This window comes from Eleutherodactylus coqui, chromosome 6 (genome assembly GCF_035609145.1).
Source record: "Eleutherodactylus coqui strain aEleCoq1 chromosome 6, aEleCoq1.hap1, whole genome shotgun sequence".
In the NCBI taxonomy this organism is placed as follows: Eukaryota; Metazoa; Chordata; class Amphibia; order Anura; family Eleutherodactylidae; genus Eleutherodactylus; species Eleutherodactylus coqui.
This window is the reverse complement of record NC_089842.1, coordinates 142580670-142724848: the sequence shown is the minus strand read 5'-3', so window position 1 is coordinate 142724848 and position 144179 is coordinate 142580670. Positions and strand designations below refer to the sequence as shown.

Below are 144179 nucleotides of genomic sequence, written 5' to 3'. Positions count from 1 at the left end.
GTTGAATGCGAGGGTCACGAGAAAGGCATCCTAACATGAAGTCAGCCATGTGTGCCAGGGTACCTGTACGCAACACATGGCTGTCCGCACTAGGAAGATCACTTTCAGGATCCTCCTCCTCCTCAGGCCATACACGCTGAAATGATGACAGGCAAGCAGCATGGGTACCGTCAGCAGTGGGCCAAGCTGTCTCTTCCCCCTCCTCCTCATCCTCCTCATACTCCTCCTCCTCCTCCTGAACGCGCTGAGATATAGACAGGAGGGTGCTCTGACTATCCAGTGACATACTGTCTTCCCCCGGCTCTGTTTCCGAGCGCAAAGCGGCTGCCTTTATGGTTTGCAGGGAACTTCTCAAGATGCATAGCAGAGGAATGGTGACGCTAATGATTGCAGCATCGCCGCTCACCACCTGGGTAGACTGCTCAAAGTTTCGAAGGACCTGGCAGATGTCTGCCAACCAGGCCCACTCTTCTGAAAAGAATTGAGGAGGCTGACTCCCACTGCGCCGCCCATGTTGGAGTTGGTATTCCACTATAGCTCTACGCTGCTCATAGAGCCTAGCCAACATGTGGAGCGTAGAGTTCCACCGTGTGGGCACGTCGCACAGCAGTCGGTACACTGGCAGATTCAACCGATGTTGCAGGGTGCGCAGGGTGGCAGCGTCCGTGTGGGACTTGCGGAAATGTGCGCAGAGCCGGCGCACCTTTACGAGCAGGTCTGACAAGCGTGGGTAGCTTTTCAAAAAGCGCTGAACCACCAAATTAAAGACGTGGGCCAGGCATATCACGTGCGTGAGGCTGCCGAGCTGCAGAGCCGCCACCAGGTTACGGCCGTTGTCACACACGACCATGCCCGGTTGGAGGCTCAGCGGCGCAAGCCAACGGTCGGTCTGCTCTGTCAGACCCTGCAGCAGTTCGTGGGCTGTGTGCCTCCTATCTCCTAAGCTGAGTAGTTTCAGCACGGCCTGCTGACGCTTGCCCACCGCTGTGCTGCCACGCCGCGCGACACCGACTGCTGGCGACGTCCTGCTGCTGCTGACACATCTAGATTGCGAGACAGAGGTTGAGGAGGAGGAGGAGGGTGCTTTAGTGGAAGAAGCATACACCGCCGAACATACCACCACCGAGCTGGGGCCCGCAATTCTGGGGGTGGGTAGGACGTGAGCGGTCCCAGGCTCTGACTCTGTCCCAGCCTCCACTAAATTCACCCAATGTGCCGTCAGGGAGATGTAGTGGCCCTGCCCGCCTCTGCTTGTCCACGTGTCCGTAGTTAAGTGGACCTTGCCACTAACCGCATTGGTGAGGGCGCGTACAATGTTGCGGGAGACGTGGTCGTGCAGGGCTGGGACGGCACATCGGGAAAAGTAGTGGCGACTGGGAACTGAGTAGCGCGGGGCCGCCGCCGCCATCATAGCTTTGAAGGACTCCGTTTCCACAACCCTATACGGCAGCATCTCAAGGCTGATAAATTTGGCTATGTGGACGGTTAACGATTGAGCGTGCGGGTGCGTGGCGGCGTACTTGCGCTTGCGCTCCAACAGTTGCGCTAGCGACGGCTGGACTGTGCGGTGCGAGACATTGCTGGATGGGGCCGAGGACAGCGGAGGTGAGGGTGTGGGTGCAGGCCATGAGACGGTCGTGCCTGTGTCCTGAGAGGGGGGTTGTATCTCAGTGGCAGGTTGGGGCACAGGGGGAGAGGCAGCGGTGCAAACCGGAGGCGGTGAACGGCCTTCATCCCACCTTGTGGGGTGCTTGGCCATCATATGTCTGCGCATGCTGGTGGTGGTGAGGCTGTTGGTGGTGGCTCCCCGGCTGATCTTGGCGCGACAAAGGTTGCACACCACTGTTCGTCGGTCGTCAGGCGTCTCGGTGAAAAACTGCCAGACCTTAGAGCATCTCGGCCTCTGCAGGGTGGCATGGCGCGAGGGGGCGCTTTGGGAAACACTTGGTGGATTATTCGGTCTGGCCCTGCCTCTACCCCTGGCCACCGCACTGCCTCTTGCAACCTGCCCTGCTGCTGCCCGTGCCTCCCCCTCTGAAGACCTGTCCTGAGTAGGCGTTGCACACCAGGTGGGGTCAGTCACCTCATCGTCCTGCTGCTCTTCCTCCGAATCCTCTGTGCGCTGCTCATACTACTACCTCACTGCAAGACAACTGTGTCTCATCGTCATCGTCCTCCTCACCCACTGAAAGGTCTTGAGACAGTTGCCGGAAGTCCCCAGCCTCATCCCCCGGACCCTGGGAACTTTCCAATGGTTGGGCATCAGTGACGATAAACTCCTCTGGTGGTAGAGGAACAACTGCTGCCCAATCTGAGCAGGGGCCCGAGAAAAGTTCCTGGGAGTGTTCCCGCTCCTGAGCATGTGTCATTGTAGTGGAGTGAGGAGGCTGGGAGGAAGGAGGAGCAGCAGAGGATTCGGATTTGCAGCAGTGGACGGCGCAGAACTGTGGCTGGACGATAGGTTGCTCGAAGCACTTTCTGCCATCCAGGACAGGACCTGCTCACACTGCTCATTTTCTAATAAAGGTCTCCCACGTGGACCCATTAATTGGGCGATGAATGTGGGGACGCCAGAAACGTGCCTCTCTCCTAATCGCGCAGCAGTCGGCTGCGACACACCTGGATCAGGAGCTCGGCCTGTGCCCACACCCTCACTTGGCCCTCCGCGTCCTCTGCCGCGTCCACGTCCTCTAGGCCTACCCCTACCCCTCAGCATGCTGTATTACCAGTGATTTGATTTCCCAGGCAGGAAAGAAATTGGCGCAAGGCTGCACTCAACCGTAGCTGGTTGCGTCTGATTTTTTTACGTTCTCCACGCAGCACACACGTACCCAGAGCCCTTAGGACTGACAGAGGCAGGGCAAATATACTTTCTTCCCTTTTGTTTAAAAGGATAGGCCCACTGCGTCTATTCACTGAATAATAAGTTTAATAACTGACACTGTGTTGTGGCCCTGCAAAAGTGTCACAGAACTTTACTGTTGCAGAGTTATTAACTGTGGCAGAGCAGGTATTTCCCAGGCAGGAAAGAAATTGGCGCAAGGCTGCACTCAACCGTAGCTGGTTGCGTCTGATTTTTTTTACGTTCTCCACGCAGCACACACGTACCCAGAGCCCTTAGGACTGACAGAGGCAGGGCAAATATACTTTCTTCCCTTTTGTTTAAAAGGATAGGCCCACTGCGTCTATTCAATGACTAATAACTGTGTTGTGGCCCTGCCTACACAATTCTGTGCCTGTAGTATCAATGGAGGGTGCAATGCTCTGCACCGCCGATTTTGAGAAAAAAAAAAAAAAAGCAACACAGCTAACAGCAGCCTGCACAGTACTCCACACAGTTAAATGTGGCCCTAGAAAGGACCGTTGAGGATCTTGAAGGCTACACTCACTGCTAACACTCTCCCTGCCTAAGCACCACTTCTGTCCCTAATACCGGGTGCAATGCTCTGCACTGCCGATTTTGAGAAGAAAAAAAAATTAGCAACACAGCTAACAGCAGCCGGCACAGTACTCCACACAGTTAAATGTGGCCCTAGAAAGGACCGTTGAGGTTCTTGAAGGCTACACTCACTCCTAACACTCTCCCTGCCTAAGCACCACTTCTGTCCCTAATGCCGGGTGCAATGCTCTGCACTGCCGATTTTGAGAAAGAAAAAAAAAATTTCCACTGCTAACAGCAGCCTGCACACACGTAGATGTGGCCCTAAGAAGGACCGTTGGGGTTCTTGAAGCCTACACTCACTACAAACACTCTCCCTACAGCAACTCCAATAGAACAGCACTTTCCCTCACTAACTCACACGGCATCTGAGCCGAGCCGCGGGAGGGGCCGACTTTTATACTCCGGTGACATCTGATCACCCCAGCCACTCACAGCAGGGGGGTGGTATAGGGCTTGAACGTCACAGGGGGAAGTTGTAATGCCTTCCCTGTCTTTCAATTGGCCAGAAAAGCGCGCTAACGTCTCAGAGAGGAAACTGAAAGTAACCGGAACACCGCGTGGTACTCGTTACGAGTAACGAGCATCCCGAACACCGTAATATTCGCACGAATATCAAGCTCGGACGAGTACGTTCGCTCATCTCTAATTATAAGTGATGTTTGTCTATAAGCAGCATTTACAGAGAACGGTAACATGGTGATGATTACAATAATCTATACATTCTTCTTCAGCTTCAAACACTCGAATGAAATGGAGAAATAGTAGACCCGATACAGAACGCATGCAATGCAAAACGTGACACGTTGCCATATGAACATGGTTTGTTTATTCGGCCAATAGAAAGCTGGGGATGACACTCGTAGTTATTGTTTGCATTGTACCTAGAAGCTTCTCCCTCCAAGAATTTCCAATCTGTTCCTCTCAAAATTGAGTGTCTCTCTCGGTCTGAAGAATGTCGGGCATGCTTCGCTTCGTCAGTTTCTACAATTCGAGCGGCCGCTTGTCGCTTGCGTTGATTCTCGAGTAGGGAGTTAGTTTGCTCCGGCACTGCTGCTACTCGAGCGGCTGCTAATTTAATCCATAGAGGAGTTTAAGAGGGGACTAGATGTCTTTCTAGAGTGGAAGGATATTACAGGATATAAATTTTAGCTGACCAGCGGGTTGTTGTTCTGGGTATACAGGCAGGTAGGAACTATTAGGGGTTGATCCAGGGAACAGTCTGATTGCCATTAAGGAGTCGGGAAGGAATTTTTCCCCCAAAAGGGCTAATTGGCTTCTGCCTCTTGGGGTTTTTTGCCTTCCTCTGGATCAACAAGGAGGTTTAACAGGGTGAACTAGATGGACATTGTCTTTATTCAGCCTTACATACTATGTTACTAAGTGCAGCTGTAGTCCTTCTGCCCAAACAGGTCTTTGCTTGGCATCTTATATCTAACACACAAAATCTGTTTGTTTGTGTCGAATACAAATCCCCAGTTTTGGTCCGATATGAGTAAAATTTGGCATTTTTTGTTGCCAATAGCAACCAATCATAGCTCAGCATTCATTTTTTATTCTGCTGAGGTAAAATGAAAGCTGCGCCGTGATTGGTTGTTATTAGAGATGAGCGAACGAGCACCGCTTTTTTTGAGTAACTGACTACTCGGGCAAAAAGATTCGGTTGCAGAGTGAAGGGGGGGGGGGGGGAGAGAGCTCCCCCCTGTTCCCCACTGCTACCCCCGAAATCTTTTCGCCCGAGTAGACAGTTACTCGAAAAAAGTGGTGCTCGATTGCGAAATCGCCCTAAATGAGTACGTTCGCTCATCTCTAGTTGTTATATATTATACTGCTGAAGTAAATAAAAGCTGCGCTGTGATTAGTTGTTATATATTATACTGCTGAGGTAACATGAAAGCTGTGCTGGGATTGCGTGTTATATATTATACCACTGAGGTAACATAAAAGTTGCGCTGTGATTTGTTGCCACATGATATACTCCTGAGGTAAAATAAAAGCTGTGCTGTGATTGGTTGCTAATAGAGATGAGCGAGCACCAAAATGCTCGGGTGCTCGTTACTCGGGACGAAATTTTCGCAATGCTCGAGAGTTCGTTTCGAGTAACGAACCCCATTGAAGTCATTGGGCGACCCGAGCATTTTTGTATATCGCCGATGCTCGCTAAGGTTTTCGTTTGTGAAAAACTGGGCAATTCAAGAAAGTGATGGGAACGACACAGAAACGGATAGGGCAGGCGAGGGGCTACATGTTGGGCTGCATCTCAAGTTCCCAGGTCCCACTATTAAGCCACAATAGCGGCAAGAGTGCCCCCCCCCCCCCCGCACTGTCAGCGTAAAGATCGTTCTCCTCTGCCATAGCTGTAACAGCTGTGGCAGAGAAGAACGATGTTTGCCCATTGAATTCAATGGAGCCAGCAATACAGCAGGTTCCACTGAAAGCAATGGGCTGCCGGCGATCGCAGGATGAATTGTCGGGAAGGGGTTAAATATATAAGCCCTTCCCTGCAATTCATCCAGAAATGTGTTACAATAAAAATATATACCGGCGTATAAGGCGACAGGGGGTATAAGACGACCCCCCAACTGTCACCTTATACGCCGGCAATACAGTGGAGCAAAGAATAAAAATCATTACTCACTTCTTCTGACGTTCTGCGGCGCTCCTGCAGGCTGTCGCTCCCTCCTGGTTCCCGGCAGAACATTGCTTTCTGGACGCAGGGCTTGAAATCCTCGCCTCCAGAAACACAGCCAATCACAGCCATTCAATGACATCATTGTCATTGGCTGTGATTGGCTGAAGGCACGTGTGTTTCTGGAGGTGGGGATTTCAAGCCCTTCGTAGAGAAAGCAATGCTCTGCCGGGAACCAGGAGGGAGCAAAGCCTGCAGCAGCGGCGCAGAACACCAGAAGAAGTGAGTAATGATTTTTATTCTTTGCTCCACTGTATTGCCGGCGTATAAGGTGACAGTTAGGGGGTCGTCTTATACGCCCCGTCGCCTTATACGCCGGTATATATTTTTATTGTAACACATTTCTGGATGAATTGCAGGGAAGGGCTTATATATTTAAGCCCTTCCCGACAATTCATCCCCGCGCACGCCAGCAGCCCATTGCTTTCAGTGGAACCTGCTGTATTGCTGGCTCCATTGAATTCAATGGGCAAACATCGTTCTTCTCTGCCACAGCTGTTACAGCTGTGGCAGAGAAGAATGATTTGTCTTCTATATGTTCTCAATGGGGTCGGCGCTGCTGCCGCCGGTCCCACTGAGCGCATATAGAGAAGAGAACAGAAATCGCAGATCGCACATAGGTGCAATCTGCGATTTCTATAGCCCTAAGAAGGACCGTTGGGGTTCTTGAAACCTAAAATACTCCTAACACTCTCCCTATAGCAGCTCCACCAAGATACCACTTTCCCTGAACTAATGTCAGAATGCATCTGTGGCGAGCCGCGGGAGGGGCAGATTTTAATACTCGGGTGACACCTAATCTCGCCAGCCACTCACTGCAGGGGGGTGGTATAAGGCTTGAACGTCGCAGGGGGAAGTTGTAATGCCTTCCCTGTCTTTCTATTGGCCAGAAAAGCGCGCAAATTTCTCAGGGAAGAAAATGAAAGTAACCTGAACACCGCGTGGTGCTCGTTACGAGTAACGAGCATCTCAAACACCCTAATACTCGAACGAGTATCAAGCTCGGACGAGTATGCTCGCTCATCTCTAGTTGCTATATATTATACTTCTTGGAAATAACCAGGAATACTAAATCGAGTCCGTAGAATCTATCGGTGAAAGCAAATTTGGGGGTTGCTGTATTAAAATTCAAGCGAAGGCAAAAAAATGCAAATAAGTTTGCCAAGACAACAACATTTCTGGATTTTTTTTTAGCCTATAATCTTCTCCGGGATGAGATTATACTAAGTGCAAATTTCCTGTCAATCGGTCGTACAGTTTGTGTGTGATACTCACACACAAACAGACATTGACAAATATATAGAAGATTGTCTGTATATGCACTGACAGTTGGCAACCCTTGTTGTGATAACTCATACCCTTGACCTCATTTGTTTAATTGATGTTCGGTGACACCAACGATAACTTAATGACTGGGTCAACAAGGATGAGTCTACAAGCCCCAACAATGCATTTTAAGTGCATCCACCCCTTCCCTCATTTCTCCACCACCTCTCCTCTTTGCCAGTCCCTATATTAGCCTCCCAGTGCCCAGCGAATAAATTTCAAAATACTAATACAGAAAGCCGTCCACAACCTGTGTCCCCATTACATCCCTACCCTAATATCTTGATGTTTCCCCACACATAATCTCCAGTCCTGGCAAGATCTTCTCCGCTCGTTTGATCAGTACGAAAACATCAGACAACCTAACTGAGTCTAACTAAAAGTAGGAATAGCGTTAACCCCTTAGTGACCAAGCCTGTTTGCGCCTTAATGACCAGGCCAAATTTTGCAAATCTGACGTGTCACTTTAACATGGAAAAACACCAGAAAGGTTTTGCATATCCAAACGATTCTGACATTGTTTTTTCGCCACATGTTGTACTTCATTTAGGCGGAAAAAATAGACCGATAGAATTTGTGTTTATTTATTAAAAGCGCCAAAATTGGGAAAATTTTGAAAAAAGCGTCATTTTTTCACATTTCCAACTGCAATATCTTAAATATGTGCAAACATAATATAGAAATTTTTGCTAAGATATATATTTCCATCCGTTTACTTTATTTTGGGCGCACATTGGAAAAACTTTCGTTTTTTTTTTAACCATTTATGAGACGTACAATTTTAACATTACTTTTTAGCATTTTGAGGAACACTTTGTTTTCCTACACCAAGCCAAGATTGGAAAGGCTCATGAGTGTCAGAATAATAGATACCCCCACAAATGACCCCATTTTAAAAACTACACCCCTTAGTGTATTCACTGAGGGGTGTCATGAGTATTTTGACCCCACGGTTTTTTTTCAGGAATTAATTCAATTTAGAGGAGAAAAAGTAAAATTTCATATTTTTGCAAATCTGTCATTTTAAAGACATATTTTTTTCCTATAGTTTACATGAAAATGAGGATTTACACCCCAAAATGGATACCCCTGTTTCTCCCGTGTTCAGAAATATACCCATTGTGGCCCCAATGTTATATCTGAGTCCACAACGGGGCCCAAAATGAAAGAGTAGTCAGTGTCTTTCAAAACAGAAATTTTGCTTGAAGTCCTTTTAGGCCCCATAGCACATATGTAGAGTTCTTGAGCGCCCAACACCATAGAAAACCCCCACAAATGACCCCATTTTGAAAACAAGACCCCTTAACGAATTTATCTAGGGGTGTACTGCATATTTTGACGCCACAGTTTTTGAATGAATTCAAGCCAAGCAAAAGGGAAAAAAATGTGATTTTCGTTTTTTTTGGCAATTCTGTCATTTTAAAAACAGCTTTTTTTGTACAGCACACATATGAATGAAGACTTGCACCCAAAAATAGATACCCCTGTTTGTCCCATGTTCAGAGACATACCCATTGTGGCCCTAATCTTATGTCTGGGTGCACAACAGGGCCCAAAATGAAAGGAGTAGTCAGTGGCTTTCAGAACATAGATTTTGCTTGAAGTCCTTTTAGGCCCTATTGCCCACTTGTAGAGTTCTTGAGTGCCCAAAACCATATAGAACCACCACAAATGACCCCATTTTAAAAACTAGACTCCTTAACGAATTTATCTAGGGATGTACTGTGTATTTTGACCCCACAGTTTTTGAATAAATTCAAGCGAAGCAAAAGGAAAAAACTAGGATTTTTGTTTTTTTGGCAATTCTGTCATTTTAAAAACAGATTTTTTTTGTACAGCACACATATGAAGGAAGACTTGCACCCCAAAATGGATACCCCTGTTTGTGCTGTTTTCAGAAATATACCCATTGTGGCCCTAATCTTATGTCCGCATGCACAACGGGGCCCAAAATGAAAGGAGTAATCGGTGGCTTTCAGAACATAGATTTTGCTTGAAGTCCTTTTAGGCCCCATTGCCCACTTGTAGAGTTCCTGAGCACCCAAAACCATAGAGAAGCCCCACAAATGACCCCATTTTGAAAACTAGACTCCTTAACGAATTTATCTAGGGGTGTACTGTGTATTTTGACCCCACAGTTTTTGAATAAATTCAAGCAAAGCAAAAGGAAAAAACTAGGATTTTTGTTTTTTTGGCAATTCTGTCATTTTAAAAACAGATTTTTTTTGTACAGCACACATATGAAGGAAGACTTGCACCCCAAAATGGATACCCCTGTTTGTGCTGTTTTCAGAAATATACCCATTGTGGCCCTAATCTTATGTCCGCATGCACAACGGGGCCCAAAATGAAAGGAGTAATCGGTGGCTTTCAGAACATAGATTTTGCTTGAAGTCCTTTTAGGCCCCATTGCCCACTTGTAGAGTTCCTGAGCACCCAAAACCATAGAGAAGCCCCACAAATGACCCCATTTTGAAAACTAGACTCCTTAACGAATTTATCTAGGGGTGTACTGTGTATTTTGACCCCACAGTTTTTGAATAAATTCAAGCAAAGCAAAAGGAAAAAATTAGGATTTTCGTTTTTTTGGCAATTCTGTCATTTTAAAAACAGATTTTTTTGTACAGCACACATATAAAAGAAGACTTGCACCCCAAAATGGATACCCTTGTTTGTACTGTTTTCAGAAACATACCCATTGTGGCCCTAATCTTATGTCCGCATGCACAACGGGGCCCAAAATGAAAGGAGTAATCGGTGGCTTTCAGAACATAGATTTTGCTTGAAGTCCTTTTAGGCCCCATTGCCCACTTGTAGAGTTCCTGAGCGCCCAAAACCATAGAGAAGCCCCACAAATGACCCCATTTTGAAAACTAGACTCCTTAATGAATTTATCTAGGGGTGTACTGTGTATTTTAACCCTACAATTTTTGAATAGATCTAAGCAAAGCAGTAAGAAAAAAATTATGATTTTCATTTTTTGGGCTATTGCGTCAATTTAAAAACATTTTTTTTGTACAGCACATGTATAAATGAAGACTTTCACCCCAAAATGAATACTCATGTTTGTCCCGTGTTCAGAAACATACCCATTGTGGCCCTAATAGACTTACAGAACACATGGCTAGGCCTACAATGAAAGGAATACCCGTTGGATTTCAGGGTACAACTGAATAAATTCCAGGCCCCATTGCCTACTTATAGAGCCATTGAGCGGCCAAAACTATAAATAATAGAGATGAGCGAACCTACTCGTTTCGAGTAATTACTCGATTGAGCACCACGATTTTCGAGTACTTTCGTACTCTGGTGAAAAGAGTCGGGGGGTGCCGGGGGGCGGGGGGAGGCGTGGCGGAGTGGGGGGTAGCAGCGGGGAACAGGGGGGAGCCCTCTCTCTCTCCCTCTCACCCCCACTCCCCGCTGCAACCCCCCACTCACCCACGGCGCCCCCCGAATCTTTTCGCCCGAGTACGGAAGTACTCGAAAATCGCGGTGCTCGGGCGAAAAAGGGGCGTGGCCGAATAGGTTCGCTCATCTCTAATAAAGAACCCCCTCAAATGACCCCATTTTGAAAACTAGACCCCTTAACGAATTCATCTAGGGGTGTACTGCGTATTTTGACCCCACACTATTTAAATGAATCTAAGCAAAGCAGAAGGAAAAAGTTATGATTTTCAATTTTTTAAATTTAAAAACAGTTTTTTTGTACAGGGTACATAGGAATGAAGACATTCACCCCCAAATGGATACCCCGTTTGTCCCGTGTTCAGAAACATACCCATTGTGGCCCTAATTTACTTACAGGATCCATGGCAAGGCCTATAAAGGAGGGAACACCCGTTGGATTTCAGGGCACAGCTGAATAAATTTCAGGCCCCATTGCTTATTTGTACGGAATAAAAATTGGCTCCCTAAACCCCCCCCCCCCCCCCCCCCCTCCGTGCCCTTTTCGGAGTTCGCAAATCCACACAAGTGGGTTTTTTTAGGGGATGGCACTCAATGTTCAGTTCTCCAAACGTACTTAGTACCACAGGGGGAAAGAGAAGACTCTCGAAGTCTAAAGGAGGTATGTAATTTTTACTGCACTATGAACATCATAACAACAAAACTACCCCTAAAAATGCCGAAATTGCATTTTTATTTATTTCATTTCCACTTAAAATTTCCTAAAAGTTTTCCAATAAATGATTTGGTATGCTAAATAGTACCATTAAGAACTTCAGTAAAAAAAAACAAGCCCTTATGTAGCTAGTCGTTAGAAATATAAAAAAGTTATGACTTTCTAAAAGTGGTGTAGTGGACCAGCAGGTCTTACAGAACACTCACGCCAACACTTGTCCTGTCTCACCTGTCTAGGTGTCGTCTATGGACATAGAAGGTGCCGTCCGTAGAAGAGACCCTGTTTCTCCCCTCCTCTCTAAGCTTAGAGCTTAGCTCTGATGTCAGCTGCTGTCCTATTGGCTGATAAGTCAGCTACAATCTCACTGGTGCAGAATCCAGGGGCAGGAAAGCAACCATACAAGTCCCTTTGCAAGAGTAGGAGGAGACGAGAAAGTGCGGGAAAAAAGAGCGGTAATAAAAGGAGGAGTCAGTGAGCAGTTAGGCAGACTCAGCCGGGGGTGAGAGAAGAGACGTTGCAGTCAGGTCGTGTCAGAGAAGAGGAGGCACGCGTACAAGCAAGAGTAGACAGTTGCAGCACGTTGTTTTCCCAGGGTTGAGCGAGGTTTCATTCCACTCCCTTAAGGTTCCAGAGCAGAGAGGAGAAGCGCCTTTCCGAGGTCTTTCTTCTACTAAACAGTGAGTCTAAAACTACCTGGTGAACTCAAAGCCAGGATTAGTCTATTAGCCACTTTAAACTCTGCGTCATCAACGCTTCACTAAGCTTAAGTCATCCTTTCAATCAGGACAACTAGTGGGGAAATGGTCTCTTAATTCGGTTTGAAGAAAGTAAAGGGGGGAGCGTTGAAATCAGTTCTTAAGCAAGTCAATATTGCTGTGTTACACACCATGTTTAATCTACTGCATACTGCTGCTGTAGTGGCCCAGTACATGCTTTTCTGGCCCCCACCATTATATAGGTGCTCTGTGCAAAACTGTCTTGTCATTCTATTATGTGTATTGCACAGCTGCAGCAAATGAAAAGTTGATGTCGGCAAAGTGTGAGCTGACTGTAAATGTATCAATTTATGTCCTGTCATGTGGTATGAGAGAGGTTATAAAACTGAGTGTTTGAGAGCGGGAAAGAGGGTCCATGTCTTCTGGAGTCAGAGTCAGGAAGTCCAGCTGCATGAGGGCACCTTTAGCCCTCATGTAGTAAAGCATGGAGGAGGAAGAGAGGTTTTCCCAGATTGGATGGGCATGTGAGGAGAAAGGAGTGAGCCCCATCAAAACAGATTGAGAGCAAGAACAACCATGAGTGAGTGCTTGGCAAGGCCCAGTGCAGAGGTACTGTTTACTTTATAATTTCCTATGCGGCTGTCCGGAGCTAGTGGATCACCGCAGGTGCTCTGAAGTCTGGATCACCGAGTAGAACTACTGTGCCTTGTATTGTTGAAGTTTGCCAAGTAAAGTTCATTCCAGGCCCCGACCATTCCCGGGGTCCTGAGGTACTCTATCACTGTCTGTGGCTCAATTATTTCCCTGCCGATGTTCATGCCAGTGTCTGGAAGAGGCCCAACGCTGCCCTGGCCAAGTAAAGTTTATTCCAGGCCATGACCATTCCCAGGGTCCTGAGGTACTCTATCACTGTCTGTGGCTCAATAATTTCCCTGCCCATGTTCATGCCAGTGGGTGCTGGAACGGTCGCATCACCCATGACAACCTCATCACCTGTTCTCCTGTTTATTGGGCATCCCCATGCTGGGGGTGTCTGGAAGAGGCCCAGCGCTGCCCTGGCCTTGGCGTGCGTCCCTCCAGAAGAGAGCATTGTAAGTGCCACCGTGCCAAGCCAGCATCTTGCGCTCCCAGCTCCTCAGCATATACAATGTGCCTGGGGTCACCCTACAGGATGCTGCACTGCACCTTCTTTTACCATTTCAAGTACCGTTTTGGAAATTATATATTCAGCTGTTTTGCTAAATACTAGCTTCAGTAAATCTGCGTACTCCCTGATTGCTATCCCAAGTTATTGGACTTGGCTCAATTATTTCATCGGCATTCCATCCTAAGGGTCCAATTGGAGTACTGGCATCATGAGTGACAAAACAGGCCTTCCTGTAAGCGTACCATGGTATGTTCCCTGGGTCGCTGCACAACCCCCGAACGGAGCATTTTTGGTGCCATTGTTGGACGAAACCATAGAGCCACCCATGACAATCCTTTTGCAAAACCTCGTGGTCTCCCTCACTTTGGTGCACTTTGGTTTGGCCCCTGCAGGTCCCCAAATCTTGCCGTACTATGAACAGGATTGTTCCTTCTGTGCCTTAGATTGTCAAAAATCAAAATGTAGGTGGCTGGAGATAAATCTGCTGGCAACCCACTAGATGTGGAAGATCCAGCAGTATTTGCTGCGCCTGTTGTGATAGCGCCTGCCGTCAGAAATAAAAAAATGTTTCTTGAACAAAAAACAGAAAGTTGGGGAGTCTTTGAGAGAATATGCATTGTTCCTACAAGAGGACATGAAGGCCGTAATAAGGACTGACCCCAAACAGGCCACTGGTGCCAACTAGGCACTTAGGAAACAATTTACTGAGGGCTCGTTAATTGAGACTCTTAAAAGCCAGGTGAAAATGTTGTCGGTACAGCACCCCGATAGCACGTTTCTACAGTTTAAGGAACTGGCAATTACGATTCTAGGTACAAAGCCCCAGACCGCTTAGGGCGAGGAGCCTAAGATGGGGATGAACCTGTTGGGTGATGAAAGCTTGTCCCGCCCTCGTAAGCATGACATATATAGACAGGCTGAGCAATCCAACGATGACACGTCTGCCCTGCTGTGGGAAATGCAAAGGCAGATGACTAAACTGACTCACAGCATTGCCGTGTTGTGCAAGAAAGTTAGCAAACTTGAAAGCCCACGTCTAATTCCTCAGCCATTACTACCCGAGCGCCCGTTATCACCGGGACCGCCTTGGCCAGCTGGAGGCTACCCATGCAACCCATGATTGTATTGCGAGCATTGCCGTCAATATGGACACAAAATTTATACATGCTTTTGTTTAAACAGGCAGCCCCTGGGAGAAAGGAACGTACCCCGGGAGGACAGATACTTGGTCCACACAACCCAAAAGGGATCTCTATATATGTAGGCCCCCGTCGGGAAGTCATGTTGTATGTGGACAGTATGCCCCTGCCTGCTCTACTTAATACCATATCACAAGTAACTACAACTCAGCAATGTGATTTAGAAAAGGCAGTTGATAAATGTGGTGGCAAGCAGCGGCCTACCCATACCTATAGTGGGGTACTGGGAGCCAAGTATGATAGCTGGGAAGGCAGAATTATGCCAGCAGAGGATACTACCGTAGTGGTAGATGTACCGGATAAGAATACACTAATTATCATGTTGGGAAGGAATATCCTGAGAAATTGTTATGAAGAAATGTTGGAGGCTCAACAAAGTAATGTACCCGCAGCATCCTAGGCCCAACGAGCTGTATTAAAAACCACTATCAAAGCCTTGACAGCTCATCAGCGGTTTGCTAATCTGCACGGTCATGTGGGTAGAGCCCGTGTGAAAGATGTCAGACCGGTTCTATCCCTACCGGAGTCTGAATTCATTCTTTGGTGTCAAACACATCCAGGTCTGCATGGTCATGCATATGAGGCTATAGTAGAGCCTATCCCAATTGATGGTCACCCATTCCTGATAGCTGCCCGGAGCCTGGTTACTGTGACAGATGGCAGGGTGTTATCTGCCTTATTAATATTGGGAATATCCTGGTACAATTAAAAAAATACACTGCTGTGGCTCCGGTGTCTCTGCTAGCTCCTGATGACATACTAGAAATTGAGACTGACAGGGTCCTACAGTAGACTCACTCCATGCAGGCTGGTTCCGCTAAGTCTCCCTCATGGCTCTCCAAGTTAAATATTAGAGATGCCCAAACATCCCCTGATCAAGTGCGGGGGAATAAAAGATGCAGCCAGGGAAAAGGGAGATGCTTTCTGTCAGCCTAGCCTTGACTTTAGACAGGTCAAAGATATCTGCCACTCTATTCCCACTAACGGTCACGCACCAGTCAAGGAGAGATACCGACCTATCCCGCCATCCTCCTATCAGCAGGTTAAAAACATGATTCAAGAAATGAAGGACAATCACATGATCAGGGAAAGCCATAGTCCCTGGGCTGCTCCCATAGTCCTGGTAAAGAAAAAAGAAGGAGGCACCCACTTCTGCATAGATTACCGAAAGCTTAATAATGTAATGCATAACATGGTAATATAGTATGTAAGGCCGAATGAAGACAATGTCCATCTAGTTCAGCCTGTTTAACCTCCTTGTTGATCCAGAGGAAGGCAAAAAAAAACAAGAGGCAGAAGCCAATTAGCCCTTTTGGGTGAAAAATTCCTTCCCAACTCCTTAATGGCAGTCAGACTAATCCCTGGATCAACCTCTAATAATTCCTACCCGGATCAACAACCCGCTGGTCAGCTAAAATTTATATCCTGTAATATCCTTCCACTCCAGAAATACATCAAGTCCCCTCTTAAACTCATCTATGGATTTTGCCATCACCACATCCTCAGGCAGACAGTTCCACAGTCTTATGGCTCTTACAGTAACGAACCATTTTCTGTGTTGGCGATGAAAGCTGCTTTCTTTTAGACGTAGAGGATGCCCTCTTGTTACCGTCGCAGTCCTGGGTATGAACAGATCGTGGGTAAAGATGAGCGAACCTACTCGGACAGGCCCCTTTTTGCCCGAGCGCCGCGATTTTCGAGTACTTCCGTACTTGGTGAAAAGATTCGGGGGGAGTCGTGGGTGAGTGGGGGGTTGCAGCGGGGAGTGGGGGGGGGGAAGAGGGAGAGAGAGAGCTCCCCCCTGTTCCCCGTTGTCCAGATATACTAGATCAATAGACTCTCCCAGGTCCAGCCTAGAACTTACTTGATTGTAGAAGCTGATCAGATTGGTCTGACATGATCGACCCTTCATGAACCCATGCTGGTGAGGAGTTATTCCATTGTTCTCCTTGAGGTATTCTTCTATGGCGTCTCTCAGAAACCCCTCGAATATTTTTCCAGTTACTGAATTGAGACTTACCGGCCTGTAGTTACCAGGCTCTCTTTTGGTCTCCTTTTTGTATATGGAAACTCCATTGGCAATGCACCAATCCAGTGATACTACCTCGGTTTTGATAGTATCCATAAATATTAGAAATAGCGGCCTAGCTATCACATCACTTAGTTCCCTTAGAACCCTTGGGTGTATTCCATCTGGGCCTGGCTATTTATCCATTTTAATCTTCTTTAATCGGTTCCGCACTTCCTCCTGTGTTAGGTATGTAATATTTTGTGAGGGGTTCATTTTGTTCCCCTACATTTCATTGGCAATTCCTTTTAGTTCGTGAATACACTTGAAAAGAAAGTGTTTAAAAGGTTCGCCTTTCCTCCATCGTCTTCTATGATTTCTCCTGCATTATTCGTTAAAAGGCAAGTGCTCTCAGTGCAAATCCTTTTACAGTTAGTATAAGTAAAGAAAAGTTTAGGGTTGTTTTTGCTCTCTTTGGCGATCAGTCTTTCTGCCTCCTCCTTGGCAATTTTGATCTTTCCTTTGCAAATTTTGTTTTTTTCCCCGTATTATTTTAGCGCTTCTTCACTGCCTTCTTGCTTTAGTAGTTGAAACGCTTTCTTTTTTTCGTTTATTGCCCCCCTTATTGTCTTGTCGAGCCACATTGGTTTCCTTTTACTTGAAGTTCTTTTATTTTTAAAGGGTATGAACTGCTCACATGAGGTGATTAGGATCTTATTAAACTTTTCCCATTTGTCCTCTGTACAGATATTTTTGAGGATATTGTCCCAATTAACGTTACCAATAGTAGTTTTGAGCTGATCCAATTTTGCTTTGCTAAAGTTTAGTTTATTTGTCCCTCCTTGATAAGGCTTCTTATTGAATGACAGCTTGAAGTTAATTATATTGTGGTCACTGTCCCCCAAGTGCCCTTCAACCTGCACCCTCAGTATTAACTAACAAACCGGACTGAATAATAAGTCCAGAGTGGCCCTCCTTCTAGTTGGCTCCCACACAAGTTGGATAAGGTAGTAATCTTTAATTGTTCTCAAGAATTTATGACCCCTACGAGATTTGCAGGTCTTGTTATCCCATATTATATCCAGATAATTAAAGTCCCCATTAATAATTACTTCATTGCGGATTGACACCTCTTCTATCTGCCTTAGTAGTAAGGTTTCAGTTTCTTCTGTTGCTTTTGGTGGTCTATCAGGATTTTGTTTTTTTTTTCTCTCTGTATCTCTACCCATAGGGATATCACACGTTTATCTCCTGCCCCTATATCCTCCCATTGCCTCGGCATTAAGTAGGAGTTAACGTACAGACATACCCCTCCCCCTTTCTGGTTTCCATGGTCTCTTCTGAAGAGATTGTAACCCTGTAAATTCACCGTCCAATTGCACTTATCATCCAGCTATGTTTCCGTTATTCCAACTATATCATAGTATTCGGCAGTCATTCTCGCTTCAAGCTCACCCACTTTACTGATCAAACTTCTTGCATTCGTGGTCATACAATTTATACGGTTGTTTTTGTTCTTTAAATTCATTTTGCTACTAATGGTACTATTGGCTAATCTGACAGTTCTAACAGAACTAACCCCACCCCCTACTAGACCCCCATTCCCATTACTTAGACCCAGGTTGCTAGCTACACTGACTACCCCCTTATTTCTCATTTTGCCCTCCCCTCCAGTCCCTAGTTTAAACACTCCTCCAGCCTTCTAGCCATCTTCTCCCCCTGCACAGCTGCACCCTCCCCATTAAGATGCAGGCCATCCCTACAGTAGAGCCTGTAGCTGACAGCAAAGTTAGCCCAGGTCTCCAGGAACCCAAATCCCTCCTTCTTACACCAACTTTGGAGCCACTTGTTTGCCTCCCTAAATCCTGCTGCCTTTCTAGTGTGGCTTTAGGTGCAGGCAGTATTTCCGAGAAAACTACCCTCGAGGTCCTCGCCCTTAACTTGGCCCCAAAGTCCCTGAAATAATTTTTGAGGGCCCTCCATTGACCTCTTATTTGATCACTGGTGCCAATGTGCACCATGACCATTGGATGCTCACCAGCCCCTCGCAGTAATCTGTCAATCTGATCCGCAATGTGTCGAACTCGAGCACCAGGAAGACAACACACCGTTCGACGATCCCTGGTCTTTATGGCAGATTGCCCTGTCTGTTCCCCTTATAATTGAGTCCCCCACCACTAGAACCTGTCTAGCCTGCCCTGAGCTCCCTGTCCCCATCTCACTGGAGCATTCTTCTCCCTAGCATTCAGAGGGCATGTCGTGCTGCAGCAGTGCTGGCTCTGTAATGGCATCACCCTCATTTGCCAACTTTGCAAACTTGTTGGGTTGTGCCAGTTCAGGACTAGCCTCCCTGGTTCTCTTCCCTCTACCCCTCCTTCTATCTATCACCCAGCTGACTGCCTGCTCCCCCTGCTCTTCCATACTATTATCCTTCCCCGCCTCTACCTCAACGAGTGCCTGCTCAGTGAGCAGCAAACTCCTTTCCATGATGCCAATAGATCGCAGTGTTGCAAGTCGCTTATTTAGATCCAGGATTTGGGCTTCCAAATGTGCGACATGCACGCATCTTGCACAACAGTATGCACCCTCGATCGGCTGATCAAGAACCGCTTACATTGCACAAGTAGCACACTGGATGACATTGCCAGGCATGGAGCTCATCCTAATTGGGATCTAAAATTCACTTGTGGAAGTAGTGAAGATATAGACTCTCACACTCCAAACGTGCTCCGCCCATTCGCAACCGCTCACACCTCGTCACCTGTGTGCAACCGCTCACACCTCACTGCCCATGCGCAACCGCTCACACCACACTGCCCGTGCGCAGCTGCTCATACCTTGCCGCCAGTGCGCAATCGCTCACACACCACAGCCCATGCGCAACCGCTTGCACATGGCTGCCCGTGCGCAACAGCTCACACATCACCGTCCGTGCGCAACAGCTTACACAAAGCCGCCCATGCGCAACCGCTCACACACCACCGCCCATGGGCAACCGCTCACACACCGCCGCACGTGCGCAACTGCTCATACACCACCGCCCGTGCACAACCGCTCACACACCACTGCCCTGCGCAACCGCTCACACACCGCCGCCCGTGCGCAATCCCTCACACACCATTGCCCGTGCGCAACCCCTCACACACCGCCACCCGTGCGCAACCCCTCACACACTGCCGCCCGTGCGCAACCGCTCACACACTGCTGCCCGTGCACAACCGCACACACACTGCCGCCCATGCGCAACCGCACACACACTGCCGCCCGTGCGCAACCGCACACACACTTTTTTATTTTAAGTTAACTAACGCTTGCACTCTTTCTCAATCCCCTAATCCTGCTTCACTTACACCTTGCACACAGACACTTACAAACTCACACTCTAATACCCCCTCACTTAGTCACAGACACACACTTAGACCCACAGGCACACACACACTAAGACACACACTTAGACCCACAGGCACACACACACAGAATACTTATCGGCTCTGTCGGCAGCTCCTCCACAGCTCCAGTGACATAACCAGCAGTCTCTCTCCTGGCGGCCGCACTCTCTTTCCTCCAGCTGCTCAGGGACCTGCTCCTCTGCTTCTGTCTGCTAAACCTTCAGCGGTAAATCCTCCAGCCACTCCCTCGGACTCCTGCACTGCTCCGGTGTCCCCTACTCCTGGCTAGCTTCTAGCACCCGTTTCCTGGCGTCTGACGTCACTTCCGGCACCGATCGCGAGAAGAACGCTTTCACTACACCTGTGGGGCTGTTTGAATTTAATTGCTTGCCCTTCAGCCTCTGCAACACCCCAGTTACTTTCCAGCTCCTCATGGAAAGGTGTTTAGGACATAAAAATTTTTAATCTGTCCTGCTGTATTTAGACGATGTGATTACAAACTCATATACTCAAGTTATGAGGGACATCTCCAACATCTTAGGAAAGTGTTTCAGACCTTTATCGACCATGGTTTAAAAATTAAACCATCTAAATGCCATGTGTGGCAGACAAAAGTGTGTTATCTTGGACACATTGTCAGCGCCGAGGGGGTGTATCCCTACCCTGACAAAGTAGACGCTGTCAAAAACTGGCCTACCCCAAAGACACTTAAAGATATACAAAGCTTCCTAGGATTTGTGGGGTACTACAGGCGCTTAATTTCCAAGTTTGCGCAGATTGCACCCCCTTGCAAGAAATTTTGCGCAGAAGATTTTGAAGAGACCTTCAAACGCCCAGTTGCCATTAATTGGGAAAAAGAACATGAGCAGGCTTTTAAAATACTTTAAAAAAAGGTTGATTACTCCCCCCATCCTTGCTTATCCTGACTATACGCTCCCTTTCAATCTCTATACAGACGCCAGCTTCAAGGGCTTAGGCGCAGTGCTTAGTCAAGTGCAGGAGAGCAAAGAAAGGGTGGTCGCATATGCCAGTCGCTCATTAAAAGGTGCTGGGAGGAATTCTCAGAATTATAGTTCCTTTAAATTAGAACTTCTCGCGCTGGTCTGGGTTGCCACCTTTACCGCTTACATGGATAACAACCCAGTTGCCCACTTGAACTCAGCAAAACCAAGGGCACTAAAACAAAGATGGTTGTCCCGCTTAGCCAATTTCACCTTTCAAGTTAAATACTGCACTGGAAAAAGCGACACAAACGCTGACGCTCTCTCCAGACTGCCTACAGGAATAGACAATTCCCCTGAAGACGACATATGGGAGGACATTGAAATGCCGGACTTTACCTCAAGCCCAGCAAAACTGCCAAGCAATTTCTGCTACTCCAAATCAGTCCCCAGAAAATATGGACACTAAAAAAATGTCTCTTGCTCCAAGAGGACAGTCAAACCTTTGGCGAATTACAGGAGCATTTACCGAATAGCTTACTTACATGAGCTAAAGGCATTCTACATGGACCCGGAAATGCAACGACTGTGCAAGCAGAGAAAAAGACTATTCCTAAAGAAAAACATAATCTACAGAAGTTCTATTGACCCCGCATCTGGAAACCGCGTTCATCATATAGTGATTCCCCGCAGAGATGCCAGCCAAGTTCTACTCTCGTATCATGATCAATCTGGACACGTTGGCATTCATACAACCGAAGCTATAATCCGCCAGCATTTGTACAGGATTGGCTTGAGAAATTACATTGAAAAATGGTGCCATGAATGCACAGTATGCGAAACCAAGAGAAGAGCCCAAAATGACCAAAAAGCTACGCTGCATCCTATCATCACAACCAAGCCTTTAGAAACTCTTGCCATTGATCACCTAAAAATAGAGCCAAGTAAGTCCGGCTATAGCTATATACTCACTTTGATCGACTACTACACTAAATTTACAGTCACCATCCCTGTCAATTACCTTACCGCCAGAACCACTGCTGCCGTTGTATGGAAGCTTTCATTCTCAGCTATGGATGCCCCGACCAAATCCTTTCAGACAGAGGACCAGCTTTTGAATCCCAACTCTTTCAGGAATTATGTGACACTTGTACAATTGTAAAAAACTTGTTACCACTGCTTATCATCCCCAAGGAAATGGACTTTGCAAAAAAGTGAACCAGACTATCTTAGAATTACTCAGAACATTCCACCCAAACAAAAAGTTTATTGGCCCACTCTACTACCACAATTAATCTACTCCTACAATAATACCCCCCATTGTTCCCCAGGATACATGCCCCATTATTTAATGTTTGGCCGTCAAGGAAAGTTGCCCACTGACCTCAAATTAGGAATACAAGTAACCGATGATCACAACCCTTTGCCAAAGACAGACTCGATACAGGACCATCAAAGAAGACTCAAGGAAGCCCAAGAAATTGCTGATCCCCGCTTGGAAGGAGTAAGAGAAAAACAAGCTCATGACTTTGACAAAAAAGCCCATGCCGCAGATCTACAATTTGGAGACCAAGTCTGGTTAAGAAAAGAGCATCGGAATGGAAAACTAGACACCAGATGGGAACTTACCCCCTACACAGTCATCACCGCAATATCCCCAGAAAAAGGACTTTACCACATTGCACATCCTGAAGGAAAAATTCAAGTTGTCCACCGTAACCGCCTTAAAATTTGCCTTGCCCAATCCCTTTCACCTGCAGAGTCTGAAACAGAAGAAGGCCCATCAGACCAAAAAGAAGAAATCATCAAAACTACTCCCAAACCAGTCACAGAATGTACTTCTCCATTCACATTTGAAAATCAATTGCTCTGGTACCAAAACCCTTTCTCCTTTCTAGTATATCAAGCACCACCATCCATTTCTACAGGAACATCACCAAATCCATCCGCTTAAACCTCATCATCAAGTTCTTCTAATCCAGCTACCCCCTTCAACTCTGTACCTACTTCACCAGTGTTGTCACCAACTTCAAGAACCAACTACCAGCATTGACCACAGTCCTCAGAAGATTTACCAGAATCACACGTGGTCAACCACCTCCAAGATTTCAAGAATAAACTTTGTCAAAACAACAGGGTAAGCATGGTGACGCAACTCGCTTGCTGTCATCCGCCTCTATTGACCCGCGTCACCATGGTTTGGACCCTCCTCCAGGCGTCATTACGCGGTGACGTGTGTATGTGATGATGCTACTCGTGGCTGTCTTCCACTCTGTTTTCCTGCACCGCAAGCAATCGGTGTGGCGGACAGGTACAGTATTTACCTATAAATGGTCCACAGACCTGTCCGATATTATCAACTTTTCTATAAGGGTCTACTAGGGGCCGTTCTCTAATTGATTGCTGGCACTCCGAATCATAGAGTCCCTCCCATCTTTGTAAGGGGGCGGGCTTCATCATTTGCAATCCTCCATTGGATAATTAGGACAAACCCCCCAAGGGGGCGGTAGCCTATTCGCCTCATTTAAGACACACAACCTCCTTGTTACCACATTTCCCTCCAGTCTACCATCAAGACTGGAGATGCTGTCCTGTCCTTCTCTTCCCACTTTAATCTATCTCTCTTATCCTAACTGAACTGGGGTATATCCCCTTATATTATATTGAGGTAATTCAAGGTTTACCATGAATTATTGGAGCTCGGTATTGGACCGGATATTGTCTCCGTAATATACCCCATTTTTCAACTCGGCACTTCCAGCAATTGGCGCCACAGCCACTATCGTTGCCTGTTGGGAGCCTTGTTGGGTTTAGATTAGTCCTGGGTGGATTAGTAATTCTTAAAATTACCCCAGACCTTTCCAGTAGGAGGGAGGTTTAGGGTGCTGGCTCCGAGTCATACGGGTGACCTATTTTTGGTATATAGGCCCCCATCTTTTGACTTAGGCGCACACCTTTTTCCGGACACTCGACAGCACTATCTAACATCTAGGGCACTAGAAGCATCACGGGTCATTAGACCATATACAATAAGGGCACTTGAAGCTCGAAGGGTCATTATACCTATGTCATCAGTTGACGCTTATACTTTATCAAGGTTCCTGATGAGTCTGTATATGACAGAAACGCGTTGAACCAGTTTTGAATCAGTTTTGAACCAATTTCGTATGAGAACTGACCATGATTATTGATCGGTGTTCTCTGATCAATATCTGATGAGCCATCACTTTTGTCCCTTATCTATGAAACAGGGCATTGACCAAGATTGAATTTATTTAGGGGCGACCTTCATATTAGCTTGGTTCTCTCCTAGTGTGGAACTTTCGTTCCGCCATTTGTTTGTTTTGTTTGTCTTTGTATTTGTAAGGCACCAATACGATTTTAAACACATTATTTATTAAAAGTTATATTTTAGGGGATACACACAGTGAATATTTGTGAAGAAAGTATTAGGGAGAGTATTCAAATTAGTTCTTAAGCAAGTCAATATTGCTGTTACACACCATGTTTAATCTACTGCATACTGCTGCACCTTCTTTTACCATTTCAAGTACTGTTATGGAAATTGTATATTCAACTGTTTTGCTAAATACCAGCTTCAGTAAATCTGCATACACTCAGATTGCTTTCCCAAGCTATTGGACTTGTCTCAATTATTTCATCGGCATTCCATCCTGAGGGACCATTCGGAGTACTGGTGTCACAAGTGACAAAACAGGCCTTCCTGTAAGCGTACTATGGTACGTTCCCTGGGTCACTGCATAACCCCCGAATAGAGCATTTTTTGCCCCACTGTCAGACAAGACCATAGAGCCACCCGTGACAAACCTTTTGCGAAACCTCGTGGTCTCCCTCACTTTGGCTCAGATGCTGCAGTGGGATAGAAGAAAGAAAACAAAATAAACTAAAAAGGCCTGCAGCAGGAAGGGGTTAATAGAAGTTGGACATTTTGTAAGAGTGTCACAAAATGACAAAAAACAAAAACAGGAAGTTTTTTTTTTTTCGTTTTTTTTTTTTAGTGTGAAGAACTTCCCTCATTCCGCATTGATATCTTAAACCTTTCTCTGGTGTCTGTATGCAGGAGATGAATGTTGCCATGTCTTCACATCCCCTCACTATCTTTGCCTGTAAGTAGAAGCTTATCTTATTGAAGGCTAAAACAATCTTCACACAGTAGAAGGAGCAGCATAGAGATTGTATAGACTGTTAGATGTATTATATGTTATGTCTCTGCTGTCGTACTAATGTGTGTCTGGGCTGAGCCGTACAATTATGATTCTGAAAGTACAGTACAAATGTAGTTGTTCTCAATTTGTCATTTAAAGCAGCTCCCCATGCTCTAACAAAACAAATAAGCATATACTCACCTCTCCCCGCTCCCGCTGTGCCCCATGCCCATGCTCGGTCCGCTTGTTTATAGGCTGCAGTCCCGCCTGGTTTACAGGTTCTCACAGGCACTTTAGCCAATAACAGAGCTCAGCGATCGAACACTAAGATCTATTATTGGCTGCAGTGCCTGTGATGTCCCGTAAACAGGCTGGGGACGCCTGTAACAGTGACGTCCGATGGGAGACGCAGTGCAGCAATGTGTGTCACAGCAGGAGAGGGTCTGAGGTGAGTATATGCTTATTTCTTAGGTTAGAGCAGTGTTTCCCAAACTTTTTAGCCTTAGGGCATCCCTGGGAAAAAGAGGGTATGGTCAGGGGTGTGGCTTATCACAGCTTATGATTATACCTCCTATATTCCAGGCACTTGGAGGCTCTGTTGCACACAACGCCGCTGGCCACTTCCTTATCACCTGACCAGCGGCGCTGCGCTCACTAGAAGCCACCAGGTGCCCGGTTAAGGAGGTGCTGAGAGCACAAAGACTTTGGAGGTGAGGGGGAGCGCAGTATCTTCTGAAATCAGCGGCAGAAGCGCAGCTGATTTTAAGTCAAAATCTTCACTGATGGTGCGCATTTTATCTTTGTGGAAATGCTGCTGATTTCCCAGGACATTTTAGACTTAGGGCTCACACTCACTTGCCATAGCGTTTTTGCGATGTTGCGAGGCTGCGTTTTTTTGTATGACATTGAAATGCATTGAGTCTCATGTAGCTGTGCTCATTTGCGATGTTTTCACGTCTGCGAGGTTGCGTTTTTTTCTCGCATGCTATGGTAATATTTCTTTGCGATGTTCTATTTTCTTCTCGCCCATGTAAGTCAATGGAATGCTGTAATATCGCAAAAAGCATAACGCGTGCGAGAATGCGAGGCAATGGTGCTATGTTTTCTGTGTGGAATAGTGACTAATGGGAAGGACGGGCTTTTACAAGGAAACAGCAGTACGTCAGCAGTGCGGAGGAAGTTTGGACAAAAGCAAGACCATAAAATAAACGTAAGAGAGGCATTAAATACTCCTACCATGCGATGCAAGTTTTCAAAGAATAAAAACGCATCGCAATCGCACAAAAAAAAACGCACGTTCGCACCTGCAATATCACTGCGATTTTTTTCTCTCGCAAAAACGCTATTGCAAGTGAGTGTGACCCCTAAGGAAGATCCACAGCATTTCCACTATGTGAAAACATATCCAGGCTGCGTCCATACGGGGCTGATTTGCTGCTGAATGTTCGCAGCGGACTTTCTGCAGCTGATCAGCAGAGGAAAGTCTGGCTCAAAACCCGCACCATGGGAGTTTTTATTGTGTAATTTTTTTTTGTGCTATTTACCCCCTCATTGAGAAGAGGTTAATTCCGCAGCGTAAACGGTGATCAAACTGATATGCTGCAGAATTCAATTCCACACGGGTTTTGTGCAGATTTTTTCCGCAGCTTGTGGACAAAATTTTCAGAATCTCTTTCACTTCATTGCTACTGAAATGCCACACAATTTTCATGCAGAGGATCTGCATGGAAATTCTGCAGCAAATCCACCCTGTTTGGACCCAGCTTAAAGGCGTTTTCCAGGCAAACGGTGCCGTTTTTGCTGCTGATTTTTGTGCAGGTCTGCAGCAAAAGAATCTATGTCTGAATGTACCCTAATGGTGGTTCCTCTGTGTCCCTGGCCTGACATCATCCCCAAGTAATGTTTATTTTTTTCATATTTTTGACCAAATATTTTTTTCTTTTGAGTTTTGATTTAACCCCTTCCTCTCCAGACTTCCTAGTAAAACTACCGACAGAGCGGGGGCGCACTTATGGCTACACTGACAACACACCATCCTGCACCTAGAAGTTCTAAGCGCCTGTGATCAGTATGGTGCTGCCGTGTGACTCATGGACAGCAGTGTATGCACCTAGGCACCTCCCTTCTCCTCTACTCCCATGCTCCTCTGAATATCAGAGGAACCAAGGTACCAGGCTATGAGGCCACACACACCTCCCCCCACCACAACTAGTTTTGCTAGGAAGTCCAGTGGGAAGTGGTAAATCAAAGTAATTTTTTTTAAACAGTAAATACATTGAAAAGCTGAGTGATTGCCAGGCTTGAAGCCGTGGCACCCAGGTTGGAAATCACTGTGTTAGACCATAGGGAGCTGCTTATACAGAAATTCTATAACTCAGACAACCCTTTTAAGTATTTAGTTCTGCATTCTTTAAAAATTGTGATAAGAATCTATAATTTATTTTTTTGGCAAATAAAGGTCCCTTTACATGTGTCGATAGTCGCCTCAATAAGCACTCAAACGAGTGATTATGGGTGACTATTGGCCCTTGTACATATGGCCTTAGACAGTAAGAAGTCACTCAGTATTTGCTGGTCTTTCCATTTACTGAGCGGCTTCTTGCTCAGGGTACACAGGAGCCATTCAATGTTTGAGGGACTGCCTCTTTGCAGTGAATTTGGGGCAGCCAGAAGAGATCTCCAGCGCGCTCCACCTGCATTCTCTAATGGACTATCGCTCCAGTGTACAAATACAGAAGTGATAATCACGGAGTCAGTCCTTTCATGTAAAAGTACCTTAAAATAGGCCTCATTCACACGACCATATGTGAAAAACACTGAGAGAGTCCCGCAGCGTTTTCTGGTCTGTGTGAGCCAGCAGAGACCACGTATGACAGCGAGTGTACTGCGCATGACAGCATAGTCTTTTCTTTCTAATTGCCCTCTCTGTTTTATAGCCAGGTTGCATATGTAGCGTCACCCGTTCGCAATGTATTGCATATGGACAGGCTTGCATAAGCTACCCATGGAAAAGAAGATGGCTCGCAGAGAAATAGAGCATGCTGCAATCTTTTACTTGCAAATATCTACACGCAGTGTTTGCACGCTAATGTGAATAGATCAATGAAAGTCCTTTTACTTTCATTGACTCCATTCACCGCGTGTGACACGACTGTGCATCGCAGGCGTAATATGCGTGAAAATCATGGCTGTGTGAATGAGCCATTAGTGTACAACCCCAGATTATATGTGATATGTCTATGAGCAACTTTTAATGAGAACTGTAGAATGATAATTACAATAATCCGCACAATGTCCTTCAGCTTCAAACATTAGACTGAACTGCAGAAAAGTTTCTATTGTATCTATCTATCTATCTATCTAGTTGGGATCCCGGATTCCTTCCCCTTTTCCCTCTTAGATAGTAATCTATTATGGACAGGTCCCTTCCTCTATTAGCCTGTTATTTAATAAGCTGATATTTGGGGTTATGTACATGCACCCCTCTGTGTGCATCATGTACAGTGCTGTGTAAAGGCCCATTTACAGGAGCAGAGAATCGCTCAAAGATCACTCAAAGGACAGTTTGACTGACAGCTGTGAGCGATTATTTTGCATAAAAAATAATTGGTATTCAAGTAGCTTCTCAGCTTCTTAAATGCCAACTATGTATGTAAATGAAACCTTCACTGAGTGCAGGCTAATAGCCCCAGGCTATTATCTGCGCTCAGATCCTTTGTTCTCCAAGGTGGAAACAATGCTATCAGCAAACCCCCCCCCCCCCCCCCCACACACACACACACACACACACACACACACACACACTCCCGGGGAGAACATCTGATAAAACTGATTGCTAAAATCAAGTTAGCTTGATTTTAAAGATCACCAAAAAGTGCCCGAAATGCGGGTGCCCCGCGCCCATTTACACGCACCGATTATCACTAAAACGATCGCCAATTAGCGAAATTTTAACGATAATCATCCAGTGTAAATGGGCCTCAGGGCGAGCACCCACTGGCGTTTTTTTACCTGCGTTTTGCGTTTTTACGTTTTTCCTGCACAGGCATAGAGATAACATGTGTTCCTGTCCACTGGCGTTTTTTTTGCGTTGCGTTTGCGTTTTTAACATAGGAACTGTCAGTTGCATATGTGTCCTTATTTTTCTCCTAATGCACCCATGAAAGTCAATGGAAATTAATGGAAAAGCCGCGAAAACGCCGTGAAAAATGCGCGGAAAAATCGCGGGAAACGCCGCGAAAACGCTGCGTTTTTTTCCCGCGGAAAACGCAAACGCCAGTGGGTGCTCGCCCTCAAGGTAATCACTAGAGATGAGCGAGCGTACTCGTCCGAGCTTGATGCTCGTTCGAGTATTAGGGTGTTCGAGATGCTCGTTACTAGAGGCGAGTACCACGCGATGTTCGAGTTACTTTCACTTTCATCTCTGAGACGTTAGCGCGCTTTTCTGGCCAATAGAAAGACAGGGAAAGCATTACAACTTCCCCCTGCAACGTTCAAGCTCTATACCACCCCCCTGCAGTGAGTGGCTGGCGAGATCAGATGTCACCCGAGTATATAAATCTGCCCCTCCCGCGGCTCGCCACAGGTGCATTCTGACAGAGATCAGGGACAGTGCTGCTGATGCTGCTGCTGCTATAGGGAGAGTGTTAGGTGTTATTTTAGGCTTCAAGAACCCCAACGGTCCTTCTTAGGGCCACATCTGACCGTGTGCAGTACTGTTGAGGCTGCTTTTAGCAATGTTGCACAATTTTATTTTTTTTTGTATATATCGGGCGTGCAGAGCATTGCGTCCTCAGTCTGCAGTAATTTTACATAGTATAGGGCCAGTACTGGTGAGGCAGGGACAGTGGGAAAGGTGAAAGAGATATACAGGCTATATAGGCAGTGGGCTTTTTCAAACAAATTGGGGAAAAATACTATATTTGGGCTGACTGTGACCGTCTTCAGTGTACTGCGTGTCTGCTGGGGGTAGTAGTCCTAATTAATACGCAGCTAAGTGTTACAGCAGGCTTGCGCAAAATAGTTTCCTGGCTCTGCTGTCTCCGTTACATCACCGCCGTCAAAGCGCCAGAGGGAAACAGTATACATAATATACGCTGCCTACAGTATCTGTCTGCTGTATCAGCTCAGCATTTAAAAAATAGAAGCAAAATACTTAAGGCCTACTAGTGGCCTTTGGCCACTTGACTGCTTCTGCGCTGTGAATTCCACTAGCTGAGTCATATGCACCTACGTCTCACTACAGGCGTGCGCAAAATTGTTTCCTGGCTCTGCATTGCCCGTTACATCACCGCCGTCATCCCGCCAGAGGGAAACAGTATACATAATATACGCTGCCTACAGTATCTGTCTGCTGTATCAGCTCAGCATTTAAATAAATAGAAGCAAAATACTTAAGGCCTACTAGTGGCCTTTGGCCACTTGACTGCTTCTGCGCTGTGAATTCCACTAGCTGAGTCATATGCACCTACGTCTCACTACAGGCGTGCGCAAAATTGTTTCCTGGCTCTGCTGTGCCCGTTACATCACCGCCGTCATCCCGCCAGAGGGAAACAGTATACATAATATACGCTGCCTACAGTATCTGTCTGCTGTATCAGCTCAGCATTTAAAAAAATAGAAGCAAAATACTTAAGGCCTACTAGTGGCCTTTGGACACTTGACTGCTTCTGCGCTGTGAATTCCACTAGCTCAGTCATACGCACCTATGTATCACTACAGGCTTGCGCAAAATTCTTTCCTGGCTCTGCTGTGCATTCCGTAAGCGAAGTCAGCCTCCAACCACAGGCCAATAAGCGGCACATTTAATTACAGCGTTCTGTTTCTGCTCTACTCGTAATACACCATGCTGAGGGGTAGGGGTGTGGGCACAGGCCGAGCTCCTGGTCCAGGTGTATCGCAGCCGACTGCTGCGGGATTAGGAGAGAGGCAAGTTTCTGGGGTCCCCAGATTCATCTCACAATTAATGGGTCCACGCGGTAGACCTTTATTAGAAAATGAGCAGTGTAAGCAGGTCCTGTCGTGGATGGCAGAAAGTGCATCCAGCAATCTATCGACCACCCAGACTTCTACGCCGTCCACTGCTGAAACTCTGAATCCTCTGGCTGCTGCTCCTCCTACCTCCCAGCCTCCTCACTCCATTACAATGACACATTCTGAGGAGCAGGCAGACTCCCAGGAACTGTTCTCGGGCCCCTGCCCAGAATGGGCAGCAATGGTTCCGAATCCTCTCCCACCGGAGGAGTTTGTCGTGACCGATGCCCAACCCTTGGAAAGTTCCCGGGGTCCGGGGGATGAGGCTGGGGACTTCCGGCAACTGTCTCAAGAGCTTTCAGTGGGTGAGGAGAACGATGAAGATGAGACACAGTTGTCTATCATTCAGGTAGTAGTAATTTCAGTAAGTCCCAGGGAGGAGCGCACAGAGGATTCGGAGGAAGAGCAGCTGGACGATGAGGTGACTGACCCCACCTGGTTTGCTAAGCCTACCGAGGACAGGTCTTCAGAGGGGGAGGCAAGTGCAGCCGCAGGGCAGGTTGGAAGAGGCAGTGCGGTGGCCAGGGGTAGAGGCAGGGCCAGACCGAATAATCCACCAACTGTTTCCCAAAGCGCCCCCTCGCGCCATGCCACCCTGCAGAGGCCGACGTGCTCAAAGGTGTGGCAGTTTTTCACTGAGAGTGCAGACGACCGACGAACTGTGGTGTGCAAGGTTTGTCGCGCCAAGATCAGCCGTGGAGCCACCACCACCAGCCTCACCATCACCAACATGCGCAGACATATGATGGCCAAGCACCCCACAAGGTGGGACGAAGGCCGTTCACCGCCTCCGGTTTGCACCACTGCCTCTCCCTCTGTGCCCCAACCTGCCACTGAGATCCAACCCCCCTCTCAGGACACAGGCACGACCGTCTCCCGGCCTGCACCCACACCCTCACCTCCGCTGTCCTCGGCCCCATCCAGCAATGTCTCTCAGCGCAGCGTCCAGCCGTCGCTAGCGCAACTGTTTGAGCGCAAGCGCAAGTACGCCGCCACGCACCTGCATGCTCAAGCGTTAAACGTGCACATTGATGAAATTGATCAGTCTGGAGATGCTGCCGTATAGGCTTGTGGAAACGGAGGCTTTCAAAAACATGATGGCGCTGGCGGCCCCGCGCTAATCGGTTCCCAGTCGCCTCTACTTTTCCCGATGTGCCGTCCCAGCCCTGCACGACCACGTCTCCCGCAACATTGTACGCGCCCTCACCAACGAGGTTACTGCCAAGGTCCACTTAACAACGGACACGTGGACAAGCACAGGCGGACAGGGCCACTATATCTCCCTGACGGCACATTGGGTGAATTTAGTGGAGGCTGGGACCGAGTCAGAGCCTGGGACCGCTCACGTCCTACCCACCCCCAAAATTGCGGGCCCCAGCTCGGTGCTGGTATCTGCGGCGCTGTATGCTTCCTCCACTAAACCATCATCCTCCTCCTCCTCCTACGCAACCTCTGTCTCGCAATCAAGATGTGTCAGCAGCAGCACGTCGCCAGCAGTCAGTATCACGCGGCGTGGCAGCACAGCGGTGGGCAAGCGTCAGCAGGCCGTGCTGAAACTACTCAGCTTAGGAGAGAAGAGGCACACGGCCCACGAACTGTTGCAGGGTCTGACAGAGCAGAACGACCGCTGGCTTTCGCCGCTGAGCCTCCAACCGGGCATGGTCGTGTGTGACAACGGCCGTAAACTGGTGGCAGCTCTGCAGCTCGGCAGCCTCACGCACGTGCCATGCCTGGCCCACGTCTTTAATTTGGTGGTTCAGCGCTTTCTGAAAAGCTACCCACGCTTGTCAGACCTTCTCGGAAAGGTGCGCCGACTCAGCGCACATTTCCGCAAGTCCAAGACGGACGCTGCCACCCTGCGCACTCTGCAACATCGGTTTAATATGCCAGTGCACCGACTGCTGTGCGATGTGCCCACACGGTGGAACTCTACGCTCCACATGTTGGCCAGGCTCTATGAGCAGCGTAGAGCTATAGTGGAATACCAACTCCAACATGGGCGGCGTAGTGGGAGTCCGCCTCCTCATTTCTTTACAGAAGAGTGGGCCTGGTTGGCAGACATCTGCCAGGTCCTTGGAAACTTTGAGGAGTCTACCCAGATGGTGAGCGGGGATGCTGCAATCATTAGCGTCACCATTCCTCTGCTACGCCTCTTGAAAAGTTCCCTGCAAAGCATAAACGCAGATGTTTTGCGCTCAGAAACGGAGGCGGGGGAAGACAGTATGTCGCTGGATAGTCAGAGCACCCTCATGTCTATATCTCAGCGCGTTGAGGAGGAGGAGGAGGAGGGGGGGGAGCATGAGGAGGAGGGGAAAGAGACAGCTTGGCCCACTGCTGAGGGAACCCATGCTGCTTGCCTGTCATCCTTTTAGCGTGTATGGCCTGAGGAGGAGGAGGAAGAGGAGGATCCTGAAAGTGATCTTCCTAGTGAGGACAGCCATGTGTTGCGTACAGGTACCCTGGCACACATGGCTGACTTCATGTTAGGATGCCTTACTCGTGACCCTCGCGTTACACGCATTCTGGCCACGACGGATTACTGGGTGTACACACTGCTCGACCCACGCTATAAGGAGAACCTTTCCACTCTCATACCCGAAGAGGAAAGGGGTTCGAGAGTGATGCTATACCACAAGACCCTGGCGGACAAACTGATGGTAAAATTCCCATCTGACAGCGCTAGTGGCAGAAGGCGCAGTTCCGAGGGCCAGGTAGCAGGGGAGGCGCGGAGATCAGGCAGCATGTACAGCACAGGCAGGGGAACACTCTCCAAGGCCTTTGACAGCTTTATGGCTCCCCAGCAAGACTGTGTCACCGCTCCCCAGTCAAGGCTGAGTCGGCGGGAGCACTGTAAAAGGATGGTGAGGGAGTACGTAGCCAATCGCACGACCGTCCTCCGTGACGCCTCTGCCCCCTACAACTACTGGGTTTCGAAGCTGGACACGTGGCCTGAACTCGCGCTGTATGCCCTGGAGGTGCTTGCTTGTCCTGCGGCTAGCGTCTTGTCAGAGAGGGTGTTTAGTGCGGCTGGGGGAATCATCACGGATAAGCGTACCCGCCTGTCAACAGTGCCGACAGGCTTACAATCATAAAGATGAACAAAGCCTGGATTTCCCCAGACTTCTCTTCTCCACCAGCGGAGAGCAGCGATACCTAAACAATACGTAGGCTGCACCTGCGGATGGAAGCATCGTTCTCTATCACCATAAAAAACGGGGACCTTTTAGCTTCATCAATCTGTGTATTATATTCATCCTCCTCCTCCTGCTCCTCCTCCTGAAATCTCCCGTAATCACGCCGAACGGGCAATTTTTCTTAGGCCCACAAGGCTCAGTCATATAACTTTTGTAAACAATGTTTATGCGTTTCAATTCTCATTAAAGCGTTGAAACTTGCACCTGAACCAATTTTTTTTTTAACTGGGCTGCCTACAGGCCTAGTTATAAATAAACCCACATTAACCAAAGCGATTAATGGGTTTCACCTGCCCTCTTGGTTGGGCATGGCCAATTTTTCTGAGGTACATTAGTACTGTTGGTACACCAATTTTTTTGGGCCCTCACCTACAGTGTGATCCTAGTAATTTTTAGCCCACCTGCATTAAACCTGACATTACCTCAGCTGTGCTGGCCACTGCAATGGGATATATTTATGTAGCGCCGGTGGCTTCCAGGGAGCCACCCATGCTGTCGGTCCACACGGAGTTGTAACTGCATGTGTCTACTTATAAAAAACCCCAGTCTGACTGGGGCATGCAGTGTGGGCCGAAGCCCACCTGCATTAAACCTGACGTTACCTCAGCTGTGCTGGGCACTGCAATGGGATTTATTTATGTACCGCCGGTGGATTCCAGGGAGCCACCCATGCTGTCCCTCCACACGGAGTTGTAACTGCATGTGTCCACTTCTAAAGAACCCCAGTCTGACTGGGGCATGCAGTGTGGGCCGAAGCCCACCTGCATTAAACCTGACGTTACCTCAGCTGTGCTGGGCACTGCAATGGGATTTATTTATGTACCGCCGGTGGGTTCCAGGGAGCCACCCATGCTGTTGGTCCACACGGAGTTGTAACTGCATGTGTCCAATTCTAAAGAACCCCAGTCTGACTGGGGCATGCAGTGTGGGCCGAAGCCCACCTGCATTAAACCTGACGTTACCTCAGCTGTGCTGGGCACTGCAATGGGATATATTTATGTACCGCCGGTGGCTTCCAGGGACCCACCCATGCTGTCGGTCCACACGGAGTTGTAACTGCATGTGTCCAATTATAAAGAACCCCAGTCTGACTGGGGCATGCAGTGTGGGCCGAAGCCCACCTGCATTAAACCTGACGTTACCTCAGCTGTGCTGGGCACTGCAATGGGATTTATTTATGTACCGCCGGTGGGTTCCAGGGAGCCACCCATGCTGTCGGTCCACACGGAGTTGTAACTGCATGTGTCCAATTCTAAAGAACCCCAGTCTGATTGGGGCATGCAGTGTGGGCCGAAGCCCACCTGCATTAAACATGACGTTACCTCAGCTGTGCTGGGCACTGCAATGGGATTTATTTATGTACCGCCGGTGGGTTCCAGGGAGCCACCCATGCTGTGGGTCCACAGGGACTTCACATTGGGGATTTGTATCTGCCTGTGTCTATGAATTAAAAACCCCGGTCAGGTTGGGGCATGCAGTGGGGGCCGAAGCCCACCTGCATTTTATTGGACGTTACCTCAGCTGTGCTTGGCACTGCAATGGGATATATTTACGTACCGCCGGTGGCTTCCTGGGACCCACCCATGCTGTCGGTCCACACGGAGTTGTAACTGCATGTGTCTCCTTCTAAAGAACCCCAGTCTGACTGGGGCATGCAGTGTGGGCCGAAGCCCACCTGCATTAAACCTGACATTACCTCAGCTGTGCTGGCCACTGCAATGGGATATATTTATGTAGCGCCGGTGGCTTCCAGGGAGCCACCCATGCTGTCGGTCCACACGGAGTTGTAACTGCATGTGTCTACTTATAAAAAACCCCAGTCTGACTGGGGCATGCAGTGTGGGCCGAAGCCCACCTGCATTAAACCTGACGTTACCTCAGCTGTGCTGGGCACTGCAATGGGATTTATTTATGTACCGCCGGTGGGTTCCAGGGAGCCACCCATGCTGTCCCTCCACACGGAGTTGTAACTGCATGTGTCCACTTCTAAAGAACCCCAGTCTGACTGGGGCATGCAGTGTGGGCCGAAGCCCACCTGCATTAAACCTGACGTTACCTCAGCTGTGCTGGGCACTGCAATGGGATTTATTTATGTACCGTCGGTGGGTTCCAGGGAGCCACCCATGCTGTTGGTCCACACGGAGTTGTAACTGCATGTGTCCAATTCTAAAGAACCCCAGTCTGACTGGGGCATGCAGTGTGGGCCGAAGGCCACCTGCATTAAACCTGACGTTACCTCAGCTGTGCTGGGCACTGCAATGGGATATATTTATGTACCGCCGGTGGCTTCCAGGGACCCACCCATGCTGTCGGTCCACACGGAGTTGTAACTGCATGTGTCCAATTATAAAGAACCCCAGTCTGACTGGGGCATGCAGTGTGGGCCGAAGCCCACCTGCATTAAACCTGACGTTACCTCAGCTGTGCTGGGCACTGCAATGGGATTTATTTATGTACCGCCGGTGGGTTCCAGGGAGCCACCCATGCTGTCGGTCCACACGGAGTTGTAACTGCATGTGTCCAATTCTAAAGAACCCCAGTCTGATTGGGGCATGCAGTGTGGGCCGAAGCCCACCTGCATTAAACATGACGTTACCTCAGCTGTGCTGGGCACTGCAATGGGATTTATTTATGTACCGCCGGTGGGTTCCAGGGAGCCACCCATGCTGTGGGTCCACAGGGACTTCACATTGGGGATTTGTATCTGCCTGTGTCTATGAATTAAAAACCCCGGTCAGGTTGGGGCATGCAGTGGGGGCCGAAGCCCACCTGCATTTTATTGGACGTTACCTCAGCTGTGCTTGGCACTGCAATGGGATATATTTACGTACCGCCGGTGGCTTCCTGGGACCCACCCATGCTGTCGGTCCACACGGAGTTGTAACTGCATGTGTCTCCTTCTAAAGAACCCCAGTCTGACTGGGGCATGCAGTGTGGGCCGAAGCCCACCTGCATTAAACCTGACGTTACCTCAGCTCTGCTGGGCACTGCAATGGGATTTATTTATGTACCGCCGGTGGGTTCCAGGGAGCCACCCATGCTGTTGGTCCACACGGAGTTGTAACTGCATGTGTCCACTTCTAAAGAACCCCAGTCTGACTGGGGCATGCAGTGTGGGCCGAAGCCCACCTGCATTAAACCTGACGTTACCTCAGCTGTGCTGGGCACTGCAATGGGATATATTTATGTACCGCCGATGGCTTCCTAGGACCCACCCATGCTGTCGGTCCACACGGAGTTGTAACTGCATTTGTCTACTTATAAAGAACCCCAGTCTGACTGGGGCATGCAGTGTGGGCCGAAGCCCACCTGCATTAAACCTGACGTTACCTCAGCTGTGCTGGGCGATGCAATGGGATTTATTTATGTACCGCCGGTGGGTTCCAGGGAGCCACCCATGCTGTGGATCCACAGGGACTTCACATTGGGGTTTTTGTACCTGCCTGTGTCTATGAATTAAAAACCCGGGTCAGGTTGGGGCATGCAGTAGGGGCCGACGCCCACCTGCATTTCATCAGATGTTACCTCAGCTGTGCTGGGCACTGCAATGGGATATTTTTATGTACCGCTGGTGGCTTCCTGGGACCCACCCATGCTGTCGGTCCACACGGAGTTGTAACTGCATGTGTCTACTTATAAAGAACCCCAGTCTGACTGGGGCATGCAGTGTGGGCCGAAGCCCATCTGCATTAAACCTGACGTTACCTCAGCTATGCTGGGCACTGCAATGGGAAATATTTATGTACCGCTGTTGGCTTCCTGGGACCCACCCATGCTGTCGGTCCACACCGAGTTGTAACTGCATTTGTGCACTTCTAAAGAACCCCAGTCTGACTGGAGCATGCAGTGTGGGCCGAAGCTCACCTGCATTAAACCTGACGTTACCTCAGCTGTGCTGGGCACTGCAATGGGATATATTTATGTACCGCCGGTGGCTTCCTGGGACCCACCCATGCTGTCGGTCCACACGGAATTGTAACTGCATGTGTCTACTTATAAAGAACCCCAGTCTGACTGGGGCATGCAGTGTGGGCCGAAGCCCACCTGCATTAAACCTGACGTTACCTCAGCTGTGCTGGGCACTGCAATGGGATATATTTATGTACCGCCGGTGGGTTCTAGGGAGACACATGCTGTCGGTCCACACGGAGTTGTAACTGCATGTGTCCACTTCTAAAGCACCCCAGTCTGACTGGGGCATGCAGTGTGGGCCGAAGGCCACCTGCATTAAACCTGACGTTATCTCAGCTGTGCTGGGCACTGCAATGGGATATATTTATGTGCCGCCGGTGGCTTCCTGGGATCCACCCATGCTGTCGGTCCACACAGAGTTGTAACTGCATGTGTCTACTTATAAAGAACCCCAGTCTGACTGGGGCATGCAGTGTGGGCCGAAGCCCACCTGCATTAAACCTGACGTTACCTCAGCTGTGCTGGGCACTGCAATGGGATATATTTATGTACCGCCGGTGGGTTCCAGTGAGCCACCCATGCTGTGGGTCCACAGGGACTTCACATTGGGGATTTGTACCTGCCTGTGTCTATGAATTAAAAACCCTGGTCAGGTTGGGGCATGCAGTGTGGGCTGAAGCCCACCTGCATTTTATCGGACGTTACCTCAGCTGTGCTGGGCACTGTAATGGGATATATTTATGTACCGCCGGTGGCTTCCTGGGACCCACCTATGCTGTCGGTCCACACGGAGTTGTAACTGCATGTGTCCACTTCTAAAGAACCCCAGTCTGACTGGGGCATGCAGTGTGGGCCGAAGCCCACCTGCATTAAACCTGACGTTACTTCAGCTGTGCTGGGCACTGCAATGGGATATATTTATGTACCTCCGGTGGCTTCCTGGGACCCACCCATGCTGTCGGTCCACACGGAGTTGTAACTGCATGTGTCTCCTTCTAAAGAACCCCAGTCTGACTGGGGCATGCAGTGTGGGCCGAAGCCCACCTGCATTAAACCTGACTTACCTCAGCTGTGCTGGGCACTGCAATGGGATTTATTTATGTACCGCCGGTGGGTTCCAGGGAGCCACCCATGCTGTTGGTCCACACGGAGTTGTAACTGCATGTGTCCACTTCTAAAGAACCCCAGTCTGACTGGGGCATGCAGTGTGGGCCGAAGCCCACCTGCATTAAACCTGACGTTACCTCAGCTGTGCTGGGCACTGCAATGGGATATATTTATGTACCTCCGGTGGCTTCCTGGGACCCACCCATGCTGTCGGTCCACACGGAGTTGTAACTGCATGTGTCTCCTTCTTAAGAACCCCAGTCTGACTGGGGCATGCAGTGTGGGCCGAAGCCCACCTGCATTAAACCTGACTTACCTCAGCTGTGCTGGGCACTGCAATGGGATTTATTTATGTACCGCCGGTGGGTTCCAGGGAGCCACCCATGCTGTTGGTCCACACGGAGTTGTAACTGCATGTGTCCACTTCTAAAGAACCCCAGTCTGACTGGGGCATGCAGTGTGGGCCGAAGCCCACCTGCATTAAACCTGACGTTACCTCAGCTGTGCTGGGCACTGCAATGGGATTTATTTATGTACCGCCGGTGGGTTCCAGGGAGCCACCCATGCTGTGGGTCCACAGGGACTTCACATTGGGGATTTGTACCTGCCTGTGTCTATGAATTAAAAACCCCGGTCAGGTTGGGGCATGCAGTGTGGGCCGAAGCCCACCTGCATTTAATCGGACGTTAGCTCTGCTGTCCAGGGCACTGCAATGGGATACATTTATGTACAGCCGGTGGGTTCCAGGGAGCCACCCATGCTGTGGGTGCACACGGAATTCCCATTGCGGAGTTGTACCTGCCTGTGACTATTTATAAAAAACCCCGGTCTGACTGGGGCATGCAGACAGCTTGACAGAATGAATAGTGTGTGGCACATGGGTTCCCCATTGCTATGCCCACGTGTGCAGCTCCTGATGGAGGTGGCAAAGGATTGGATTTCTCATTGCTTCTGTACAGCATTGTGGGCTATCGCCCCACCCCTTTTAAAGAGGTTCGCTGCCTGGCGGTGCCAACCCTCTGCAGTGTGTGCCTGCGTTTCCTCCTCATGGCAGACGCTCTTATAAATAGACATGAGGGTGGTGTGGCATGAGGGCAGCTGAAGGCTGCGTAGGGACACTTTGGTGTGCGCTGTGGACACTGGGTCGTGCAGGGGGGGGGGGGGGGGTTGGGCAGCATGTAACCCAGAAGTGGCAGCGGAGTGTCATGCAGGCAGTGATTGTGCTTTGTTGGAGGTAGTGTGGTGCTTTGCGAAAGTATGCCTTGCTAATGAGGGTTTTTCAGAAGTAAAAATTGTTGGGAGGGGGGAGGCCCACTCTTGCCGCTATTGTGACTTAATAGTGGGACCTGGGAACTTGAGATGCAGCCCAACATGTAGCCCCTCGCCTGCCCTATCCTTTTTTTGTGTCGTTCCCATCACTTTCTTGAATTTCCCAGATTTTCACAAATGAAAATCTTAGCGAGCATCGGCGATATACAAAAATGCTCGGGTCGCCCATTGACTTCAATGGGGTTCGTTACTCAAAACGAACCCTCGAGCATTGCGAAAAGTTCGTCTCGAGTAACGAGCACCCGAGCATTCTGGTGCTCGCTCATCTCTAGTAATCACGCTTTATAATAAATGATAATAATGTCAGTAGATCCTGAACGACGTGTCTTTCTTGTGGTTTTGTTGATACTGCAGGAAACTGCACGAAAACCTGTATATATGAATGTACCACTATGGTCACAAAACAATTTAATTTATTATTATTTCATTCATTTTAAAAGGGTTATTCGAGTTGTAGGATTTGACTAACTCCTTCTACATGCAGTAAATTAACCAACCAGCATGTACTCCCCTCTCCCCGCTCCTGCTGTGCTCTACGCTGCCACTCTAGATCTCCCCTCTGAGGTCACATTTACAGACTCCCTCCAGCCTGTTTACAGAAGCTCTGTCATTGGCTGCAGTGCGTGTGACATCCCTTAAAGTGGGTGGGCCTGCAGCCTATAAATAACCGAAGAAGCAAAGGACAGTAAGTCACCATGGGACGCAACAGGAGCGGTGAGAGGTGGGTATATGCCGGCTCATTATTGTACTTTTTAGTGAAAACCTACAACCCCTTTAATAGCAACATTGTTTTGTCTTGGTTTTAACTGAATGTATCTTAACTTCCAGATATTCTGTTACCTGCATTACATTTAGCTTGGGGTGAGTACAGATCTTTTTTACACATTTTGAATATCAATTTTTAATTGCTGAAGAGTCAAGCAAACATATTACAGATTCAAGAAAAAAGTTGGATTCAGTAGAACTCCTCAGGGATAATGCCACAGGGTGATGTTGTTTTTGTTGAAAAATTGCCTTTTGAGGGTTAGGGTGAGGGTTAGTGTTAGGGATAGGGTTACAGCAGGATTCCCAGGCTCAGAGCGTAGCAACTCACACCCTTACACGCCCAGGGAGAGAGTCACAGCAGCAGAGCTAGGGAAGGGATGCCCGGGCTGTAAGTGAAGTTGTTCCTAGCGGGTCCGGCACTGATACCCTCGCACAGCCGGGGACACTAACAGCAGTGGCGCTGCAATGTACAAATGTAGCGCTGGCCACAGCCTCTGACAGGGGGGCAAAGGGAGCTCGGGGGAAAACGTACTACGGACAGCACCACTGAGGGGCAGGGGGATGGGCGAGACATGTACGGAGGTGTTTGCAGAAGCCAATCCACATATGGGGGTGTCACCAAGGATTTCCCTGTCACTGATGCATGTCTCCACCCATACTTCAGGTAGAGACAAGATACACCAGTCAAGCAAACATATTACAGATTCAAGAAAAAAGTTGGATTCAGTAGAACTCCTCAGGGATAATGCCACAGGGTGATGTTGTTTTTGTTGAAAAATTGCCTTTTGAGGGTTAGGGTGAGGGTTAGTGTTAGGGATAGGGTTACAGCAGGATTCCCAGGCTCAGAGCGTAGCAACTCACACCCTTGCACGCCCAGGGAGAGAGTCACAGCAGCAGAGCTAGGGAAGGGATGCCCGGGCTGTAAGTGAAGTTGTTCCTAGCGGGTCCGGCACTGATACCCTCGCACAGCCGGGGACACTAACAGCAGTGGCGCTGCAATGTACAAATGTAGCGCTGGCCACAGCCTGTGACAGGGGAGGAAAGGGAGCTCGGGGGAAAACGTACTACGGACAGCACCACTGAGGGGCAGGGGGATGGGCGAGACATGTACGGAGGTGTTTGCAGAAGCCAATCCACATGTGGGGGTGTCACCAAGGATTTCCCTGTCACTGATGCATGTCTCCACCCATACTTCAGGTAGAGACAAGATACACCAGTACCCTTGTCATTGACGCTCTCTGGTTTTATTTTTATCTCATCATCACAAATTCTACTAATTGAGTCCAACACTGGTGAGAAGAAGCTATTTCTAGTACACTGGTTCTTGCTGGCTGGCCTGCACAATAGGAAGAACCACTCCACCACCCAATCAAAAGACCACCAGGAGGCACCATAACAAGTATATAACAGCAATATTTAGACACAGAAGCAATTTTAAAATGAATAATAATAATATTTTGTAATTAAATGTTTTATCATTGGACACCCCCTATAACCGCTTCCTACCCTGTGGTGTAAGCAGATCATTTCTATGAACTGCCATCCTTTTATGGTTCAGTGATGGTGCCCCATCAGTGGGTGTCAGCTATAATATAGTTGATATCCAGCTTTAAATGTGAAGAACAGTGATAGCAGTAGCACAACTGTAGCAAACATAGTGACTTCGGCACCTAAAGGGTTTGACAGAGGGACTTCTGGTCAGTGTTATATTAATAAGAATAATACATTGCAATTGCAATGTATTACTAAAAAAAGTTCAAGTTTACTAAGAATGTAGAAAAGTATTAATGACTTAAGTGTAAAATAAGTAAGCCATAAAAAATACATATTTGGTATCAATATGATTGTAATGACCCATAAAATACAGTACAAACAATTCCAAAAAGCAGTTGCAGGTTTTCTGTTTTTCTCTCCCACTCAACACAAAAAAAATTACTAAGTGTTAGTGGTGTGGTAATAGGGCTCGCCATTGAGGCTGGGCCCATAAGGTAGTATAATCCTTAAATTTCTAATTGTGCTCATTGCTTCACTGCTGTGTGACTAGCCCATGCCACCTTTCCAGCACTGAGAGGGTTACATTCTGTTTCCACTGAAAATTGTTCCACTGTGATTCTTCTATTACTTTGGCCGGAATCACACGTAAGTGCAATTTGGCCATGCAAACACACCATATGTTCACGCTTCCGAAATGTGCTTTCACCTTCATATTGCGGGTGTGGGCATTTTTTTGCAGTTGCACATGCATATAAGCATAAAATCTTATTGATTGTGAGCTGATTTGTGCGCAACCAGAATTTGAACTGGGTTCTAGCCAATGTGTATTGCACGTGCAATACACTGCACAAATACGGCTGTATGAATCTGGCTTTTTTCATGGCTCTTGATATGTTATATCTCAAAAATGGATTTCTTTCTACAGCGCAGGCGTTTATTGTTCAAAAGTGCATACTGTAATTATACATCCTTCACCTTTGTGACATAATCCTGGTGACCCATACAACTACAGTGGGGGGAGAAGAAAAGTTATGGCTATCAGAATGTGGTGATGCACAAAATGCTCCATCCTGAAAACCTGAAATATTCCGTGTCACTAAGGGGTTAAGTAATTTATGTAATGGAGAAGAAGACATAAATAACATTTCTCTACAATAACATCACTTTTTTGTTTTTGGCAGGAAATAAAGCAGAAATTCGAGCCTTTCCCAGTAAAGTAGTGAAGAAGGGAGACGATGTAACAATCAGGTGTTCAGGTCCTTATAATCAGGGAACATTTCGTCTAGAAAGAACAAACAATAAATATTCAGATTCCGAAGCCACAGATGTGAATGCATATGACTTTACTGTAACAGATGTGCAGGACAATTCTGCTTATAGCTGTAGACAGTTTTCTAATGCCGGGTGGAGTGGGCCGAGTGATCCCCTTACATTACAAGTAATAGGTGAGTACATGTTATAATGCACACGTGACGCCGTATGTAGTAATCAGTATCCAGTGTTAGAGTTGTGACCGGCCTGAAATATAACAAGTATAACAGAAAGATGAGTTCAAGTGAAAAAAGTCTGCTGGGAACACAACATTCTGAGAAAAAAGCCCTTACAGAGAATACACAGAAAGTAGATTTGGCTGAAATACATTTATTAACCCTTTCATGTCTATCACTACTAAACTAATGGGCCTCCCAACCGTCCAGGATTCGGCAGGGCAATCCCAGTTTTGGGAAATTGTCCCGCATTCCCAGGCAGCAGGAGCCATGTCCCACCCCTCACCACCTCCTCAGTGCAGTTAGGTACAGTGGATGAAGGATCTACGATTATATCGCAGTCACATGACCATGGCAGGTCCTTATCATGTAATACATGGGCAGTCTGCAGTGAAGGTAAGAGCGGAGCTCCTTCACCTCCAGTATCACGTATTGGGGCATAATGCCAGTAGAGGAGGGATGATTAGTGGGTAAAATCCTGCTGGTGGTGGGCGAGTTGAACCCACGACAACCCTCAGCATGCCCTTGGTCTGCAACTGTCAGGGCATGCTGGGAGTTGTAGTTCTAACAACCTGTAGGTCCGTCATCTGTTGAGATTTTGATAGAACTACAACTTCCAGTATGTCCTGACAGTTCCACATATTCCAGGCATGCTGGGGGTTGTAGTTTTACCATAGTCCTGTGAGATGATTAGGCCAGTGACACACTGACGTATTTTGGCCTTCATTGTGTCTGTAATACAGAAGTGCATCCTGGACTGATCTGGCGGGTCTCCTGACACAAACTCCGAGCATTGTACATTCCTATGATGGTTGGAGTTCAGCTCAGGAGACCCGCAGGCAGACTAGGACAGTCTTCCATTATATGGACGCAGTGGCCAAAATACAGCAGAGTCACCGGTGTTCGGCTAGGAGCGGAGATTCTTTTTATCAGACAGAGTTATGCTGGGTTTACATCACATTGTTACCATACAGCTGAGACTGCATTTCAGTGTGCGACCTGTGTGTCCTCCTAGGGTGCCTTCTAAATTGCCAAAAACAGAATGTAGATGGAACCAGAGGCTTCCATGCATCAGACGATTTTGTTCTATGTTTGTCCTGGATTCCTTTCTTTCCCGGCATTTAGGGCTTCTTCAGACAAGCGCATGCGGAAATACGTTCACTGCTACCAGTACAAAGTCTTTTTTTTTAACTGTTTAATTAAAAAAATGCTATTGCTCGCAGAAAAGAAAAGCAGGAAGATAGGGTCAGATCTATAGTTTCTCGCACATATAAAAACTATGTGCAAGAAAGATAGGACAAGGCCTATTGTTCTCGCATGTAGGAATATCGCGCAAGAAGCATGGCTCTGAAAACTAAGCAACTGAAATCAATGTCTTTGCTTTGTCACGTTTTGCAGGCGTGATTTTGATGACTGCAAAATATTCCAAAAACACGGTCATCTGTTTAAGCCCTTACCCAGACAGAATAGCATAGTCAACTTAAAAAGCTGTAGAGTTGGATGCTGTCTAGAGATGAGCGAGTATACTCGGTAAAGGCAATTGCTCGAGCGAGCATTGCCTTTATCGAGTACCTGCCCGCTCAAGATGAAACGTTCGGGTGCCGGCGCGGGGGAGCGGTGAGTAGCAGCTGTCAGCAGGAGGGAGCGGGGGGGGGGGAGAGAGGGAGGGAGAGATCTCCCCTTCGTTCCTCCCCGCTCTCCTCGCAGCTCCCTGCCCGCCGCTGGCACCTGAACGTTTCATCTCAAGCGGGCAGGTACTCGATAAAGGCAATGCTCGCTCGAGCAATTGCCTTTACCGAGTATACTCGCTCATCTATAATCCTGTCCATTCCTTTCTATTATTAAAAAATAAAACTCAATACGTTTGGATATTGGGGAGCTTTTTGTGTACAAAAATATTGTACTGCACTCCTGGTCTGGGTGTTCTGGGAAAGGATTCCTCAGTTCAATGTCATATATAGACAATTCTTGTCACAACTTCAAAGCTTCATGCAAAGTAATAGTTATTTTGTATTAGAAAATGAAGACATCCTATGCATTCCATCCAAATCTACTGTCATAATTAATTCCTTAAAGGGGTTGTCCCGAGGCAGCAAGTGGGTCTATACACTTCTGTATGGCCATAATAATGCACTTTGTAATATACATTGTGCATTAATTATGAGCCATACAGAAGTTATAAAAAGTTTTATACTTACCTGCTCCGTTGCTAGCGTCCTCGTCTCCATGGTGCCGACTAATTTTTGGCCTCCGATGGCCAAATTAGCCGCGCTTGCGCAGTCCGGGTCTTCAGCAGTCTTCTATGGAGCCGCTCGTGCCAGAGAGCGGCTCCGTGTAGCTCCGCCCCGTCACGTGCCGATTCCAGCCAATCAGGAGGCTGGAATCGGCAGTGGACCGCACAGAAGAGCTGCGGTCCACGAAGACAGAGGATCCCGGCGGCCATCTTCAGCAGGTGAGTATGAAGACGCCGGACCGCCGGGATTCAGGTAAGCGCTGTGCGGGTGGTTTTTTTAACCCCTGCATCGGGGTTGTCTCGCGCCGAACGGGGGGGGGGTTTAAAAAAAAAAAAACCCGTTTCGGCGCGGGACATCTCCTTTAAGGCCCATTTAGACACAACAATTATAGCTTCAAATTCGCTCAAAATCCATCTTTTGAGCGATAATTATTGTTTCTAAATGTACCCATCGTTCAGTTTTCTGCCGAACAATGGTTTTCAGTTCTGCCTGAAAACAATCATTCAGCAGAACATCTGATAAGCAGGACCGCATGCTGTGCTCTGCCAGGGGAGAGCTGATTACATTGTATCAGCTGTTCTCAGCGGTCAGCCCCCACAGCAGAACAAAGAGAATGTAATCAAGGAACAGCGGGAAGTCTATTCTCTGATTACAACTCACATGCTACTACTTGATACTAATAGGCATTAGTACCAAGTAGTAGTTTATGCAAAATGATCGCTCAAAAGCCATCTTTTGTGTAATCATCTTTGCAGTGTAAGTGCACCTTTAGACATGCATTATGTCTGCTTAAGTGCCAGATAAACAAATATGTTGAACTACTGTAAAAATACACTGTACTATGTTCTTTCCCGCTGACCAGTGGTTAAAAGGATCACAATGGAGACCCTGGTGCATTGTGGTAAACTCTAGCATTGATGTGTATATGCCAGGGGTTTTATCATCAGCCTGGCAGTGCCCACCAATATCAGCACTGGGGTTGTATTACATGTTTTGTGATCTTTACGAGCTGCTATGAAGTCACTGACCAAAGGACCTTTCACACAGGACAGAATTTTCCTCATCAGTATTGTGGAATATGCTGTCCCTGAATTCCGCACTAAAATTTGCACTAACTGCCAATTTTGATGCAGAATTGTCTGCAGGATTCTGCTATTTTCAGTTTTGCACCAAAATTCACTCCTTAGCAGTGCAGATTTTGGGGCTGAATATTCCGCAGGAGGGTATAGTCCACAACGCTGCTGCAGAATACTCCGTCCTGTGTGAAGGTCCCCCAGAAGCACTGACTATGGAGCTGCCTAGTGCTGGAATATCATATAACCTTCCCGCTTATCCAGCATGGTTTTATCACATAATGAGGATTTCAAATCCATAAATTACTAAACTAAAGGGATTTTCTTGTTTGTCTTCATTATTTCCAGATTGATGCTGATCAGATATACATATTATATCTCAAGAACCCTTTATCTCTTGCAGATCCACAGAAACCGAATATCTCATGTGTGCAAGATAATTCAGAAGACACTAAGCTTCAAATAACCTGCAGAGCCCCAGACCCTCCAGAGGGGTGCAGCGTTAAGCGCTTTCATCTGTATTCAGGAAGGGTGCTGATAACAGATTTGCCTGTTAAGGAAAGTTCTCCACAAGTGACTTTTAAAGTTTCTAACCCCTCGAAAGAGTATAGTTGTTCTTATGTAGTAGAAGTTAAGGAACAACCTAACCAAGTGATTGAAGCACCTATTAGTGATGAGGTGACAGCTAGAAAATGTAATGGTAAGTATATAAGAGGTGGAAGGTACGTGATGACCAGCAGTGACAGACGGAGACAGAGGCAGCATATTTTTATTAAAAATAAACTTTACTTACCCAAAACATTATTTTGCTCCATAGGAGGTACATGTACTTGAGCCTTATATCATAACTGACTGCACTGGGATATTTACTCAAAGTGACAGTAACTGAATATTCACCAAAACCCAAAATAACTTTACCAATATTTGGCATTAACACATTGTCTTTCGGGTTTTCTTAACCTGGCAAGAAACAACTACTGTAGCATCTAAGACAGCTGCAGAGTAACCGCGTCCACCACATTAAGAGCTCAGGTCTCTGCTGTGCTCTGCAAAATCAGGTGCTGCATCACTCAGTCTGTAATGGAGTTCTCTGCCTTTTATACTTTCCTTCTGCTCTCCCCTTCTCCTCCTGAAGTTTACTGCACATACTATCTGGGCACCTATACCCTTCTCCAAGATGGCCACAGTTGCAGTCATGTGAGGGGACAGGGCCAAACATCCTTCAAAACTATTCCCAGCCGCTTACTGTATTTGAGCTGAGCTCCATTAAATCATGTGACCTCCCTCTGAAGGCCCTGGCACCGACATAAAATAAGGTGATACAGTAATACAAAATACACAAGTACACATGAGTGTTTAATCCCTTACAAGTATAAAAAAGCAGCAGTTCTCAATCCTTATTTGTACTGTAAACTTTTTATTAGTCTGATAAGCCTATAAAGGGGATGTGTCCTACATGATTGGAGCGACAGTCATACATGCATACTGAGGCTCTATTGATTTCAATGAGAGTGTTAGAGATAAGTAAGTTCAAGTGCCCAGTGTTTGGATTTTTATTGTCACCCGAGGGATGACTTGAAGAGTAAAATCTGACGATTATGACTTTAAAATTTGTAGATTTCCTGACTTTGTTCCTACTTATGGTCGGCCCTCTGTCCTGGTGGGACTTCTCACTGTGGTTTCAGCTATTTTCCTTGTGGTCCTCCGGGATTGCATCTCTTAGAAACCCTTCAAATACTTTACCCACACTAAAAGTAAAAACTTATCAGCCTGTAATTTCCAGGTTCACTTTTTGACCCCTTTTTGAATATTGGGAGTATATTGGCTTGGTGCCAATCCAATGGAACAGACCCCGTTAGAGTCCTTAATTATAAGAAACAATAGACTTAATTTCTTAATTACTTAATTTCTTTAGAACCTGGGGGTGTATGCTATTGGGACCCAGGTCACTTACACACTATCTTAATAAATGGAAGAATTGTTTCTATTTTCTTGAAAACATTGAAATTTGCTTTTTTTCCTTTTCTAGAAAAAGAAGAACCTAAAGTTACCAATAATAGTAAGTTTTTAAGTAATCAGAGAAAATTGAGTTGATGCCCAAATGAATCCAACATAAAGTACAAAGGACATCTTAAAGCAACATACAAAATCGTAGTAATCACCAATTTTCCTGAATATAATATAATTGGTAGTATACTGCTAAAATTAGGGGATGGAAGAGCATAGAAGACTGCGCTATTCCATTTAATAGCGTCCAGTAAAAAAAACATATACATTAAACATATAAGCTTTTTTTTACAATGCAACTCTATAGGTTACGAATGGTACTTTATGCGACCTTTCACACGTGTAAGTGCATCTTACAGAAATATTCTACACATGTGAAAGGTCCCTATGACATCCCTCACAGGCTTTTATTTAACATACATATCAACAGCGTATACGTTAAATGTAAGCCATAAATGTATTGTGAACATAGCCTGTTTACTAAACGTTCCAGTGGGCATTTCCTTTTGACAGGTTTCATTATTATCAGATCTGGGGATTACAGCGGTAGGTGCCTTTAAAGGGGCTTTCCAGGCAGTGCCCGCAGAGGATACATCAGGGTTGGAGTGGAAGCCGCTGAACCGACGCCTGTGTAGTGGCCAGCACTTGTAATTGCAGGCACAGCTCTCATTGAAATTAATAGGACCCCAGCTTGAAATTACAAGTGCAGCTCCCATTGATTTCAATCAGAGCTGCACCTGCAATTACAAGTGTCGGCCAATATATAGGGGTCGGAGCAACAGCTTCCACTTCAACCGTGGTGCATCCTGATGGGCGCTGCCTGAAAAACCCCTTTAACTCTTTCCTGCCCATAACGTAAATTTACGTCATAGGCGGGAAGGCTTTATCTCCTTATGTTGGATATTAATGGCTTATGGATGGCACGGGATCAGCAGCTGAGCTTGCAGCAGGGACTGATAGCCAGGTTCCCAATGCAGCAGACATGTAACCCTTTAGATGCCACAGTCAGTGCGGAAGGTTTTAGAGCGGTAGGGAGCTCCTTTTTTCACTATATCAGCATCCCCGTGATGCAATTGCAAGGTGCGGATGGTTTCCATGACAACCAGAGGCCAACTAATGGCCTCCAGGTTTACCATCTATGATAGCCTATTATGCCCTACCAGAAATACAGTCTAATAGACCTTACTGTCAGTAAAGAAAATGACAGTTGTTGATACTCAAAAAGTATCTAGTGCAGTATATCATCAAAGTGATCAAACAATTACATGCTGAAGACCTCTTGTGGAACAAATGTAGTAAAAAATAAATAAAAATGTTTTCGTGAAAAAAAAATCACCTAAAAATAGAAAAAGAATTACTATTCCAATAGAAACAAAATTTAGGTAGGTGAACTGTTGTACTATACATACACTCATATAGAGGGGGTGGGAAGGGGGACTGAGTTTTCTAACAAACAAGAAATGGAAAATAACTTCTATGTTTATGAAATCATTGAAATTTGTTTTCAGATTTTTCAGATGTAAATGAAAGAAAAGGTACTTGGGATGGTAAGTATTTAACCCCCTTAATGCCACAGGTTTATGTCCTGGGTGCATGATATTAAACACAACAGGAAGAAAACATACACCCAGAGGATGGCACGGGTTCAGAAGTGAGCCAGCACTATCTCGCAGTAGGAGTCGGCTGTAACTGACAGCTGGCTTCTGCTGCAACAGTGGGGATGGGTGAGATCCTGATCTATGCTGTTAACCCCTTACAACCCCCAGTGTGATGTCACCGTCCCGTCAGTAAGTAATCTCGGAGGGCCAACAGGTTGCCATGTCAAGAAGTACAGAAGTACTGTAAAGCATTATCACAGCAATCATAGCTTTTCTGGTTCAAATTCTCTACTAGGAATAAAAACTAATATAAAAAATGTTTATTAAAAAAAAAACATACGTAAAAAAATAGTAGCAAATAAACCCTATTTCGCGCACTGAACGTCTTTTATGCTGTATAATTAACACGAAACATAGTATGCTAGGCTGAGAAAAGACAAGTGTTCATACAGTTCATCCTGTTTCCACTCTCCTTGTTAATCCAGAGGAAGGCATCAGACAGAACTAATGATGGGAATCACAAGATGGAATTGTGAGCAGAGCCTAAAGCCCCATTTACACGCAACGATTATCACTCAAAATTCGTTCAAACGATGACTTTGGAGCGATAATCGTTGTGCGTAAATGCTACCATCATTTGCTTTTCGGCCGAACGATGATTTTTAGTCCAACATAAAAACCATCATTCAGCAGGCCAGCTGATAGGACCGCAAGCTGTGATTTTCCGTCAGACCGCTGATAGCATTGTTTTCAGCTGCTGTCCCACAGGAGAGCAATGGAGCTACATGCAAATAACAGACCATCCGCTGTTCTCTGCATACAGCTCAGGGAGGCTCATTCACATGCAAATGAAGCTGATAAGCTGCTAATGGGCATTAGTGCCAATTAGTAGTTTATGCAAAATTATCGCTCAAACTGTCATTCAAGCTATCTTTTGAACGAATTTTGAGCAATCATCTTTGCGTGTAAATGGGGCTTAAGTAACAATAAATGGAAGGCCGCTATGTAGCAGTTCATTGTGATTTATATATGGTGGAATGTATATTCCTGATGATATATATACCACCTCCCTACTCTAATACAATTTGTCTCTCCCTCACCTGATATACCTGTTGTATTGCTGGGAAATTTTAATAGGTATATTAATCCTGAGTTAGTCTGGGGGGATCTCCAGTGGGTATCACGAGGCGTGAAGGCTGGTTGACCAAGCTAGTACTTATAGATCTGTGGCGGGTGAAACACCCACATATAATTAAATAATTTTGTGCCTCTACCTCACACAGCACCCTGTCCCCTTTAGATCTGGCCCTGAGCAAACTTCATTACCATATGTGGCTAGAGTGGAGTATTTACCTAGACTCTGATCATTTGCAGATGGTATTGACTCTGAGTTTGGACGAAAGCCCATGTAGATGTAGTCAGGGCTGGAAAACTCAATCTATTTTGGCTTAGACTAGTTGATATAGAAGATATCTTTACCCTTGTAAAGGAGTTTTTCTTTATTGCATGACTTTCAGAGACGGGAGTTGTGCAAGACACTATGAAGACTTTATGCTCTCTAAATCCACAGCTATTAACATACATAGGCTGTTCCTCAATTTACTGGGAAGCCCAGGCTATAAGGATGTACTTTGCCTTGATGCCTTTAAGGCTTTTGATGGGTGGAGTGGGTCTACTGTGGGCTGTCCTTGAGAAAATGGGATTTGGAGTGAATTTTATTAAATTGGTGCATATCATTTCAGGGCTCTGTATGCTAGGATCTGAGTTAATGATGTTTCTCACTTCTTTTTGTTGGAAAAGCAGACCTGGCAAGAATGTCCCCTCTCCCCATTGCTGTTCACCTGGAAATGGAGCCTTTGGCTTCCCAGCTGATGGTATAAGTGGATTTCCATATGGTGATCATGAGGAAAGGGTTGCCTTATCTGCAGACGACCTGCTATTATTTATGGAGGGTGATAATTTATATCAGAAGACTATAATAAACACAATAAGCAAATACTCGGGTTTACTTATTAACTGGATCAAGTCTGCATTGTTACCCCTCAGCCGGGAGCAGGTGGTGGTGGTGGGTGCAGAATGGAATAGTTGTGGTACTCTGTATAATGAAGTTTAAATATTTGGGTGTTTGAGTGAGCAGAAATATCCAGGATATTGAATGTATGTCCTTTACTAGGAAAGGTGAAAGGCAAAACTGCTGTATGGATTATATTGACACTGTCATTGATAGGAAGAGCCAATATAATCAAAATGACTATAATACCATAGGTGCTATATATTCTCTATAACGCCATGGTATGGATCCCCTATAACATTATTAGGAAGATCTCTTATGGAAAAAGCAAGTACCCAGTATAAAATTGGAGAAGATGCAATTGGGTAAAACAGGAAGTGGAGTGGCTTTGTCAAACGTGTGAGTCTATTTCTTGGCTTCTCCAATGCAAATTTAACAAGAGTGTAGGAGATTGAGGGGATTGGAGCACCAGGAGTATAATTTGTTTATTCCCGTTGCATTTTAGGAAGAGTGAAGAGTCACTGTGAGTGGATTTAGCCAGGTCTAACTGCTCAGAGGATATCGTCATTTTACGCTTAGTAACGTCTTATAGGTTAAATATCATTACAAGAATTGACTTTTATAAGTGGACATCAACTGACTATATGCAACAAGGAAGAGGAGAGTAGCCATTTGGTGAGCTGCAATGTATGCTATATGTTTACAGATCTACCAGGGGAAAGGCCAACCTCACCTGCCAGAAATGAAAGCTTAAATCTCCATTGGAGGAAAAGGTGCAATGTCTTCAGAAGAGAATAGCTACATTGAAACTAATAAAGGAAGATGAGAGTTTTCTTGACAAGTGCAGAAGTAACTCAGAATATTGATGGAAAAGAGATTTTCAGCGTACCCGCAGAAGCAGAGGAATTAAAGCATGTGTCCCAAAGAATCAGGAGGATCGGGAGTCAGTCAGCACCCATAATGTTCAGGAACCGGTACCAGGCTCTCACGCAAGAGAACAGAAGATGTACATGAAGAAATGACTTTGCCCACAAAGAACAGTCTAATAAGCACTCCGAAACTCAGCACCTCTTGGATGGAGAAAAAGAAGTGTTGTTGTGAAGAAGAAAAGAGCGGTGATTGTGGGGGATTCCTTATTGAGAGGAACAGAGGCCGCTGTCTGCAGACCTGACACCTCATGAGAGGTGTGTTGTCTTCCAGGTGCCCAGACCAAAGATGTATCTGATAGGCTTTCAAGACTTTTCAGTTCTACAGAACAACACCCATTCCTACTAATACATGTAGGGACAAATGACACTGCAAAACTGCCTTGTAACGATCTGCAGAGACTTTGAAGACCAAAGCAGGAAAGTGAAGGACCTAGGATCACAGGTAGTCTTGTGATCAATCCTCCAGTGAATGGCCATGAAAAAAAGAGATGGAACAGTATTCTAAAGGTAAACAACTGGCTATGTTAATAGTGTCATCAGCAAAGAAGATTTGAATTTCTAGACCATGGAGTAAATTACCTATATGATGGACTCCTTGCTGAAAATGGGTTGCAACTTAGAAAGACAGAAAAGCTATATTTGGTAGGCGCCTTGCTACACTCATCAGGAGAGCTTTAACCCCTTCAGTGGCAGGTTTATTATTACCATGTCATGCCTCACAGGGCAGTTTTTTAAATGAGTCAACAATGCAATTTAATCTTGCAAGTATTTATTAAGGAATGCAACAATCACATTGCAACATTCAAACAATACATTATAACAATTTTGGAAAATAAAAACATTTCAGATGACAGCTCAGTGCTCTGCACATTTCAGCACTAGAGCTGTCCACAGAATCTTCCGGGGCTTAGCTGCATGGTCAGTGCAGCAAGCCCCGGAGATTTTCCGGGTGTGCTACTAAAGGGGTTAAACTAGAACAATATGGGAGGGGAAGTGAAAGGCCAGGCAAAAATATACAGCAAATTAATACATTTGAGAACCTTGCTATTAGAAGTGGAAAGAAAGAACAAAGACAAAAAATTCAGAAGGAAAGTAGAGGAGCAAGACACAACGCTCACAAACTAAAGTGTTTCTACACAAATGCACAGAGCATGGGAAACAAACAAGGAGAATTAGAGCTACTAACACACGAAGAGAAATATGTCATAGGCATCATGGAAACTTGGTGGGATGATACACATAAAAACTTGAAGAATACAACTTGTTTATAAGAAACAGATTTAATAAAAGGGGAGGAGGTATAGCATTGTGTGTTAGAAAGGCATACATCTCCACAGAGATTCAAGCTTCAGCGCATGGTAGTTCTGTAGAAACTGTTTGGGTAAGAATAGATGAACAGAACAGAAAATACACCATTGTAGCCATTTACTAAAGGCCGCCTGGTCAAGCAGAAGATATGGATGAACTCCTTCTACATCAGATGGCCAAGTTCTTAAAGTATTACATAGTGACCATGATAGATATTAACTATCCAGACATTTGTTGGGAATCTCTCTTAGGCAAAAGTAATGGGTCCAACAAATTCTTATCCACTCTTGCTGACAACTATATCTTCCAAAAGGTAGAAGTGAAAACGAGAGGATCTGATATCTTGGACCTAATTCTTACCAACAGGGAGGAAATTGTTGAGGAAGTAAGGTTGGCTGGGACCTTAGGAGGCAGCGATCATGCCATCATTAAATTTTGGATAACAAGAGGAGGAAGACCTGAGAAGGCTCAGACTTCAAGGTTGGATTTCAAAAAGGCAGGTTTTAATGAACTCAGATAGGGAGTGGGAAAGATCTAATGCATGGATGTTCTTAAGGACAGAAATATCCAAGTAGGCTGAGAAATATTGCAAAATTAGATTCTCAAAGCACAATCGTTAAAAATCCCTAAAAGATGGAAGAATGAGAAGCATTTAAAGAGACCAGGATGGATGAACACAGAACTTAAATACATTCTAAAAAGGAATAAAAAAAATGTTTATCAAATGGAAAGACGGGGGCATACCTAAAGAAGAATATAATGCACTCTTTAGAATTACTGGGTAGATCAGGGAAATGCAGTAGATATAGCATACATTGACTTTAGTAAAGCATTTGACAAAGTATCTCATGCCATACTTATTGAAAAAATGACCAAATATGAGATTGACAAGGCAACTGTTAGGTGGATTCACAACTGGCTGAGTGATTGTACTCAAAGAATGGTCATAAATGACAGCACATCCAAGTGGAAGAATGTCTTAACTGGGGTACCAAAAGGCTCTGTCCTGGGCCCAGTGTTGCTCAACATTTTTATAAATGATCTAGATGAGGAGATTGAGGAAAAACTGATCAAACTTGCAGGTGACACAAAGCTAAGAGGAATAGCTAACACTAGAAAATGGAGAGAGAGAATTCAAAAAAACGATCCTGACAAGCTTGAACAGTGGGTGGAAACTAACAGAATGGTATTTAGCAAGCAGAAATGCAAAGTAGTACATCTGGGCAAGAAAAATGAAAAAAAAAAAAAAAACACATACAGAGCAATTGAGCTAAGCAGCAGCACATGTGAAAAAGACTTGGGTATACTAATAGATCATAGACTGAACATGAGTCAACAGTCTGATACAGCAGTAAAAAAGCCAAACACAATCCTGGGATGCATTAAGATACAACAAGTAAGTTCAGAGCTATCAGAATGGTGAGCGGTCTGCAATCCATGTCCTAAGAGTGTTACGTCTTTACCACTCAAGGAGATTAGTGAGATCCATTGCCTCAGAATACTATTATGGATTTACAGATTGTGGATCCACTGGACTAACCAGCCAAGCTGAGACCTGTCCTGGAGCGGTTGGCAGCTGACTCCTCAGATAGAGGGACTGTAGCCAGGAATTCAGAACGAACTCAGATTCAAGAATACAGAGACAACTCAGATTCAGGAATACAGAGAGAACTCAGATTCATAAATACAGAAAGAACTCAGAGAGTAGGGCAGAATCGAGAAGACGCAGACAGAATTATGGAACAAACTCAGTAACACAGACTCAGGAACTCAGACAGAACTCAGAACAGAGGGTCGGTCTACATACTCGCAGACAGGCAGAGGAAAGACAGACTACCAAACACTCTACCCGCAAACCCGCATGAATAAAGAGATGGAATTACTATAAGTATGAGGAATTAGTTTGTGGATTGACCAAGTCATTTAAGCCACGTGCTCACTTCAAGGCACCTTGTTGTCTTGCGGTCCCTACTCTAATGAGACCACTAACCCCAGGATACCTGCCTGCAAGCAGGGCCCATGATAGTAAATAATCCAAGCAGCACAGGTGTACACACATGAACATAGAGCAAATATACAGATACAGAATCAGAACTGGCCACTATGCCAGCAAAAACAGATCATAAGGCCTTAAACAGACCCAGCACAGAGACAAATGGACACATATACAGATACAGAATCAGAACTGGCGACAATGCCAGCACAGACAGATCAGAAGGCCTTAAACAGACCCAGAACAGAGACACATGGACAAATATACAAATACAGAATCAGAAGTAGCGACAAGGCCAGCACAGACAGATCAGAAGGCCTTAAATAGACCCAGCACAGAGACACACGGACAAATATTCAGATACAGAATCAGAACTGGTGACCATGGCAGCACAGACAGATCAGAAGGCCTAAAAGAAGCAGGAACACAGACTGCTCACACTGCAAGAGGAAAACCAGCAGAGACTGACAAAGGAGTTGGTATATATAAGCAACAGACCTGAGAGATTGGCTCACTAGGGCAAACCACACCCAGCCAGCACAATAAACCTGCGAAGCTGAGCTGCTGGGAGAACATGTAGAACCACAGATCCCAGCAGCAAGCTCTAACAATGAAGAATGGTTATAGGATCTGGGAATGTTTAGCTTGCAAAAAAGAAGACTGAGAGGAAATTCAGTATCTGTCTACAAATATCTGAAGGGCTGTCATAGAGTAAAGGGATTATCCCAGTTCTCATTTGCACAAGGAAAGACTAGAAGCAATGGGATGAAACTCAAAGGGAGGAGACACAAATTAGATATTAGAAAAAACTTTTTGAAAGTGAGGGTGGTCAATGAGTGGAACAGGTTGCCGCTGGATGTGGTGAATTCTCCTTCAATGGAAGTCTTCAAACAGAGGCTGGACAGACAACTGTCAAGGACTATTTAATGAATCCTGCATTGAGCAGACGGTTGGACCTGATGACCCTGGGGGTACCTTCCAACTCTGCAATTCTATGTGTCGATGAGAGAGTAAGGAGAATACGGTAAATTTAAGAGCTAGGGTACTGTCTATTTTGTGGGGATGTGCACTACTAGATTCTCTGGAGGCCCACAGGTTTAAACTCTCTGAGATAAAGGCCCTCACAATGCTCTTAATTCATAGGGTGTGGTGCAAATTTCAGGAAATCTTTAAAATTAGAGGGTGTACAAGGTATATGCCTCTCTGGGATAATCCATATTTAGGAGAACTGTTTGTTGGAGCGTTTTGAACAGTAGCGTTGTAGAAGTTTAAAACCTGTTTTTCAATGCTATGATGGGGGTACAGTGCGCTCCTGGCAGCAATTTCAAGAGAAATTTGAGCAACAAAATACTATGTTGTGTCAATATATGCAACTATGACACGTATCACAATGTCAGGCGAGAGTTACTAATTTGGAGTTGCCATCCTTCGATTTTGTCGACTATGTCCTGCGTGCCGAAGCCTCTTATAACGTAATCTCTATATGTTATCAGGCAGTGCTTCCTAAAATCTTTAAAAAACCATTAGATCAGTGAAAAGACAAATAAAAGGTAGATACTAGGACTATTTCAGAGGAACAATGGTCAGGCATTCTAGAGGCAGTACCAAATCTATCTTAGTATGGCACAGAGGTGCTCACAGTTGTTCCTAATACACAGAGCTTATATAACCCCCTGTTTGTTGGTTAAGATAGGATTACGTGTAGATGCTACCTATCCTCACTGTCTGGAGCCTGATGCAGAGCTCATTCCTATGCACCTTTAGGCAGGGAGTATACGATCTCATCGAAGTATTCCGTTATTTGGAGTATGTGGGTGAATCACTGGCTGGGCAAATGCAAAAATTAGCCATTTCCAAAATACTATATCAGGCTCAGAAGACTATCAATAGACTTTGCATACGTCGGAGGCACCCAATATGATAGAGCTAAAGCGCACCCTGAACGCGTTGATTTTGCTCAGTGGCATCCCCCGCACTAACTAGGTATCAAGACATAGGGGAAAGTGGGCCTGGGCAGCCTAGAATTAATACTTTATCCATGACCAGGTAGATACTTGCTACTCCTATGTCAGATTACGCTATAAACGGTGCTATGACTACACATTAGTGCTGTACTTGTGGTTTTGCATATTCTAACCTGGGTCTTGAGGGTTGGAAAAGAACACTGGAATCCGGTCACCTTTTTGAATTGTGGTATTGTAGTGACATACCGTGGGGTGTGCTGATTGTACAGGATGCGGGTGGGATGTAAGGTGGATTTTGTATACAGGTTGTTATATTTTGCTTTGTTTATTATTGAAAAACACATCATTTGATTAAAAACAATAAATGTATGAATCATTTTTATTATCTTGAAAACGTTGACATTTTTAAATTTCTTTTCTAGAAGAAGAAACAATACCTATTGATGATGGTAAGTTTTTAACTAATCAGAGAAAACTGAGCTGATGCCCAAATGAAACTTAAAATGCAGAAGGCATCTTAAGTCACCATACAAAATTGTAGTAATCACTGATTTTTAGGAATATAATATAATTGGTAGTATACCAGTAAAATGAGAGGATGGAAAAGCATAGAATACTGTGCTATTCCATTTAATAGTGTCCAGTAAAAAAACGTATAAGCTTTTTACAATGGGACTTTATAGGTGATGAATGGCACTTTATGGGACCTTTGACATGTACATCTAACACGAACCTAAAGATGCAACTTAATCTGCTGCTGCAGATTTCTGCTTCATAACCCGCAATGTGTGCATGCAGATTTTGGTTCAGAATTTTCTGCGTCTTCAGGGCAGATTCAGATGAGTGTGGGCACAATTATGCTCAGCAGCGCGGAATCCCTTCCCATTCACTGACTTTTTCTAACTTCTGCTCTCTGGAAGTCAGGGACTACTCGATCTCTCCTGCACATAGTTTAACTATATGCAGGAAAGATAGGGCAGGTCCTATCTTTTATTGGCCGTACAAGTCACGTCCGGGAAAAGAGGTGTCCCAAAGTATATATTAAATAGAAGCCATAAATGTAATATGAACATACCATAAGTTTACTAAAGTTTCCAATTGGCATTTTCTTTTGACTCACATGTTACATTATTATTAGAGATGAGCGAACGTGTTCTTCCGAGCTTGATATTCGTGCGAATATTAGGGTGTTCGGGATGTTCGTTATTCGTAACGAACACCATGCGGTGTTCTGGTTATTTTCACTTCCTTCCCTGAGACGTTAGCGCGCTTTTCTGGCCAATTGAAAGACAGGGAAGGCATTACAACTTCCCCCTGTGACGTTCAAGCCCTATACCACCCCCCTGCTGTGAGTGGCTGGGGTGATCAGGTGTCACCCGAACATAAAAGTCGGCCCCTCCCGCGGTTCGCCTCAGATGCCGTGTGAGTTAGATGAGGGACAGTGCTGCTGGTACCGGAGCTGCTGTAGGGAGAGAAATAGCAGTTAGTGTAGGCTTCAAGACCCCCCAAAGGACCTTATTAGGGCCACTGATAGCTGTGTGTTGGCTGCTGTTAGCAGTGGCAATTTTTTTTTTCTCAAAATCGCCTCTGCAGACCGTTGCACCTGGCATTAGGGACAGAAGTGCTGCATAGGCAGGGAGAGTGTTAGGAGTGAGTGTAGCCTTCAAGAACCTCAACGGTCCTTTCTAGGGCCATATTTATCCGTGTGCAGTACTGTCCAGGCTGCTGTTAGCTGTGCTGCATTTTTTTTTGCTTCTCAAAATCGCTTCTGCAGAGCATTGCACCCTCCATTGATACTGCAGGGAAAGAATTGTATAGGCAGGGCCACAACACAGTTATTATTCATAGAATATACGCAGTGCTGCCTTTTGCTTGTAAAACAAGTGAAAATAATTCTATTTGTCCGGCCTCTGTCCGTCCTAAGGGCGGTGGACACGTGTCGGCTGCGTGTGACACCTTTAAAAATCATACGCACCCAGCTACGTTTTACTCCTGGCTTCGCCATTTGCTTTCCTTAATTGGGAAAAAAAATACCTGCTCTGCCACAGTTGATAACTCTGCTACCCTCACGTTCTGTGACACATTAGCAGGGACACAGCACAGTTATTAAACTTCTCATGTTCATAGAATATACGCAGTGCTGCCTTTTGGTGCCAAAAAACGGAAAATAATTCTATTTGTCCGGCCTCTGTCCGTCCTAAGGGCGGTGGACACGTGTCGGCTGCGTGTGACACCTTTAAAAATCATACGCACCCAGCTACGTTTTACTCCTGGCTTCGCCATTTGCTTTCCTTAATTGGGAAAAAAAATACCTGCTCTGCCACAGTTAATAACTCTGCTACCCTCACGTTCTGTGACACATTAGCAGGGACACAGCACAGTTATTAAACTTCTCATGTTCATAGAATATACGCAGTGCTGCCTTTTGGTGCCAAAAAACGGAAAATAATTCTATTTGTCTGGCCTCTGTCCGTCCTAAGGGCGGTGGACACGTGTCGGCTGCGTGTGACACCTTTAAAAATCATACGCACCCAGCTACGTTTTACTCCTGGCTTCGCCATTTGCTTTCCTTAATTGGGAAAAAAAATACCTGCTCTGCCACAGTTAATAACTCTGCTACCCTCACGTTCTGTGACACATTAGCAGGGACACAGCACAGTTATTAAACTTCTCATGTTCATAGAATATACGCAGTGCTGCCTTTTGGTGCCAAAAAACGGAAAATAATTCTATTTGTCCGGCCTCTGTCCGTCCTAAGGGCGGTGGACACGTGTCGGCTGCGTGTGACACCTTTAAAAATCATACGCACCCAGCTACGTTTTACTCCTGGCTTCGCTATTTGCTTTCCTTAATTGGGAAAAAAAATACCTGCTCTGCCACAGTTAATAACTCTGCTACCCTCACGTTCTGTGACACATTAGCAGGGACACAGCACAGTTATTAAACTTCTCATGTTCATAGAATATACGCAGTGCTGCCTTTTGGTGCCAAAAAACGGAAAATAATTCTATTTGTCCGGCCTCTGTCCGTCCTAAGGGCGGTGGACACGTGTCGGCTGCGTGTGACACCTTTAAAAATCATACGCACCCAGCTACGTTTTACTCCTGGCTTCGCCATTTGCTTTCCTTAATTGGGAAAAAAAATACCTGCTCTGCCACAGTTAATAACTCTGCTACCCTCACGTTCTGTGACACATTAGCAGGGACACAGCACAGTTATTAAACTTCTCATGTTCATAGAATATACGCAGTGCTGCCTTTTGGTGCCAAAAAACGGAAAATAATTCTATTTGTCTGGCCTCTGTCCGTCCTAAGGGCGGTGGACACGTGTCGGCTGCGTGTGACACCTTTAAAAATCATACGCACCCAGCTACGTTTTACTCCTGGCTTCGCCATTTGCTTTCCTTAATTGGGAAAAAAAATACCTGCTCTGCCACAGTTAATAACTCTGCTACCCTCACGTTCTGTGACACATTAGCAGGGACACAGCACAGTTATTAAACTTCTCATGTTCATAGAATATACGCAGTGCTGCCTTTTGGTGCCAAAAAACGGAAAATAATTCTATTTGTCCGGCCTCTGTCCGTCCTAAGGGCGGTGGACACGTGTCGGCTGCGTGTGACACCTTTAAAAATCATACGCACCCAGCTACGTTTTACTCCTGGCTTCGCTATTTGCTTTCCTTAATTGGGAAAAAAAATACCTGCTCTGCCACAGTTAATAACTCTGCTACCCTCACGTTCTGTGACACATTAGCAGGGACACAGCACAGTTATTAAACTTCTCATGTTCATAGAATATACGCAGTGCTGCCTTTTGGTGCCAAAAAACGGAAAATAATTCTATTTGTCCGGCCTCTGTCCGTCCTAAGGGCGGTGGACACGTGTCGGCTGCGTGTGACACCTTTAAAAATCATACGCACCCAGCTACGTTTTACTCCTGGCTTCGCCATTTGCTTTCCTTAATTGGGAAAAAAAATACCTGCTCTGCCACAGTTAATAACTCTGCTACCCTCACGTTCTGTGACACATTAGCAGGGACACAGCACAGTTATTAAACTTCTCATGTTCATAGAATATACGCAGTGCTGCCTTTTGGTGCCAAAAAACGGAAAATAATTCTATTTGTCCTGCCTCTGTCCGTACTAACGCCGGTGGACACGTGTCGGCTGCGTGTGACACCTTTAAAAATCATACGCACCCAGCTACGTTTTACTCCTGGCTTCGCCATTTGCTTTCCTTAAATGGGAAAAAAAATACCTGCTCTGCCACAGTTAATAACTCTGCTACCCTCACGTTCTGTGACACATTAGCAGGGACACAGCACAGTTATTAAACTTAGATTATTCATTCACTAGAGGCAGTGGGGCCTTTCGTTTTCAAAAAAGGGAAAAAATTATATTTGGCCTGCAGTCTTGCGCCAATTTATTTCCTGCCTGTGAAATCAAATCACTGGTAATACAGCATGCTGAGGGGTAGGGGTAGGCCTAGAGGACGTGGACGCGGCCGAGGACGCGGAGGGCCAAGTCAGGGTGTGGGCACAGGCCAAGCTCCTGATCCAGGTGTTTTGCAGCCGACTGCTGCGCGATTAGGAGAGAGGCACGTTTCTGGCGTCCCCACATTCATCGCCCAATTAATGGGTCCACGCGGGAGACGGTTATTAGAAAATGAGCAGTGTGAGCAGGTCCTGTCCTGGATGGCAGAAAGTGCTTCGAGCAACCTATCGTCTACCCGCAGTTCTGCGCCGTCCACTGCTGCCAATCCGAATCCTCTGTCTGCTGCTCCTCCTTCCTCCCAGCCTCCTCACTCCACTACAATAACACCTGCTCAGGAGCGGGAGCACTCCCAGGAACTGTTCTCGGGCCCCTGCTTAGATTGGGCAGCAGCGGTTCCTCTCCCACCAGAGGAGTTTATCGTCACTGATGCCCAACCATTCGAAAGTTCCCGGGGTCCGGGGGAAGAGGCTGGGGACTTCCGCCAACTGTCTCAACAACTTTCTGTGGGTGAGGAGGACGATGACGATCAGACACAGTTGTCTTGCAGTGAGGTAGTAGTAAGGGCAGTAAGTCCGAGGGAGCAGCGCACAGAGGATTCGGAGGAAGAGCAGCAGGACGATGAGGTGACTGACCCCACCTGGTGTGCAACGCTTACTCAGGAGGACAGGTCTTCAGAGGGGGAGTCAAGGGCATCAGCAGGGCAGGTTGCAAGAGGCAGTGCGGTGGCCAGGGGTAGAGGCAGGGCCAGACCGAATAATCCACCAACTGTTTCCCAAAGGGCCCCCTCGCGCCATGCCACCCTGCAGAGGCCGAGGTGCTCTAAGGTCTGGCAGTTTTTCACAGAGACGCCTGACGACCGACGAACAGTGGTGTGCAACCTTTGTCGCGCAAAGCTCAGCCGGGGAGCCAACACCAACAGCCTCACCACCACCACCATGCGCAGACATATGATGGCCAAGCACCCCGCAAGGTGGGACGAAGGCCGTTCAGCGCCTCCGGTTTGCACCCCTGCCTCTCCCCCTGTGCCCCAACCTGCCACTGAGATGCAACCCCCCTCTCAGGACACAGGCACTACCGTCTCCTGGCCTGAACCCACACCCTCACCTCCGCTGTCTTCGGCCCCATCCAGCAGTGTAGCTCAGCGCACCGTCCAGCCGTCGCTTGCGCAACTGTTGGAGCGCAAGCGCAAGTACGCCGCCACGCACCCGCACGCTCAAACGTTAACCGTCCGCATAGCAAAATTCATCAGCCTTGAGATGCTGCCGTATAGGGTTGTGGAAACGGAGTCCTTCAAAAGTATCATGGAGGCGGCGGCCCCGCGCTACTCAGTTCCCAGTCGCCACTACTTTTCCCGATGTGCCGTCCCTGCAAACCATAAAGGCAGCTGCTTTGCGCTCGGAAACGGGGGCGGGGGAAGACAGTATGCCGCTGGATAGTCAGGGCACCCTCCTGTCTATTTCTCAGCGCGTACAGGAGGAGGAGGAGGAGCATGAGGAGGATGAGGAGGAGGGGGAAGAGACAGCTTGGGCCGCTGCTGACGGTACACCGGCTGATTGCCTGTCATCCTTTCAGCGTGTATGGCCTGAGGAGGAGGAGGAGGAGGAGAAGGATCCTGAAAGTGATCTTCCTAGTGAAGACAGCCATGTGTTGCGTACAGGTACCCTGGCACACATGGCTGACTTCATGTTAGGATGCCTTTCTCGTGACCCTTGCGTTGCACGCATTCTGGCCACGACGGATTACTGGGTGTACACACTGCTCGATCCACGGTATAAGGAGAACCTGCCCACTCTGATTCCCGAAGAGGAAAGGGGTTCGAGAGTGTTGCTATACCACAGGACCCTTGCGGACAAGCTGATGGTAAAATTCCCAGCCGACAGCGCTAGTGGCAGAAGGCGCAGTACCGAGGGCAAGGTAGCAGGGGATGTGCGTAGATCGAGCAGCATGTACATCCCAGGCAGTGCAACAGTCTTTAAGGGCCTGGCCAGCTTTATGGCTCCCCACCAAGACTGTGTCACCGCTCCCCAGTCACGGCTGAGTCGGCGGGAGCACTGTAAAAGGATGGTGAGGGAGTACGTAGCGGATCGCACGACCATCCTCGGTGACGCCTCTGCCCCCTACAACTACTGGGTGTCGAAGCTGGACACGTGGCCTGAACTAGCGCTGTATGCCCTGGAGGTGCTTGCTTGTCCTGCGGCTAGCGTCTTGTCGGAGAGGGTGTTTAGTGCGGCTGGGGGAATCATCACAGATAAGCGTAGCCGCTTGTCAACCGACAGTGCCGACAGGCTAACATTTATCAAGATGAACAAAGGCTGGATTTCCCCAGACTTCTGTTCTCCACCAGCGGACAGCAGCAATACGTAAGCAATACGTAGGCTGCACCCGCGGATGGAAGCTACGTTCTCTCTCACCATCCAAAACGGGGACATTTCTGCTTCATCAATCTGTGTCTAATATTCCTCCTCCTCCTCCTGCTCCTCCTCCTGAAACCTCACGTAATCACGCTGAACGGGCAATTTTTCTTAGGGCCACAAGGCTCACTCAAGTAATTTTTCTGAACAATTTTTATAAGTTTCAATGCGCTTAAAAGCGTTGGAACTTTAACTTGAACCAATTTTTCGTTACACTGGGCTGCCTCCAGGCCTAGTTACCACTTAAGCCACATTAACCAAAGCGGTTAATGGGTTTCACCTGCCCTCTTGGCTGGCCATGGCCAATTTTTGGGATGTACATTAGTACTGTTGATACAGCAATTTTTGTGGGCCCTCGCCTACAGTGTAATCAAATTAATTTTTAGCCCACCTGCATTACAGCTGACGTTACCTCAGCTGTGTTGGGCAATGCAATGGGATATTTTTATGTACCGCCGGTGGGTTCCAGGGAGCCACCCATGCTGTAGGTGCACACGGAGTTTTTAATACATGTGTCCACTTCTAAAGAACCCCAGTCTGACTGGGGCATGCAGTGTGGGCCGAAGCCCACCTGTATTACGCACGACATTACTACCTCAGCTGTGTTGGGCAATGCAATGGGATATTTCTATGTACCGCCGGTGGCTTCCTGGCACCCACCCAGGCAGTGGGTCCACAGGGAGTTTAACCTACATGTGTCCACTTGTAAAGAACCCCGGTCAGACTGGGGCATGCAGTGTGGGCCGAAGCCCACCTGTATTACGCACGACATTACTACCTCAGCTGTGTTGGGCAATGCAATGGGATATTTCTATGTACCGCCGGTGGCTTCCTGGCACCCACCCATGCTGTGGGTCCACAGGGAATTATAAATGCATCTGTTTCCACTTATAAAGAAACCCAGTCTGACTGGGGCATGCAGTGTGGGCCGAAACCCACCTGCATTAACCCTTTCCAGTCCACTGTGTGACCTGTGAAGACATTAGGGTTTAAGGCTGTACAGCTCCGTTGTTGGTAGACGTCCGTCGGGGTTCTCTTACTGTATATTGCCAGCCTCTCTGCTGTCGGAGCCTATCCTACGTGTCAGCTCATGCAGTACTGGCTTTAGCCAGCATATAGCGCCGTTGTATAACGGCAGAAAAAGAGTAAGCCCCCTAGGAAAACCATATACAAATTGGATTGGAAAGGGTTAAGCACAACATTACTACCTCAGCTGTGTTGGGCAATGCAATGGGATATTTCTATGTACCGCCGGTGGCTTCCTGGCACCCACCCATGCTGTAGGTGCACACGGAGTTTTTACTACATCTGTACACTTATAAAGAACCCCAGTCAGACTGGGGCATGCAGTGTGGGCCGAAGCCCACCTGCATTAAGCACGTCATTACTACCTCAGCTGTGTTGGGCAATGCAATGGGATATTTCTGTGTACCGCCGGTGGGTTCCAGGGAGCCACCCATGCTGTGGGTCGACAGGGACTTCACAATAGGGAGTTGTACCTGCCTGTGTCTATGAATTAAAAAGCCCGGTCTGACTGGGGCATGCAGACACCTTGACAGAATGAATAGTGTGTGGCACATAGGTTCCCCATTGCTATGCCCACGTGTGCAGCTCCTGATGGCGGTGGCACAGGATTCTATTTCTCATTGCTTCTGTACAGCATTGTGGGCTATCGCTCCGCCACTTTTAAAGAGGGTCGCTGCCTAGCCGTGCCAACCTCTGCAGTGTGTGCCTGCGGTCCCTCGTCATGGCAGACGCAATTCTAAATAGACATGAGCGTGGTGTGGCATGAGGGCAGCTGAAGGCTGCCCAGGGACACTTTGGTGTGCGCTGTGGGGGGGAGGGGGTGCAGTTGGGCAGCATGTAACCCAGGAGAAGTGTCAGTGGAGTGTCATGCAGGCAGTGATTGTGCTTTGTTGGAGGTAGTGTGGTGCTTAGCAAAGGTATGCCATGCTAATGAGGGCTTTTCAGAAGTAAAAGTTGTTGGGAGGGGGGGGGCCACTCTTGCCGGTATTGTGGCTTAATAGTGGGACCTGTGAACTTGAGATGCAGCCCAACATGTAGCCCCTCGCCTGCCCTATCCGTCACTGTGTCATTCCCATCACTTTCTTGAATTGCCCAGATTTTCACACATGAAAACCTTAGCGAGCATCGGCGAAATACAAAAATGCTCTGGTCGCCCATTGACTTCAATGGGGTTCGTTGTGCACCTACAGCATGGGTGGCCTAAAAATTAATTTGATTACACTGTAGGCGAGGGCCCACAAAAATTGCTGTATCCACAGTACTAATGTACATCCCAAAAATTGGCCATGGCCAGCCAAGAGGGCAGGTGAAGCCCATTAATCGCTTTGGTTAATGTGGCTTAAGTGGTAACTAGGCCTGGAGGCAGCCCAGTGTAACGAAAAATTGGTTCAAGTTAAAGTTCCAATGCTTTTAAGCGCATTGAAACTTATAAAAATTGTTCTGAAAAATTATTTGAGTGAGCCTTGTGGCCCTAAGAAAAATTGCCCGTTCAGCGTGATTACGTGAGGTTTCAGGAGGAGGAGCAGGAGGAGGAGGAGGAGGAATATTAGACACAGATTGATGAAGCAGAAATGTCCCCGTTTTGGATGGTGAGAGAGAACGTAGCTTCCATCCGCGGGTGCAGCCTACGTATTGCTTACGTATCGCTGCTGTCCGCTGGTGGAGAACAGAAGTCTGGGGAAATCCAGCCTTTGTTCATCTTGATGAGTGTTAGCCTGTCGGCACTGTCGGTTGACAAGCGGCTACGCTTATCTGTGATGATTCCCCCAGCCGCACTAAACACCCTCTCCGACAACACGCTAGCCGCAGGACAAGCAAGCACCTCAAGGGCATACAGGGCTAGTTCAGGCCACGTGTCCAGCTTCGACACCCAGTAGTTGTAGGGGGCAGAGGCGTCACCGAGGATGGTCGTGCGATCCGCTACGTACTCCCTCACCATCCTTTTACAGTGCTCCCGCCGACTCAGCCGTGACTGGGGAGCGGTGACACAGTCTTGGTGGGGAGCCATAAAGCTGGCCAGGCCCTTAAAGACTGTTGCACTGCCTGGGATGTACATGCTGCTCGATCTACGCACATCCCCTGCTACCTTGCCCTCGGTACTGCGCCTTCTGCCACTAGCGCTGTCGGCTGGGAATTTTACCATCAGCTTGTCCGCAAGGGTCCTGTGGTATAGCAACACTCTCGAACCCCTTTCCTCTTCGGGAATCAGAGTGGGCAGGTTCTCCTTATACCGTGGATCGAGCAGTGTGTACACCCAGTAATCCGTCGTGGCCAGAATGCGTGCAACGCGAGGGTCACGAGAAAGGCATCCTAACATGAAGTCAGCCATGTGTGCCAGGGTACCAGTACGCAACACATGGCTGTCCTCACTAGGAAGATCACTTTCAGGATCCTCCTCCTCCTCCTCCTCCTCAGGCCATACACGCTGAAAGGATGACAGGCAATCAGCCGGTGTACCGTCAGCAGCGGCCCAAGCTGTCTCTTCCCCCTCCTCCTCATCCTCCTCATGCTCCTCCTCCTCCTCCTGTACGCGCTGAGAAATAGACAGGAGGGTGCCCTGACTATCCAGCGGCATACTGTCTTCCCCCGCCCCCGTTTCCGAGCGCAAAGCAGCTGCCTTTATGGTTTGCAGGGAATTTCTCAAGATGCATAGCAGAGGAATGGTGACGCTAATGATTGTAGCATCGCCGCTCACCACCTGGGTAGACTCCTCAAAATTACCAAGGACATGGCAGATGTCTGCCAACCAGGCCCACTCTTCTGAAAGGAATTGAGGAGGCTGACTCCCACTGCGCCGCCCATGTTGGAGTTGGTATTCGACTATAGCTCTACGTTGTTCATAGAGCCTGGCCAACATGTGGAGCGTAGAGTTCCACCGTGTGGGCACGTCGCACAGCAGTCGGTGCACTGGCAGCTTAAAGTGATGTTGCAGGGTGCACAGGGTGGCAGCGTCCGTGTGGGACTTGCGGAAATGTGCGCAGAGCCGGCGCGCCTTTACGAGCAGGTCTGACAAGCGTGGGTAGCTTTTCAGAAACCGCTGAACCACCAAATTAAAGACGTGGGCCAGGCATGGCACGTGCGTGAGGCTGCCAAGCTGCAGAGCCGCCACCAGGTTACGCCCGTTGTCACACACGACCATGCCCGGTTGGAGGCTCAGCGGCGCAAGCCAGCGGTCGGTCTGCTCTGTCAGACCCTGCAGCAGTTCGTGGGCCGTGTGCCTCTTATCGCCTAAGCTGAGTAGTTTCAGCACGGCCTGCTGACGCTTGCCCACCGCTGTGCTGCCACACCGCGCGACACCGACTGCTGGCGACATGCTGCTGCTAACACATCTTGATTGCGAGACAGAGGAGGAGGAGGAGGAGGAGGGTGCTTTAGTGGAGGAAGCATACACCTCCGCAGATACCAGCACCGAGCTGGGGCCCGCAATTCTGGGGGTGGGTAGGACATGAGCGGTCCCAGGCTCTGACTCTGTCCCAGCCTCCACTAAATTCACCCAATGTGCCGTCAGGGAGATGTAGTGGCCCTGCCCGCCTGTGCTTGTCCACGTGTCCGTAGTTAAGTGGACCGTGGCAGTAACCGCGTTGGTGAGGGCGCGCACAATGTTGCGGGAGACGTGGTCGTGCAGGGCTGGGACGGCACATCGGGAAAAGTAGTGGCGACTGGGAACTGAGTAGCGCGGGGCCGCCGCCTCCATGATACTTTTGAAGGACTCAGTTTCCACAACCCTATACGGCAGCATCTCAAGGCTGATGAATTTTGCTATGCGGACGGTTAACGTTTGAGCGTGCGGGTGCGTGGCGGCGTACTTGCGCTTGCGCTCGAACACTTGCGCAAGCGACGGCTGAACGGTGCGCTGAACTACACAGCTGGATGGGGCCGAGGACAGCGGAGATGAGGGTGTGGGTGCAGGCCATGAGGCGGTAGTGCCTGTGTCCTGAGAGGGGGGTTGCATCTCAGTGGCAGGTTGGGGCACAGGGGGAGAGGCAGGGGTGCAAACCGGAGGCGGTGAACGGCCTTCGTCCCACCTTGTGGGGTGCTTGGCCATCATATGTCTGCGCATGGTGGTGGTGGTGAGGCTGTTGGTGTTGGCTCCCCGGCTGAGCTTTGCGCAACAAAGGTTGCACACCACTGTTCGTCGGTCGTCAGGCGTCTCTGTGAAAAACTGCCAGACCTTAGAGCACCTCGGCCTCTGCAGGGTGGCATGGCGCGAGGGGGCGCTTTGGGAAACACTTGGTGGATTATTCGGTCTGGCCCTGCCTCTACCCCTGGCCCTGGCCACCGCACTGCCTCTTGCAACCTGCCCTGCTGATGCCCTTGACTCCCCCTCTGAAGACCTGTCCTCCTGAGTAAGCGTTGCACACTAGGTGGGGTCAGTCACCTCATCGTCCTGCTGCTCTTCCTCCGAATCCTCTGTGCGCTGCTCCCTTGGACTTACTGCCCTTACTACTACCTCACTGCAAGACAACTGTGTCTGATCGTCATCGTCCTCCTCACCCACAGAAAGTTGTTGAGACAGTTGGCGGAAGTCCCCAGCCTCTTCCCTCGGACCCCGGGAACTTTCGAATGGTTGGGCATCAGTGACGATAAACTCCTCTGGTGGGAGAGGAACCGCTGCTGCCCAATCTAAGCAGGGGCCCGAGAACAGTTCCTGGGAGTGTTCCCGCTCCTGAGCAGGTGTCATTGTAGTGGAGTGAGGAGGCTGGGAGGAAGGAGGAGCAGCAGACAGAGGATTCGGATTTGCAGCAGTGGACGGCGCAGAACTGCGTGTTGACGATAGGTTGCTCGAAGCACTTTCTGCCATCCAGGACAGGACCTGCTCACACTGCTCATTTTCTAATAACCGTCTCCCGCGTGGACCCATTAATTGGGCGATGAATGTGGGGACGCCAGAAACGTGCCTCTCTCCTAATCGCGCAGCAGTCGGCTGCGACACACCGGGATCAGGAGCTCGGCCTGTGCCCACACCCTGACTTGGCCCTCCGCGTCCTCGGCCGCGTCCACGTCCTCTAGGCCTACCCCTACCCCTCAGCATGCTGTATTACCAGTGATTTGATTTCACAGGCAGGAAATAAATTGGCGCAAGACTGCAGGCCAAATATAATTTTTTCCCTTTTTGGAAAACGAAAGGCCCCACTGCCTCCAGTGAATGAATAATCTAAGTTTAATAACTGTGCTGTGTCCCTGCTAATGTGTCACAGAACGTGAGGGTAGCAGAGTTATTATAACTCTGGCAGAGCAGGTATTTTTTTTCCCAATTAAGGAAAGCAAATGGCGAAGCCAGCAGTAAAGCGTAGCTGGGTGCGTATGATTTAGCAATGTTTTTCACGCAGCTCACACGTGTCCACCGCCCGTAAGGACGGACAGAGGCTGGACAAATAGATTTGTTTTCACTTGTTTTTCCACCAAAAGGCAGCACTGCGTATATTCAATGAACATGAGAAGTTTAATAACTGTGCTGTGTCCCTGCTAATGTGTCACAGAACGTGAGGGTAGCAGAGTTATTATAACTCTGGCAGAGCAGGTATTTTTTTTCCCAATTAAGGAAAGCAAATGGCGAAGCCAGCAGTAAAGCGTAGCTGGGTGCGTATGATTTAGCAATGTTTTTCACGCAGCTCACACGTGTCCACCGCCCGTAAGGACGGACAGAGGCTGGACAAATAGATTTGTTTTCACTTGTTTTTCCACCAAAAGGCAGCACTGCGTATATTCAATGAACATGAGAAGTTTAATAACTGTGCTGTGTCCCTGCTAATGTGTCACAGAACGTGAGGGTAGCAGAGTTATTATAACTCTGGCAGAGCAGGTATTTTTTTTCCCAATTAAGGAAAGCAAATGGCGAAGCCAGCAGTAAAGCGTAGCTGGGTGCGTATGATTTAGCAATGCTTTTCACGCAGCTCACACGTGTCCACCGCCCGTAAGGACGGACAGAGGCTGGACAAATAGATTTGTTTTCACTTGTTTTTCCACCAAAAGGCAGCACTGCGTATATTCAATGAACATGAGAAGTTTAATAACTGTGCTGTGTCCCTGCTAATGTGTCACAGAACGTGAGGGTAGCAGAGTTATTATAACTCTGGCAGAGCAGGTATTTTTTTTCCCAATTAAGGAAAGCAAATGGCGAAGCCAGCAGTAAAGCGTAGCTGGGTGCGTATGATTTAGCAATGTTTTTCACGCAGCTCACACGTGTCCACCGCCCGTAAGGACGGACAGAGGCTGGACAAATAGATTTGTTTTCACTTGTTTTTCCACCAAAAGGCAGCACTGCGTATATTCAATGAACATGAGAAGTTTAATAACTGTGCTGTGTCCCTGCTAATGTGTCACAGAACGTGAGGGTAGCAGAGTTATTATAACTCTGGCAGAGCAGGTATTTTTTTTCCCAATTAAGGAAAGCAAATGGCGAAGCCAGCAGTAAAGCGTAGCTGGGTGCGTATGATTTAGCAATGTTTTTCACGCAGCTCACACGTGTCCACCGCCCGTAAGGACGGACAGAGGCTGGACAAATAGATTTGTTTTCACTTGTTTTTCCACCAAAAGGCAGCACTGCGTATATTCAATGAACATGAGAAGTTTAATAACTGTGCTGTGTCCCTGCTAATGTGTCACAGAACGTGAGGGTAGCAGAGTTATTATAACTCTGGCAGAGCAGGTATTTTTTTTCCCAATTAAGGAAAGCAAATGGCGAAGCCAGCAGTAAAGCGTAGCTGGGTGCGTATGATTTAGCAATGCTTTTCACGCAGCTCACACGTGTCCACCGCCCGTAAGGACGGACAGAGGCTGGACAAATAGATTTGTTTTCACTTGTTTTTCCACCAAAAGGCAGCACTGCGTATATTCTATGAATAATAACTGTGTTGTCGCCCTGCCTATACAATTCTTTCCCTGCAGTATCAATGGAGGGTGGAATGCTCTGCAGAGGCGATTTTGAGAAGCCCAAAAAAAATGCAGCACAGCTAACAGCAGCCTGGACAGTACTGCACACAGATAAATATGGCCCTAGAAAGGACCGTTGAGGTTCTTGAAGGCTACACTCACTCCTAACACTCTCCCTGCCTATGCAGCACTTCTGTCCCTAATGCCAGGTGCAACGCTCTGCAGAGCCGATTTTGAGAGAAAAAAAATGCCACTGCTAACAGCAGCCAACACACAGCTATCAGTGGCCCTAATAAGGACCTTTGGGGGGTCTTGAAGCCTACACTAACTACCAATTCTTTCCCTACAGCAGCTCCGGTATAAACAGAACTGTCCCTCATCTAACTCACCAGGCATCTGAGGCGAGCCGCGGGAGGGGCCGACTTTTATGTTCGGGTGACACCTGATCTTCCCAGCCACTCACAGCAGGGGGGTGGTATAGGGCTTAAACGTTGCAGGGGGAAGTTGTAATGCCTTCCCTGTCTTTCAATTGGCCAGAAAAGCGCGCTAACGTCTCAGGGAAGGAAGTGAAAGTAACCAGAACACCGCATGGTGTTCGTTACGAATAACGAACATCCCGAACACCCTAATATTCGCACGAATATCAAGCTCGGACGAACGCGTTCGCTCATCTCTAGTAGTCACCCTTATACAGACCTTAACTGCAGAATTGCATCTCCTGTATGTTAGAAATCCTCAACAATAATTACATAAAACATCCTTTATTCCTCAACAGGATTGAGTAAAGACGCGCGGATTTTGACAGGTGCAGAATTCAAGGGATAATATTGTGACGCAGGAATGTCTGTGTGGACAAATTCCTCTCTGAAATATCTCTAAGGCTTCTCACAGAAGCGTTTGCAGAAACGCAGCGTTTCTCAACGCTGCATTAACTGCAGATTCGGCCCGGTTTTAGCAGCGCTGGCAAGCGTTATGCCAGCGTTTTGGCTCCTGATTTAAAAAAAAAAATCAATACTCACTTAGCAGGTGAAGCCGCTGTCCCCAGCGCCGCTATCAGGAGCTTGTGAAGCCGGCAGATTGCTGTGATTGGCTGAGTCGGTTGAATGACAGCCGCCTGAGCCAATCAGAGCCAGTGCTGGATGCATCCAATCACAGCCATTGAATGAATGGCTGTGATTGGACGCATCCAGTGCTGGCTCTGATTGACTCAGGCAGCTCTCACTCAGCCGACCCAGCCAACCACAGCAATATCTCGCCGAAGGCGGGAATTTAGAATCTCTGTTACCAGCAAAAGTTCCGACAAGTTCCGAGAGCGCCGGGGACAGCGACATCACCTGCAAGGTGAGTATTGATTTTTTTTTTTTACTCAGGCAGTGTAGCTAGGGCGTTTGGCACTGTCAAAAGCGCAATACCAAGTTGTGCCACGTTTTTGACAGTGCTGAAACCGCTGCCCATTTATTTCAGTCGGCAACACGGGGCTGAAAACATCCAAAAATAGAACATGCAGCGCTGTCAAAGTGCAGCATTGAAGACGCTGCGTTTACAGCCTTGTGTGAGGAGCCCTATTGAAATGAATGGGAGCATTGAAGAGCGTTTAGCACAGAGCTGACAAAGCAGCACTAAACGCTGTATGAGAGAGGCATAACTCTCATAAATGCAATCTGAACAATTCTTCTTTTATACCCAGATCATTCTTGTTTCTATTACTACTATTTAGCTATTATTTGAGTTTAAAGTGTTGTTTTAGTTTGGAAGTACACAGGCTGATATATTAGGGAAATTATCTGCAGCCTGTGCTAAATAGGCCAAATCTAGATGGGTTTTTTTTGTAATCTGCTGTTGGGCTGAAGATGTTTTGATATCTTTTGTCAGCTGGTGGATGACTTGGAGATGAAAGCTGACTACAGAACTTTTTAAAATGTGGAACTTTTGCACCGCTGTTCCGATCCTTTGTCTTGACTAGACCTCTTTTAAGTAGCTTGTTTCCTTCAAGTTCACTATTTTAAAATCACTTGACCCAAAAACATTCTATATAAATTTGTCAAGCTCTCCGACAGGGATGTCTTCCTGAAATCTGTGTGATCATACCATCACTTCCAGTATGAGGACTCACATGTTAGAATGTCATCAGACCTGTCCTGATGGATGTTACTGTAACAAGTGGCTATAGAGACCTTTCACACGGGTCGGAATAAGCCACACGACGCATCGCGAACTGCAGTAAATTCTGCACCAAACTCTGCAGACTACCTAAAATTGAAAATGGCTTAAGGCCACAATGATTCTCGCTCAAAATGCGCTCAAAGCCATGTTTTGAGCAATAAACATTGTGTCTAAATGCACGGACATTGTGCAGTTTTCGTGCACGATTCGTTCCTCGCTCAATTCTATTTTTCTAGAATTGAGCTATGAACTTTTATTAGTGGTGCAGACTGTTGTCACAGTCAGCAGCCCTGATAAGATTCTTTTAGATGGTATCCTGCTGGTAGTTCACAGCTGGACGCGAGCTATAAGCACAGAGAACAATGCAGCTGATTGCTTATGCAAAACAGCTGTATTGTTCGCCAAGTGATAGCTCTTTAGTAGCTAATTAGCTATTATAGACTATGCAAAGATGATAGCTCAAACTGTCACTGTTGTTTCAGCAATTTTTGAGCAATCATCTTTCAGTGTAAATGGGGTCTTAAAATCCACCTGCTGTTCCGCATCAAAATACACAGTTACACAGGTAGATTATGTAAAAGCTCATTTAGGGTGCCTGTCCACAGATGTGATTTCGACGAATCACGCCATGTGAAGCTTTCCATAGCATTTCTATGGAAAGCGTCGGCACACTGTCCACGGATGGAGAATCATTGCGATACTCCGCTATCTATTAGATTAGGCTGACCAGCGGAGATTCGTGTGCGGCTCCTGCTCCCGGGCGTCGGCTCCCACGGCAGAGATCTGCCGTGGGACTTGGCAAACCCCTGTGGACAGGGGGCCTTAAGAACGTGCTTTCCTGCTGTATTCTGCTTGAAAAATAATAGCCTATAATGTGCCCTTACCCTTATCGGCCTAGGAATAGTGTAACAGATAGCTAAGTATTGATGTTACCCCAGACCAGACCCCTTAATTATTTTGCAAGGTGCAATTATTACCATTCATGTTACCTGCATACTGTCACTGAACAGAACCCACTATAACAAGACCAAATAACTTTTAAGAAATTGTACATTTTCTATGCTATTTGTTACTTTTTTCCTAGATGTTTTGATTCCTGCTGTTGCCGCTTCTTGTGGTATCCTCATGCTAATCCTCATAGTAATCTTGGTGGTTTACTTCATGAGAAAAAACAGTAAGTAATAAATACTGATACTATTATGTATTATTTCATCATTTTACAAATATGACATGAGGTTTTTGGAAGTTTTGTTTAACTAATTACTCTGTTTGTATGTTATGTCAAGTTTGGGTTATTGTTATTTTCTGTAATGTTGTATCTAAGCAAGTTTTAAGTATAAAAATACATGAGGGGAAGATTCTTGTGATCATTCCCTTACTGAAACCAGAACGTTTCATTGTCTATCTGTTTTTGCGCAGCTAAAAATCGGTCATCTAAACGAATACATTGGAAACCAATGCTTCAGATGGTTGTGATTTGCGACCGATGTATAGATGCGGCTACATAACCGTGTAAAAATGCTCGTGTGAATAAGGCCGAAGGGCAGCTTCACACGGATGTATCTGCGCATGCAGAATACAGAGACTAGAAACCATTAATTTCAATAGGTTCATTCTCATTTCCTTTTTTGCACGCACAAAAAAGTAGGACCTGCAGCAAAGGTCCCCATAGAAGTCTATGGGAGGTGCGTAAATGTAGAATACGCTACGCAATTCCATGACAAACAAAAAACCCTCAACACCAATTTAAAACAGGGAGTGTTTGACTGTGGCAGACAAATGAATATGCCCTGTGTGTACAAAAAGTACATTAGACTGTGCCGATATGCGCACAAATCAACCTCAATCATAACACAAATATGTTACGCTGAAGCGTGCGCAATTGTACGTACGCCTGTGTTTAGCCGTGTTTGCTGTGTATTGCACGTGAAAAATTTGTGCACGCAATGCACAGGATAGAACCCATTGATTCCAATGGGTTTATTCACATGCACAGATTTTGCGTGCGCTTTTCGGTTGCGCAAAAAACACCCACAGCACATTGAACTTATTACACTAATTGGCCATTTCAACGGATCGGAGCATGGTTGCATGTTTTTATGCGCACGCAAAAAGTACAGTAAAAGCTGCACTTGCATGCACAAATAGGCAAAGATTTGGGTGCCGGCGGGGGACAGCGGTGAGTTGCGGAAGTGAGCAGGAAGGCGCGGGGGGAGAGAGTGAGAGAGAGATCTGCATGGTAACACCCAGTTGTAGGCAATGCATCATTCTAAGAAAAATGCTCTATCATTGTTAATACATGGAGAATTTAAGTATTTACTAAGGGTGGCTTCACACAACCGTATGCGCTAAAACGTTCGCCTTATCACTCCCTGAAGCAGGGATTGATAAGAAGTATATTTGATTATGGGCTTCGTCACATGACTGTATTTGTGCATGTTTTTGTGCACGTAAAATATACATGCACAGAGGATAGAATCCATTGATTTTAATGGGTTCATTCTCATAAACGTGTTGTGTGCTTACATTTCGTGCTCACGCAAAAAAATAGGACCTGCTCTGTCTTTTTGCGTATTGTGCAGCAAAGGCCCCCATAGAAGTCTATGGGAGGTGCGCAAATTCACAATATGCTGTGCAAGTCCATGAAAAGCAGAATACAATAAATAGCTTTTAAATTAGGGTGGGGGTGTTTAGTGCACACAAGTGAACTTGCCCTGCGTGCGCAAAAGGTACAGTACTATGCACCAGTATGCGAGCAAATCAACCTCGTTTACTGCACTTCGCAAATACTGTGCGCTGAGGCGAGCATATTTGTGCATATGGTCATCTGAATAAGTACTAAAGGCAGACGGCGGATTGGAGAAACAAATAGCAGAGAAGTAGAAGAAAACTGCCTGCACTACGCAGTCCCCTTTAGGGGGTATCAGGGTAGTACAGACACAAAAAACGTGGACTAGAAAAGTTTATTCATAGATTCCCTGTTCTTAAAGCTAGAATACGAGTGCAGCGCAACTCACTGCATCAGTGTCACCTTCTCGTATGCCGTAAGCGCCACGCCACAGAAGGCAGGAACTCACAGCCTCACATAAGACCAGAATACAGAGCCCCTTTGGCGGTATCATTTATTACTATAGGGATGTTAGCTGTAACGGCCCAGAATAAAAATCACCTGCTTTTCTTAACACAAATCTATTTTATCTACAGAATCATCAACGCAAAAAATGAAAAACGGGTAAGTGAGCAAGAAAGTCTTATCACTGCTATTATCTATTAGTCATTGTCTCTAATGGGACTACTACCCTTATTAGTATTAGTGACTCTACTGCCATGTTGGCAGGTGTCTGAGGTGTGCGTGTGCAAACAGATATGAGCGAATCGGGGCTCATAAATGCCAGCTGAATTATTTTCCGTCCAACATTTATGTTGAACGCCCAGGGATTGGGTGTAGGGGACATATTCTAAAATCCCTGCTTTGGCCACCAAGATAGTTTTCCCCAGTCATGCACTTAACCCTTTCCAATCCAATTTGTATCCTTGTTTTCCTAGAGGGCTTACTCTTTTTCTGCCTTTATACAACGGCACTATATGCTGGCTGAAGCCAGTACTGCATGAGGTGACACATTGGATAGGCTCCGACAGCAGAGAGGCTGGCTATATACAGTAAGAGAACCCCAACATCGGAGTTGTACAGCCTTAAATCCTAATGTCTTCAGATGTCAGACAGTGGATTGGAAAGGGTTAAAGCAGTTGTGCCAAGATAGAAAGTTATCCCCTGTCCACAGTATAAGGGATAACCTCCTGTTTGGTGGGGGTCCGACCTCCGTGGATAGGGCATGGCTAAGCCTAATAACCTTTTGAACTTCTGGAAGGACGTTCAGAATATATCGTCATGTATGTGAAGTTGCAACAGAGGGATTAGTTGCTTGAATGGTTACATTCATCAATTAGAGGACATCAACGGCATCAGTTGATTAGGGTCATCAGTTTGCTATAAGGCAAGGGTGTCAAGCTCATTTTCACCGAGGGCCACATCAGCCTTATGGTTGCCTTGTATAGTAAGGGCTCATTCACATGAGCGTATTTGCACCATGTAATATATAGTGAATAGAATCCATTGACTTAAATCAGTTCATTCACATGAGCATATTTTTTCATGCGATATGCACCACAATAGACCATTGAAGTGAGGGTGGATTCAAACTGTCGTGGGCGCAAAGATAGAGCAGATCCTATCTTTTCCCGGCTGTCCAAATCACAGCCGGTGGTGAAAACAAAACTACTGAAATCCCATAGAGATCAGTGGTTTGGTTTTGTTCCGCTGTGTTTATAACATCCGTATATGGTGATAAAAGTACGTTCGTCTGAATCCATTCTGATTGGACAGATGCAAATACCCAGTGAATACACAGGAAACCTGCATATTTGAGTACTATTTCAACAAGCCTGGGTGCTTTTCTTTTTGCGTACACAAATACGCAGTGTTTTTGCGCACATAAAAACCTGCTGGAGAAGTTGAAAAACGTGGGAATAAGTAATTTTTAGTTGCACGAATACAAGCCCTAATACTGATCCCAATAGTCACTGCAGTACTAATAGTGACCACCATAAAGGCCACATTAGTAATAGTGATCCCCATTGTGGCCCCAGTAGTAGTACTGACTCTCATAGGGACCCCAATAGTAATAGTAACTCCAATAGTGGCCCCAGTAGTAATAGTGACCCTTCCCCCCCCCCCTTAGTGGCCCCAGTAGTAAAAGCGACCCCCATAGTGGCCTCAGTAATAATAGTGAATAACATAGTGGCCCCAGTAGTAATAATGTTCCATATGTTGGTCCAGTGGTAATAGTGACCCTCCATAGTGGTCCTAGTAATACCGTAATAGCGACCTCCATAGTGGCCACAGTAATAATAATGCCCTTAGTGGTCGCAGTAGTGTATGACCCCATAGTGGCCTCAGTAATAATATTGACCCCTATAGTGGCTCCAGTAGTATAAGTGGCCCCCTACAGTGGCCCCAGTAGTAATAGTGACCCCCATATTGACCCCAATAGTAATAGTGACCCCCATATTGACCTCAGTAGTAATAGTCACCCCCATATTGACCCCAGTAGTAATAGTGACCCATATAGTGGTCAGAGTAGTAATAGTAACCCCCATAATGGTCCCAGTAGTAATAGTAACCCACCTATTGGCCCAGAGTCTGTATCACATCAGAATATGTCAAACGTTTATTTCTCCATAGAAAAATGTTCCGGCATAACGATATAATACACTTTGTAAATGCCTTTTTTAATGTTTTTAACAGTGACTTTCACCACAGTGAAAAAGCAGAAACTACCACTGATGCAACATGTAAGTGAGATAACGAGAGAAATGTAACATCTTCAGCAAATAGAAACCCAGGCCTCATACACACGGGCGCACACAATTTCCATGGGTGAAAATGTTTTCACTGCATGTGTACGTGCGTATTTAGTGTGGTTTTGGTATGTCTGTGTTTCTCATGCCCAATTGATGCCACTATTTTTTCACCCAACATGGCAGCATGTGTAAAAATGCAGTGAATATACAGGCAACTGCTATACAGCGTATTTACTGTATTTTTACAAGATCCCATAGACTTTAATGGATGATTTTGGTCCGTGATTATGGACCAAAATAGGACAGGCTGCAATATTTTATACACAACCGATTGGTGTATGAAGAAATGTTAATCTGATTACCCCAATGCAAGCAGAAAAAATCTGCATCCCAAATGGTATTTATAGGTTTTATCAATATCTGAATATTTTAATGTGTGCCTATTTTTACAGACTGCACGGTGGATAAGAACCGTGTGAGAGCAACTCCGGATGTAAGTACAGTCGTAAATACAGAAGATTGATGGCATCTCTTTCTTACTTTTTTCTTAGGATAGATATAGGTTTATCCCAGATATGTTTAAAGGGGTTTTCCAAGTTCTAAAAAAATTTCAGAGAAGGCAGCAAATGGTTAAAAACAGCTACATGCATACTCATTGCGCCAATCCATACTGGTTCAGCGTTGCCAGCATGTGTTTACTAGGCTGCAGCAGTGGCATTCCATATACATGTTGGTGGGGGGAGAGGTGGCATACGTTCGGCAATGACAGATGGAGGCAGAGGTGGCACATTTTTACAAAAATATCATTTTACTGAAAGTAAGCATAATAAGTTGTATTTTCCTGCTTGCGAGGGTTACTGTTACTTTAACATTGCGTAATAGCTGGCATTAAACTTTTCCTAAGTTGTAGGCCCTAACTTCGAATGCCCCATAGGAGCAGCGTCCTTACTGACAGAACACGTACACACATCTTAGACGTCACTTACTTCTCCAGATGTCATCACATACTATACATTACTAGCGGGTTTTATTCCCATGTTACACATTTTCTCATATCACATTACGTTGGGCTACTCCGTAGTGCTGCTCCGGCTTGTACCTTGTTGCGCCATTACACTTAATGCGTCATAGACACAGCATCAACATTAACATTTTACATTACATTCTATACAGAACACTATTGTCGTTAACCCTTTATTATAACATCACACTACACTGCATATAACATTTTCCCCAAGTAACATTAAATCCTTACTAACTTACGGGTGCCATATTAACCCTTTATGCTAATGCTGTTCCAGTCATGTGAGTCTATTACCCCTCACTCTGGCCAGGGATTTAATCTCACAGAATACTGAGTGTTGTAGTCTGCTCATGTTTTTCCAGAAGTCTCTTGCCACTTGCTCTCACTTTGTTTGATGAAAGTGTCCATGGTGAATTTTCTGCACCGCCACTGTGGTGACCAGCAATGCGGGGAGGGAGTCTTCTTCTCCTCCTGCACTCTTTGGGATACTTCACCTCAGTGATGCAGCTGGGCCTCCATCTATGCCCCTGGGTCTTCAGGCACACAGTGGTCACTGTCTCTATGGCTGTTTTCTAGCATGGGGATACTTCCCACTGCGTTACTGGCCCAGAAATAGCTGTCACCACAATCCTGCTCTCTGCTCAGCCACTGTCTCATGGACTGGAGCTGTGACACAGCTCCAACTTCCTTATAGTGCGCCCTATGGCGCAAAATGTTTCCTGGACACTCTGGGCAGGAGAACTATGAAGCCCTCTTCACTTTTTCCCTATCAGGGAAGCTGAGTCTTCATAGTCTTTTACCTCATTGGTGGGGGTGGAGCCTCCATGTAAAGCCTCCAACAGGCTCAGGCAAAATGGGATCGCCTACGGCGCTTTAACATGGTGCCCACGTATGCCTCTTCTGCTTTCCCTCCCTAGCCTTGGCTGTGGTCAGTGGAAGGGAAGCTTTGGCCCCTTGTATCTTCCTGCTCCACCTCCCAGTTAGGTACCAGACCGGTGGGGGCGGGGCCCGAATTTGCAGCTTTTGGATGCTCTGTCAACTGGGGTATTGCTAGCCCTTTACATATATACACATAACCACGACAGCCAATCACTGGTCTCATCAGTCTTGAGTCTTATACTCCTGAGACTAGTGATTGGCTGCAATGGTCAGGTATATGTATATGGGATATCGCCCTAGTAAACGTAGAATGACAGTGAGGGTGGGAGTGTCAGTGCTTGGTCGGTGGGACAACAGAGTAGTGAGTATTCTGTAGTTTATTTTTAACTATTTGCTAACCACTCTGACATTTTTTTAAAACTTGGACAACCCCTTTAAATTCACTCACTATTGATTTTCCATCCATGTCTGCAGGAAGTTTGTTCAAAGCATCTACTACTCTTTCAGTAAAATAATATTTTCAGACATCAGTTCTGCTCTTCCCCAAACTCATCTTAGATTGTCCCCCCTTGTTCTTGTATTTAGTTTCCTATTAATAACACTTTCCTCCTGAATCTTTTTTAAAACTATAATATATTAAAAGGGATCATGTCTCGCCTTTCTCTTTTTACCTCCAGGCTATATGAATTAAGTTATTTAATAGTCTTGTCCTTAAAAATAGGTTCTCAATCATGAAAAATAACAAACTAGCTTTATACTTATAGCTTATCAATGTCTTTTTGTGGGTGAGGTCTCCAAAACTGAACACAGTGAGATCACAATCACCCTCTTTCTACTGGTTGTACCTCTAGCTATACAGTCAAACATCCTACTTGCTTTCAGTTTTCACATTTTTATTTTTAAAAAATGATATAATTTTGTCCAGGTTCAATTACCTTAATTGTTTTATATTGTTTGTTCTTCTCTCATGATGGCTGTATTGAACAGTTGATGCACTTCATATTCCCTGTGCTGTTATATGCCCTGAGACACATAGTAGCAGATCCAAGCAAATTCACAAGTTACATGTACCATCCGTCATAAAACATACAGTAATTTGGACCATTAGAGTCCTCTGTCCAATATTCTCTCTGGTTCTTTTAACTAGGAAATACGTAACCTACTAGCAGGGCCGGATTTACAATGGACTGTCCAAACCAGATAGCCCCTTTAAGTAGTACAATATAACATCTTACCAGCATCTGATACATGTATATGGGAATTGATTACACACATAGTACTTCAAAAGCATCACCCTACCACATAAATAATCTGCTCACAGCATAATATTCAACCCTGAGCTTCCATTTGCTTGGTGCAGATTAGGATTATAAGTATGAAACAAAGAATTGAAGTCTTCTGCTTTTTATAAAATGGTAAAAAAGAAGTCATGCAAAGTGCAAGTTCTGCTTTTTGCTTCAGAAAACCGCCAAAATATGACATGAAATGACATCAATAATACCATACTATCTCATTGCTTCTTGCAGCACTGGGGTCTTAAATTTGAATCTGACCAAGAGAATGCAGAATGTATTGTACATCTACTTGCACACTTACCAACAACCTATAGACTGTTAAATGAATGGGGTTCATGCTAATCTGCTTCCAATGGGGTGTTTATGGCATAACCGGACAAAACTTAAAGTGTCTTGCAAATTGGTATTCAAATATTAGTAAAAGTGGATTTGGACTGGTACTTTGCCACTGGTATGTTGGTCATGTAGTAGAATATTATATAGGCATAAATGCAGATAAAGGAGATGGAACAATACCCCTGCAGCGCCACCTATTGGAAGACAGCGGTGCTTTAGAGGTATTGTTCCATCTTCCTTATTTGCATATTACACAGAGAAGCATGAATGGCCTTATAAGTCATCTCACTCACTCACCTTCTAGGTTCTCTAAGGAGAAAAGATAGTGTTCCTGATAGGCATAAATAAAATGCACATGTTTGATTTTACAGGTGGAGGTGGATATGAGAGACACAACGCTGGATGGTTATGATGATAATGGAATCACCTATGCCACGTTGAATAAAATCTCCCTAAACCAGAAGAGCACACAACCTGATGTACCTGTACCCACAGACACCAGCTTATATGCAGAAGTGAAAAAATCTGGACCAAAGTGATAAGCAAGGGTGAAAGACACACAGGAATTCAGTTCCTTAAAGGAACACTCCAGCAAAAATGTTTAGATTTTCCCTTGTTTAGAATGGGGTAGCACTACAGATATACATCTTACCCAGTGCGTTCTTCCCAAAGTATCATCCTCTGTACTATTCTTTAGCATTACCACATGACCACAGTGTCTACTTTGTGAATTATGAGACTCTCATGAGTTTCCCTTTAACCCTTTCCAATCCACTTTCTGACGTGGAAAGACATTATGATTTAAAGGGGTGGTCTCGCGAAATCAAGTGGGTCTATACACTTCTGTATGGCCATATTAATGCACTTTGTAATATACATCGTGCATTAAATATGAGCCATACAGAAGTTATTCACTTACCTGCTCCGTTGCTAGCGTCCCCGTCGCCATGGTTCCGTCTAATTTCGGTGTCTTCTTGCCTTTTTAGACGCGCTTGCGCAGATCCGTCTTCTCCCTTCTTCTCCCTTCGGCTCCGCTCGGCAGCATCGGCATTTTGGCTCCGCCCCCTTGTACGCATCATCGCGTAGCTCCGCCCCCGTCACGTGCCGATTCCAGCCAATCAGGAGGCTGGAACCGGCACACATCATGGGGCGGAGCTACGCGATGATGCGTACAAGGGGGCGGAGCCAAAATGCCGATGCTGCTGAGCGGAGCCGAAGGGAGAAGAAGGGAGAAGACGGATCTGCGCAAGCGCGTCTAAAAAGGCAAGAAGACACCGAAATTAGACGGAACCATGGCGACGGGGACGCTAGCAACGGAGCAGGTAAGTGAATAACTTCTGTATGGCTCATATTTAATGCACGATGTACATTACAAAGTGCATTAATATGGCCATACAGAAGTGTATAACCCCACTTGCTGCCGCGAGACAACCCCTTTAAGGCTGTACAACTCCGATGTTAGAAGACGTTCATCGAGGTTCTCTTATTGTATATTGCCAGAATCTTTGCTGTCTGAGCCTATCCAACATGTCACCTCATGCAGTACTGGCTTTAGCCAGCATATAGCGCCGTTGTATAACAGCAGAAAAAGAGTAAGCCCCCTAGGAAAACCAGGATACAAATTGGATTGGAAAGGGTTAATATACTAATACATTATATATGTGATCAGACATGCTTGTATACTTGTCTTATCTGTTTATATGTGTAGCTAAAATAATAAAATGACTGCTTATTTTATTTCACACTGCCTACTTTTTTGCAAAGGGACTTATGGATGGGTAATGTCAATGGCTGTCTAATGTAATTAACCTTCTATATGTGGGGATACTTGAGAGGAATATAGAAGAGCTATATACGGGATGAGGGTTAACAATAACAGATCCTATTCTAAGGTGCAGCCATAGGTTTTGCAGAAGTAGCATTCACACCCGAGACCCTGAGGCCTTACAGAGTCCAAAGACCCTTCTGCCATATGAGAAGGCACTAGTGTTATAAATTACACATGGTAGGTGGCACAGATATTGCATTGAAGCCCGATTTCAAGTGGCACCTTTGGTAACATTTTTGTTACATGTGATTGTACAGTCACTGCATGTGTCATCTATATCACACACTGGCTAATACATGACGACTGATTTAAGGTGTATGTTACACTTTTAACAACAAAAGCATAAAGATCAAAGTAGGGAGATATGAAATAATTTAGTAGGTGAATTCCAATTTTTGCAACTTACCAAAATGATTGTTACCTGCTGTCTATATAGTGACCAAGTTCTTCTCTCTATCAAAGTATCTAAAAAATTACTTTTATTTAAAAATATTTTGTGGATCATGTAGAATAACTAGATGCAAGACAAAAGTCAGCTTTTATGCCACCCGAATAGTTATTGAGTCATGTTTTCTTCTTTTCATGGTGTCCATTTCCCAGTACAGTGAATTTTTATTCTATGCAATGCAACTATTCATCTAACTTTTCTTCCTCTATTGTCGAATCTTATGTATTCGTGCCAATCTTCATAGAAAAAGTATACTACACAGGGAACTGTAGCAACTATTCTTTTGGGAAATGTAAAGGTGTGGTGCTTCATAGCAGGAGAAGCAAGGCAGTGAATGGTTTAAGGAGGCATCTTCTGTGAGGCCTAAGTATTGATTGACTATGGTTTAAATCATGGGTTGTCAGTAAATTATCTTCAGATTATGATAATTATTATTATTTTTTATAGATTATGTAAAGCTACTATTCTTATTTGAATTGTAAAGAGGGGAAGCAGCGCTGAGGTATACCTGGCTAAATATACAATTTCCTCAAAATTGCCAAAGGCAAATAAATAGCCTGATGGTTATACCCTCCCAAAAAAGAATAATATAAAATTATATACTTTATTGACATATATGCACTCAAAACTGACAAGGACACTTTAAAATTAAGGAATAGGTGGCTGAACTAGATCCTTACTAAGTCCACTTATCCCTTAATTTTAGTGTCTTTGTTGGTTTTGAGCTCCTATATGTCAATAAAGTATATAATTTTATATTATTATTTTTTGGGAGGGTATAACCACTTAGCTATTTTTTTTTCCTTTGGCAACTTTTTGGAAACTATTCTTAATTGCACAAGGAAAGACTAGAAGCAATGGGATTAAACTGAAACGGAGGAGACACAGATTAGATATTAGAAAACACTTTCTGACAATGAGGCTGATCAATGAGTGGAACAGGTTACCATGGGAGGTGGTGAGTTCTCCTTCAATGGAAGTGTTCAAACAAAGGCTGGACAAATATCTCTCTGGGATGATTTAGTGAATCTTGAACTGAGCAGGGGGTTGGAACCGGTGACCCTGGAGGTCCCTTTGCACATTGCCTTTAACATACATGCTGCTGTATATGTCACTGCCTGCAGCTGCTCCCATGTGCTAGACTTGCATTCTACTCACAGTTTGGACTGATCTATATAAATAGAGCTTCTGGTAGATGTGATCTGGCCACACTTCCCTATGTGATGCATTATGGGTCATGTAGTAACCAGAGCTACTGGTTGCAGACAGTAATTAGTAAAATCAAGCGGACAGACAGAAACCGGATTACTCTTTTCTAAAAAAACAAGTTAGACGTTCTATGGTGGAAATCGCCCAAGGGCTAACACCTGACCATCTTCATATATATATATATATATATATATATATATATATATATATATGCCCCATACATTGAGGTTTCTTACCACGAAGTTTCCAGAAGGTATTCTTTGTAGAGTGGCTCGGTTGCAAAAAGGTTTAAAAATTTTTGTTCCAGTTTTACTTTAACTTGCATTGGGATTACCGTGTTAGGAAATATGTTATAAATCTACATATTAGTATGAAGAGTGACAACTTGAACATCTTCTTATGCCCAATAGTTTCCAAGATATGAACTATCAAAAATGATGGTTCTCTGTGGCCTTCAGAAAATTGACTCCATCACCCAATGCGTCTTGAAAAAATAAGTTTTTATATACATTCTAGTAAGGAACAAATGTGCAAGGTTTTGTAAAAATCAGAGATAGTTGGGTGTTACCGCTTGTGGGATTTGTCCTGGAATGACCCTTATAATGTGAGAAAGGTTAGGGGGATTTGCCTATGTCTGCTGGTGTCTCTTTAAAAGAGTTGTCCACCATTAAACTGTTCGGTAGGGGTAGGCAACCCCTGTAAGATAAGGAATGTTTAACTTTATGAAGGTTTGTTTGTAAGACAATTACTCTAGGGAATATTTCAGGTTCATACAGTACACCATTCTTTCCACATACATCCTGCAAGACAAGCACGTCAAAGGCTTACTCAAAGTTCCATGAAATTTATGACTTAGGGTGGATTGTGAAATCGAAAGAGCATTTGCAAAAGTATTTCACACAATTTGAAAAGACAGCAGAAATATTTTATGCAAAACATCAGTGCCCTAAATAGAAATAGAGGAACGTTCCCTTATACAGTAACAAATAACACAGGTCTGCAAAAAAAATTTTTTGAAGAGCTATTTTGGTTATTCCATGGAATCTTTATATTTTTCGGTACACTGAATCTGAAAATGAACTCTGTTTTGTCATAGGACATCACGTTTCCTGACAGTTATCTATGTTAAATAAGGCAATACCTCAAAATGAATGAAAAGAGACCTCTAAAATTAATTTTTCATTACAAATTTTACATGAAAATCATTTTTGAACTGAAATGAGCTCACTAAAGCACACTAAAATGGCTTCTTCTTCCCCGTGAGGCTCCTCCTGGTACATTTACGCTTGTGAGTAGCATCTAGAATGTCTCTCTGAAGCATCCAACAGTAGTCTGCCATCATTGGAATGCTTCATTTTCCCTGGTATCTTCTTTCCATCTCTTTAATGTCCTGGTGGAATCGTTCATCTTGTTCTTCGCTCACAGCTCCCAAATTTTCAGGAACAAAGTCAATGTGGGATTGGAGAAAATGCACTTTCAAACTCATCAGGCAAGCTAAAGCTTGAAATGCTTTCAGCATTCGTCCGATGATCTTTTTGTAGTCAGGATCTTTCTTATTGCCTATAAATTTCTCTCTGACCTCTTTAAATGCAATCCACTCTTATTTTTGAGAATCCATCATGGTATTGACAAACTCTTGATCAGCTATAAGCCTTCTGATGTCTGGTCCGATGAACACGCCTTCCTTCAATTTTGCCACCGAGAGGCCTGGAAACTTGGTGATCAAATATTTAAAGCATTCTCCATCTCTTAGAAGTGATTTCACGAATTGCTTCATCAATCCCAATATTATATGGAGAGGTGGTAGAAGAACTTTATGTGGAGGTACCAAAGTTTCTTGTAGGACATTTTTTTGACCAACTGTGAGAACCCTCGGCTGCCAACTCTTCTTGGTCCAGTGATTTTGTCGGTCTCGACTGTCCCATAGACACACAAAGCAAGGGTATTTGGTAAATCTGGTTTAATGCCCGAGCAGCATGCACAAGGCCTTTAAATTCCCACACATTTGCCAACCGTGGTGTTCATATTTAAGTTTACAAAGAACCAATTCCAAGTTCTCGCAGGTTTCCTTCAAGTGTACGGAATAACTTATAAGGATGGATGCGTAAAACCCACCATTGTGGAGCAAAACTGATTTGAGACTTCTTTTTGAAGAATCTATAAAAAGACGCCATTGCATTGAATCATATTGGATTTTGAATTTACCCATCAAACCTTCGACATCGATGCAATACACCAACTTATCTTCCTGGGCAAAGTAAGGAATGAACTCCTTTTCACGATGTCTGAACCATGAAAAATACACTCCTGGCAATAATAAATTCCTGCTTTTGAGCCTTGAACTGAGTAACTCAGCGGCATCTTTGGGAATTTTCAAGTCTCTTACCAAATCATTCATCTCCTCCTTGGAAAGAAATTTTGGTCTTGCATCATCTTCCAAGTCAGAACCTGATTCGTCATCTGGCTCAGGTATGACTCCACCTTCTTCGGAGCTAGGTATCTCTTCCAAGGTAGCAGGGGGCTTGGGTACTGGTATATCTGTGCCACGAGGGATGGGACAAATTGCTGAGTGAAGATTGAGGTATGAAATGGAATGCTTCCATTTGGAATAATACCCTTTCACGTCGCATGAACAAGAGTAACAGTCGGCACTATGGTTCTTTTGCTCTCGCCATACGATAGGAATCCCATAACGGAAAGCTTTTTTCTTACCCTTGAACCAATTTCGGAGGTCCTCAGCACCCCGTTTGCTCACTTTATGAGGCGCCCAAACTTTATGTTGATCTCCAAGTTTTAGTCTGAAGTATGCGAAGTATACTTTTTTCACAAAGTCTGTAGTATTCAGCTGTTGCTTCAACCCTATATATTCAGCACAAATGAAACAGAAACTGTCAGGCGAATTAATACACTTTCGCGGAGCCATAATGCTAACTTGGGGAAACATGATTTAACAATGGCGAACTAACACGAAGAGATTGTGGGAGTTACTCCCTCTCTTTTCATTTGTCAGCAGCCACATCAGCAGAGAGCTGGCATCACTGGCAGCGACAGCAGACACTGAGCGGGGGAGCAAGCTGTCAGTGGCCAAAGCAGCAGAGAGTCAGCGTCTGGGACAGAGCTGAGAGGCGGCACAGACACGTCTGTGAGGGAGCAGATGGCCAGGGGAGATGCTCTACGACTTCGTAAGTCACAGCGCAATGGCTTCACCAGGGGAGATGGAAGGGCACAGCCTTACAGCGAGGGGATTCCTAGAGAGGCTGCAGTATCACACTGTCAGCGCAGGTGCCACCTAGCGGTTCACCACGGGGAGAAGGAACTGTGCTCATGGCAGCCAATCAGCTCCTGGGGGCGTCACTGGCCTGTTAAGCACCCTGTATCCTGTCTCCACCCATACTTCCAGTGGCATCAAGATGCAATAGTACCACAAGCGAGAGCCAAGAAAAAACTAAATCAAGCCTGTGCATGTCAGAGCCTGCGCAGTCAGCTTGCAACATGTTGATGCTGGTTTCCATTAACTCACTCTGAAAGTTCTTTTCTTTGAAAGTTATGTTTTTTTTGGCATTGTATATCTTAAATGCATTGACGTGAATTAATTAATAGTAATTTTGACTTTAAATTTAGTTAAAAACTAGAGATGAGCGAACGTGCTCGGCCCCGCCCCTTTTTCGCCCGAATACCGCGATTTTCGAGTACTTCCGTACTCGGGCGAAAAAATTCGGGGGGCGCCGTGGCGGCGCGGGGGGTTGCAGCGGGGAGTGGGGGGGAGAGGGAGAGAGAGAGGGCTCCCCCCTGTTCCCCGCTGCTACCCCCGCACCGTCGCGCCTCTCCCCGCCCCCCGGCGCCCCCCGAATCTTTACGCGCGAGTACTGAAGTACTTGAAAATGGCGGTACACGGGTGCGTAAGTACTCATTACGAGTACGTTCGCTCATCTCTATTAAAAACCCTAAGATAAAGAAAATACCAAAGATTAAGAAGAATGTGCTAAATTTGAAGAGAATTTTGCATTTTGTGGTAGATCCTGATGGCTAGGATTTTTTTTCAATTTTTTCATTTTATGCTCACCAAAATACATGGAAATTAGTTGAAAATAATCAAACAGCTTTTTAGTTGCAAATCTGTGTAATTATACACTTTCTGCCTAAACCAGGGGTGCACAATATGTATCCCTCAGAGCCATACTGTGTGACCCTAATAATCTGGACACAGAAATATCTATGCTTGGCTGCTCACATGTAGTTTCCATGTCAGGGTGAAGAAGAGTGGCACATAGCAGGGCAACAGGAACAGACAAATATTAAGGTTGGCTGTGTCCCTTATATTTTAGGAGAATAAAGTCTCTTGACCCGTTTGGCACTCTAGACATGACTATGTGAATTAGAGGTATTGCACATGCATGCAGCTCTCTCCATTGTAGTTTATAGGACTTATGAAATGCAAGGCTGTTACCTCAACATCCATCATCTACAGTGGAGACATACATTGTCTTCTCCTCTCTGGTATGCTGATTGGGGAGAAGGAGACCCACATTCTCCCAATAATTTATAATTTTACTAATAGGAAAACAAAAGTGCATAACACCAATATATTCAAAGCATCAACTAATCTTTATTAAATATGCATTAAAGTCATCATAAAAAGAGAAATGGCAGCCACAAACTAAAAACATATCCCAGCAGTCTAGTATCCTAGAACAGATTTATCACAATTTATAAATCCAAAAAACTACATCCTCAGATAATGTCCATATTAGACTCATATAAAGTGCAAAGTGTCTAGCAATGAATGAGAAAATGTAGAGAGGAGTGAGGACATAAGGTAATACTTAGCTCATATAGGCAGCGCTTCCTAATCTCCAGTCCTCATGACCCCCTCAACAGGTCATGTTTTGGGGATTTCCTCAGTATTGCACCGGTGATGTAATTATTGCTGATGCCTCAGAAATTACCACAGGTGTTCTCTCTATAGGATATCTGCAACCTATTGGGAGGGTCGTGAGGACCAGAATTGGGAAGTACCGCCATATATGCAGGTATATGATGGAGAGGAGGCTTAAAGAGCTAGGACTCTGGCATGAACCATTATTGTCTTGAGTGAACAATAAAGTTAGTGGTGTGCATAAAACCAGTGATGCTTCATTTTAAGGATGGGTCACCAATAGCAAAAAGTGGGACAACCCCTTTAATGTGATTTACACCGCTGCATATATTTTACTTAATTTTATGTTCTATGGAGAATAGCTGTGTCCCAGAACCCCCACCTATCAGCAGAGTAAAGGTGCTGCTGTACTCCGCAAAACAGGTCATCAATGGGATTTCTTCCTCCTGTAGCCCATTCTTGAGAAAATTCCCCATTCGTTATTCAATAGGATAACTTTTTGTTATCTCAATATCAGATCTCATTAAAGCCTTGATTTTTAAAACCTTTGGAAAGACCAATTTGTCAGTGAGAATTGATTGGAAAATTAGTTTTAGAAGGAGTAAGTTGATTCACTCCTCCATCACCTTCCTCTCCTTGACACCTAGAGTTGGAATATACTGCCCAACCAACCCTTCTATTTAATTGGAATAATATTTTGGACCTCTACTAGACTGGAAATCTGCAATTGACAACTATAAGCCACATCAGGTTGCTAAATAGCAGCTCAAACTTATTCAGATGAAGCTTAGAAAACGTCATAATAGCCAAATACCTAATAATTTTAATACTCATGTCTAAAAAGCTACTGCAAAAGCAGTTAAGTATCATGTGACAACCAGACTAATTGACTGCATCTGCTATTTGTGCAAGGCAGCAAAAAAACGGAAGTTGATAGACAATGTGTGAGCAAACACATTGCTTTATAAACCACAAGATTAAAACAGGAAGTTACAATAAGCAAATGTAAATCCCGATTTATAAAGGAACTTGCATCGGTTTTCCTGGCATTACAATGTCACTAATACTGGCTGATGATTTTTTTTTTTTTTGCACAAAATGTAAAGACACAATGCTTGGCACTTTTCAATAAGTGGGCATGGTTTAGCTGGGAAGGCATGGTCATAAACTGGTGTATATTATGGCAAAAATTTATGCTAGCTTACAGATGGCGTAGATTTAATTTCTAGTGTACGGACAGCTGTAAGGACTGCAACATTTAAGAGACACGCAACTCTTAAAAAATTTGACCCATCTTACTCCACCTATATCAAAATAGGAGATACTGGTCTTGATAAATTAGAACCATAATGTGTATTGTAACGACTCTGGATGTGGAACCCCTGTGTCAACCTACTAGGTAGCTGATGATCCAATACAGCACGGTTGACAGCCAACGCCAGCGTGGGAGGTAAGATACTGTATGTACAAACCCCATATGCAGATGGAAACTAGGGAAAGTATCTTCCCTGAGATGATATCCAAGAGAGGGAAACCACTGTCTAAAAGCAGGGCTGGGGTCCTGATAAGGACGACCCCACTGTCTTCTTCTAGGCGCTGACTGACCCTGACAGGACAGAACACCTATGAAAAAAACTACAGAACAATACTGGGAAGTACAGGAACAAAGGAGGTACAAGCTGGCTAAAATAAACAGAAAAGCAGACTCACGAGGATAACAGACAGCAGAATACACGAACGGAGGACACAGAACATGAGTAGATAGCAAGGTAGCAAGGAAACTGCCGGAGCAGTGGCTAAACATGGAGTTATGGACATGAATCACACAACAACACTACCGCACTGTCTGAAAGGCTCAGGGCAGCTATATAGGGAGGTGATTAGAAAAGGTAATTGATATCCATCAATTTACAAATGGATCTCCAAAATTTAGATGTAAACTGCACCCCTCTATCAGACACAATAGGGGGAGGGGACTTGTTATTGGTATAGCGCCAACTTATTCCGCAATGAGAGAGAGCTTAGGACTGCATACTGCTGCCTTAAAGGAGATGTCCCGAGGCAGCAAGTGGGTCTATACACTTCTGTATGGCCATAATAATGCACTTTGTAATATACATTGTGCATTAATTATGAGCCATACAGAAGTTATAAAAAGTTTTTTACTTACCTGCTCCGTTGCTAGCGTCCTCGTTCCCATGGAGCCGACTAATTTTTGGCCTCCGATGGCCAAATTAGCCGCGCTTGCGCAGTCCGGGTCTTCAGCAGTCTTCTATGGAGCCGCTCGTGCCAGAGAGCGGCTCCGTGTAGCTCCGCCCCGTCACGTGCCGATTCCAGCCAATCAGGAGGCTGGAATCGGCAGTGGACCGCACAGAAGAGCTGCGGTCCACGGAGGCAGAGGATCCCGGCGGCCATCTTCAGAAGGTGAGTATGAAGACGCCGGACCGCCGGGATTCAGGTAAGCGCTGTGCGGGTGGTTTTTTTAACCCCTGCATCGGGGTTGTCTCGCGCCGAACGGGGGGGGGGGGTTTAAAAAAAAAAAAAAAAACCCGTTTCGGCGCGGGACATCTCCTTTAACACTCTGCGCCACATGAGGCCCAATAACAGTACAGCCAGTGGACAGAGCTAAATCTGTAATAATGTCCATGGCAATATGCTGCCATAGAGCCTCAGGTATAGGTAATGGACACAAGAGGCCTGCGGGTGTCAGTTTCTGCTGTTTATACTGAGCGCAGGAAGTGCACGAAGACACGAAATCACGGATATCCTTTATCATGGATGGCCACCAATACCGACGACGGATTAACTCGCTGGTCTTGCATTGCCCAGAATGACCAGCTAATTTGGAACAGTGACCCCAGGACAGGACACCTTTTTCTCTTGGCCTCAGGCAAAAATGTCTTTCCCAGGCAGGAAATCCTTAACCCGAACAGGAGCTATGGTTATCAATTTGGCAGGTTCGATGGTAAATTGCAGAACTTCTTCAGTGTTAGTACAATCAAAAGCTCTGGATTGTGAGTCAGCCTTAATATTCTGGTCGGCAGGCCAAAAATACAACTTAAATCAAACCATGCAAAAAACAAGGCCCATCAGGCTTGACGGGGGTTAAGCCGCTGTGCAGTCTGAAGAAAAGTCAGATTTTTATGGTTGGTGTAAATTACGATGAGATGAGCAGCTCCCTCCAGCAGGTATTGCCAACATTTTCAGAGCCATCTTGATAGCCAGCAGCTCGTGATCCCCTATAGAGTAATTCCACTCTGCAGAGGAAAAAGACTTTGAGAAAAAAACGCATCTCCCCCTCTTGCCAGATGCACCTTTTTGCAGTAGGACTGCCCCTGCACCCGAAGAAGAAGTATTGACCTCCAGAAAGAATTGCTTTGTACCCTCTGGTAAGTGCAGAATGGAGGCAGACGAGACGACTACCTTTAGAGGTTGAAAAGCAGATTCTACCTCTGGGTATCATTGCTTTGCATCAACTCCCATTTGTGTGGAATAAATTGTCGGTAATAGTTTGCAAAGCCCAGGAATCGTTGGATTGCCTGAAGGCCGAAGAGACTAGGCCAATTCAGCACTGCAGAGACTTTTTCAGTGTCCATCTCCAAACCCTCCTTGGAGACAATATACCCCAAAAAGGGGAGCGACTTGCATTCAAAAGCGCACTTTTCCAATTTAGCAAATAGACGATTCTCCCTTAATCACTTGAGCACCGTGCAAACCTGTCTCCGGTGCGAAAATATATCCAGGGAAAAAATCAGGATATCGTCCAAGTATACGACAACGCATTGCTGCAGGAGATCTCTAAAAATGTTAACAAATTTCTGAGAGATGGCTGGAGCAAACCAGACCAAATGGCATCACTAAGTATTTGTAGTGTCTGTCTCAAGTATTGAATGCTGCTTTCCACTCATCTCCCTCGCGGATACGGATCAAGTTATAAGCACCATGCAGGTCGATCTTGGTGAAAATCCAGGGGCCACACAAGCGATCAAATAGTTCAGGAACCAAGGGTAAAGGATATTTATTCATAACCGTGATCGTGTTCAGTCCACGATAGTCGATACAGGGCTGTAGTAGCCCGTCCTTTTTAACGAAGAAAAAACGGCCCCTGCCGAAGACGAGGATTTAGGGATGAACCCTTTGGCCAGGTTTTCCTTAACCCCTTAACGACCAGCCCATAGTGTTTTTACGTCCTCCCGAAGTGGGCTTTATTCTCTGAGGACATAAAAACATGTGTCCTGCAGAGAATAAAGCCCCTCGGGCTGTGGACGTGACAGCTCCATGCTGTCGGTGTCCGCAGGCTTCTGCGATGTGCCGATGTGGCGCGCATGCGCAGAAGCCGGCGAGCCCGGCAAATGCAAAATCTCCCTGCACCCGGCTGTCACAGTTAGCTGAGTGCAGGGAGATATGACTGAGGACCGCTGTATGCGGTTTCCAGTCATATGATCACCGTTATCCATCAGATAACGGTGATCATATAAAGTTAAAAAGTAAAAAAAAAAAAGTTAAAAGTTAAAAAAAGTTTAAAAAGTTAAAGTTTCATCTCCCCTTACGGATCGTATCCGTAAGGGGGGATGAAATTACGTACCCAAGGTCCCGGATTTGTTCCCTGGTGGGATGTTGATCCGTGGACCTTACCCCAGCTTCGGCGCATGCGCCCGTCAGCATGATGGCGGATGCATGCGCAAAAGTGAAAGATTGTCCAAGAAATTTAAAATCTCCCTGCTGCTGGCTACCAAAGGTAGCCAAGAGCCTCGAGATGTCACGGGGAGCCGCGGTATGCGGTTACTGGTCACGTGATCACCATTATCCAATGCATAATGGCGATCACGTAAAAGTTCTTAAAAAAGTGGCAGTTTAATCTCCCCTCACCGATGCGATCGGTGGGGGGAGATGAAACATCTTCTCGGAGGCTTTCGCATTTGAATCCAGATGCGATTATCCTCCATGGACCCTTCCGGCTGCTGCACATGTGCCCGCCGGCAAAATGCCGGACACATTCGCAGTAGCCGGGGAGCCCAGGAAATTTTAAATCTCCTTGCTCCCAGCGACCAACGGTCGCTGAGTGCTTGGAGTAGTGACCGGCGGCCTTGCTGAGTGGTCCCTGGTCACGTGATAAAGTAGCGATCTAACATTAGGCCGGTCACGTATGACCGGAGAGGAATTACGGGTTCTGAATGCGCTTGATCAGCGGTAATCCACGGATCAATCGCATGCATTGGATTACACAATTCCCCCCAATTAGCGGGTCGGAATTACGTAATCCACTCGCAGAAACAGAACACGGCATGTTATATTTTACTGCGGATATCCGCGACCTAGAGCCCATTGTGCTCTATGACCGCGGATATGTGCAAACACATTGTGAACAGGCTGCGGGTACCCGGGTCATCTCTAAGCGACGGCGCGGGAAATAAAAACAAACAACGGTGTACTGCGCATGACCGACTGTGTGAGTAGACAGTTATGCGCAGTATATTACGCGGCCATACGCAGGGTCACAGCCAGGCTCACAGCTGGGATCCGCTGCGGGCCTCCGCAAGCAGATTCCGCCTACGGCTGCATGAGCCTGGCGTTATTCAGATCGCTACCTGTAATCCGTAATTTACAAGAAGTCCCGGGAATGCTCGCCTTCCTGCAGTTCCAGGAGCAGCTTGTTGAGCTCCTTCTCTGTGAGACCGCTGCACCGCAGCAAAATTACAAAGCCTCACAGAGCGCCACTTTTTACACCCCATCCCCGCCGCTGAGGTTACGAAATACCCCCCAAAATACATGAGAGGAGGGGGGGATACCCGGTTTTCTTGCCCCATGTGCCCATCCCAAGCAGCCTCCGTAATTACCCCTGTCTTCGGACATAAAACGCAGTTTATATTATTACCTTTATCTAATATTTAGGGAATGCCAAAAAAATGAGGATGGCAGGGGGGGGGGGGGGGAAGGGGGAGGGATTATTTTTAGGAAGTCAATTTTTTTTCTGTATAAGTGGGCAATGGGGCCTGGAATTTATTCAGTTCTGCCCTGAAATCCAGTGGGCATTCCCTCCATTATGGGCCTAGCCATGTGTCCTGTAAGTAGATTAGGGCCACAATGGGTATGTTTCTGAACACAGGACAAATGGGGGTATCCATTTTGGGGTGAACGTCTTCATTCCTATGTACACTGTACAAAAAAAAACAGTTTTTAAATTGACAAAATTGCCAAACAAATGAAAATCATAATTTTTCCTTTTGCTTTGCTTAGATTCATTCAAATACTTTGGGGTCAAAATATGCAGTACACCCCTAGATGAATTCATTAAAGGGTCTAGTTTTCTAAATGGGGTCATTTGTGGCGGTTCTCTATCGTTTTGGCCGCTCAATGGCTCTACAAGTGGGCAATGGGGACTGGAATTTATTCCGTTCTACCCTGAAATCCAATGGGTGCTCCTTCCATTATAGGCCTAGCTATGTTTCCTTTAAGTAGATTAGGACCACAATGGGTATGTTTCTGAACATGGGACAAACGGGGGTATCCATTTTGGGCTGAACGTCTTCATTCCTATGTACACTGTCCAAAAAAAACAGTTTTTAAATTGACACAATTGCCAAAAAAATGAAAATCATAATTTTTTCCTTCCGCTTGGCTTAGATTCATTCAAAAACTGTGAAGTCAAAAAAGTCATCATACCCCTAGATAAATTCGTTAGGGGGTCTACTTTTCAAAATGGGGTCACTTGTGGGGGTTCTCCATCGCTTTGGTCACTCAATGGCTCTACAAGTGGGCAATGGGGACTAAATCTTCAAGCAAAATTTCTGTTCCGAAAGCCACCAGTTGCCCCTTTCATTTTGGGCCCCATTGTGCATATAGACGTAATACTAGGGCCACAATGGGTATGTTTCTGAGCACAGGACAAACAGGGGTATCCATTTTGGGGTGCAAGTCTTCATTCATATATGTGCGGTACAAAAAAAACTGCTTTTGAAATGACAGAATTACCAAAAAAATTAAAATCATATTTTTTTTCCTTCGGCTTGGCTTAGATTCATTCAAAAACTGTGAACTCAAAAAAGTCATCGTACCCCTAGATAAATTTGTTAAGGGGTCTACTTTTCAAAATGGGGTCACTTGTGGGCGTTCTCCATCGTTTTGGTCACTCAAGGGCTCTACAAGTGGGCAATGGGGACTAAATCTCCTTCAAGCAAAATTTCTGTTCCGAAAGCCACCGGTTGCTCCTTTCATTTTGGGCCCCATTGTGCATCCAGACGTAAGATTAGGGCCACAATGGGTATGTTTCTGAGCACGGGACAAACAGGGGTATCCATTCTGGGGTGCAAATCCTAATTTTTATGTGTACTATAGAAAAAAGTCCTGTCTTTAAAATGACATATTTGCAAAAATATGAAATTTTAGTTTTTCTCTTCTAAATTGCATTGACTCCTGAAAAAAAACTGTGGGGTTAAAATACTCATGACACCCCTCAGTGAATACGTTAAAGGGTGTAGTTTTTAAAATGAGGTCAATTGTGGGGGTATCTATCATTTTGACTACTATGAGCCTTTCCAATCTTGGATTGGTGTAGGAAAACAAAGTGTTCCTCAAAATGCTGAAAAGTAGAGTTAAATTTGTACGTCTCCTAAATGGTTAATAAAAACCGAAAGTTTTTCCAATGTGCGCCCAAAATAAAGTAAACGGATGGAAATATAAATCTTAGCAAAAAATTTCTATATTATGTTTGCACATATTTGAGATATTGCAGTTGGAAATGTGAAAAAATGACGATTGTTTAAAAATTTTCCCAATTTTGGCGCTTTTAATAAATAAACACAAATTCTATCGGTCTTTTTTTTCCACCTAAATGAAGTACAACATGTGGTGAAAAAACAGTGTCAGAATCGCTTGGATATGCAAAACCTTTATGGTGTTTTTCCATGCTAAAGTGACACGTGTCAGATTTGCAAAATTTGGCCTGGTCATTAAGGCGCAAACAGGCTTGGTCACTAAGGGGTTAATAGTCGGTCGTGGACTGGGTCTTGGTTAGAGAAAGAGGGTATAATCTACAGCACCAGGCATGAGCTCAATAGGACAATCGTAGGGGGCGATGCGGTGGCAGACATTCAGCTTCTTTCTTGTCAAAGATGTCTGCAAAACCATGATAAGGTTCCGGTATGCCATGGAGGTTAGATGGTAAAGTGACCAGGATGCACAGGTTGCAAGCATTTGGTTTAACAGGTGATACCCCAACTTAATATCTTGCCCATATTCCAGTCCAAGTTGGGTTATGTAATCAGAGCCACAGTAAACCTAAAAGAAGAGAACTGGTCACTCCAGGAAGCACCAGCAGGGAAATCCTCTCAGAATGAAGAGCGCCAATCCTCAACTCCAGCAGCTCCATGACAAACTGAATCGATTCAGCGGGGGTACTACCATTAACTGTGGTTACCACGAGTGATCTCTCGACACGCCAGACAGAAATCCAATAGCGGTCCACAAAAACTTGTTGGAGGAAGTTGCCTGCAGAGCCTAAATCCAAGAAGACCACCACTGAAACCTGGACACCAGAAAGAACCATGGTTACAGGTAAGTTCAGCCTGGGAGAGGAGCAATCCTCACCTAGGGTAGCCTCTCCAACTGGCCCAAGGTGGAGGAGTTTTTCAGTTTGAGGGGACAAGCGCGAACAATGTGTCCAGGAGACCCGCAATACATGCAAAGATTCCTGGTACATCAATGTGTGCGCTCCTCCTTGGAAAGTCTAAGCCAATCCACATGCATAGGCTCTGAATCACTAGATTGAGTAGCACTCGGTGGAAGGAGAAATAGTCTCTGGAACCGAGAAGCCAGATGGATTGATCTCCTATATTGCATAACCTCCCTAGATCTCTCTTGGAACCGTAGGTCAATCCTCGTAGCCAGAGAAATCAGGGCATCCAGGGAGGTAGAGACCTCATGACCCACCAGCTCGTCTTTAATGCCACCTGCTAGTTCCTCCCAAAATGCTGCTACCAGGGCTTCATCATTCCATCCCAGCTCTGAGGCCAAAGTTCGGAACTGAATAGCATATTGACCCACAGTGAGGTTATTTTAACAGGGCAGACGGAGCTGAAGATGAACGACCGGGCTCGTCAAACATCCTCTGAAAGGACTCTAAGAACAGAACAAGGTTATTAACCAGTGGATCATTGCACTTCCAGAGGGGATTAATCCATGCCAAAGCCTGACCTGTAAGGTGAGACACAATGAATGCGATTTTTGTGTCATCTGAGAGGAAAAATGTGGCAAAAGTTCAAAGTGCAAGGTACATTTATTAACAAAACTGTCTCCACAATAACAAGGCGGTGCCGCCAGGCGAGAGCCAGAAACAGAGGTTGCCGGTGGGGATGGTGCAGCAGTTGCTGCAACAGTGGAGGACTGCGGTACAGCTACAACAGGAAATAAAATTACCAAAAGGGATACTCACATTGTGAAGATATGCCAGGATTTACTCTTGCCTCTCACGATGATGCATCATCTCCTGTAATAATTCAGGAAGACCTCCGTGGTTGGAGTTAGCAGGATCCATGGCTGTAGTATGCTGTAACGACTGTGGATGTGGAACCACTGTCAACCTACCGGGTCGGTGATGATCCAATCCAGCACGGTTGACAGCTGACCCCAACGTGGGAGGTAAGATACCAGATGTACAAGCTCTGTATGCAGATGGAAACTAGCGAAAGTATCTTGCCCATAGCTGATAACCAGGATAGGAAAACTAATTGCCTAAAAGCGGTGTTGCGTCCTCCGGACGGACAGCCTCAATAACACAAACAAAAAGGCACCACTGTGCAAAGGAAACATAAAACTAAGGGGAAATCTCCCGCTAAAGTCCCCTAACCCGGGAGGCAGCCCTGCCTACTCAGTGGACCGACCGCGCTGATAAGTGCAAGCCCGCACTTGTGCCTGGGCCACTGACAAGACCCTATCAGGGAGCCCTAGCACAAAATAAAGGCAAAACAGAAAACCAAACAAAGCATAAAAGGACTTAGCTAGGAGCTTCAGCCAAGGTATGTTCCTCTGTCGCTGTCCAAAGGATACTGAAGGATTGACCAGCACAGGGGTCAGTGCTAGCACAGTTTAAATAGGAGCTGAGCCAGCCAGCACCAGGTGCTGACTGACATCATTCCTGCAACTACCACACCTCTCAGCTCCAGCAAGGGCACACCCAAAACCTGATCTGGCTTGCATGCAAGGTGCATGCCTCAGAACAGCTGCAACAGTACCTCCACTTCTAGAAGGGGCCCCAGGACCCTTAGGACCAGGACGACCAGGGTTTGATCTATGAAAAATTTTTACCAGCCGATCTGCATGAACATCCACTGCAGGGACCCATGACCTCTCTTCTGGGCCATAACCGCGCCAATGCACCAGGTACTGCAAGGAATTCCTGACTCGATGGGAGTCCAGAATGCGACTTTTTACAAACTGCTCCTCCCCATCCACTAGCACAGGAGCCGGGGGTGGTGAGTCATTCCCCGAATCGATGAATCTCTTGAGCAGAGAGTTATGAAACACATTGTTAATTTTCATCGTGCTGGGAATTTCTAACCGGAAGGCCACCGGGTTAATCTTCTTCTCAATTATTTTAAACGGACCGATAGATCGCGGGCTCAGTTTAGCGGATGGTTGTTTGAGTTTAATATTTCTGGTAGACAACCACACCAAGTCTCCAACACAGAATCCCGCCCCCTCAGAGCGGTAAGTGTCTGCAACTCGCTTGCTGCGCCGAACAAATCACTGTAAATTTTTCTGGACCTCCACCCACCCGGCCTCAATATCGGAACAAAACTCATTTGCTCCTGGTACCTCCGAAACCCTCTTGGAAAGGGGGCCAAAACATGGGTGAAATCCGTAGTTACAGAAAAACGGTGAAGTCCCCGTAGCCTCCAGTGGTCTATTGTTTAGAGCAAACTTAAGAACTTCGACCAGTCCTCCTGATTTTCTGAGGTATAACAACGTAAATATTGCTCCAGGTTCTGATTACACCTCTCAGTTTGCCCATTGGTCTCAGGATGGTATGCCGAGGAAAACGAAAGCTGGACACCCAAACGAGAGCAGACTATTCGCCAAAAGCTAGAAACAAATTGTACGCCGCGATCAGAGACTATATTCTCTGGCAAACCATGTAGTCTAATGATGTGGCAAATGAACAAACTTGCCAATGTCTTGGCATTAGGTAAACCGGGGAGTGCAACAAAATGGCACATTTTACTAAACCGGTCCACTACCACCCACACAACAGTGTTGCCATCGGACGGTGGTAAATCCGTAATGAAGTCCATGGACAAATGCGTCCATGGTCTCTTAGGAATAGGCAGCAGCAATAACATACCGGCTGGCCGACTGCGGGATGACTTGGTTCTGGCACACACCTCACATGACGAAACAAAACTGAACGTATCCCGTCATAATGACGGCCACCAATATGTTCTAGAGAGTAACTTACGGGTATTATTAATCCCCGGATGCCCGGCCAACACCGAACTGTGAACCTCGGCCAGCACCTGTAACCTTAGATGAACAGGAACAAAAAGCTTCCCAGCCGGAAGCTTTGACGGGGCCAAATTTTGTGCTTTACTGACTTGCTCCTCTAACTCTAATGACACTGCCGATACCTCCACCCCTTCAGACAGGATAGGGGCAGGAGGTTCCTCAGAAACTACTGGAAGAAAACTTCTGGAAAGAGCATCGTCCTTCACATTCTTCCAGCCTGGACGATATGTAACTAAAAAATTGAAACGGGAAAAGAAAAGCAACCAGCGTGCCTGTCTGGAATTAAGTCTCTTGGCAGATTCCAGATATGAGGTTTTTCTGATCCGTGAAAACCGTTACTTTGTGTCGTGCCCCCTCTAGAAAATGACGCCACTCCTCGAATGCCCATTTAATCGCCAGCAATTCCCTGTCCCCAATGTCATAATTTCGCTCCGAGGACGAAAATTTATGGGAGAAGAATGCACACGGGTGGAGATCTTGCAATGTCTCCGTTCCCTGAGATAGAATTGCTCCAGCCCCCGCCTCTGAAGCATCGACCTCAACAATAAAGGGCCTGGAAGAATCTGGCTGCACCAGAACCGGAGCAGTAGCAAAACACCTCTTCAATCTCTGAAATGACTGCATAGCTTCCGTCGACCATTTAGTAGGAAAGCACCCCTTCTTAGTCATATCAGTAAGAGGTTTAACTATCAACGAAAAATTCCTAATGAATCTACGGTAATAGTTGGCGAACCCCAAGAACCTTTGTAAGGCTTTCACATTTTCTGGTAGGACCCAATCCTGCACCGCTCGGACCTTCTCAGGATCCATCTTGAATCCTTCGTGGGTAATTATATGCCCCAAAAATGTGATCTCTTGTACAGCAAACACACACTTTTCTCTTTTGGCGAACAAACAATTCTCACGCAAAGCTTGGAGGACCTGGTGAATATGAGAAATATGGGACTCAAAATCTGGAGAGAAGATCAAAATATCATCCAAGTACACTAGTGCAAATCTGCCCACAAACTGAGAGAGAACCTCATTGATCAAGGACTGGAATACCGCAGGGGCATTAGTGAGACCAAAAGGCACCACTCTCAAAATGCCCCTCTGGGGTATTAAATGCAGTCTTCCACTCGTCCCCCTCCTTAATCCGGATTAAATTATATGCCCCGCGCAAGTCTAGTTTGGAAAACAAGTTGGAGCCATTCAACTGCGAAAACAGATCCGGAATAAGGGGGAGAGGGTATGGATTGCGTTTTGTGATTTTGTTCAATTCCCTAAAGTCAACATCGGGACGTAACCCGCCATCTTTTTCTTTACAAAAAAAGAAACCAGCTGCTAGTGGGGAATTAGATGGTCGTATATGATTCCTTCTCAAGCTGTCCTGGATATAATCTTTGAGTGTCAGTCTCTCAGGGGCCGATATGTTGAACATGCGACTCTTGGGGAACTTGCAATCAGGGAGAAGTTCAATGGCACAATCCACCTTTCTGTGCGGTGTGTTTTCCCTCTTGGGAAACCACATCAGAGTAGTCTGCTATAAATTCAGGCAACTTCTCTGCCTGAATGGAGGCTATATCAGCAGAAATGCAACCGGACAGACAATCAGGGCTCCATTTAACAATGTCCCCCTTTTCCCAGTCCTCTACTGGGTTGTGTAAGCACAGCCAGGGCAACCCCAAGACTACTTGCGTAGGGAGGGATTCCATGACATGTAGTGTTATACATTCTGTGTGGAACAGCCCAATCCTTAAATGGACATTAGGTACACAAAAACTCAGATTTCTCTGAGATAGTGGAGCAGCATCAATGGCGGACACAGGGATGGGAAAATCCAAAGCACTCATCTCTAAGCCTAAACGTTTGACAGTCTCCTGATGTATTAAATTAATACTAGCTCCACAATCCAAAAAGACTCGTATGGGACTGTCAACACTGCCACAACGAATTTCAGCGGGAAGTACAAGCCTGGAAGAGGATACCCAAGCAATCTGATGGCCTAGAGGGGCCCTCTCACTAATCTCCAGGCCATCAAGTTTTGGCTAGCAACTATGACGGGAGACAACACTGAGCCATACGACCAATGCGGTTACAGGAAAAGCATCGACCTTTACACTGTACTTTGTTCCCACTCCTAACCCAGGCAGTCAGTGACCCTAACTGCATGGGCTCCTCCACATCCGCAGATAAGAGGCCAGAATCTATGGAGAGCTCCTGATGCCTCTCCCTGATCCGTCTTCCAGCTTTGATAGCCAAAGACATGGCCTCATCTAGACTGCGGGGTACTGGATAACCTACCAGTACATTCTTGATCTTATTGGACAGACCACAATGGAACTGGCTCTTTAAAGCAGGGTCATTCCACTGAGTCTCTGCTGCCCAACGTCGAAACTCAGCACAATAATCCTCGACAGAGGAGTCTCCCTGTCGTAAACGTCTGATATTCCCTTCAGCCACCGATATCTTATCTGGGTCGTCATAGATAAGACCCAATGCAGCAAAAAAGTTATCTACTGAGTCCTAGACCTCAGACATCAGGGGCAATGAAAAAGCCCATGCCTGTGGCGCCCCCTGCAGTCTGGACATGACAACGCCCACCCTCTGGGCGTCATCTCCTGAAGACCCTGGACGCAGTTTAAAATAGAGCTTACAGACATCCAGAAAGGATCCGAATTTCTGCCTATCACCATAAAAACGGTCAGGTAGCTCAATTTTTGGTTCCTTGCTGGAAACCTGCAGTGCAAGTTGTCGCTGTTTAATCTCAGCGACCTCGGCAGCCAGCGTGCGCAGCGGGTGCGACAAAACCTCAATAGAATTCATGTTTACTGCACAGATTCTCCCTGAGTAGGTATGGGCTGGTCAATCTGTTGCATCCTCCGGATAGATAACCTCAATAACACAAACAAAAAGGCACCACTGTGCAAAGGAAACATAAAACTAAGGGGAAATCTCTCCCTAAAGTCCCCTAACCTGGGAGGGGGCCCTGCCTACTCGGCGGACCGATCGTGCTGATAAGTGCGAGCCCGCACTCGTGCCTGGGCCACTAACAAGACCCTATCAGGGAGCCCTAGCACAAAATAAAGGCAAAACAGAAAACCAAACAAAGCATAAAAGGACTTAAAGGAGTTGTCCGGCCACACAGGGTAAAAATTTTTATAATGCTGCTGCTTTCCTTTCAGTAAGGATAGTAACAGACAGCATACAGGGGCTCAAACCGGCCGGCAGATCAGCTGCAATGTCAGTTTCTTACCTTAGACTCTGATGTTCATTGTAGCTTTCAAAGATGGCGCCTCTGTGTGCGCGCTCCCGATGGTAGTAAGAGACATGAACAGGCAAAATTTCATGGCCTCCCTCAGCTCACGTCCTAGCCACGCCCACGACACGCCCACCTCTATTGAACTGCTCTACAGTCTCTCCCCGCCCAGGCCCCGCCCCCTGCTGCATACTATAATAAGAGGGGGTGTGGCCAGGGGAGACTGAGTTATACACTCATGTCAGGAGGGGGGAGGGGAGCGAGCGGCAGTGATGTGTGTCTGTGCCATGTCAGGATGGATGGATGGATGCGTGCAAGTGGCTGTCAGAGGTCCAGGCGGGGGGGGGGAAGGAGGATGGATGTGTGCAAGTGACAGCCACTTGCACACATCCATCCATCCTCCTCCCCCCCCCCCCCCCCGCCTGGACCTCTGACAGCCACTTGCACGCATCCATCCATCCATCCTGACATTGCACAGACACACATCACTGCCCCCCCTCCCCCCCCCCCCCGGACTTCTGACAGCCACTTGCACACATCCATCCATCCATCCTGACATTGCACAGACACACATCACTGCCCCCCCCCCCCCGGACTTCTGACAGCCACTTGCACACATCCATCCATTCATCCATCCATCCTCCCTCCTCCCCCCCCCCCCCCCCCCCCCACGAGAGCCCGCCCCTCCTCTCATTCTTACCTAGGAGTTGAAGAGCCAGCAGCCACGCCTCCTCAGGCAGAACTGAGCTTCCCAGGCTGAACTTCTGCACATGCGCAGAGCTGTGCTGGAGAGGCGCGTCCCCGGTCGTCCCGACAAGAAGAGGAGAAGAGACTTGTTGGAACCAGGAACCATGGCAACCGAGGAGCAACACAGGGGGGGGCAGCCAAGAGGTAAGTGAATAACTTCTGTTTGCCTAATTTACAATGCACAATGTATATTACAAAGTGCATTGTATTGGGCAAACAGAAGTAATGAGACCTGATGTTTATGGCCGGACAACCCCTTTAACTAGGAGCTTCAGCCAAGGTATGTTCCTCTGTCGCTGTCCAAAGGATACTGAAGGATTGACCAGCACAGGGGTCAATGCTAGCACAGTTTAAATAGGAGCTGAGCCAGCCAGCGCCAGGTGCTGACTGACATCATTCATGCAACTACCACACCCCTCAGCTCCAGCAAGGGCACACCCAAAACCTGGTCTGGCTTGCATGCAAGGTGCACGCCTCAGAACGGCTGTAACAGCGGGGCTGATGCCCCAATAAGGACGACCACACAGTCTTCTAGGCACTGACTGACCCTGACAACCCTAACTACCTATAAAACAAATGACAGAACAATACCTGGGAGTACAGGAACAAAGGAGGTACAAGCTGACAAGGATAAACAGAGAAGCAGACACGAATAGAGGACAAAAAACATGAGCAGATGGCAAGGTAGCAGGGAAACTTCCAGAGCAGCAGCTAAACATGGAGTTATGGACATAAATCACACAACAACACTACCACACTGTCTGGAAGGCCCAGGGCAGCTATATAGGGGAGTGATTAGAAAAGGTGCATCAGCTGAGCAGGAGGCCCAGAAGCAATTAACCCTAGGAGACCTGGAAGAGAATAAATGTAAATTCAGTGAACACAGAGCAGGACGACACCCATGTCTGCCAGACACAGAAGCAGAGAATTGTGTCTGAACAGTGCACCTAACATGTATCATTTTCATTATACATATGTACATCTCTTTTCAAAAGTATGTGGACACACCTTCCTAATCAAGTATGATGGTATCGTCATAAGATAACTGTAAGGGGGTGGTCGAGATGAACCACCTGCAACAATGAACTGCACCACCTTACCATGTATATAGAACCCAACGTAATTACTGTGTATTAAAGTGCAATTGTTCCATTCACGTTAACTGGGATTGGTTATGCAAAATAATGTTAAACTGTGTTATATACTGTTTGTCATTGTGTGCTGTAACCACTTTTACTTGCAGGTGCTGAACCCCTTTAACGGTTCAGTGCAGTTAATAGGTCACATCATGAGTCACACCATTTTCTGGTCATCAGTGCGTACTATGAAACATGGTGCCGCATGGGCTCCGTTTATGTTGGGATGAGAGATAATATATGGGATTGCTTCACATGCTTCTGAAAGTTGTGTAGTACTTAGCAGTACAGTGTACTACAAGGGTCAGGTGTGGCTGTGACTGGCTACACAGGACTGACAGAAAACCACCGCATCAATTAGCCAGGTATGTGAGAGTGGCAAACATGTGAGGTTCATATTACAGGGGTGTTTAGTCTGAGTGTGTTAGCGGATCGGAGTGAGCGGTCTGGGTGGTGTACGGACAGGAGAGAGGCGATGTATGGTGGCGCGACGCCATGCAGAGCTTTGTGGATGAGGTTGAGTTTAAATTTAGTTGTAGTGGATGGGCAGCCAATGCAGCGACTGGCATAGTGCAGAGGCGTCTGAGTAACGGCTGGATAAAAAAATGAGACTAGCGGCCGCATTTAGTATGGATTGGAGTGGAGTGAGTCTGGTGCGGGGGAGGCCAATAATTAGAGAGTTGCAGTAGTCAAGTCGGAAATGGATGAGGGCGACCATGAGTGTCTTTAGCGTGTCCATGGTAAGGAACGCCCATATTTTAGCAATATTTCTGAGATGCATGTGGCATGTTTGGGCCAGAGATTGGATATGGGGGTGAAGGAGAGGTAAGAGTCCAGTGTGACCCCCAAGGCAGCGGGCATGCTGTCTGGGGGTTAGGATGGTGCCAGACACTAGAATGGAGATGTTGAGGGGAGGTCGGTTGAAAGGCAGAAAGATGAGGAGGTCAGTTTTAGAGAGTTTACGTTTGAGAAAAAGTGAGAACATAGTATTAGAGACAGAAGACAGACAGGCAGTGATATTTCGGAGCAATGGTTCAGAGATCTCACAAGAGGAGGTGTATAGTTGGGTGTTGTCAGCGTAGAGATGGTATTGGAGGCCAAATTTGTGGATTGTTTGTCCAATTGGGGCAGTATAGATAGAGAAGAGAAGAGGACTAAGGACCGAGCCCTGGGGTACCCCAACAGCGAGAGGAAGTGAAGAGGAGATAGAGCCAGCAAAGGAGACACTGAAAGAGCGGTCCGAGAGGTAGGATTATATATAACAAGCAGTAAACCTGTCAAGCATGATCTGGATTCTGTGAATTATTAGACCTTTTTGGAGTACTGCATGATTATAAAAGAACTCTGGCAGATATGATACCTTTTAATGGCTAACAAAAATACATGATGTTATAGCAAGCTTTTGAACCTACTTAGGGTTCTTCCTCAGGCATAATGAAATATATTTGAAGAGGCATATATATATATATATATATATATATATATATATATATACACACACATTATACACACAGATACATATGACAAGGTACAGACATGGATGACCAGAGGAGTAAAAACTTAATTAGTTCACTGATAAGGGATGTACAAGTTCTATGTTTTAAAACCAAATATTCCCCATGCTATCAGTATTAAAGGGGTTGTCCACTTTTATATGCAGTAATTTAAGCAAAGAGCCCTTCTACACAGGACGACTATCGGGCGCAGTAATTTCCAGCAAGGAAGAGAGCAGTAAAAGCTGAGAGGCAGATGTATAGATAAAGTCATCAATGGGGATGTTAAAGTCGCCCACGATAAGAGTTTGAATGTCACAGGGTAAAAAGTGGGGGAGCCAGGTAGCGAAATAATCCAGAAATAGGCTTGGAGGGCCCCGGGAGGTGGTAGACGACCATCACTTTCATGGACAGTGGATAGAAGAGTCTACTGGCGTGAACCTCAAAAGAGGACATTGTTAGTAAGGATACCGAGGGGAAATAACCTGGAAGGTACATTGTAGAGAGAGAAGAATGCCTACTCCTCCACCATGCCTGTTTTCAAGTCGGGGATGTTGTAATGAAGTCATCATCAATGTTGGGGGCTTATAGCAAGCTCACTGACGGTTCCAGAGCGCACAATTGGGGAACAAAGGAGAAGATGGACAGCAAATATTTACCAGATTTAAGGGGGTGTGGGGGTTTATTAGTAAGGCAGCTAAATTAAAGCTAGTGGAAATGAGAGGTGGGCCTTCCAGGTTGGGAAAGATGTCCCTTACAGCTAGTAAAAGGAGGATGGAGAGGGTGAGTAGATGGTTGAGAGATTTGTGGGAACAGCTTTTATGTTTCACAGTGGAGTCGGATAGGTTGAGATGGTTTAGGAAAGTGAAGAGCGTGTGTGAACTGTGCATAGATAAGGGAAGGAGAGAGGGGCTGGTGTGGATGGAATGTACTGAAGGTGGGCATTGGTTGTTAGTTGTGAAGCAAAGAGCTAGTAAGAAAACAGAAGTACTTGTAAAACTAAAAGGTGTTGAAATGCAATTTTCTAAGGTAGCATAGGTGGCATACCTGTCTCATGCAGTGTCTACCTGCCGTGGTTTAAGTGCCACAACACTTGGCCATAAATAACACTTTGCAAGAAATGATTCATTCCAGGCCACTGAGGCTATAAATATTATGTGGACGATTTATTTCATAAAATTGCTCATGCAAATTCTCCAATGATCACACAGTTTATATATAGCAAATATGGTCATGATATTTAGGGGGTGTTGGGGCTCCCCGAGCGACAGTCAGGGACTCCAGCCGAGGGTTTCCGTGGTGGCGAACCTATGGCACACGTGACAACGGCTGCTCACCACTGCATTGATTACCACCCAGGGTGCCACAGCATCCTGCCGGTAATCACGCAGCAACGCTTATCGCAATGTGTGTGCATCTGGGATCCTCTCCTCCTGAGTCCTGTCCTCAGTTCCACAGGAGAGGACAAGGGAGGAAATGTTCCGGGCTCACACACTGATGTAGGTGTGCACCAGGATCAACGCCGAGAAGAAGAGGAGCAGCGCTGACTGCAATGAGGGGGTAAGTATATGGGTTGAGAAATGCTTGAGAAAGGCCGATATAACGGCCGAAATGCGTCGCAATAAAAAGGAATTACTATATATACCTTCTGAATTCTGCCTGCTACCTTGGATTCAGGGGTGCTTAACCACTAGCACCCCTGCGAAGTAAGTAAACATCCACATCATATACACCTCGTTTGCACTACCTTGCATCATCTGCCATTTTCCAAAGCACCGGAGCGCTGGTTAATTTTCTGTTTTTCACATTGATATATGGGTTGAGGGACTATTATGACTGGTGCTACTGTGGAGTTAATATTACTACTGTGGGGGTTAATATTATTATTGGGGCTACTGTGGGGTTAATATTACTGAGGAGGTTAATATTATTACTGTGGGGTTAATATTATTACTGAGGGGTTTAATTTTACTACCGTGGCTACTGTGGCATTAATATTACTGAGGGGGTTAATATTATTACTGGCGCTACTGTAGGGTTAATATTACTGAGGGTCCACCATAGGAGTCACCTATTACTACTGGGGCCGCAATAGGGCTCACGCATTACTACTGGGGCCGCAATAGGGGTCACCTATTACTACTGGGGCTGCAATAGGGGTCACCTATTACTACTGGGGCCACAATAGGGGTCACCAATTACTATCTGGGCCGCAATAGGAGTCACCTATTACTACTGGGGCCGCAATATGGGTCGCTATTACTACTGGAGCCAATATAGGGGGTCACTATTACTACACAGGGCAGATTTGCTGTGGAATTCAGAGTAGCTGTAGCAGCAAAGTGGTTTTAAAAATCGCATCCACATGTGGTGGAAAAAATCTGCACAAAACCCGTTTGAATGCGGGATTTAATTCCACAACGTTAGTTTTAAATATAATGTATATCAAAAGCTCGTCCAGTGCTCCAGCTTCCGCACTGTATTTTTTTTTAAACGGCCATATCCTTTTTATAACGATAGAGGTGAAAATCATATTGTGTTAAGCCACACCCCTAACCCCTCCCCTGTCACACCTTGGGGCTCAACGAGAAACTTTTGCTTCAAAAAGAGCTCCATGGCTGAAGAAGTTTGGGAAGCACTGCTGTAGAGAATGCAGTTTCCTTTGCCATTGTAGTATAGATTTTATACACTAGATGTCTCTGTAACTCAAACTATTAGTGAAACAAGAGAACAACTGCATGAATGGCGTTTTTCAAGCATTTAAATATGTTTGCACGCTGCATAATTTCTGTAATGACATTCATTAAAAAGTGAATCTTGTTTTTTTAAACCTCACGCACATTCAGCACAAATATATATATATATAGATTCAGATTTTCTGGAGGTCTGAAGTTTGTACTGTCATGGATTAAATCTGCAGCACAGTATCTATGTTAGGGTGCCTTTACACTTAGGTTTTTTTAACAATGAATAACAATGCGTTTTTTTTAACGGGAATGTCAATGGGCCTATCTAATGTTAAAAACGCATTACACAAAAATTGCAAGTTGCTGCTTTGAAATTTTTGTGCGATGCGTTTTTAACATTAGAAAGTTCTATTGACATTTGCGTTAAAAAAGCGCAGTGATATCGCAGTGTTAAAAAAACGCAAGTGGAAAGGTTAAGGTTTATTCAGACGACCGTATATACGGTGTCCCTCTCTGCAGGAGGAAGAGGAGCCTGGAAGGGTCAGGAGTGGTGCACTGAGCTCCTGCCCCTTCTCTGCCTCCTCTCCGCCCCTCGACACTATTTGCAATGGGAGGGGGCGGGACAGGGGCGGAGCTAAGTTTGTGCTTTGCGATTTTTGTGCAATGTATTTTTAACATTAGAAAGTCCCATTGACAATCGCGTGAAAAAAACGTGCAAGAAAAACGCAAGTGGGTGTTCACCCTAACTGTGCTAGCAAGTGGATTAACGTGTGGATTTTCGGTAGCTGATCAATGGTTTTATACTAGATGTTCCATGTTTTCTGCCATCTCTGGGGTCTCTATGGTCGAACAGGTATAGAGTTAGGGCTTGGTCACATCTGCATTAGGGCTTTCTATCTATGTTTTATTTTGGAGAAGAAAAAAGGGATTAAACAGAATTTAAGTTTTCCCCCATTCATTTTAATTGTTTCAGTTTTGTAATGGAACAATAGCACTGCAGGCTGCACTATTTGTTCCTATAAAAAAAGAAAAAATTAAGCAAACTGAAAGCATTTCTTAAAAACATATTGTAATCAATGGGGAAAAAATGGAAACTTTTAATCCAATTTTAATTCCATCTTTCTGCTCCAAAAACGTAACAGACAGTAAGCCGTAATGCAGACGTGAACGAACCCTAAGTTTGGCTGTTTTATATATGTTGTCATTACTGAGCATTCAGTATTTTCTCCCAAAATGAACCAGAGTGAATTACATTTTGCAGAATCAATCTCAGTGCAGGATGACATAGCTAAACCAATAGAAGCAGAGAAGGGACCATGAGGCCAGCAGAGCTGGAGTAGTGTTGGATTTAATAGGTGAGTATGGATTCATTTATTATTTTGCCACCTACTATACGCAGATGCCAGTATTTAAAAAATCCTGTCTTTCAGCTGTTAAAACCCCTTTAATATCCCAGGTGGTCTAGGGAAGTGAAAAAGTTAATATCACTAGTTGTTTTGTGTTAATGAAGATGTAAGGGTGGTTTCACACCTGCGTTGGAACTGGTTGGAGGTTTCATTGCAGATCTGGCATAAAATAACGGAAGAAAAAGCACTGCATGCAACGTTTTGTCTTTCGGCTAAAAGCCGGGCAGCTAAGCAGAAAGCGAATGGACCCCACTATAGTCAATAGGGTCAGTTCAGCGCTGTTTAGTTCCATTATAAGGCAGAGCCATTCGAACTGAAGATTCCCCTTTCCTGTTCCTCGAACCCCGATGCAGATGTGAAACCACCCTTTATATTACTGGTAGACTGAAGTTGTTAAGAGGTAAATGTCCCTGATGTTCTAGATGAGTGTTTCTCAACTCCAGTCCTCAGGGACCCCCAAGAGGTCATGTTTTCTGGGTCTCCTATAGTAAGAACACCTGTGCAATACTAAGGAAATCCTGAAAACATGACCTGTTGGGGGGCCCTGAGGACTGGAGTTGAGAAACACTGGTCTAGAGGCATAGTGTGGAGGTTATTTTCCCTCATGGTCTGTGTTGGTGAAGAGGTTAAAGGGAACAATAAACTAAGTTATGGTGCTGATAGGCCAGGTTCCGTGGAGTCCAGGGATGCATTTTATATATTTATTTATCAGGCTTCCCATTCCTGTGCAATTCCCCAGAAAGTTGGTGCACAGACAGTGCAGCTGACATCTCTACAGGCTATGCTCGCGCACTCCCATTATTCTCTATGACAGTGTGCTTAGAAGCTGCAAAGATGAGTATGCTGCACTGTCTGAACATCAACTTCCACAGGTAACCGTGCAATCTGCGACAAGCGGAGAGACCTGCACTTTCTGAGCGGTTTCTGAGGGATGCCTAAGAAGTCGTGTCATGATGGTGATGAGTACAGTTTTCTCTGTACAATCTTGTACACAGGAGAAAGTATGCAACAGGATTTAGCAGTGTGGTGAAGTTAGAAAGTTGTGACTCTAGTGCCTGATTTAACCCCTTAGTGACGAAGCCTGTTTGCGCCTTAGTGACGGAGCCAATTTTTGGAAATCTGACATGTGTCACCTAACATATCATAACTCCGTAAAGGCTTTGCATATCCAAGTGATTCTGACATTGTTTTTTCGCCACATATTGTACTTAATTTAGGTGGTAAAAATAGACCCATAGAATTAGTGTATATTTATTAAAAACGGCCAAAATAGGAAAATTTGAAAAAATTTTCATTTTTTCACATTTTCAACTGTAATATCTCAAATATGTGCAAACATACTGTATAAATTTTTGCTCAGATATATATTTCCATCTGTTCCCTTTATTCCGGACGCACGTTTGAAAAACTTTCGTTTTTTTTAACCATTTAGGAGACGTACAAATTTAACATTAAAGGGGTTGTCCCGCGGCAGCAAGTGGGTCTATACACTTCTGTATGGCCATAATAATGCACTTTGTAATATACATTGTGCATTAATTATGAGCCATACAGAAGTTATAAAAAGTTTTATACTTACCTGCTCCGTTGCTAGCGTCCTCGTCTCCATGGTGCCGACTAATTTTCGCCCTCCGATGGCCAAATTAGCCGCGCTTGCGCAGTCCGGGTCTTCTCCTGTCTTCTATGGAGCCGCTCGTGCAGAATGCAGGCTCCGTGTAGCTCCGCCCCGTCACGTGCCGATTCCAGCCAATCAGGAGGCTGGAATCGGCAATGGACCGCACAGAAGAGCTGCGGTCCACGGAGACAGAGGATCCCGGTGGCCATCTTCAGCGGTAAGTATTGAAGTCACCGGAGCGCGGGGATTAAGGTAAGCGCTCCGGTAAGCTTTCTTTACCTCCCTGCATCGGGGTTGTCTCGCGCCGGGGGGGGGTTGAAAAAAAAAAAACCCGTTTCGGCGCGGGACAACCCCTTTAATTATCAACATTTTGAGGAACACTTTATTTTCCGGCACCAAGCCAAGATTGCAAAGGCTCATAGGTTTCAGAATGATAGATAACCCCACAAATGACCCCATTTTAAAAACTGCACCCCTTAGTGTATTCATTAAGGGGGGTCAGGAGTATTTTGACCCCACAGTTTCTCTTCAGGAATTAATGCAATTTAGAGTAGAAAAAATAAAATTTCATATTTTTGCAAATACGTAATTTTTAACACAGGATTTTTTTCTATAGTGCACATGAAAATGAGGATTTACACTTCAAAATGCATACCCCCATTTGTCCTCTGTTCAGAAACATACCCATTGTGGCCCTAATCTTCTGTCCGTATGTACAACAGGGCCAAAACCGAAAGGAGCAGCCGGTGGCTTTCAGATCAGACATTTTGCTTGAAGGCATTTTTGGCCCCATTGCTCACTTGTAGACCCCTTGAGAGGCCAAAACGCGGAGGACCACCACAAATGACCTCATTTTGGAAAATAGACCTCTTAGCGCATTAATCTAGGGGTGTACAGCGTATTTTGACCCAACAGTTTTTGAATGAATCAAAGCAAAGCAGAAGTAAAAAATTACGATTTTTGTTTTTTTTTATCAATTATGTGATTTTAAAAACAGGTTTTTTTCGGACAGCAGACATATAAATGGAGGCTTTCACCCAAAAATGGATACCCCGGTTTGTCCCGTGTTCAGAAACATACCCATTGTAGCCCTAATCTTCTGTCCGTATGCACAACGAGGCCCTAACTGGAAGGAGCAGCAGGTGGTTTTCAGAACAGACATTTTGGTTGAAGGTGTTTCAGGCCCCATTGCCCACTTGTAGAACCCGTGAGCGACCAAAACAACAGAGAATCCCCACAAATGACCCCATTTTAAAAACTACACCCCTTAACACATTCATCTAGCGGTGTACTGCGTATTTTGACCCCACCGTTTTTAAATGAATCGAAGCAAAGCAGAAGGAAAAAATTACGATTTTTGGTTTTTTGGCAATTATGTCATTTTAAAAATAGTTTTTTTTTGTACAGCATACATAGGAATGAAGACGTTCACCCCAAAATGTATACCCCCATTTGTCCCGTGTTCAGAAACATACCCATTGTCACCCTAATTTTCTGTCTGGATGCACAACGGGGCCCAAACTGAACAGAGAGTCAAACTTTAACTGTCTTTTGACAGTTAAATTCCATTGGATAATGGCGATCACGTGACTGAAGATGCTCACCGCGGCCCCCGTGACATCTCTAAGCTCTTGGCTACCTTTAGTAGCCAGGAGCAAGGAGATTTTAAATTTCCTCTTGCCCTCCCTAGCTTCTGTGCTTGCGTCCGCCATTTTGGCGACGGGCGCATGCGCCAAAACTGGGGGAGGGCCCACGGATAAGGATCCCGTAAGGGGACCTCGCCGGTGGCCTTATTTAAGTAATTTCACCTCCCCTCACAGATCTGATTCTTTTATATCCGTGACAGGAGGTGAAAATTGAGGGTTTTTTTACTTTTACGTGATCGCCGTTATCCATTGGATAACGGCGATCACGTGACTGCAAAAAGTGTACCATGGCACCCCATGAAATCTCCAGGCTCTTGACTACATTTAGTAGCCAGGTGCAGGGAGATTTTAAATTACCGCACCAATCTGTGGCTTTAGCACCTGCGTTCCGCCATTTTGGCGACGGACACGTGCGCAGAAGCCGGGCAAGGTCCGCAGATAAATCTGGGGGCTTAAGGTACCTAATTTCATCTCGCCTCATGGATATGATCCATGAGGAAAGATGAAACAAACTTTTTATCTTTTTTTTTTTTACACTTTTTTCACTTTTTTTTTACTTTTACATGGATAGCAGCGATCATGTGACCGGGAACCGCATACAGTGGTTCCCGGTGACAGCTCCCTCCTCTCGGCTACTCATTCTAGCCGGGAGCAGGGAGTTTTTTAATTTCCCGGGCCTCCCGCCTCTCTGCGCATGCGCGTGACGTAATGCGTCTGGCACGCATGCACAGACGCCGGCGGCAGGGCCGGGGAGACGAGTGAAGATGCCGGACGCTGCAGAGGACCGGGGGTGAGTACTTTCAGCTCCCCTTACGGATCCGATCCGTTAGGGGAGCTGAAATCTTAATTGTTTTGAACTTTTCTGTAACTTTAACGCGATCGCCGGTATCCGGTGGATACCGGCGATCGCATGACCGGGGGTTGGGTCCCGCGGCCTGGAATGACAGCTCCATGCTGTCGGCTACCTCCGGTAACTGGCAGCATGGAGCTGACATGTCCTGAGCCTGCAGGGCCTTTATTCCTAGAGGATGCAGATTTCTACGTCCTCTAGGAATAAAGCCCAGCCGGCCAGGATGTAGAATCCCGATGGGGCCGTCACTAAGGGGTTAAAGGAATCAGGAATCAACACTTTTATATTTCTATGATGCAACATAGATACGGGAAATTTTCCAGTCTCCTCCAATCAGGACTCTCTTCTCAAATTGTCTGTGGTTAGCTCCACCTCCTGACCAATCCGAGAGCTCCTTTCTTCTTTTGGTCAGGTGGAGCAATGGCAGTGGAAGGTACTTTTGCTACATACAATGTTTTCCCAGTTCAAAAAATGATTGTATTAAAGTGAAATGACTAAATTAAATTAACCCTTTGGCTCCCTATTTTGGCCCCATCTTTTTATTAATTGAAATCCAACATCACTGCCCTTTGTTAAATGAGCTGCAGTTGGGACAGTTGCTCTTGAATTGCAGTTAAGTACTTTTACTGTAGTGCCACAATTCAGGTCACTACAACAGCATGGGAACAGGGAGCTAGGAAAATATAAGAAGTACATCCCCAGACTCACTGGAACCTACCATATGAGCACCATAACTTAGTTTATGATGTTTACAGATGGTGACAGGTTCACTTTAAAGGAGTTGTTCAAGATAACGATTTTGTCTAAAACAACTCTCCCATGGCCTACATAACATAAGCAAGAGATCATACTCTCCTCATACTGCAGCCCGTGAAGAGTATGTCACCAGGGAGAGCCGGAACCAGTGATGGTGACGAGCAGGGAGCTGGGAGAGGTGAGTATGTGCAGGGTCCGAGTAGCGGGCTGACACCCGAGGAGATGGCAGGACAGATAAGGGCCTTGTCACGGGGCTCTACCATCTCCTGCCCTGGGGGTGGCTTAGGACCCAACCAAGGTACCACTGGGGAAGATCAAGGGGATAGTAACTGGGGGTTACCTGTAGTCCAATTGTCACTTATGACATCACCATTCCCTCTTCCAATGCTGATCCCTTGAATAATGTAGTCCGCACTGAAGAGTTCTCTCTGAACAAAACCAGCAACAGTCAATAATGTCCATTTACTTAACTTTTTGGAAACACAGAACAAATACAACAGTTCTTTGGCAGGTGCAGCATTGAAGCAGTGGAGGATCCTGGGGCATTTGCACAATCCACAGTCCCAGTTATCTGTGAGCTCACGTTCTCCTGCCACAAATCTCTCTACACTGTCAATCACTCACTTTTCCTTCTTTCTTTGTTCCCTAGGAAGCGGTTTCATTCTTCCAGCACTCAACAGTGGTACTGAGACTCCTCAGGCCATCGCTTGGACTCCTCCATTCTCCACACACAGACTGACCAGTCACTTGCAGAACTTTTCACTTGCAGATTGACTCCAACTACAGACCCCTAAAGACTACTACATTACACCTTGCAAACACATATATAAAACACAGTCAGATATGACACCCAACATGATATATTTCTCAGACATAACCCAGACATGAACCCATTCAGTACTGCAAAGGTGCAATACAGATACCAAATGCACACTAAATGTAAGACACTGACAAGAAAATTAGCATGAGACAAATATATAACATTATGGAGGGGCCCCACTAACTCTGGGTCACTACATATGGTCTCTATCATGTTATGTTGGCCATGGAGGAGCTACTTTTAGACAAAACTGTCATCTCAGGCAACCCCTTTAATATTCCTGGTGGTCTTGGCTAGTAATTGAGTTAAATTTCTTGGTGGAGTGAGGTGCAGAAGGGGTTAATATTCCTAATGATTAAGACATGGTAGAGACATGTATGAGAACAAGATACAATGCACAATGAAGGTGATTACATAAGCACTCGCACGCATTTCACTTCTGATGAGCTATTTCCTTGTTATCTTTGTTTATCGTATTTTCAGAACTAGCAAAATTTCAAAATATGTATTGCAAATGCTCACTCTAAAATGCGGTAAAAAATAGAGAAATGGGGAAAAAATCTGCCACATTTATGATGCAAGGCTGCATGAAAAAGGAACAAAAAAATTTAATAAGAAAGGCAATTGATTAGGTAATGCAAGCGAGGCATATACAGCAGAACTGTTTATTTCCGTTATGGTAATCACTGCTTGATAAGAATCTTATGAAACAAATGAAAATCTTAAAAAGTAAAATATAAACTTGTGAAAAACCTAAATTGTTACTGATCCAAATAATATAAAAAAAATTGAAATGATTAAAAAGTTAAATTTCAAGTTAAAGAGATTTCCAACATGTTAGAAAAATAGATATTCAGCTCAAAAGGTGTGAAAAGAGTTCCTAGTCTCCGATTGCCATGACCCCTAGTGGGGTAATAGTGATGTATCATATCGAAGGGGTAACTAGCCACAATGATGATGTGTGGTCCATACTGACCAGGACAGCATTAGATGTCAATAACAGATTGTATTTCAATTATTCTCACCCAAATTACTTAGTTAGTTTTGGGCGGATATAAGAACTTGAAGATTACCAGAAAAAAAAGCTTTTTGGCGTTTTTTCAGATGTTTTGGATATCAACTAGAAGTCAGTGGGGAAATATGAAACTCATTACACATATTTTTTTCAGTGGCTTTATTTCACATTGTCATCATGCGTTATTTTGTGGGTGAGTGGTGTGTTTGTAAGAGCATGGCATGCTGTTGGCTTGAGGTTGTTTTTTGGTCTGGCACTTATCCAAAGACTATAGGAAACAACTCTAGAAATAAAAGTATTTAAAAATATGTAAATAAAAAATGACATCCAAAAAGCCCCTGCGGTTAAAAAAACGCTGTATTTTTTGTTACATGCATTTTTTAGGGTCCAATAATGTCACACAAGTAAGTCGTGGGCTGCATTCACAAGAACGTATATCGGCTCGGTTTCACGCCGAGCCGATATACGTCGTCCTCATCTGCAGGGGGGAGGATGCAAGAGCCAGGAGCAGGAACTGAGCTCCCGCCCCCTCTCTGCCTCCTCTCCGCCCCTCTGCACTATTTGCAATGGGGAGAGGCGGGAACGGGGTGGGGCTGATTCGCAGAACTTAACCCCACCCCCATCCCGCCTCCTTTCATTGCAGGCACGTGCGTGAGGCTGCCGAGCTGCAGAGCCGCCACCAGGTTACGGCCGTTGTCACACACGACCATGCCTGGTTGGAGGCTCAGCGGCGCAAGCCAGCGGTCGGTCTGCTCTGTCAGACCCTGCAGCAGTTCGTGGGCCGTGTGCCTCTTATCTCCTAAGCTGAGTAGTTTCAGCACGGCCTGCTGACGCTTGCCCACCGCTGTCCTGCCACGCCGCGCGACACCGACTGCTGGCAACGTGCTGCTGACACATCTTGATTGCGAGACAGAGGTTGCGTAGGAGTAGGAGGGTGGTTTAGTGGAGGAAGCATACACCGCCGCAGATACCACCACCGAGCTGGGGCCCGCAATTCTGGGGGTGGGTAGGACGTGAGCGATCCCAGGCTCTGACTCTGTCCCAGCCTCCACTAAATTCACCCACTGTGCCGTCAGGGAGATATAGTGGCCCTGCCCGCCTGTGCTTGTCCACATGTCCGTTGTTAAGTGGACCTTGCCAGTAACCGCGTTGGTGAGGGCGCGTACAATGTTGCGGGAGACGTGGCCGTGCAGGGCTGGGACGGCACATCGGGAAAAGTAGTGGCGACTGGGAACTGAGTAGCGCGGGGCTGCCGCCGCCATCATACCTTTGAAAGCCTCCATTTCCACAACCCTATACGGCAGCATCTCCAGGCTGATAAATTTGGCTATGTGCACGTTTAACGCTTGAGCGTGCGGGTGCGTGGCAGCGTACTTGCGCTTGTGCTCCAACACTTGCGCTAGCGACGGCTGGACGGTGCGCTGATGGGGCCGAGCACAGCGGAGGTGAGGGTGTGGGTGCAGGCCAGGAGATGGTAGTGCCTGTGTCCTGAGAGGGGGGTTGGATCTCAGTGGCAGGTTGGGGCACAGGGGGAGAGGCAGCGGTGCAAACCAGAGGCGGTGAACGGCCTTCGTCCCACCTTGTGGGGTGCTTGGCCATTATATGTCTGCACATGCTGGTGGTGGTGAGGCTGGTGGTGGTGGCTCCCCGGCTGATCTTGGCGCGACAAAGGTTGCACACCACTGTTCGTCGGTCGTCTGCACTCTTAGTGAAAAACTGCCAGACCTTTGAGCACCTCGGCCTCTGCAGGGTGGCATGGCGCGAGGGGGCGCTTTGGGAAACAGTTGGTGGATTATTCGGTGTGGCCCTGCCTCTACCCCTGGCCACCGCACTGCCTCTTCCAACCTGCCCTGCTGCTGCACTTGCCTCCCCCTCTGAAGACCTGTCCTCAGTAGGCGTAGCAAACCAGGTGGGGTCAGTCACCTCATCGTCCTGCTGCTCTTCCTCCGAATCCTCTGTGCGCTCCTCCCTCGGACTTACTCCAATTACTACTACCTGAGTGATAGACAAGTGTGTCTCATCGTCATCGTCCTCCTGACCCACTGAAAGCTCTTGAGACAGTTGCCGGAAGTCCCCAGCCTCATCCCCCGGACCCCGGGAACTTTCCAAAGGTTGGGCATCGGTCACGACAAATTCCTTCGGTGGGAGAGGAACCATTGCTGGCCATTCTGGGCAGGGGCCCGGGAACAGTTCCTGGGAGTCTGCCTGCTCCTCAGAATGTGTCATTGTAATGGAGTGAGGAGGCTGGGAGGAAGGAGGAGCAGCAGACAGAGGATTCAGAGTTGTAGCAGTGGACGGCGCAGAACTCTGGGTGGTCGATAGATTGCTGGATGCACTTTCTGCCATCCACGACAGGACTTGCTCACACTGCTCATTTTCTAATAAAGGTCTACCGCGTGGACCCATTAATTGTGAGATGAATGTGGGGACGCCAGAAACATGCCTCTCTCCTAATCCAGCAGCAGTCGGCTGCGATACACCTGGATCAGGAGCTCAGCCTGTGCCCACACCCTGACTTGGGCCTCCGCATCCTCGCCCGCGTCCACGTCCTCTAGTCCTACCCCTACCCCTCAGCATGCTGTATTACCAGTAGTGCAGAAACAGAACGCTGTAATTAAATGTGCCGCTTATTGGCCTGTGGTTGGAGGCTGACTTCCCTTACGGAACGCACAGCAGAGCCAGGAAACAATTTTGCACACGCCTGTAGTGAGACGTAGGTGTGTATGACTGAGCTAGTGGAATTCACAGCGCCGAAGCAGTCAAGTGGCCAAAAGCCAGTAGTAGGCCTTAAGTATTTTGCTTCTATTTTTTTTAAATGCTGAGCTGATACAGCAGACAGATACTGTAGGCAGCGTATAATATTATGTATACTGTTTCCCTCTGGCGGGATGACGGCGATCATGTAACAGAGACAGCAGATCCAGGAAACAATTTTGCGCAAGCCTGCTGTAACACTTAGCTGCGTATTAATTACGACGACTACACCCAGCAGATAGACACTGTAGGCAGCGTATAATATTATGTATATTCTTTCCCTCTGGCGGGATGACGGCGATCATGTAACAGAGACAGCAGATCCAGGAAACAATTTTGCGCCAGCCTGCTGTAACGCTTATCTGCGTATTAATTACGACTACTACCCCCAGCGGATAGATACTGTAGGCAGCGTATAATATTATGTATACTCTTTCCCTCTGGCGGGATGATGGCGATCATGTAACAGAGACAGCAGATCCAGGAAACAATTTTGCGCAAACCTGCTGTAACGCTTAGCTGCGTATAAATTAGGACTACTACCCCCAGCAGATAGATACTGTAGGCAGCGTATAATATTATGTATACTCTTTCCCTCTGGCGGGATGACGGCGATCATGTAACAGAGACAGCAGATCCAGGAAACAATTTTGCGCAAGCCTGCTGTAACGCTTAGCTGCGTATTAATTAGGACTACTACCCCCAGCAGATAGATACTGTAGGCAGCGTATAATATTATGTATACTGTTTCCCTCTGGCGGGATAACGGCGATCAATTTTTTGGAAAAAGCCCACTGCCTATATAGCCTGAATATCTCTTTCCCTGCCTCACCAGTACTGGCCCTATACTCTGTACAATGACTGCAGACTGCGGACGCAATGCTCTGCACGGCCGATATACAAAAAGAAAAAATTGTGCAACACTGCTAAAAGCAGCCTCAACAGTACTGCACACGGTCAGATGTGGCCCTAAGAAGGACCGTTGGGGTTCTTGAAGCCTAAAATAACTCCTAACGCTCTCCCTATAGCAGCTCCGGCACCAGCAGCACTTTCCCTGATCTCTGTCAGAATGCATCTGTGGCGAGCCGCGGGAGGGGCCGATTTATATACTCGGGTGACACCTGATCTCGCCAGCCACTCACTGCAGGGGGGTGGTATAGGGCTTGAACGTCGCAGGGGGAAGTTGTAATGCCTTCCCTGTCTTTCTATTGGCCAGAAAAGCGCGCTAACGTCTCAGAGATGAAAGTGAAAGTAACTCGAACATCGCGTGGTACTCGCCTCTAGTAACGAGCATCTCGAACACGCTGATACTCGAACGAGTATCATGCTCGGACGAGTACGTTCGCTCATCTCTAGTTGCAATGAATGAAATCCACAGTGAAACTCCATTGCTTCTCCATGACAGAACCTGCTGCAGATTTGAAAGTCTAGTCACTTTCATTGTACTTTGTTGCAAAATTTCGGTGCATATTCCACAACCAAAATTTCACAACAACCTTGTTTATTCCCACCCTTGGGTTAATTCATAGGGGGCATATACACTGCCAATTTTCCAGCCAATTTTCTACATGAAAAATCTGCTGCAATTAATGTAGTAGTGAAGTGGATGAGATTTTAACACATTTCGTTGACACCATGCAGAAAAAATCTATATGGATATTGACATGCAGTGCAGAATTTTGATATGCCACATGTCAATTAATGCTGTGGATTATCACTGTGGATTTCACCATTTTCAAAAAGCAGGGTGAAATCTGCAGCAGAATCCACTGAAAAATCCACATGCAATGTTCTGCTGCAAATTATGTCCTGTGTGGACATACCCTAACAGAGAAAGTTCCACCCCTGTCCAAGGACTGTGTGTGGATCATGTAAGCATATCTCTTCCAGATAACAATTACCAATAACTAAGGTTGAGCTGCTTGGTACAAACTTTCAGCAGATGTGGATGCAAAATCAACAGTAGGTGAATTGAAAACTTACCCGAGTTTTCAACAAGTTTTCTAAAAAAAAAGAAAACAGGTTCTCCTTAGGTCGCCTTCACACGGGTGTGAAAATCACATGAGATTTGTGTGTTGCGAGATGCACAAACATGAATCCCATTCTTTTGAATGGGTTCATACACGCTAGCAATGTTTTCATGCATGGCACTGCGATACTGTGAGAAACAAATCACAGCATGTCCTATATAGCTGAGAGATCTCCCAACACAGCCCCATTGTTTTCATTGAAGATTCCTTTCATCCCCACAGTGATACAAGGCTGTTTTCACATGAAAAGCCTTGCATCCACGGGGCTTCCATATGGTGGGCAGCGCGATATGGGGGCGATAATCATGGCCCCATATTGCGCTCATTAGTGTGAAGGCAGCATTATCCTACTGCTTTGTACCGTGTTTCATGTTTGTAAGTTCTGATTTTCAGGTGGTCTTTTTCGTTTTTCTGTTGTTCTGTTGTTTGTAATCGAGGGGGAGGGGGCGTATAGCAAACGTAGCATTCTGCCAGTAGCTCCCTGTAATGTACTGTAGGCAGTTAAAGGGTGAAGTTGTGGATGGAGTATATCTCCCTCCCAGGCTCTTAGTCTGGACAGGGTAGCGGTCCAGTCCACAACTTCACCCTAGTCCTTAGGAAGCTCAGCTATAGGCACTGTCCCCGTTACTGGGGCATAAAAGGCTGCAGCCCCCAAGGAGTCAGTGTCTGAGGAGGAATCCATCTTAGCATCCTGCGTCGTGCAGCATTTCATCTGTTTTCTGCATAGACTTTTGTGTTGCTTTTCTTTGTTGCCTGGAGCATACCTTAAATAAAGACTGAAGTAAGTTTTTATGCACTTTTGGAGTCCAGAGTGTTGTTGCCGACCCCACCCCCTGAGAGACATTGTCACATATGGTGTTTGGATGCGGGCAGCAATCCTGACGACTAAGGGCAACAGCACGGCACCTGGTGCATGCCCTGGGTAAAGATCGCAATTGCAATGCAAGCGGCAACACCAGTTATGGAGGAGTAATTGGCACGGATGGATCGGCTGACGGATGTCCTCCTAAAGCATCCTGCCTTACGGAAGGAAGGAGCTCCGACCGCAGCTAGGCCCAGAGAGACTGTGCAAAAATTCCTACAAACAATGATGCCTGATGATGATGATGATGGCATTGAGGTCTATCTGACGGTATTTGAGAGAACTGCTGAACAAGAGAAACTCTCCAATGCTGAGTGGGTCAAGGTTCTAGCACCGTTCCTCATTGCGGAACCACAGAAGGCATACCACGACCTCAGTGCTCACGAGGTAACCGACTACGCCAGGTTAAAAGCAGAGATCCTGGCTCGTCTGGGTGTTATGGTGGTGGTCCGGATTCTGCGAATGCATATTGGAGCTACAGGTCTGACCAATCAGCCAGGTCGCAGATGTTTGACCTGTACCATCTGGTTAAAAAATAGCTGGAGCCGGACATTTGCACACCCACCCAGATGATAGATAAAGTCGTGGTGGATCGTTATACCCGTGCCCTGCCAGCAGATCTGCAATGCTGGGTCAGCTGAGGACCTAAGGATGCTAACCAGCTGGTAGATCTGGTCGACCGCTACACTGCGACTGAGAACTCCCTCCGGGACAACCATTCCATCCAGATCCCCACTACGAGTTCCAGGCCCACAGAGACCACTGGAGGCCGGGGGAAAGCTGTGGCATGGCAGGAAGGAGGTCGGGCCACAGGAAGAGGCACCGTTTGAGTTAAAAGGCGCTGATAGCCCCAACCACTCTTCTAAGCCAAGGAAACCAGGACCTTTGAGGTGCTGGAGATGCCAGGAGCTCGGGCATGTGTTGGCTCAGTGCCCTATGACCAATGAGCCTGTTAAGGATTGCTAAGGTCACATTAACCTTTCAAGCCTTGGGTTCCAAATCAATTCGTATCCGGTGCACCACGGAGGCCAAGAACCACACAAAGAGTTGGTTTCTAGTTCTCCTCAGATACGTAGAGAGAGCCCCGGCAAGTATATAGCTCACTCTGCTTAAGGCGTACGTACTCTGAGCGTTTATTGACTTGGTATAGTTGTAATACAGGAAAGGAATACGTCATTAGTCATGGGGTTAATCTTATTGGGTTAGAAAGACAGCGTATGATGCAACTGTCCTCATCTAGCCCATGGAGTGTAACAGTGCTTGGCACCGGTCCTCGTTCGCAAGGCATATTTGCAATGCCTCACAGAGACTAGAGACTGAGCCACAACTGTGTCGCATAAGTGCAAACCTCCATTCTGTGGAGGCTCTACTGGACTCGGGTAGCCTGGTCACCTTAGCGCATGCCAGCCTGATAGCAAAAGGCTTAATACCGGGTAAGCACATGAGTGTGGTATGTATACACGGTGATACAATGATGTATCCTATGGCACAGTGTAACTTTGAAACTCATGTCGGAGCCATGACCTACGATGTAGGTGTTGTCAAAGGGTTAATGCACAGCGTGATATTGGGACGCGATTTCCCTGTATTCTGGGACTTGTGGGGAAAGATGATAATCCCTTCTAAAGAGACTGACGCAAACCCAGCTGACCTTACACCTCCGCAGGATAGAGGGGTAAATTTGGACATTGAACCAGAGAATATAACTTTTCCTTTACAGGTCCTGGCTGGAGGGGATGCTGAAGAGGAAGTCTACCCCTCGGTTCAGGATGTGTCTGATGTGGAGGATGCACCTGGGAACTTTGGGACAGCCCAGCTAAGGGACCCCACTCTTATCAATGCCAAAGAAAATGTCGTAGTGATAAATGGTGTGTTACAGGAACCAGATTCTAACCAACGGTTCCCCCATTTTGCCATGAATGATAACTTGCTGTATAGAGTAACAAAAACAAACGGGAAAGTGGTGGAACAGTTGGTAGTGCTGAAGCCGTATAGGCGCAAGCTGCTAGACTTAGCACATAATCATGTATTAGGTGGACATTTAGGAACTGATAAAACACAGCAGAGAATTCTTCAAAGGTTCTTCTGGCCAGGGGTATACAAGGACATAAAGAAGTACTGTGAGTCTGTCAGATCACCACTCCTGTGTCGCACTTTCGCAGTTCCTTAGTGCCTCTCCCAATTATAGAGGTTACCTTTGAAAGAACTGAGGCAATCCCTTTAAAAAGCCCTACTGCCAAAAACATTGCACAAGAGTTGTCCCTTATGTTCTCCAGAATAGGTCTTTCCAAGGAAATCCTCATGGACCAAGGGACCCCGTTCATGTCCAAAGTAACAAAAGAATTGTGCCAACTCTTTCTACAATTGATCACTTACGAATCTCGGTATACCACCCTCAGACGGATGGGTTTGTGGTGAGGTTCAATAAGACCCTGAATCTAATGCTAAAGTGGGTAGTAGAGAAAGATGGTTGGGACTGGGACCGCCTGTTACCTTATCTCATGTTCTCCGTACAGGAAGTACCACAGGCTTCCATAGGCTTCTCGCCATTTGAGTTACTATATGGTCGGCATCCCAGAGGGTTGTTGGATATAGCCAGAGAAACCTGGGAGACCGAGTCTACTCCCTATAGGAGCATCATAGAGCACGTGGCTCAGATGCAGGACCGCATTAATACTGTAATAGCCATTGTCAAGAAACACTTGCAGAGGGCACAAGAGGCCCAAAGCAGAGTGTACAATCGTTCTGCCAGGGAGAGAACTTTTAGTCCCGGTGACCGAGTTCTCATCTTGGTGCCTACTGTAGAGAGTAAATTGCTCGCTAGATGGCGACGTAAACTATAGAGTGCACCAGCCGGGAAAAAGTAAGCAGCACCAGGTGTACCATGTTATTTTAATAAAACTCTGGAAGGATAGAGAAGCTTTGGCTACCTCAAGCATCAGGAGGGGTGGGCCACAGCCCTCCCTGCCTGGTGTTAGAGTAGGTGAGGCCCTCTCGGTGTGCCAACGGCAGAAGGCAAAAGAGTTCCTGCAAAGAAACAGAGACAAATTCTCAAACCTGCCCGGTCGTACACATGTCATAAGACATGATATCATAACTGAACCCGGAATGAGGGTAAACTTAAAACTGTATAGGATTCCAGAAGCACGTAGGGAAGCAGTTTCTGCCGATGTTAAGCGCGTGCTGGAATTAGGAGTGATAGAGGAATCAAAAAGCGAGTGGTCAAGCCCCATTGTGTTAGTTCCCAAACCAGACGGTACTTGGAGGTTTTGCAATGATTTCAGGAAGTTAAACAAAATCTCTAAATTTGATGGGTATCCTATGCCCAGGGTTGATGAATTAATTGAGAGACTGGGTAGTGCCAGATATATCATCACACTTGATCTTACTAAAGAGTACTGGCAAATACCTCTGACTGACAAGGCCAAAGAGAAAGCGGCCTTCTCAACCCCAGAGGGCTTGTTTCAGTACAAAGACATGCAATTTGGATTACATGGTGCGCCTGCTATCTTTCAAAGGTTAATGGATCGGATTTTGAGGTCTCACCGTAACTATTCTGCCGCGTACCTAGATGATGTCGTAGTCTATAGTACTGATTGGGAGAGTCACCTTGGGAAGGTACAGGCGGTCATAGATGCTATAAAAGGGGCAGGCTTAACCTTAAACCCTGGAAAATGTGCACTAGCCCTGGAGGAAGCCAAGTACCTTGGCTATGTTATTAAACCCCAGGTCAACAAGGTAGAGGCCATACAGGCATGGCCTGGACCTTTAACAAAAAAACAGGTCAGAGTTTTTTAGGAATGACCGGGTACTACCGTAAGTTTGTGCCTAATTTTGCCTCCATTGCAGCACCACTTACAGACTTGATAAAAGGGCGCAAGTCGGTAATGGTGGCATGGACAGCCGAGGCCGTGCAGACCTGTCAAAATTTAAAGTCTGCCCTTTGCCAACAGCCAGTGTTGATAACGGCCGACGTCTTGAACGAGTTTATTGTGCAGACAGATGCTTCTAATGTAGGGTTGTGTGCAGTCCATGGGGAAGAACATCCAGTACTGTATTTAAGCCGGAAACTATCTCCTGCGGAGAAGAATTATGCTGTTGTTGAACGTGAATGTTTAGCAGTAAAATGGGCACTAGAAATGTTAAGGTATTATCTCTTGGGGAGAGAGTTAAAATTGGTGTCAGACCATACCTCCTTGACCTGGATGAAGCAAAATAAGGAAAAGAATGCGAGGGTGACGAGGTGGTTTCTTTCGCTTCAGAACTTCAAGTTCACCCTCGAATATAGACCAGGCAAGTCACAAGGTAATGCTGATGCCCTATCTAGGCTTATCTGCCCTCTGAGGATTTTTTTTCCCCCTGTTACTGGAAATAAATGTCGCTGGTGCTGTGACTCACCACCGCGCTATTGTCTGTCTGCACCTGCAGCACACACAGTCTCTCCACCAGACTGCTCTGGTCCTGTGCTCCTTAGACTCACCAGCTCCGCCACAGAGCTGTACTGATAAGATCCCCAGCTATCGGCGATGTGCTTTGTTCCTCAGTCTCCCTGGCGATCGGTGATGTGCTTTGGTCCTCCATCTCCCCGGCAATTGGTGATGTGCTCTGCTCCTCCAAGGCTGTCACTCAAGACCCCTGCCGCTGTCCAGTGCTGACAGTGTACGGTAATTGCCAATGTCTGCAGGGTGGGGAGATAGCAGGGCAGCAGGAACAGCCAATTACAAACTGGGGGCGTCACCTGCATGTCAACCCAGCTCAATTATGTCTCCACCCCTAGCTTCCAGTGGAGACATAATACAACAGTACCATTTGTAGCACTGTCAGCCTGCAGCGTGTGAGTGCAGGAGAGCCACCTGTGAAGATAGCCCCTACCCTGTTGCTATGAAAACACCTCTGTCCTTGTTACTACAGAAGCTCTGCACCTAGGGACAGAGAGTAAATTGCAGAGAAGCTGGATGGGAGACCCCTAGTGGCAGCCACTTTAAACGTGATTTACAATGGTAAAGCAACAAAACTTTAATGCAAGTATATTATTAAGTACTTAGACTAACTCAAGCCAGTAGACGAGCAAAAGTTGCCTGAAAAGTTTGTGCCCTTTTAAGCATGTCAAGAGTAAACATATATCTACCCTAAGACAAATAATAAAAAGGCAGACTAAATACACCAATGTGGTCTTTTTTGCTGTCAATCTTATATGTTTTTATGTTTCTATAAATTTAGGAGATCATTCTCATAGCCTTACTACCAGCAGTGTCACTAAAGTCAAATGAGCCCCATGGCAAATTTTGGACCTGTTCCCATACTGTTATAGTATCCCTTACAGCAATACTACCTCCACGGAGCCCGCAGATAGTAATAGTGCCCACATATAATAATAACACCCACATATAGTACTAGTATGCCCATTTTCCCCCAGTATACACATAGCGTCCCCTTTGTGGCAATTAAAATAATTCACTCCAATCGAGCATCTGTGGGGTATGCGGGAAATCTTTGTCTGAACCATCTCCCAACTTACAGCACTGAAAGTATCTGATGCTAATGTCTTGGTGCCTTAGGGCATCTTCAGAGGTCTTGTAGAGTCTGTACCTTGACAAGTTAGAGCTGTTTTGGTGGCAGGAGGGGAACCTATACAATATTAGGTTGGTTATTTTAATGTTTTCAGTGTATGTCCTTGATTTTGTAGAGGTCTTCCATACTCATAAAATATACTGGAGAAGAGGAAATAATACAGTAGTCCATGTGGCATATAGATAACGTAAGTGCAATGCCTTTTAGTTACTGTCCCTGCTCTGACTTGTGCTATTATCTACTGTTTCATTGAGGTCAGATATTACATTGTTATCATAATTATGGATCTGGAATTAAACAGATCAGCTGTGATGGCTCACACGAGGGAGTTAGTTACAGGCTGTTCTCTATCAAGCGATATGTCTCTGGGAAATGCTATGAGGCAAGATGGTCTCTAATGAATTTACTTTGGGAAAAATAGGCAATCATTCATATGATAATAGATTAACTCTGCTTTCCTGGATCCTCATGTGGGCTGCCAAGTGTATGTATATTACTGTCTGCTTCCAGGAGATATTCTGTTGCTCATCTTAACTTATGATGGTATCATCAGTGTCAAATGTCCTTGGGCTCACAAGAGTAATTTATTCTGAAGACCCATTCTTCATTAAAAAAACCCTCTATTTTATTTTCTCTGTCATTACATACCAGGTCACCCTATCAATAGAGACTAATAGGTTTTACAAGAAACACCCCCAAAAAGTGATAAACCCCAGTAGCAAATGTTCTCCTGTATTGTCAATTCTCTATGACTACTGCTAAACTCCAGAGGTTCTGCTGTGGTTAAAGCTCTCTTTTGTGACAGGACCTTGGTTCCATTGATGGTTCTTCTGGGCCTATGTTGGGCAAGTCCAATCCTTAATATCTACAGTTTATTGCTCTAAAATAATACCTCAATAGGGAAACTACTCAATGTATTGATACAAAGAGTGATAAAAGCAATATACACCAATTAGCCATAACATTAAACCAACCTACCTAATATTGTGTTCGTCACAGCTGTGCATCCAAAACAACTTTAATCCATTGAGCCACAGCCTCTATAAGTGGTCCTATGGTATCTGGCACCAAGATGTTATTAGCAGGTCCTTTGAGTCCTGTAAGTAGGTGGGGCCTCCATGGATTGACTGATGTGGTGCGGATTCCCATTCAAATGAATGGAATGTTTATTTGATGCATAATGAGCAGCAGATTACACCATATAAACATAGCCTTAGATGCTCATGACCCTGTCGCCAGTGAACCCATTGTCCTTCCTAGGACTACTTTTGGGGTATTAGTGTACCTTGACACTAGGGGTTTGACAAGAGGAATGCTACTGCCACACCCCTAGCTCCTGATAGGCTCAAGGCACAAAGGCCTTAGCAGCACAGTGTGGGTTGATTTGTCCCATCGCTGCAGCCTTAGGGCGCCCACCCACTGGCGATTTTTTTTTCTTTGCATTTTGCGTTTTTTCTCAAGAGCAATTAGAATTGAATGTACTCCTGTCCACTGGCGTTTTTTTTTTTGCGTTGCGTTGCGTTTTTTAACATAGGAACTGTCAGTTGCATATGTGTCCTTATTTTTCTCCTAATGCACCCATGAAAGTCAATGGAAATTAATGGAAAAGCCGCGAAAACGCGGCAAAAAACACCGCGGAAAACGCGGGAAAAACGCCGCAAAAACGCTGCGTTTTTCACGCACGAAAATCGCAAACGCCAGTGGGTGGGCGCCCTTAGCCTGAGGCTTACAATACTTTGTAGTCTTACAGTATTAGCTGTAAATGCTCCCATGTTACCGCTGTAACATGGGAGCATTGACATGTGACAATGTGGGCCAAAGAACGATAGTAACCCTCAGGCTAAGGCTGCAGCGATGGGACAAATGTATAGAGACGCTGCAGCCTCTGTGCTCTGAATCGCCCGGCATTATTGACTGCGCGGTACGCGGGCGCCCGATCAGCTCTCCTTTCTGTCCGCAGCCGTCTCCCTCACGCGGTGTGAGGTCCGTTCCGGCGTACGCATCACTGCACTGTGATGCCCTCACCACTCCCATTTGGTACGCCACAGTTTCCCTCCTGGCCGCTGGCTGTCAGGTCCCTTCCGCCAAACACACCACTGCAGTGTGACGGCCGCTGCCAGTAGGGCTGTGTCTCGTAGTTTTGACCACTATGAGGGGGGTGACGACTTATGTGACACCGCCGTGTAAGCCACTTGCTCCAGGGGCTTTGCATCTGCAGCGCGGCTGGACACTGTATGCTGTTTGGCTTTACATTTAGGCTGGGTTCACACAGGGCGGATTTGTTGCGGTATTGCTGCAGTTTCTCTGTAGCGGTTTTGCCGCAGAAGAACTGCTTCTGCGGCAAAACCGCTTCAAAGGTTATTTTTGTCTTGGGTATTTTCTTGTGTATTTTCCGCATGGAATATCCGCTAGCGTTTTTTTCCGCAGCGCTTTTTTACTTTTGCGGCGGATTTTGCTGCGTCTATAGGGGTTTATGGACAAAAAAGCACTGCGGAAAAGTCAAAACAATTGACATGCTACGTCTTGAAAAACCGCACCGCAGCTGCATTTCTGCACTGTGGCAGTGCAGATAAAATCCGTCCTGTGAGAACAGCTTTTTGCCCAAATACATGTGCAGTGCATTGTACTGCAAATGCAGTGGTTTTGCCGCAGTGCAGATTTGCACGGGCAAACCGCGGCAGAACCGCAGCAAATCCACCCTGTGTGAACCCAGGCTTTGTGGGCTTACAGGACCTGCAGGCCAACACCATGTCCAGCCAATCAGGTACAGGGGGTGTCACCACCCTGTCAATCTTGACTCCACCAGGAATTCCTGGTGGTGTCAAGATACACTAATACCCACTTTTGATAGGTACTAACCACTGCATACTGGGAACACTGGACACTTGCAGTTTTTGTAGAGACTCTAACCCAGTCATCTAGCCAGAACAAGTTGGTCCTTGTCAGATCCTTTCACTTGCCCATTTTTCCTGCTTCCAACATATCAACTTGAAGAACTAACTGTTCACTTGTTGCCTAAAATATCCCATCCGTTGACAGGTACCATTGTCACAAGATAATAAATGTTATTCACTTCACTTGTCAGTGCTTTTATATGGTTGATCAGTGTATATTACTCCATAATGGGTTTAGTTCTCTCTGAATGCAAAATGATGCACCTATAATGGGCACAAATACAAATACTAGATGACTGAGCACTAGTTGTAGAAGCTTAGTTCCACATGAATCCATGTCTTGAGTAGTACAGGCTGAATGTTGCAATAGTTTAAGGTGCGTTTTCCTGGCAGATATTAAATCTCCTGATATCAATTGTGCAATATCTAAATTCCATAGCACATCCATTAAGTATTGCAGGCCAGGTGCATCCTTTCACAGCCTGGCCCCAGCTTATGGTGTGGGAGGAGGTTCATTCACTAGTGATCAGTACAAAGATGAATTGAGATGGCGATGTGCCACTCAAACATGATGTCTCTGCTGGTCTGCCTGGCACAGTCTCTGTCCAACAGTTAGCTATAGCTTACGGCTCATGATGCTTCTCGCAATCAACGCATTCGGTCTCTACCAGTCTGTTTTCTTGTGACATGTGCATCATCTTATACTACTGTGGCCTAGTAGCTCAGACTCTTGTTCTTACTACTGTATTTGGCTTACTCACTCTGTTAAGGAGGCTTCCACCAGTTCTTCTCAACTCATGTCTTTAAAAAACATGCAGTTTGTCTCCCATGGCATATCTCGGCAGCTACCTCCATGTACACCACTAGGCAGTACTCCTGGCTCTTGTATTAATTGGACTTACTAAATCGCTTGCACTGCCGCTTTGTTTCATCATCTTTCCTCATTGGTTCTACATCTATCTGCTGGAGCCCATGGTGATGCTCACTGCATTGTCTGACACACTCTGCAATCAGCATTCTCTCCCTCCTCAGTTGCCACTCTGGGTCTGTATAAAGTGGCCTCTACCACTTATCTCGGAATGCACAGAACTATCTCTACTCTCCTAGGAGCAATAAGAACTTCTACTACTTGCAAAGACCGTTTCACACGAGCGTATTACAGCTGCACTTATGTACCATTAATACGGATGAGTGTCCTGACCCAAAATTAGAGCATCATAGGGATTTATGATGCTTTAAGTCCGGGTTAGTACACCAAAAGTTGGATTGGGGCACTCGTCAGTATTATGGCCGCATAAATGTGACTGTAAAACGTTCATATGGAACTAGCTCAACACTGTGGCTTCAAGGAACATAAGACTAAAGATACCAATCACAATAGCGAAGTAAATAATAACAAGGGTTTACTTAGTATTATGGAAAATAAAGCAATACATAGAAAATAAACATATAAAACAAAGTAAGCAGCACATAAGTATAGAAAGTGAAATAATCAGATACATTAGTCACTTAGCTGTCCTAGCTCTGTTGTGTAGAGAGCAGCATTGTCTCAAAGCATCTGTTTATATGAGATTTTTCACCCATGTCTACTCCACTCTAAAGTTAGATGACTTAAGTTGATGAAATTGGACAATTTTAACTAAAACCTTTGTTGTGTCCAATTTAAACTATGAATGATCATTTTAGCCAACCAATGATAGGCTGGCATAGTTTGGAAAGAAGCCACCGTGTTTGAAAATTTTGTCCGAAAATTTGACAAAAGTTCTTTCTACCATGAAGGACCTTACATTGAAAGAATGTTCACCGAAAAATCATTTATGCATCGCCCGGTGTCACTGAATATGTACGGCCAGTTTGAACAACCGTAATTGCCAATATAGGCTAAAATGTGTATGGATGCTTCTGTGAAGCAGTCATTCAACAGGCTATTCTGTGTCAAACCATCAACCTAGTTCTACCTAATGTTTATGACTACCTTTACAGGGCTGTTCCGTGAAAAATATAGTTTATAGTTAAATTCAGCCCATAACTATAAACATTTTTGTGTTTAGACGTATTAAAAAAATGTTTCTATCGCCAGATATTCCAGGACTGATGTTAGAATAGCGCCACCTGCTGTTTCTATTTTGTGTCTACCTCCATAATTACTCCAAGGTGGTCACACATGCACAGTATAGCTTCTCTCTCTCTCTGAAACACAATGAAGAAAAGGATTAATGCGCTCAAAATAGCAAACAAGTAGCATGTGGAGGACTTATTGCAGTCATGAAAAACTATGACTCTCATGTTTGCAAATTAACCCAATTTTCTCGCACATAATCAAAGTCTACATTCAAAATAAATGCATTCATGTCCAGTCACATCCAATTCATTTCTAATGTTATTTCATCATATCATTAATTTCAAACACATATTTCTGGGCTTGACCAATGCTGGATTATTTTGTTAGTAAGATTATAATTGGATGAGTATACGTACAATGGATGTTTAAGTCATGTAACCCTTTCTCAATGGTATATCCATGTGTCCATATGTGCAGTGTCCAAAGAGTGGGCCCTAGCCTAGGAGACAGCAGGGATTAGTTGTAGGGCTTGTCACAACGGCTCCAATTTCTCCCACCTGGAGGGTAGACAGGGGCTCATCCAACAGGGCCTCGGGCAGGCTATTAAAGATGGGGTAACCAGGGACTTGGTTACCTGGTTTCTTCTGCTGGATTGTTAGGGGTGACGTCACCATTCCTACCTCTGCAGTGAAGCTGGGATACAGAAAGATAGTCCACACACAGTAGTTGAAAATAAAGTTAGGAACGAATGACAATGTTGCTTTACTTGAACTCCAATAATAAACAGTTCAAAAGTACATAAGCCCAATACAGCACGAATATAGACAGAATTGGTAGTGAAACAGGAACCTGACGCTGATCAGCTGTCTGCCAGGCCAGTGTGCTTTTGCACTGAGCTGATTTCTGCTGGAAGCAGACAGCTCCATTCTTACTGCAGTGGCCAGGCTTGGTATTACAGGCAAAGTTCCCAATGAAATAAACACACTGCATAAGCACACAAGCCTGGTGAACAGATGATCAGCGGCGGTCCCAATTGGTGGACCTCTGCCAATCTACTATTGATGGCCTAGTCTCAGGAAAGGCCATCAATAGTTTACAACTGAGCAACCGCTTTAATATACATAGCAGTATAAGAGCTACCTCTCAACCTGCCAAGAAATACATTTCATGCACATAAACACCTTTGAATCAAATTATTAAATATACAGCAGTAAACATATTTACATGGGTGGACCTGGGGCACACCCTGTGTCACAGTCTCTACTGGCCGCCCATAAATATACATGTTCAGACACTAGTCACAATTATATGTCAAGTTAGCTTTTAAATACCAAAAGAAACATCAATTTTTAGAAGATATAAATAGTTTTCAGTTTATTTGCACAGCAACATTGGATTTATATAAAATCTGGCACTCACATCTTGTAAATCATATGATGTTCAGTAAATTATACTCAGTCATACAATAAGTCATTGTCTGAAAATCTGCGAGTTAAAGAAGCAAACTGATTAAGAGATATACACAGTCATGTGTCATTCACAAGCTGCAGCTAACCTGGGGAATCATTAAGAGTACAGTAGAGTATAGTTTCACACATTATGGCTCCCAGACATGAACAAGGATCAGTTGTGTCAGTGATATGATAGACATGAGCAGCTCTGTGACAAAATAGAACATGACTACACCCAGATAGGATAAATATCAATTTTTTTAATCCACTTAAAGGGCGCACACATGATTTTGACCAGTTATTTTGGGCACTAAGTGTATAGGATCAAAATCTACTATGTACAATTTATTTATTTATTAAATCCCCCTTTGTCCCAGAAATTGAAGCCAATTGGTGTCACAAAAATGCCATTGAAGTCAATGGAGATGTTGACAGAAACAGTTTTCCATTAAAAATGATGAAAGGAAAATGTAGAGAAAAGAACATCATCATGAACAAAGCTTTAGGGCCACGATAGTTTTCAAACTTTTATTTAAAGCACACAGTTGTCACAATGCTGTTGTGCGCTTCTGGGTTCGGGAATGAGTTCAGGGTGGCGTCACAGTGTTAGCTCTACACAACGTGATGAGCAAAGCAGTGCATGTGCAGTGTCAATCGAAGGAGGGATTACCAAGTCGCATCTGTTTGTGGGCTTATTGGTTGGCTGGGTTGGCTGTCCTCCCAACAAGCCTAAGAGTAACTTGTTTTCTTGTTTTAGGTATTTAAACCAGCTTCTCTGAGCAGAGGATGAATCCTTGTATTTCTGGTCGGTTGTATGGAGGTTTTCTGTAGTGCCTTTTACATATCTGGTTAGTGTTTTTGAGTCTCATGTCTTATTTCAAGTGTGTATCAGTGGGTCTGTCCCATTCAGTCCATCCCCCGAGCTTGACCATCTTTCCTTATACCATCTAGGGTCATTGCAGGGAAGCACCAGGTTCCTGTTGTGGGGTCACCTTTTTCAGGGTAGGTGTTCTACTCCTTAAGCAGGTTTGGCCACTTTAAGATCAGGGAACGGCCAGAGTCCTTCCTCATCTGTTTCATTCGTGTATCATTTGTCTCTCCAACCCTTCTAGTCCTTGTGGTTTCTTTGTACTCCTAGTTGGGTGTAACAACAGTGCTAATTTTACATAGCTTTTTTGGCCACCATTTTCAAATCAAAACTTAATATGTATTATTGCAGGTAATATACTGTACATGAACATAAAGTTTCCTCAGTGCTATTAAAGCAGATCTGTTGACTGAATATCTTGCTGTATTTTAGAGCAATTACATATTACAGCGGCAAGTTCATTCTCCTGTTAGCCAAAATGGAAAAAAAAATATTTTGCTGTTTCGCTAATAGGACCAATAAAATAATTCTGTGGACTCATAATTGCAATAGTAAAATGTAGCTATATAGCAGCTTGTCACTGTGAGAAGAGATGGGAGAAGTGAGGAGAGTACTCCCCTGATTATAAGTCTACAGTATTATTTGAGGGCCCGAATTATCCAAACATCACAATATTATTTTTGGTAATTTTGGCGAATAGGAGAATTGACCTGTCCCTGCAACATGCTGCAATATGACAGATCTGCTTTTAAAGCCATCTTTTCACCCAATGTGAACCCAGCCTAATGCCACCATACAAGCAACTCTCATATTCATGCAATAAGGTGAACAAATACCTCAAGCCGCCTTTAGAATAACCACATTCTGTTCTGTTTCTAACTTTGTTGTGGCAAGTAAAAAAAAAAAAAGCCAAAAACAGAAGATCAACCTAACCAACTGTTCTGAACAAAGAAAAAAATTATTCAGAAGAGCAACTTCCAGTAAGTCGTTTTGATGTGAAAACTTCATATAAAAGACATTTAGTCTGGGCAAACATTACAGTTGGTGAAAAACATGAATCTGCCCATAGTTTATATAATTGGGTCTAAATAAAAAACAGGGGAAGAAATGAAATGGGGAAGAGGTAAAACGGAATGAAAAAACAACAAAGTCAATATTCATTGCATCACATTGAAGCTTAAAGGAACTGACATATGTGAAGAAAAAAAACAACAATAGGAATTCCAGTAAGAGAAATGCTATGATGAAAGAGTGATAAGAGTACATGAGAAAGAGATGCAAAATCAACAGAGCAAGCTAACGGCGCCAGATAATCTCATGGCATCTTGTGGTTCAGTTACAAAATAAACAAGCTTACTATATATAATTTTACAGTACAAGTCTAAGAGATAATTCTCACGGGAGTGTGTATTAAGTGCCTCTTTTGCTTGTGGTGCATCGCCTTATTACCGACACCAACTGCAATTTTTTTTATGTTCTCCATAAGCATTGTATCTAAAAAAAAAAAAATATGTGTTAAAGTGGTTGTACAAAATAACAAAAAGGGTTTGTATTTTTTTTCCAGAGACAGCACCACTCTTGTCCGTGGGACGCACCTAGTAGTGCAGATTAGGGCTCAGTCACACGGGCGTTTGTACACAAGTCTGAAAGCTGCATTTGCGATCCACATCTATATAGACCCAATGCCTTGCAATGGGAGCGGTCACATGTGCGAATTTTTCATGCGCATAAACGCATGCGGTGAAAATTATAGGACACAACGATTGGCATGAATTCATGAATGGGTGAGTGCTGCGTCTGATTGGCTGAGAGCAGGGACCAATCAGAGGCAGCTCTCAGCTGTCATTCAATAGCTGAGAGCTGCCTCTGATTGGTTACAGTGTTCAGCCAATCAGAGGCAGCCCATTCAGCAGGCGGGGATTTAAAATTCACGCCTGCTGAATACTACAGAGAGCAGTTCAGGAGAAGAGCCGGCTGGACGCGGCTGAGCCCCGGCAGCTGCAGAGAGGTGAGTATCGATTTTTTTATTATTATTTACACTTTTTTAGGATGGTTTTCAAGTAAGGGCTTATATTTGAAGCCCTTCCCCGAAAATTACTACAGCGCTTGCCGGCAGCCCATTACTTTCAATGGAGCCGGCTGTATTGCCAGCTCCATTGAATTCAATAGGAGAACATCGCGTTCCTCTGTGACAGCTGTGGCACAGCTGTGGCAGAGGATAGTGGACAGCGCTCTTTTTGAGCGTCAAAACGCCCGTGTGACCGAGCCCTTTTGTGTGGATGAAAACTGCTAGCAGCGTTTTTTTCCACCGTGCCGCCAGCTTCGGTCACACGATTTTTTGAGCGCATTAGTCATGTGCACAAAAAATCATGGGACAAAACGCCATGTGACTGAGCCCTAAGTCTCAATTGAATGGAGCTGAACTGCAATATCAAACACCCCTCATAACAAAAAATAGCATACCGTTTTTTCTAATTCTTGGCAACCGCTTTAATTCATAACTCCTTTTGTTATCTTATAGCATTGCAAACTGTTTGTAAAAAATTTCACAACCCATTTAAACTGTTTAATTGAAATAAATATGAAAACTGCAGATATTTTCTTTACGGAAAATAAGGATAATTCTATGTGCTAAGGACATTGTTTTGACAGCTTGATATCTTCAAAGTATGTGTGTGGTATTATAATATTTCATGGGTGGCTGTCACTATCTACAAAGATTATAATGAACCATCCACTGGATATATTTGACTGAAAGCACACAGATGTTTACCGTCTCAATCCATGGAGCTTTCCCTGTTCAGCTTTTGTAGTTTTATTCTTTAAAGAGAAGCTGTCAGCAGGTTCATGCTGCCTGAAACAAGGGTAACATGAACCCAGGATAGGTATATCTATTGCCCTCATTTACATTTTATTCCGAAATGCTGTGGCGTTTCAGAAAAATATACTTTGAGGTTTGACTCGGAAACAGAGCTCTG

The 144179-nt window shown here is 45.8% G+C and overlaps 1 protein-coding gene across 2 annotated transcripts; it reads left to right on the top strand.

Moving 5' to 3' along the window:
* Positions 1-24996: 24996 nt before the first annotated feature.
* Positions 24997-86243, top strand: LOC136631483 (leukocyte immunoglobulin-like receptor subfamily B member 4). 2 transcript variants are annotated; one of them, XM_066605782.1, is made up of 12 exons: positions 24997-25101; positions 41544-41576; positions 44156-44419; positions 48172-48468; positions 49798-49827; positions 51284-51322; positions 60001-60027; positions 77630-77719; positions 79750-79777; positions 81851-81897; positions 82359-82399; positions 85812-86243. In XM_066605782.1, exons 1-12 carry the CDS (start codon positions 25050-25052, stop codon positions 85977-85979), a joined length of 1116 nt encoding a protein of 371 aa, XP_066461879.1. In that variant the 5' UTR covers positions 24997-25049; the 3' UTR covers positions 85980-86243. The 2 variants fall into 2 exon arrangements, with proteins under 2 accessions (XP_066461879.1, XP_066461880.1); XM_066605783.1 differs by lacking the exon at positions 49798-49827.
* The last annotated feature ends 57936 nt before the right edge of the window (positions 86244-144179 follow it).

Excerpts from the sequence above, each read along its gene's own strand:
- LOC136631483 (XM_066605782.1), top strand. The coding sequence starts at position 25,050 with ATGCAGGAGATGAATGTTGCCATGTCTTCACATCCCCTCACTATCTTT. Across the intron at positions 25,102-41,543 it reads TCCCCTCACTATCTTTGCCT|ATATTCTGTTACCTGCATTA; the intron begins GTAAGTAGAAGC and ends CTTAACTTCCAG. Across the intron at positions 81,898-82,358 it reads AACTACCACTGATGCAACAT|ACTGCACGGTGGATAAGAAC; the intron begins GTAAGTGAGATA and ends CTATTTTTACAG.